Source organism: Enhydra lutris, unplaced genomic scaffold, assembly GCF_002288905.1.
Source record: "Enhydra lutris kenyoni isolate GAN:26980312 unplaced genomic scaffold, ASM228890v2 scaffoldscaffold66, whole genome shotgun sequence".
NCBI classification, from domain to species: Eukaryota; Metazoa; Chordata; class Mammalia; order Carnivora; family Mustelidae; genus Enhydra; species Enhydra lutris.
In genome coordinates, this window is record NW_019154150.1 from 15,331,807 (window position 1) to 15,449,757 (window position 117,951).

The 117,951-nt window shown below is 47.5% G+C and overlaps 4 protein-coding genes across 4 annotated transcripts in view; 1 reads left to right on the plus strand and 3 right to left on the minus strand.

Moving 5' to 3' along the window:
• Positions 1–1,676, plus strand: part of LOC111159054 (kelch like family member 40) — a 6,906-nt gene extending 5,230 nt beyond the window's left edge. Inside the window, exons 5-6 of the mRNA XM_022521433.1 lie at positions 193–339; positions 1,155–1,676. Coding sequence (XP_022377141.1) covers positions 193–339; positions 1,155–1,266 — 259 coding nt within the window. The 3' untranslated portion in view covers positions 1,267–1,676. The remainder of the gene's footprint in view (positions 1–192; positions 340–1,154) is intronic.
• A 235-nt stretch (positions 1,677–1,911) lies between these two features.
• LOC111159056 (hedgehog acyltransferase like) lies at positions 1,912–11,151 on the minus strand. Its single transcript, XM_022521434.1, has 12 exons — positions 10,965–11,151; positions 9,147–9,265; positions 8,670–8,737; positions 8,019–8,132; positions 7,707–7,901; positions 7,131–7,340; positions 6,619–6,790; positions 6,011–6,155; positions 5,851–5,886; positions 2,863–3,064; positions 2,345–2,486; positions 1,912–2,145 (listed from the first exon to the last, which is right to left on the minus strand). The coding sequence occupies exons 2-12, from the start codon at positions 9,250–9,252 to the stop codon at positions 2,021–2,023; spliced, it is 1,515 nt and encodes a 504-aa protein (XP_022377142.1). The 5' UTR covers positions 9,253–9,265; positions 10,965–11,151; the 3' UTR covers positions 1,912–2,020.
• A 5,389-nt stretch (positions 11,152–16,540) lies between these two features.
• LOC111159142 (coiled-coil domain containing 13) lies at positions 16,541–67,674 on the minus strand. The gene is made up of 16 exons (XM_022521571.1): positions 67,575–67,674; positions 54,312–54,538; positions 52,772–52,920; positions 48,817–48,959; positions 47,103–47,192; positions 43,048–43,164; positions 41,741–41,845; positions 39,444–39,605; positions 36,540–36,716; positions 34,875–35,081; positions 32,584–32,723; positions 31,983–32,066; positions 29,551–29,673; positions 20,307–20,461; positions 17,294–17,408; positions 16,541–16,742 (listed from the first exon to the last, which is right to left on the minus strand). The coding sequence occupies exons 2-16, from the start codon at positions 54,530–54,532 to the stop codon at positions 16,541–16,543; spliced, it is 2,190 nt and encodes a 729-aa protein (XP_022377279.1). The 5' UTR covers positions 54,533–54,538; positions 67,575–67,674.
• A 6,744-nt stretch (positions 67,675–74,418) lies between these two features.
• LOC111159050 (HIG1 hypoxia inducible domain family member 1A) lies at positions 74,419–82,728 on the minus strand. The gene is made up of 4 exons (XM_022521429.1): positions 82,667–82,728; positions 78,590–78,704; positions 77,807–77,941; positions 74,419–76,884 (listed from the first exon to the last, which is right to left on the minus strand). Exons 2-4 carry the CDS (start codon positions 78,684–78,686, stop codon positions 76,835–76,837), a joined length of 282 nt encoding a protein of 93 aa, XP_022377137.1. The 5' UTR covers positions 78,687–78,704; positions 82,667–82,728; the 3' UTR covers positions 74,419–76,834.
• Positions 82,729–117,951: the final 35,223 nt, after the last annotated feature.

A 117,951-nucleotide genomic window follows, 5' to 3' on the forward strand; every position in this document is an offset into this window, starting at 1 on the left:
AACCATGAAGGGAAATGGGAGGGGCAGGAGAATGGGGAAGACCAGAGGGCAGGTCAGGACACAGGAGGCTGTGCTGGGAACATGGGTGCTTGGAATTCAGGTTTCCAAGGGGTTTGTAGCTAGAGCTGTGGGTGCTGGGGCTGCCGAGGCCCCTGGGTGACACACCCCTTCACGCCCCCTCCTCCCTACCAGGTGGGCACCCTTCGAGGCCTTCCCACAGGAACGCAGCTCGCTCAGCCTGGTCAGCCTGGCGGGCACCCTGTATGCCATCGGTGGCTTTGCCACGCTGGAGACTGAGTCTGGAGAGTTGGTCCCCACAGAGCTCAATGACATCTGGAGGTGAGCCTGGGCCCAGGGAAGTCCCCGAGCAAGGCTGATGGCCCCCAGTGGCACCTGGCAAGCTCATCTGGGGATAGGGTGATCCTCTTCCAGGGAGTCCCCTGGGGAAGGGACAGCAGACATGCCCGGCTCAGCCCGGTTCTTTCCCGTTTGACTGGCAAGGTCCCGGTGGGCTCACAGGGGACCACGCCCGACTGTGAAGCCTCAAGCATGCCGCAGCCAGGAGCTGGCCCAGGCTTAGGGCCCAGACCCATGGAAACAGGCCCTGGGAGTAGGGGGGGCCCTGAAGAGGCAGCCAGGCCTTTCCTCCCCACTCTGTCCTGAGTACTCTCGCTGGAGGGGAAAGCTGGGGCCAGGATTGAGAAGAAGCTGGACCCCAACTGCCCAGAACCATCACTTTCCAAGCTGGCCCTTTCTGGGGGTGGAGGGAAGAGGTTTCGGTGCCTGGGGCACCTGCTGAAACTTCCCTTATTCCCACTGCTATGTGGGGACAGGGGGTCTTGGGGGGACATGTAGAGTGCCGAGTACAGAATTCTCCAGAGGAGGTGCTATGGAAATGCAGGCCTTCCTGGAGGAGTGTGACATTCCTTGAGAGGTGACCCTTCTTGGAACGTGGGGTGGCTGTTCTTTGGGGGATGGGCCTTATGGTGGGGAGCCCTTTCCTAGGGCATGAGAATTCTCCAGAACCGGACCTTTCTGGAGATGGGCCTGGGGCTTCAGGGACATCCTCAGCCACCCCTCCCTGCTGGGGCCCACTCTGCACTCAGCTGACCCAGCTCTGTGTCCCTGTCCCCACTCCTCCCTCTCACCCCTAGATATAATGAGGATGAGAAGAAGTGGGAGGGTGTCCTGCGGGAGATAGCCTACGCAGCCGGCGCCACCTTCCTTCCTGTGCGGCTCAACGTGCTGCGCCTGACCAAGATGTGACCAGCCCCGAGGCCTGAGCTGAGCACCCCTCCCACTCTGCGGCCACACGGGCCTGGATTTGGGGGCTCCCAAGAGGAGGCGGGGAGGGGCCAGAGTCCACCTGGATCCCGTCCTGCCACCCGGGGTGCTCTTCAGCAGGGGAGAACTCGCTGCCCAGTCCTAGCCTTGCCGACAGGGCCCAGGAACTTTAGGGCTCTCTGGTCCCCATTTCCCCAGTCTTCTTGTTCCATGAACCAGAGCCACAGGGGGGTGTCCCAAGCTGCATTCTGGGCCCGTCCCAGCCCACCTGTGTGCCAAGGAGGAAGTACCCACAGAACCCCATCTTCTTGCCTGTCAGCTGGGGAGCATCCATCTCCAGCACACTCGGCAGCCTGGAGAGGAATAAAGTGCCTTCTGAGCAAGCAGCTCAGGGTCTAGAATCAGGTCCTCCAGGAGTCCGTGACCAGGTGGTTGAAGATGCCAGGTTGAGCGCCTGGGTTGCCCAGGGCAGTGGCCTCCGCACTCCATGGGTGTATCGCCTCCACATTCTGGTGCCCCTAGAGCCTGACCCCCCCCTCCCTAGGGCTCAGAGACCCCACCTCCTCATACAGCATGGACAAGAAGCCAGGAGATTGCTGGTGGAAGGGACAGGGAATAGCCGAACTGTGGTAGAAAAGTCTTTTATTCTAGTGGTCAGGCCCCCTCCGGCCTGGCCTGGGCCAGACCTGGGAGTAGCTGAGCAGTGCCCATTCCTCTCCCCTCTTACTCCTCCCAGCTACTCCGACTTCTCTTTGTCCTGCATCTGCTCCTCTTCTAGTGCCAGGGTTCGCTCTCGTTCCTTCACCAGCTGGACACCACAGTAGGTGACGAACAGGACAGCCAGAGTAGTCTGGGGGAAGCCTGTGTGGGGAAGAGGTCATCGACGCCTGGGAGCAGGACCCCAGCCTCAGTGACGCTTTCCTTCTCATGCCTCTCCCCACTTGATTGGCCCTCCCTGCTGAGTCCCCGGGGTGTTGGGCTGCAATGGCGGCATTTCAGGAGGTCACAGTCCTCAAGGTGAATGCCTGGCACTTTCTGTGTCCACACCCCTGTCCCTCACCTGTGAGTAGCAGGCGCCTGGCGACCAGCTCTGTGAACTCAAGGCTGTTCAGGCTTACAAGGTTGTACATGATGATGGCCCAGAAGTTCACGGCCCCAAAGAGAGCTCGGACCCTGCGAGACATCTGCTCCGACAGAGAAGCCTGCCCAGTCCAGGAAGGCATCGGCAAGAGGGCCAGGGGAAAGAGGACACGGTGGGTCAAAGACCTTGCCCACATGGCTACCCCAGGTCCTGGGGATGAGCTTGGGTCCCTGAGAGTCCCCAGGGCAGCCCTCCCTCCTTGTTAAAGATGGGAATACTGACCACCCAGCCCGGCCCAGGTGTCCACACTCCACAGAAGGGGGTGCTAGATACCCACAGGGGGAGCCATTGCCCTGAGAGCCAGGAAGTCGTGGTGAGAAAGTTCTGGACTGAGAACTCTTCAGGAACTCCACATGTGGCTGGAAGATCCCAGAGAGCAGCAATGCCACCCCCTCCAGTGACCCAGCCAAACCCTGCCCCCAACATTTCCCACTCACCTCAATTTGTGCTAGAGGCCCCCACTCTGCCAGCTTCTGCGCCCAGAGCTCAAAGTTGAGGCCAAAGCAGTTCAGGAATGACCATAGGTAAACGATATCACAAGGTCCAAGCCACAGAGTAGTGATGGCAAATGTGGCCACAGTGGCCCCCATCTCTGGGATCACCTCGGAGTGCTCCCCACCAATGTGATCATACACGTACCTGCAAGAAAGGCAGGAGAAAGGACCAGCGGGGGGTGTGGGAGAGGGCAGGTAGGAGAAAGGCAAAGAATATACCACAGGGAAGCCCTCCTCAACACTGTCATCCTGGGGAATGTCCCATGTTCCTGATCTCAGATGCCTGGTCCTCCTCTACCCAAGTTCAGAATGTGGAAGGCTCAGCTTTGAACTTCGATGTCTTCTCATCCATTCCCCAAGCAATCTCATCTGACCCAAGACTTTGAACACTGTCTCTAGGCTGATGAGCCCCAAATCTATGTCTTTAGCCCACTTTCTTGACTCACACATCCAGCTGTCACTAGACATCTCATTTGAATGACTGAGTCCGCCATCCCTGTTGAAACCTGCTGCGTCCTCATCTCAGGTAATGACACTTCCCTCTACTCAAGCCTTGGCACCATCTTGGACTGTCAGTTCCCCTCCCCACATCCAAGTCAGCAAGTTCTGTGGGCTCTATGCAGTCCTGATTGCTGCTTACCACCCCCACTACCGCTACTTGTCCAGCAGGTCATCTCCTCTCATAGATTATTGCAAGAGTCTCTTAAGTCATTTCCCTGCCTCTGCCTTTGGCCCCCTACCATCCGTTCTCCCATGGCAGCCAGAGTCAGATCATAGGACTTCCACAATCGAACGTGCCCCCAAGGCTCCCCATTACGATTAGAATAGACCACCTCCTTACTAAGGCTAGAAGATCCCACGATGTCTGGTTTCTGCCTCCTTCCCTGACCTCACACCCACCAGTTAGCCCTCATTCTTGCCTTCCTGTCTCTCAGATACACAGAGCATGTTCCGGCCTCAAGCCTATGCACTTGCTCCTTCTCCCTGAAATTCTCTTCCCTAGATTTCCTTATCACTCAAGTCTCAATTCAAATATCATCCCACAGAGGCTTCCCCAGACCACAAACTATAGAAGCTTCTATCCTGTGGCCAGCTTCTGTCCCATCACACTTGTTTTATTTTTTTTCATAATGCTTACCACTCTCTAAAATTATCTTATTTATATTTTGTTTACCTGTTTATGGGCTGTTTCTCCCCACTAGAGTGTAAGCTCCATGTGTTCAGAGTCTTTGCCATGTTCACTGCTGTATCCCCAGTGCCTAGAACAGTGCCTGGCACATAGTAGGTACTCAATAAATATTTGTTAAATAAATTCAGTAGAAGACCCATTGAGTAACACTTCTCCATGCCTTGACCTGTTCATTTCCAATGGTTTCTTCTCCACACCATATTCCAACTTCGTCACCACTTGAAATTTCATTCTGTCCTAGTTACCATTCTCCACCCACCCCCTCCTGATGTGGCCCCCAGCTCCAGTTCTTCTGGAGAACTGGGATCTCATTGACTCCTCCCTCTCTTCCTCACCTTGAGATCCTATCTTTACCACCCTCTTTAACTGGCTTAAATCCAATGAGTCATCTTTATAAATAACCTAAACCCCTTATCCTTCTCTTCTTCCCACCCAACTGGGAGAGCCCAATCACCCACATTCTCCTCACTTGCACCCAAGAAGCTAAGCCCTGATGAGGAATATCTCATACCTTCACGTGCTAGAGTCCATAAATCCACCACCTCCAACCCCACCCGGGATCTCAGTGCTAAGGCTTCTCTAGTCAGCTTCTTGTGCCATGCTCTGCAGTGGCTAATCCACCTTATCTCTCCCCCAATGATGAGTAGGTGTCGTGGGGGGATCTAGGCAAGAAGAAAGGGGCCACGAAGATGCTGCCTCCCTCCATGCCCAACCCTGCATCTCTCAGCAGCTGACCTTGCCTCCTATTTCATGAAGAAAACTGAAGGCTTCAGGTGGACCCTTACTTCTTGACACTAACCCGCCACCCTGCACCCATGCTGGCTTCTCTTCTTCCTCCCTGTCCTGAAGCCACGCCTGTGCCTAGCACTGGTTCCATCACCTCCTCCCTCCTTGGAGACCTCACTCTGTCAATCACCTCTCTATCCTGCCTCCCAAACTTAGACTTCCTCTTAGCAACCAGGCATGTTACACTATTTGCTGTCTTAAGACACCTCACGTCTCCCTTCAGCAACTCCTCTGTCTCCCCCTCACTAGCTAGCTTCCCCAGCAGCATCTGACCCAGCTGCCCCCACTGTGCCTGGATGGTCTTCCTGGTTTCCAGACTGTCATGTGGTCCCGACTGTTCTGCTCCTCTGACCACAACTTTCAGTCCCTTCTGCCACTCTCCTCTCTCCCCCCAGTGGGAGTCCTTCCAGCTCCAATCCCAGCTGCACCTTCTTTCTTCTTCTTTACTCTCTCTCCTTGGGAACGTATGCACTCCCAAGGACTAAAGACCACCGTCCCACACTCATAAAGCTCAGAGCTACATCGGTCCTCCAGACTTCTCTGAACCCCAGACCCTCAGACCCAGCCACCTCCCTGAACCTCCACAAGGATATGTCCCAGATTCCAACTATTTCTCACACAAAACCCCTTTCTGATGCCGCCCCTCCATCTTCCCAGGCAGAAAGGAATCTAGGGGTCATTTCCTTCTCCTTCTTGATCCCCGCAATCCATTGCCAAGTCCTGTCCAGGGTCCCGGCTGTGTGTCTCGACTCCAACCATTTCTCTCACCTCCAGCGCCCCCATTCATGTCCAAACCCCTTTCACCTAGCCCACTGCCACAACCCCCTCCTTGCTTCCTCTGGCTCAGGGAATGGGCCATCTTTTAAAACATGGACCCATCTCTGCACTGCCGGAGTCACACACCTCGCGGGATGACTGTGACCATTACTCCACCCTCCCCCCCAACCCCAACTCACTTGCAAAGCCAGTCGTTGATGCCACGGTCAAAGTGCCTGTGGGAGGAGAGCAGATGGGCGTGAATCAGCCAGGAGTAGAGCTTGGGGCGGGGGGAATGGGAGAAAGAGGCTACGAGAGGGTGAGGATCCCTGCGGTGTTTCCCGCGGATCTCACACTCACGTTTCAGCGAAGACATAGAGGGCTGTGATGCACTTGGGAGCCTGAGGCGGGTCCAAGTGGTCCAGGCGCGCCACCGTGTTGACCACGCCGAAAAGGACGGCAGCCTTCACCCAGTCGTACACCAGGTTTGAGTAGGCCAAGCCAGCTGGGGACAGGGTGTGGTCACTGCCTGGGGGGAGTCATGTGGGTCTCCGCTCCCAGGATCCCCCAAATTGTGGTGGGAAGGCAGGAAACCGGGCCCTACCCTACAGCCTCTCTCCGCAGGTCAGGTCATAGAGGAGGCCCTGGCAGCCGACCCGCCCCCACGGCGGCCACACCCCCATTTCCTGGGGGAGGAGCTGGTCCGGCCCGCCCCAGGGAGACCCCATTGGGGCAGTGGAAATCAATCTGAGGCCCTTGCGAGGCGGGCTCTGCAGCTATCGCTCTGGCCTCACAGAGCAGAGCTAACTCCAAGTCCCAAGCATTTCAGAGAGTAAATCCCGGCTCCCCCACCCTTGGATCGGTGCTGTGCCCTTTCAGGTGTCAGCTCCCCCAGCAGTGACGCCCTGGGGCGCAGAGGGTCTGTCTGTCTTTCCCAGCCCCGTGTTCTGGCCCAGACGAGCACCCACCGAGGGCGCTGTCCGGGAGGCGGTTGGCAAACTTGAGGTCACTGGGGATGGTGAGGATGTAGAAGAAGTGGAAGAAGATGTCCACGGCCATGATGGCCACGACGCTGAGGCCGGCCTGGGCCCGGATGCGCCACAGCTCGCCCTCGCGCCTCACCGGCTCCACCTGGGTCATCTGGGAGATGCGAAGTGTCTGAGTGGGGAGGCAAGGCCTGCCGGAGGAGGGTCTGAATGGGGGGGTCACCAACTGGGGATCCGTGGGTGAAGGGAGAGGGTGCTTCATCCTGGCAGCCCTCCCTGAGCCTGGAGTCACTTCTCCGGCCTGTGACCTCTGTCTGAGCAGGGAATGCGGCCCCAAGCTGGGGTCTGAGGAGGCTGGGTATTACAGCTTCATCCTGGAGTCATGACTGAAGGTGAGGTCGCAACCTGTCCTGGGAGCCCTAGCTGACATGGGAGCCCCTGACTGGAGAGGGAGACCAAGCCCTGCTCTGGAAGCCCACAGGGTGTCCACTCACCTGGGCGTGGAATCGATCAAAGGTCATGATGGGCCCAAAGAAGAAGAAAGGCAGGTAGAAGTTGTACTTGAGCAGGTCAGCTAGGGAGTAGCGGCGGTCAGGGTGGGCACAGCTCTCCAGCGCGAAGCTGGCACAACGCAGTACCGTAAAACCACTGCCCCCGTGAAACAGCACCTCTTGAAGATCAAAAGTGCCTGTTACCAACCCGCTCTGGATGGGAGAGAACAGGCCGCCAGCTCACCAGTTGCCCCTGTCTCTGGGAAGCCCACCCAGCTTCCCACAGGGGCCCAGCCTCATCCTTCCCCATCCTGTCTTGCAGAGCCAATCAACAACACTAGCCACCAAGGGCTCATTCATGTTAACTGTTTGGATAGCACAGGGAACAAGCAGGACATGTCCCCCCTGTGGTGAAGGGGACCACTCTGTGGGCAGGCATGTGCCCCAGTCAGAGACTTGGAGACAGGTGGGAAGTGAAGGAAATGCTTGGGGAGTCTCGGGAAATGAGGGCTTTGGATGGGGTGAGAAGTTTGGGGTCCTAGTCCTGCACCCTCCACCCTTCCCCTCCCCACTGCACACCTGCCAGGAGATTAGGGGATCCAGCTTGAAGGAGGCAAGGCTGGCTAGGCTGAGGCCAAGACAGAGCCAGGGTTGGCCCAAGAGTGAGGCCAAGTAGAGGCTGACACAGTGGCCAAGCAGTAGCAGCAGGTACCAAGGGCCCATTGTGCCCAGCACAGCCAGGGCCCCATACACGGCATACATCCAGGAACGGAGCTGTGGACAGGAAGAAGGGATGGTTTACCTATCCATACAAATGGAGGTGGGACCCCCAACACTTGTAGCTCAGGGGGAGCTGGCAGGGGAGGCTGGGGTGGCTCAGGTTCAACTCACCTGGGGGGCAACCATCGTGCAGAGTTTAGCAAATAGCACGTGTCCAGAGAGGGCGAAGACGATGACGTTGCGGAAGGAGGTGAACCACATCACCCACTCGAAGTCAGCCACGTCCTGGGGCAGGCCCGGGCAGTTAAGGAGGTGTAGGGGGGCAGGATGGGCTGGTACCTTGGCTGAGCAGAGCCCCAGCACCTCCCCAACCCCCATATTCTTATGCATTAGAGGACAGCCATGGCTGGAGGCCCTCGCCTTCTCCTCTGGGGGAAGTGCCAGCCAGGTAGGTAGAGAGAAATGAAGGGTGGGTTGTGTGAGCTGCCCTGCCCCTCTGTTCGGCATATTGCCTGACATTCCACCATTCATGGCACTGTTCCTGGGAAAGACAGTGCTGGGGGTCCCTGCTGAAGCATGTCTCAATTTATTTCCTAAATGAGCAGTGCCTGGGGGCAGGCTTGACGTGGCCCCAGGAGGACACAGAGTGGACCGGTGGAGAAACAGAAGACTCTGAGGCTCAAGCCAGAGACCCTCCTCACCGTGAGCCCTCTGTTACATGGGAACATCTGGAATGGGGGAGAGTTGGAAAGGGTCTGGGATGTGAGAGACATGCCGGGATCAGGGACCTCTGTCAGGGACCCAGAGGTGTGGGGGACCTACCATCTTCCGGCCAATGTACTCCCAGCCAGGTCGCACAGACTCCCGGAAGGCCTTCCGGTGGGCCCCATCTGAAAACAGAGTGTGGCCTCAGTGGGGGCTGGGGGGACTTCGCGCCCACACCCACACCTGCCCCTACAGCTGGGCTGACCATGACCCTGGGGAGATGGGAATGGGTCTAAGTCTCTCTCTCTCTGCTTCTACTTCTCTCTGGGTCTCCTTGTGTGTCTCGGGCCAGGTCTCTGACTATACCCCCGAGAGTCGGAGTTTCTCTTTCTCTCTCTGTGGCTCTGTGTGCAGATCTCTGTCAGGGCCTCTGCATCTGTCTCTCCCTGTGACTTCACCTAACTCAGCCCAAACCCCTGGGCTTAGGGAATATCCTGGGTCTGGAGCCTTGAAGTTTATAGCCTTGCTGGGTGGAACCCTGAAGCCCGCAGGGGAAGAAGCATCCCACTCCCTGCTCCAGAGCCCGGCTGTTACCTTGTGAAGCTTCAAGGAGGCCCCTACCAGCATAGGCCAGAGCCCCACTCAGCACCAGGGAGTATAAGCCCAGCTCTGCCGCAGGCAACGCTGTCTTGATGCCCATAGCCTGGGTGGCGCTGGGGGAGACAGATTGGGTGAGGGTACTGCTGCCCCTAGCCCTGCCTCGCCCTACCTGATGGTCCCCCATGGAGATGGTGGGGATCCCATATGGGATCTCAAGCTATTATCCTACTTCTCCGGTCCCCCACTCGTCCCAGACACCATAACATCTAGTACCTGTTCCTAGCTGCTGCTCTAGCTCCCGCCCACCCATTTGAAGGCTTTTGAAAGCGTAATCTTCACTCTCAGCCTGCCCGCCTACCTTCATTGACCCTTTCATACCTTTCAGGTGGACTGGTCCCCACCCTTTGCTTGAATGGCTCCTGCCAAGGCCTCAGGTGACCTTCACGTGGGGGGACTCCATCTATGTCACCTCAATCATGTTTCTGGCCCCCAGGACCCCCAACCCCCTCAGTAAACCTCCTTCAGTTTCTGACAATGCCCCCCGCCCCCCACCGCCCATGCCCTCTTCTCAGATTCCCACACCCCTCCAGAGCTGCCTTCACTTCCCTGAGATCTCCTGGCCTCCCAGGTCCTGTCCCCAGTATTGAGCTTTCTTACCTCTCATTCAGCCTCCAGCCTCTCACTGATTCCCACTGCCCCAACCAGCCCCTGAGCCCCAGCCCGCCACTTCCCTGTTCCCTGCCCTGTGTCCGTGGCTATACCAGCCCATTCTCTGTGCTTGTGTCTTCAGGCCCTGGATGCTGGCTAGAGGTGGTGCTATTTGAAGAGGTGCCCTGGGGTAGTGGGGCCAGGCAGGGCCAGACAGGGCCCCAGGGAGGGCGTTGGCCTCTGTCCAAGGTGCTGACCAGTATCAGGCTCACGGTGAGCCTAGCCACACCCTTCTTCCAGGGCCTAGTTCTTCTCCAGGATGGGCCACCCCCTCTTATGCCCCTCCTATGCTCCAGCCTGGACTTGGGCTTTCCCAAGGGTGCCTTGGGTAACAGACCCAGGGCCAAATTAAAGGGAGGAATGTGTCTAAGCACTTTCTTGGGCTGGGCTGGGCTGGGCCAAGAGGTGGCTGGCATGGCCCTGTCTCCCACACCTGATCCTCCTCCCCCAAATTCCCCTTCCCAGCATTGGAACCAGCTCTCCCAGCCCCCCAGAGTCAGCATTCTCCCCACTTCATATACAGAGGGGTCATGGACCAGAGAGGGGCGGGGACCTGTCAAGGTCACACAGCGAGCCTGGGACAGGATTGTGTGTTCCCAGTGAGCCCTTTGGAATCTCAGATAAGAGAAGAGCATTTCCGCCCCTGCCCATACCAGGGGGCTCTCCAGACTGACTTCTGCAGTGCTGGCCTGAGGGTTGAGGCGTCTCCTCATCAGCCAGGTGGGGGGAGGGAGGCCTGGAGGATCGGGTTAATGGAGCAGGAGCTTGAAACCGGAGCACGGTGAAGAGCCCGAGAAATAGCTTTGTCAGCTGCCTCCCACTTGCTACTTTCCAATTTTAGCTCCCCATGGCCGGTGCAGGGTGTCCCCAGTGAGGCCTCCATGAGCAGGACCAAGGCTGGCCCCTGGCTTGCGACCTCTTCCAACAGACCTCCGGACCTGGGCCCGTTGGATACAGTCTTGCCCCCTGCCCCCTGATCTGCCTGCCTCAGGCACACCTGAGGTAAAGACTGTTTTGGGACCTGAAGTCTGGGATGAGGGGCTTAAGGTGGGCTCCACGGGTCTCAAGGACCCCAGAGTAGCTGAATTCCCGGCTGGCACTGACCTTGAGGAGGCTGTGAGGGACCCTGGCACACTGCCCACCTCGGGGCTCCGGGGTCCAGCGTCCAACCGTGCGTCCGTCCGACCAGCTAGGCTCTGGGGCCACAGTGGGGTGTGTCCAGGCCTGGGGTCCCCACCCCTTCAAGGCTATGAGCGGTGAGTGGTGACAGCAGGAGGAGGGCGGAGGAGGGCAGGGAGGAGGTGGCCTTCCTGGAGCGGAGCGGAGCTAAGCAGAGTGGAGCAGAGCAGAGCGCTGCAGAGCTGCTGGCCACAGGGAGCCACAGGGAGGATCGTGGGGGGGGCAGGGGTGGGGGAAGGGGTGGCCAGTGGCATAGGCTCTAACAGGGACACCTGGGCCTCACTTCAGCCTGCCTCTCTTGGTCTGTAGAGCCTATTCCCCCGTCTCCCTGCTGACCAGAACTCCCCTCTTCCGGGAAGTCTTCTGGGAAACCCCCACTGGCCTCTTGTGAGCCCTGCCCCCATTGCATGCACACACATGCACACTGCATGCTCAGCTCCATACTCTAGCCCACATCTTTACATGGGAACTCCCAAGGGCTGTCCCAGGGCAGATCCATCTAGTCCCCTGTCCTGGTTCATTTCACTAATCAAGAATCCTTGCTGCCCAGGTGTTAGTGCCTGGGGGAGGACTGGCTTGACTGTAGAATTAGAACAGGCATGAGAAACGTGGTGGAGGGGTCCCATACCCCAGCCCTGTCCCACAGGCAGTTGTCCAGGTGGCGAGGTGCTAGCAGGGTCACCTGGCAAGGCTTAAATATGTTCTTGGAGTGACTGGCATCTCTTGAATGTCCCTAACCAACCAGAAGCCCTCTGGGAGCAGCAGGGCATGGCCCTCATTCATACAAGGGGCACCCAAGGCCTCAGCCCCTCCTTCCCAATGGGTAAGAGTATCCTAAAGAAACTGCCAAAAGGACAGGAACACCTTTAGGAAGAGGACCCCAGAGTCTAGGGGAGCTGGGTGTACTTGTGCCTTCTCTTTGGGGGCCAATTCAGGCATGTGTGGTGAGCGGGACCTGGGGTCTGGGGGTTTGAAGGAGCTGTGTGACTGTAACAAGTCACAGGACAGGTCCTGGAACTCCTGCTGATCCCTGGACTCCAGCCATGGGCTCAGCAGAGGATGGGGAAAGAAGGTGCTGTGCCCTGCGACCCTCCTCCACCCCCTAATAGGGGAACTTCCAGAGCCTGACCAAGGTCTGAGAAGGGGAGAGTCCCCTACCCTCCCACAATGCCCTTAGTCAATGAGCTTCCTCCCAAGCAGACACATTGGCCCAGAGGAAGAAGCAAGGAGACCTCAGCATCAGAATGACACAAAAGAACGACATGGAGGCCTTCATCACTGATGCCCACCCCCAAGAAGTGTACACCAAGATTACCGCACAGTATAGGGGCTGGGTGAGTGCGGCAGTTGGGATCACGGGCACTCGAGTTGGCCAGCATCAGAGATGAACGCCTCAGCCAGAATGCAGGGGTTAGGGAGGGCTTTCTGGACAGGGGTGGGCGTGGGGGTGAAGCTGAGCAGAGTCCTGAGGTAGAGTCAATGGTTGTTAGAAGGGCAGTAAGTTAATCACAGTAGCTGGACATGGTTCTAAGGCTTTACATGGACTTACTCTTTTTAATATCACCACAACCCCTAGGGAAGGTGTTTCCATTTCCCCCATTTGATAGAAAAGGATACTGATGCACAAGGAATTCAGCCCCGTAAGCTTCTGGGACTGATAACCCTGCAGGGGAAAGAACCCTGCTCATCCACCCTAGGTGCAGGTCGTGACCAGCTTGGGCCAGCCGTCTAGTTGGTACCCCCATGAGACTCAAAGAGAATGGATCAGAGAAGCAGATGGGGGGTTTGGCTCTGCAGTCGAGAGCCAGGTTCAGCCAGCTGACCTGTTCCTGAGTCCCAGATCTGCCTCGCTGGTGGGATCTGCTTCTCAAAGCCTCAGATCTTCATTTGTAAATGGGCCTGCTCTGACCTTATTGGGCTTTTGGGGGGATTCCATGACTCACTCCATGAAGGGCATGGCTCGCTGAATTGCTCATAAAGAAAGCCACAGAGGTCTCACCCCAGAAGCCCAGAGAAGCAGGGCTCACATAGCAGGAGCTGTGCACAGTGGCGTCTGCAGGGAGCCTGGCATTTGGGGATGGCAGGCTGGATAGAGGGCTCTGGAGGCCTCTTAGACCTGGTGCTGGACAGTCCAAGGCCAGCTCCATCCTGTATGAGGGTAGTGGCAAGGAAGGGTGCCTGGCGTGATCAGCCCACAGAACAAGGGGAGGAAGCAGACTGGGCTTAGACCAGCACAAGGGCCTGGGTCAGCTTCTCGAAGGCTGCCAGGGCCCCTGGGAGAGATGTAACGGGCAGGGGTGGGGCAATTCTCTCAGGTCTCAGCATCTCTTTTCATTTCTCGGTGTGTTGTTGCTCGAAGTAAAAATGCATGGAGAGTAGTGGGTATATGCAAGGCTTGGGGACTGCAGGCAGTGCCTGTGGAGAATGGGTGGGGTGACTGTGGGCTTGCTGGCACTGGAGGTGCAGAGGGAGAGGCGAGGCTGGTTCCTGCCACTGCATATGCGGGCTCAGAAGAGGACCCCCACTGTAGGCCATCCTGCCTTGAGCTCCTGAAAGCAGGGAGGGGTCCCATGACAATGGAATATATTTGGAGCTTGAATCAGCCTAAGCCAGGCTGTGACCTTGTCCAGCTCCATTGTGGTGCCCCAGAGGCCTTCGTGGGGATGGTGGCCAAGCCATACCCACAGCTCCACCAGGTCTCACCTGTCAGCGCAGGAACCTGAGCACCCAGGCCTCCCGCACCTGTCTGAGGGGCAGCCAGGGAGAGTCCTCACGTGAGGCCTCTCCCCAGCCCAGCCCCTTTACTTGTCCTTGCCCCTCGGCTCTCCAAGCACCTCTCCTCCTCCTCCTCCTGCCCCGACCTTTGGCTCTGGGCACAGACCTCAGTGTTCTCATCTGTGAAAGGCGAGTCCAGCCCAACTGCTGTCCACCCACTGCCCAGCCACTCGAGGGAAGGGTCCCAGGGACAGGTGGTGCGGCTTGGGAGGAACCATGGGCACCAAGCTGGACAGACCAGGTTGACCCACTCCATGCCTGGCCCACTTGCATCCAGATCCTCAGGGCCCCAGTCCTTGGTCCCTCTGACAACCCCTCCCTGCCTTAGAAAGTTCTGCTCCCTGGCTCTCCTGGGCCTTCCCCTTCCACCCCCAAGCCCCAACCCCTCAGGGAAATACAAACAGCCCCTGCTCCATCCAAATCTGGGTGATGAGCCTGGAAGCCTCAGCACAGGTGGTGAGAGGCTCTGAGGGGCTGCATTCCGTCTCTGCATCCCATAACCTCCTGCTTCCTCATGGCCCTACTTCCTATGCCATCTGACTTGACCAGGAGCTCCCTGAAAACAGCAAATCAGATTGACCTCTGGGCCCCTCACAGGCCTGGAGAGGCTGCTGTGCTGGTGCACTCATTGCCTGATGGCCGGCCAGCTGAGTGGACGGTGGCCGACACCGCCATGCCTGACACATAGAACAGCAGCCCTTTAAAGAGGCTTCTATTCCTGTCTGCATTTTACAGATGAGGACATGGGGGCTTGGGGAGGTTAAGCAACCCGCCCAAGGCCATGAAGCTGATGAATGGGGAAAGAGATGTGCCCCAGGCACCCCCACCTATTCAGACCCTGTGACTTGATGCCCTTTCCTCTCTCAGATGCAGCCTTGAGCCAGGAAGGGCAGCCAAACGACCCTCCAGTGGTTAGGATGTGTGCGATGCCATCCTGGCCCTCCCTGAGGAGATCCCTGCCTCTGCCCATCCCTGAGGAAGGACAGCTGGTCCTCTGCCTGCTTATCACTCCCAGGGACTCCACTGAGGGCCGGAGCATGCACCGCCCACACTCAGATCCCCCTGCGGGGGCTTCCCCACGCCTGCAGGGGAAGGCACGGTCTATTTGGTCTGGTGCCCTAACTCTGCTTTAGGCCACTCCTCACCGTCACACTCTGTCTGTCCCTTCCTGCACAGGGCCTCTCAGTCCTCTGGCTCTGCCTGGCCAGCTCCTTTCACAAGGAATCAGAGAAAAACTCTTCCTTTCCTGGGACCCTTAGAACCCCATCAGCATTGTGGCTTCATCCTGATGGCCTTCATTGTAACTTGCCAGGGACCTCTAGACCTGTGCCACTCCAGATGGGGTTAGGGGTGTCCTGGCTGGGGGGGCCAGCGCACAGTACCTGCACAGCCCACCCCTGAGGAAGGGCCTGAGCAGAGAGTTCCCAGGAGCCCCAGAGGGCTTCTCTCCGGGAGGTCTCTGTATGGCCCGCATGCCTGCACCTGTGAGTCACCATGCAAGTGACTGGTCTTCGTGTGCTGGGGTGTGAGCACGTGCCCATGTGGCAGGCCTGTGAGTTTGGAGCCGGCGTGGTCTGGAGCTGCGTGTATGCACCATGCTGCTGTGTGCTCCTGGGTCTAGGTATTTCTGTGCACCTGCAGCTTTGTGGGGACCTGTGTGTACCCAGGTGTGGTTAAGAGGTCTGGTTGGTCTGTATGGCTGTGGGTGACTTTCCTTAGGGCCACCCTTCCCCAGGGCTGTGAGTGCAGTGAGGCGGGGGGATGACGCTGTGACAGAGGGACATTGGGGGCTCACCCCATGTGGCCATGAAAGAGTAACACTGTGCCTTGGCCTGGACTCACTGCCTCAGAACCTCCCTTCCCGGCCTGAAGCTCCTGCCCAGTGCTCCCTGCCCCTCACCAGCATCCACTAGCTGCAGCCCGTGGGAGCAAATGGAGGGGACCCCTGGAGCAGCTGGCTGGGGGTAAGCGAATTGCTCAACTTGGAAGACCCTGCTTTTGTAGTCAGGCCCCGCCAGGGTTAAATGTTAGCCCAACTCCTTTCTAAAAGCCTCCGTTTCTTCATCAGCAAAAGAGGGTGACAAATCCCTGGGTCACTAGAAGACTAGACGGGGTCAGGTTTCCACAGCAGATGCTCACTCACTGGGGACCTGTGACGATTGTGAAAATAATCATTATTATTACCAGTCCGAAGGTCTGCAGCTGAGGAAGAGCCCTGAAGAGTGGGCTGACAAAGTGGTGGGGAGCACGTGCCCCCAAGTCTTCGAAGGTCGGGGTGGCCGCAGATGGAGCCATGGAGGGGGAGCTGGGAGAGGGTGGGGGTAATGCCCTAGGAAGGTGGAGGGGTGGGGCTGGGGGAGGTTCGAAGCTGGAGCCCTCAGACTGTCCCGTGCGGATGGAGTCCTGTGGGTCTGCAGGGCCTCCCAGCTGGGCCTGGGGCCAAGGGCGATGAGCACCTGGCTCAGGGACTGCCTCTGTCTTTCCACAGCTGGCTGGCCATCCCAGACCTCTCACTGGTGCTGAGAGGGCTGCTGGGCCTCCTCCCCTGCCATTGTCCGGCCTGTCCAGGTTCGGTGTTCGCCTCTGGGGCTCTGCTTGGGCCTCTCCTTTGCCCTCCAGGTCTGACATGTGGGCTTTGGCCACCCTTGGAGAACCTCTTCCAGGAGAAGGGGCTCAGCTGGTTGGCCCAGGTTGGCTTCCAGGAGCAGGCAGAGGCCTCTCCGGGCCTAAGGCTGCCCCGTCCCGCCAGGTTGACCCCGGGTCACCATCCTGGTAGTGTCCGCCTTCTGCTGCCGTAGAGCCTGCAGAAAGACCCCTTTCACCTGGCCCAGGGTCTCGTGGTACATTCGGAAATCCTCCTCCTTTCCACGCAAGGCACTGCCCAGGGCAGCCTTCAGCATTTCATTCTCCTCCACCTGGATGGCCAGCCTGGGCCACATGAAGAAAGGGCTCAGTGTGGCCCACGCTAGCATACATGTGCTAGCACACATGTGTACAGGGGTACTGGGGACAGGGCTGGTGGCACAGCTGCTCTTGCAGCTCTCTGACCTCTCCCCTCCTCTCCTGGACCCTGGGGGAGTACCATGTGGGATTCCTCTCTGTACCCGCCCACAGCCCTGGGCCTGGCACTCTGTAGTTCTCCCAAATGTTGGCTGCCTCAAAGATGAGTACTAATCTGTAGGGGTCCCCCACCCTTCCTTAAACATCACTGTCTTTGACCCTGAAAGTTTAACTGAGTGAGAAAAGTGGCTTCAGCAACCCAGGCTTAGTCAAACTCTTGGAACTTGGAGGCCATCAGAGATGCAGCTGGGTCTCTCTGCCCTCTGATGGCCAGCTGCTGAGTTGCAGGTTTAGAATCCAGGACCAGCAGGCGGCCCTCCGGACAAACAACCCAAATGGGGAGAGACATGATCCTTCCGCCCATGGAAGTACTGCCACCCAGACAATGCCACCCTTAGGAAGATGGGACAGGAGAGCACCTGGTGGTCAGCTCCTCCATCTGAGCTTCCATGGGCACATTGGAGAGCTGGGTGAAGGATGGGTCCTTCCTTTCACTCCCGTTCGGGTTGAGCCTGGTGTTGGAGGTGGGCAGACCTGTGGGGCAGTAGCAGCCATTTTCTGTGATGAGGCCATGGCCCTGTGTAAATGCTTTCCTTCCCCCTTCTCCACTCCACTGCCTATTTCTTGCTTTCCCACTTGCTGAAACATTATACTTTCTTCAAGATGGAGGACAAGGCACATAGCCTATTAAGTTGTCCAATCACTATGTCAGATCACTACGCCTGAAACTAACACTATGTGTCAACTATACTTCAATTCAAAATTTTTTTTTTTCTTTAAGATGCAGGACAAGGGCTGCCTCCTTCCCTGATGCCTGCTCTGTATTCCCTTGGACTCACGCTTGGGTCTCTTCTACAACCCTGATTGTGCTTACTAAGGTGGGTCCTCTCGTGACTGTCTTCATCTTTGCAATTCACAAGTTTCTGGCAGGCAGCCAGGGCTGAAGTCTGCTCTGCATTTGAGCCTGAGTCTAGATCACCACTGCCTCTTACGCCCTCATACCACTGAGTCCTCCCTGCCTCCAAAGCCTACCCTGACCTGCTCCCTACATTCATATAGGGGGTCCATGGTGGCCAGGGCCAGAGGCCACAGAATACTCAGAAAAAGAAATCAAAGGTGACTGGTAGGAATTTGGGCACCATCCGGCATCAGAAAACCCGTGCAGAAAAGGCCCTCAGAGGTGGCGTGGTTCTCAGGGATGGTGTGGCCCAGGGAAAATCACCTGGCATCAGTAGACTTGGCTTTCACCCCCTGCTGTGTGGCCTCTGGTAAACCATCAACCTTTCTGAGCTGGTTTTCTCATCTGTAAAATGAGGATAATAGTTCTGGCCTCCAGAGCTTTGTGAGGCCTGGGTGAATTCATTTTTTTTACCATGAGGCCCTAAGTGATCAGACCACCTCCTCAGAATTCTGTCATTTCTCTGAGCTTGCCTCATGCTCCCCTCCCCTCACCACATGCCAGCCTCACTTGCTATGCCTTGCTATTCCTTCAAGCCTCCAGCCAAGCTCTCACTGCGGTGCCTTTGCACTTGCTTTTCTGTAGAGTATCTGTACACCTCATCGCCTGCCCCTCCCGCTGTCTCTGTGTGGATGCCAGCTCCTCAGTGAGGTCTTCACTGGCCTCCTGGAAACCAGCTGCTCTCTCAGTGCCTCCTATCCCCTCCTCTGCTGCCAGCCCCAGCCCCAGCCTCCATCTGACTTAGCATGTCTCTTACTATTTTTTGCTTTGTTTTGTTTTTGTAAATTATCCATCTTCCTCACTGGAGTGTAACTGCCATTGGAGGGACCAAATTCCAGACTCAGGTCTCCTCTTTCTACAGATGGGGGTGGTGGTGCTCTAATCCCTGAAGTAGTGGTGCTCTGCCCACATCACAGGCCAGCAGGTGGAAAAGGCCACAAGGACACCTTCTGTCAAGCAGCTGCTCTTTGCTGTCTAGGCAGAACTAAAATGGTTTGTTCTGCTGTGGCTGAGCACCCCCTGGATAGGTTACTCAGGACATAAGCCCCAGGCCCAGTGACACCACATTCCTAGAGGACCTATTCTTGAAGGTCCAGCAGGGCTAACCTATAGGGACCTTCCCCAGCCTGGACCCTCAGCAGCTACTGGAAGGGCCCTTGAGTTCTCGGCCCTGCTGATGGGACAAGGGAAAAGTGCACAACTTCTGCTTTGTACCTCATCCTGACATGTGTTTCTGGAACATTCTGATCTTATCTGGGGGACAAAGGTCTGAGTGTCCTTGTTAGGGGAGGGGATGGGGGATAGACTGCGGTGTGGAGAGGCAGGGCAGTGGGGGCTGGACCTCCACTCCAGAGCCTGTTGGGGATTGGGATGGGGACATCAGAGGGAGGCAGGTCTAGCCCCTCTGTACTAAAGATTCTTCCCTCCTTGGATTCCGGTGCTGGCATCCTGCACCCCTAGCTGGGCCCAGCCGCATAAGATGCTGATGCTGCTGGTCCAGGGATCACACCTTAAGAATCACTGTGTTAGGGGCACCCAGGTGGTTCAGTTGGTTAAGCATCTGCCTTTAACTCAGGTCATGATCCCAGAGTCCTAGGATTGAGCCCCACATTAAGCCCCGCATCAGGCTCCTGGTTCAGTGGGGAGTCTACTTCTCCCTCTCCCTATTCCCTTTACCTAGCTCTTGTGCTCTCTCTCTCAAATAAATAAATGAAATCTTTTTTTAAAAAATCACTGTGTTAGAGCAATAAATCTTTTAGTTGAGGACAACAAAATCTCCCTCTGCAGCTAGGCGTGGTCATGTGACGAGGATCTGTCCTGGGGATGAAGGCAGAAGTGACACAAGCAGCCTTAGCCTCATGCCCTTAAAAGGTGAGGAGCAGGTTGTCCCCCCCTTCCCTCCTCTCCTTCCTGCTGTTGGTGGGGAAGCTAAAGGCACCACCTTAGACCATGGAGGCTGCATGTTGGGCATGGTGGGACAGAAGATGGAGCCGCCATGTCCCCAGGCCTATAGAGAAGCCTCATCACCCCTGCTTACTTCATCCCTGCTCAAATGCAGCCAGCAGCGGAGACAGAATCTTCTCCTGGTCAGCTGCTGCTGCCCTGGCCACCTTGCAGGCCAACTTTGCCCCGGGACCAACTCTAAACAGCCTCATCTTGGGGCAGAGGGTTAAGGGCTGGGGTGGGGGTGGCAGCTGAGGTCATTTAGCAGAGGCACGGTCACCCCACGAAGAGTTTGCAGATATCTGGGTCAGGGCCATGTGTGAGCCCATTGGGGCTCCTGGTTCTGACCAGGAGGCCAAGGAAAGAGGACCCCCAGCAGCACGGGCAGGCAGAGCGCCACCCTGATGGAGGCCTCTGCTTCCCATGTTCTTCTCGAAGGGACTGAACCGGTGCTGCTGATGGGCTTCTCCATTAGCAGCAAGGCTGCCCCCTCTCCGGCCCGACACTGGGGCCCCTGGTCCAGCCCCTACCTGTTTTGCTCCTGGGGGCTGCTCTCTGACTGACCGACGTCCTCCCAGGCTCCAGGCGCATCTTCTCGAGTTGTTGCTCTAGCACCACGCTGCGGTGCCGCTCCTCCTGCAGCTTCTTCTCAGATTCCAGAAGCTTGCTGTTGCTCTCCTCCACCCTGGGGATCAGACAGGAGGGGCTGCTGTACCCCAGGGCAGGCAGGGGCAACCCCCACCCCAGCAGCTCTGGCTCTCAGAGAGGCAGGCGCATCTTACACCAGTGGTGGTGTGACTTGTCCTTTATTTTTACTGCAGGAACACAGGAACATGTGTTTAAAAATCATATAGTTCTCTCCAAGGCTTAAAATGAAAAGCTTGCCAGCCGCTCACACTCCTCCCCACTCCCATTTCCGGCTCTCCAGAAGCAATCACTTAGAACACTTCGAGCTGTTTCTTTGAATATTTACCGCCGTATTTCTACAGATGCCCATACTGCTATTTTTCAAGATTTAAATATAATCTTTAGACTTCCTGTCACGCAACACGAGAATTTAGCTTGCGTTTAGCCCTCTCAAACAGAGTCAGCCCTTACCAAACAGAATCACCCCTCCACCTCCCAAGGTAATTACATACCATTTTTCAGCTGAATTAATAGTAAGGGGTGTATTAGTTTTCTGTTGCTGCTGTAACAAATTACCACAAACTTAGCAGCTTAAAACAACACGCATTTATTATCTCACAGTTCTGAAAGTCAAAGATCAGCAGGCTCTGTTGGTTAGTCAAGCCAAAATCAGAGGCGTTGGCTGACCTGGGCTCTTACCTGGAGATTCTGGGGGAAAGTCCACTTCTAGGATTACTCAGGTTATTAAAAGCATTCAGTCCCAGTTGAAGGACTGAGGTCCCTGTTTCCCGCTGGCTGTTGGCTGGGTGATTTTCATCTTTTAGACTTCCCTTGGCCCTCTAGAGCTTCAAGGCCAAACAGATACCCTGAGCATGCTCTGAATCTATCCGACTTCTGTAGCATCTCTCTGGATGACCCCAGCTGGAGAAATTTCTCTGCTTTTAAGAGCTCAAGTGATTAGATTGGGCCCACCTGGTAATCCAGGATAATCTTCCTATTTTAGGGCCCATAACTATAATTACATCTGCAAAGTCCCTTTTGCCATATATCATAAAGTGTTCACAGACACAACAGCAGGGAATGAAGGGCATGGGAGACGAAAATCCTGTCTACCACAGGGAGTTACATTAGAACAATTATTCAAACATGGAACATGGCAATGGTCACATTTTCTTTCTTATTTATTTTTTTTGCTTTTCTCGGAGTTAGTGATTGCCTTCTGTTTATTATTATTTATTGTTATGACTTATTATTTTCCATATGCCCATCATGAATTCATGGGACTTGAAGGTACTGCCATTTGGCCATTTCACATGAAAGATTTGTTTAATCTCACTGGGGCTGGGGTTACGGTCTCTCTTGTGACTAGGTATGGCATTTCAGACTTCTGTGATACAGAAGATTCAGCTAGAACGCCAGGACTCCCTGAAATGTAACCTAAGCAAAGGGTTGCATACACACATGCAAATCAGAGTGGAGGTCTGGAAATTTACAGTGTTGGAGGAAGTGGTCTTCCACTTCAGTGAAGAGTCAAGAAGGAGCAGAATGGTGACAATTATCAACAGCATACAACTACCAACACAAAGCTGTATACTAACACAGTTATTCAGCTACTAACTTGACTTGTTCAAGCATGTTCCCTGAAACTTTATTTGCAAAAGCCAAAAACAAAAAAACCAAAAAAAAAAAAAAAAAAAAAAAAAAACCAACCCCATAAAAAACTACAAGTCCATCAATAGAGGAAATACAGAATGATTGGTAAATATTCATACCATGGAATGTGATAGAATAGGGCAGGGTTCAACCCAGTGGCTGTCAGCCCTATGTCCACAGGTAGCTATTTCAACTGAAATCAATGAAAAGGAAATATAATTAAAAATTCAGTTCTTCAGTCACACCAGCCCCATTTCAAGTGATCCAAGTCACATGTGGCTAACGGCCCCTGCACTGGACAGTAGAGCTATAGAACATCTCCACCATCGCAGAAAGTTCTGCTGGACAGCACTGGTCTGGCCACGAGAAGGAATGAAGTAGAGCTACATGTACAAACACAGATCTCTACATCATGGGATCAGAGAAGAAAAGCAAGTGCCACAAGAACGTGTACAATATGATGCCGCTTATATAAATAAAGGACAAATAAGTCATAGTGGGTTAACACAATAAAAATGCTCCTTAGCCATAAAAAAGAATATGTATTGACCTGAAGAGGATATCTGAGATACATTATTGAGTGAACGAAGTAGCAGAAGATTATGCATTATATATAACCTAATTAAAAATTTTATAACAGATTAAAAATTTAAAAACAAATAGATACCAGCGCTCAGGAAACTCAGCCAATGTGCTGACAACAGGGACGTGCACCAGTTACTGACTAGACAGCGGGAGAAGGGTGAGGGGCTTTCATTTTTCTGTTGTGTATTTCAGCGATGTTTGCATTTTACTGAGGTTCGTATTCTGTTTGTGCTGGAGGAAATAAACGAACAGCAAACACCACAGCAATGCGAAAGCACTTGATGATTCCCACAGAGTTTAGGAACAACCAAACCTTTGGTTTCTCCTTCCCAAATGTGCCTTCCTCATCTTGATAAATGTCACCGCCAACCATACGGTTGCTGGCTTAAACACCCGGGGAGCACTCTTGCCTTCTCTCTCTTCCTTGCTGCTTGCAGCTTCCGATTTATCCGCAGGCCCTGCAGTTCCTCCTCTGAACACACACCGGGGCCAGCCTCCTTCACCTGGTCTGGGGCTGCTCCTCCCCAGGCCTCCCTTCACAGTTTCTTTCTTTCTTTCTCTTTCTTTCTTTCTTTTTCTTTCTTTCTTTCTTTCTTTCTTTCTTTCTTTCTTTCTTTCTTTCTTTCTTTCTTTCTCTTTCATATTTTATTTATTTTCAGAGAGAGAGCAAAAGCAGGGGAGCAGCAGGCAGAGGGAGAAGCAGGCTCCCCACTGAGCAGGGAACCCGATATGGGACTCGATCCCAGGACCCTGGGATCATGACTGAGGCTGAAGGCAGCCACTTAACTGACTGAGCCACTCAGGTGTCCCACAGTTTCACTTTCTAATCAAGTCTTCCCATTGGGATTCTGATTGTTCTCTTTGGACCAGTCTTGATTCTCACAGATTTTTTTCTTCTTTGATCACCAAATGGGCTAATTTGTCTCGATGCTTGTCATGGCTTCAGGGTAACTCTTACCAGGTCTCTCACACCATGTGCATCAACCTTCTGAAAGACCAGATTTTTTTTTCCTTTGTCATTTTACTTTGTAATTGATTTTTTTAAAGATTTTATTTATTTGACAAACAGAGATCACAAGTAGGTAGAGAGGCAGGCAGAGAAGGGGGGGGGGAGCAGGCTCCCTGCTGAGCAGAGAGCCCGATGTGGGGCTCGATCCCAGGACCCTGAGATCATGACCCGAGCCGAAGGCAGAGGCCTCAACCCACTGAGCCACCCAGGCGCCCCTTTGTAATTGATTTTTATTAGAGTTCAAGAGTCTGACCAAACTGACCCAGTGGCAGTGTAAAGTGATTGATATTAAGTAAGGCAAGTCATTTGTGAATATGTTCATGTAAAAATTTTGTTTTCATGAGGACTATAAGTGTGGGGATACTGACAAAGGATACTCAGATAAGGAGGTCCCCCTACCCAGGTATTAATTTAATATAAATGATACAAGACCTTTATGAAAGACAAACATACATAATATTATACTACATACATAATACTGTATACATAATTCATAAAGAGCTCTTTATGGATGTAAAGAAAAAATATAAATGACTCCCTAAAAAATGTGCAATAGTTTGAATAGATATTTAACAGTAAAGGCTATAAACAGGGGCACTCAGTTGGGTGGCTCAGTCTGTTAAGCATCTGCCTTCGGCTCAGGTAATGATCCCAGGGTCCTGGGATTGAGTCACACATCAGGCTCCCTGCTCAGCAGGAGCCTGCTTCTCCCTCTACCTTCCCCCCCTGCTTATGATCTCTCTCTCTGATAAATAAATAAAATCTTTTTTAAAAAGGCTATAAGCATGTGAAAAATATACCCATCCCCACTTTTGGTTATAGCAAAGTAGATCAAAACAAATGAGATAATAGTGTTCCTTTATTAGTTTGGAAATATGTTATGGATTGATAAAACTTTGTAGTGGTGAGGGTATGGGGAAATGGCAGATAGTTCCCATTATTAATGGGAATGCAAATGGATTTATGTTAAAAGGGCAATATACCATTATTTGTGAACATTTAAATGTACACATTCTTTGATCCAGTGATTCCATTTAGAAACTGACAGTGATATACTCTTGCAAAAATAAGAAGATGTGTTTAGCATGAGTTCATCTTGTAATAAAAATGTGCATATGTGCACATATGTCCAGGCACGTATATACATATATCTGCAGGTACATTTTTGGATGTGCAAAGAAAACATTTTAGAAGTTCTGGCAGTTCTTTTATATGGGGAATGGGGAACTGCAGGTTGGAAAAGAAGGCTTTTTACAATAACAGAAATACGTTTGTAATAGAAAAACTAATAAAACTTCCAATCGCATAGAGCAGGGATTTTGATGCCAATGTGAGGGCAGAAGCTATAATCCCGGGTTCCTATAAGGCAGCAAACTGCAAGGAAGCTCCCTGCATGATTCTGGAAGTCTCCAGAGTGCTCCGTTTGCAATAAAAGACTGAGACACCCATAAGCCAAGGAAGTGGTAAGGAAGCCTGTAGTCTATCAGGGCCTTAAGTGTGGGAGGGGGGAAGCACCAATCACGAGAAACTGAAACACAAGGCCAGTGCTCATGTGCTCAGGAAACCCTAAAACAATAAATTAGCACAAAGAACCAATCAGAGACCACTGAACCCCAAAGCTCCACAGAGACAAAAGCAGAACCATTCCACAGGAGCACTTTCCTAACCCGAGAACTCCCACAGGAAAAGACTATAAACCAACAACACTGAAGACAAGCTCACAGAAATAACATGAAAGTGCAAACCACATAGAGAAATTGTTCACTAGGAGGGGAAGTCAACAGACATTACTTAGGGTCGTAAGTAATGAAGAGGAGAGAGCAGCTCTGAAGGGATGAGTGAGTTTAAAATTAATACAAGGAGAAGTCTTCCTCATGAAGGCTTCTTTTTACTGCTAGAAATGAAAAAATAAGTTATTAAAATAGGTTTCGTGGCAGAGGAAGTGCAACTGAAGAGATTTAGGGAGCTGGAAGCCAGATTTGAAGAAACCATGCAGTTATCAGCCCAAAATATCACGGAGGTTTAAGAGCTGCAGAGAAAAGAAGAAGAAGGTCTACTGTGGGCTGACTAGGCATTTCAGACGAGAAGAACAGAAACAATGAGGAGAGGCAACACATGGAGAGATATCCTTGGCAATATACAGACTGAAGACCTCGGAATGAAAAAGCACACCAATTCCCAAGTAGCAGAAATACAATGAGATAGAGTACCTAGACCCACCACAGTGAGACTTCCAAATACCAAAGACAAAAGGAATATCTGAAAAAACATCTAGAGAGAAAAGAGGTGACTAGGAAGGAACAACAACCAGACTGACAGCAGATTTCTTTTTGGCCACAGCGGATGCTCAAAGACAGTGAGCTGTCATAGCCTCCCGGTGCAGAGAGAAAGTACCCGACCATCTAGACTTCTACACCAAATGAAATTCTCTTTCAAGTGAAAGGCAGAATAAAGATTCCAAAATAAGCAAGGACACGGAGGGCTTACCATCCACGTGGTCTCAGCTGAACAAAAGGAAGCCCTTCAGTAAGAAGGAAGCTGAACCCAGAAGGGAGACTGAGAAAGTAGAAGCAAGAGTGACAGGAGACATTTTTGAGTTGGCCAAAATAAGTGAACACTGGCTAATTTTTTTTTAAAGATTTTATTTATTTATTTGACAGACAGAGATCACAAGTAGGCAGAGAGTCAGGAGGGGAAGGGGAGCGGGGAGAAGGTTCCCCGCTGAGCAGAGACCCAGATGTGGGGCTCGATCCCAGGACCCTGAGACCATGACTTGAGCCGAAGGCAGAGGCTTAACCCACTGAGCCACCCAGGCGCCCCTGGCTAATTTTTAAAAAGATTAACTTGGAGGGTTAATGTCAGAAGGTTTAGAAAGAAGAATGCAGTATTAGAGAAATTTAGAAACCAGTAACATGAAAGACACAAGTAGGGGAGTCAGAGTTAAACACTGTAAACTTCTCAGGGTACCTGGGTGGCTCAGTCAGAAAAGCATGGGACTCTTGATCTCGGGGATATGAGTTCAAGCCCCATGTTGGGGGTAGAGATTACTAAAACAAAACAAAAACCTCTATGGTTATCCTATTGCTCAAAGGGATAATAAAGAAATCTACTGACTTTAGACTTGCTAAATTCTATGTTAAAAGTTATAGGTAACCACTAAAAGAATAGAGATAGAATGTATGACTTCCAAACTTGTATGAAAGAGAGGGAAATAAAACCTGACCTATCCAAAAGAAAGGAGAACAGAGAAAAAGGAGCAGAAAAATCATGGCAAATAGAAAATATTAATTGAGATGATCAAACTATTTCCAAATACTACAAAAATGAAAATGGATTAAACTCTAATCAAGCACCAAGTCTCAGGTTGAATTTCAAAACAAAGCCAAGGGGTGCCTGGATGGCTTGTTCAGTTAAGTGTCTGACTTGGTTTGAGCTCAGGTCATGACCTCAGGGTTATGGATCAAGCCCCACATCAGCCCCAGGTGGGGCTCCATGCTCAGCGGGGAGTCTGCTTGGGATTCTTTCTCTCCTTCTCCCTCTGCCCCTCCCCCTTCTCTCACACACACCTTCTCTCTCTCTCTCTCTCAAATAAATAAATGAAATCTTTAAAAAAAATAAAAACAAAAAACAAAGCCAATTATATGCTTTTCAAAAAGAGAAATGTTTAGTGACCTCTGTCATGGCAGACTAAGCAGACTAGCCCCTCCTATTGTAAACAACTAGAAAAGTGGATAAAATATCAGAAATAAGTTGTTCTCAAACACTGGACAACAGGACGAGAGGCAATGAACCCTGGGCACAGGACTTGAGAGAAGGGAAACAAGGATGAGCTCTATTGTCATTTTTAGTCTGACTGCATGAAGAGAGGGGGTAAGGGGACCCCCAAGCGGAGCACAGTGGTCTCACTGGGATAAGGACACAAGACTGGGAGCTTGTAGGGGGCCTGAGGCCACTGGCAGTGGTAGGGCAGAGTATGAAAGGCAAAACTCTGCCTCCCTGATATAAGACCAGAACAGATTCCCCAGAAAAAGAAGGGAGTAGAAAAACTGGGGATCTCTGAGAAGGGCAGGTCCTATACTTCAGAGTGAGAAATCCAAACAGGTTTGGGGGCATCTGAATGCTCTCTTGTTAGAGCGCCAGGAGACAGCAATGCCCCTGAGAGGGAAAGGCCATGTGTCTTGGCTCATGGGCCTGGGACAGCCTCCAAGAGCTAGGTCCCCCGCACCCTAAAATGACACAGAGCAGCAGAGTGAACCCAAAAAGATCAAGCTAAGAGAAAATCACACATGCGTGACCCTAGTGAGTGCCTCCTTAAATTCTGTGCCCTGAGTGCCTTGCTTGCCTCCCACGAATCCCAGCTCTGCATAGGGAGGCCCTGGGCGAGGGAATAGCACGTGGAGAAAGAGGTCAGTAAAGGAGAAGTGAGGCACCTCCATGGAGCTTCCTGTGGAACCGGGCCATGTGAGTCATGCGGGCGTCATGTGGACTAGAATCCCCTAGCTAACTCACGGAGCCACGAGAAGGAATATACCATCGTGTTTGAAGCCACAAAGTGTGGAGTGGCTTGTTACACAGCAATACACAACGGAGTCACCTTGGTTCACGAAACCCCCCAAAACTCTGGCTCCACTCGAGGGAAACGGGAGAATGTTTCTTCCATTTGGTAGACTGGAGGCTTGTACCAGCCACTACATTTCAGTTACAGAAAAAGAATTAATGTTACTTTTCTCTTATCCCTGAGTATGTCTGCAATTCGTGTCTTCATGGGTTACACACACATACACAAGAAACCATTAAAGCTGGTCCCTTCTCACTGCTTAGGTACTGGCCATCCATTGACCAACTTCCCAGCAGCCCTCACTCCTTCTTTGCTAACGGTAGTCTGTTTTTCCCTTTGGCAAGCCATCCCTCCTCCACTCTGTGAGCACCTGTAGGTACTTCCAATCAAGGTGCTTGGCCTACATTCAGGGAAGGACCTGTGAGCGACCTAGGCTAACTAGACCTTCTCTCCCAGAACCCACTGGCACAGGAACCTGAAGCCATCGGGCCAGTGCGGGTTCCTACCACCGCATCCAGCTCCCAAGATTCCCAGACTTCCTTGGGCTCCTCTCCTGTCCCACCCCTTGAAACCTGCCAGCACCAAAATCTGCCTTTCCCTTAACGTAGCCAGGATTGGTTTCTACTGTCTGTCACCACAGAGCCCTGGCCGCATGCCCCGGTAGGGCAGGAACTCAGTGGTGTCCTCTATATTTTTCAGTGTGGAGGTCACACAGTTGGGCCATGCATTGGCCTGAGTACCTGCAATTCTTGCCAAAAGGGTCACTTAAACAAGGAGCACTGATTTATCTGAATGGAAGTCTGTCAACAGACCCTTGGAGAAAACTATGCCTCCTGGTCCACTGCCTGGGGCCACGCGCTTCCCTTCCTCTCCCCAGAGAAGTCTCAGCAGCCATCTATGAGCAGCTCTCGCTCTTTATAATTCAGATGTGCATCAAGCCTTTGTCTTCCCACCAACTCCCCCAGTGCCCTGAGGAAGGTGTCCTGTTCATCAGAGATTTTGATTATTTGTGGACTGATCTGACTGATAGAACTGCTCCAGAGAGCCTCTCCCCTGAGACTCCCACCTCACGTCCTCATGCATGCGACAGTCCCGCTGAATACACATAAGACAGGGCAAACCTCACTTGTGACAATAGGGAGCCCAAGGCTGTGGGAAACCTAGGTAGGCAGACAAGTAGCGAATGGGAATACTTTAGACCAACACCGTGGAAGCTGAACTCTCCAGGAAGGTGGACCCAGTCACAGATGAGACCGGGTCCCTGTCCAAGCCTTGTGCCAGGCTGTCACACCCCCAGTCCACACAGGCGCACAATAGCTCGTCCCTGGGCGCCATGTGTTACCGTTTCTGCAGGACACTGACAAACTCGGTGAGCCGGTCACGCTCCACTTCAGCAGCCTGCCAGAGGGCCTTGAATTCTGTCACCTGTGTCTGCCAGCCTTTCTGTTCGGGGGAGTCTGAGAACCTGCGGACCAGGGTGGGGCAGAGGTCAGAGGTCAGAAGTCATCTGAGGGGTTATCTGACGATGCACACTTACCCATGATGGTGGGAGGGATTGGAAGAACATTCAGGGATCCTCAGAGACAGCCACAGAGAAGGAAGCCAGCCCAGTCCTTCCTGGGCTTGCTGGTCCTCCTCCTCTGGCTTCTTCTCAGTCCATCATTCCTGTGCCTGCTGAAGTCTCCAGATCTCACTCAGCTGGTTGCACAGCTGACCCCACCGGGGCTAGAGCTGCATCAGTACCTCTGTCCATCCAGTCCCTGTATGGGGCCTGGAATTGGGCTGGCTGCTATAGAATTTGGCCCTTGAGGGCCTAGGGTGGCCTGGGTACCTGTGTGGCCAGGGGCCTGGCTGCCCTGCCCATTGCCAGGTGAGCCCAACCTCTGTCTCCCTGTCAACCTGCCCTGTCCTCCTGTAGCCCCTGACTTGGCCCCATGCCCAGCCCACCTTCATGGACGCTTGGCTTGGTGACTTGGTCAGTTTTCTTCAGTGCTGATCTAGCCTGTCACCGCTTCCCTCCTTATCACTGGGCCTGCCTACTGGACCCTTACCCACTGGCTGGAGCCCAGACAGAAGGGGAGCCCTGCCTCCCACCCACCCCCACCCCAGAGCGCACATGTGAGTCCCAAGCTGCTCTCTGCTTTGCTCTCACCTTTCCCCTCGAAACCCTGGTGGCCCTGGTTTGCTCCTCTAGGATCACAGGACACAGGGAGAGCTGGGCTGGAGTGTGCAAGACCAGAGGTTAACTTGGTCTGGGGTCTTGGGCAGGTCTCTTTCCCTCTCTGGCCCTGGGTCCTCCTTTTGAACACTGAGGAGTTGGCTGAGATGGGTCTGAGGATTGCAGAGCCTTCTGTGTTCTGACTCCTAAATACACTTTAAGGCCTCGCTGCTCCAAGTATGGTCTCTGAGTCAGCAGCTGGGGTCCAGACCTGCCGAGTCAGAGCCCACATCTAACCCAGCAGATAGCCAGTGGGTCTATGTGCACGCTGACCTTCAGAAAAGCTCTGGTCATCTCACCTCCAGGATTTTCTCTTGGGGGGAGAGGGAGGGGATGGCCATAGAAGAAAGGGGCTCTCTTCCCAGACACCCCATCACAGTCACCATACCAGCCCCAGTAGACATTCTCTCTGGGGTCACTCCTGCCTGTCCTGTCACTGATGGAAGAGGATGGTATGCTCCATGGAGACAGGGCCGGCACATGGTTGGGTTCAGCAAGCTTTTGGGCAGTATACAACACGGAAGTTTGGGAACTAGCAGTCTGGACAGCCGAGGAGCACATCTGCTCCTGCTTCCCTGTGGAGGGCAAAGGTTACAGCCACATAGGCCTGGAAGGGGTCTTGAGGACCATCTTGTCCTTCTTCCTGCTCCCACTACTGTGACTAAAACCTCAGGGAGACAGAGCCTGTCCATTCTCCGTGGGGCACCAGGAGGCCTCCCACTTTGGGAAGTGTGGCATGAACCCTTGTGGCTCAGAGCAGCCCACTCTCACCCAAATGCCCTGGTGACCCCAGGCTGATGGGTGGGGCAGCCGTAGGGTCGGCCTTGGCCCACGGTCCCCGTGCTGCCAAATGTCAGGCCAAAAGTGTCTCAGGCCCTTCTTGGGAAATAACATCTCAGAGATGATCACTGCCTGGAGCCATACAGCAAGTCAAACATAGACTCGGGCCTCACAGAGGCCGGGCTCAGAGCCTGAGCTGACCTGCCTAAGGGGTGGGGATGGGGGCTGACAGCAGGAGCATGGCTCCAGTGCACAAGGGTCAGGGCTCAGGACAGGGCTCAGAGGCAGGACAAAGCCACCATTTGTCTGTGAGCTGGCAGGAAGAACAAAAAGCCCATTGAAGCCCTAGGCTTGATTCTAACAACAAAGAGGGGGCCAGAGAGCTGAGGGGATATCAGTGACTTAAAGTGGGAACCCATATGACATGAAATTCTTCCCTTAGAGACTGATTCTTGTGGGGAAGAGAAGACAAGGAAGGGAGCTGGGCTGGAAGCCCTGGAAGGAGCCCTGGAAGGTTCCTTGTGTTAACTCTGTGGTAGCAGGAAGGGACATTAGACTGCAAGCCAGAGGCCAAGACTCTGGTCCAGTAGCTCCTTGCTCTATCACCTCGGACAAGGCACTGGGTCTCCCTGACCCTCCACGTCCTTATGTAAACTTGGAGGGGTCCCTGGACGTGGCCTGGCCTCGGTTTCCCCTCCTTTCAGTGGGATGGCAGTACTGGCTGAGCGATCAAGGGTGGGAGGGACCATGGGGGCCCTGAGGTCCTGGGTTCATACCTGGGTGAAGCCCCATGAGGACTGGACAGAGAAGGCCATGTGAGAGCAGATTCCACCAGCGTGTGGCCCAGGCTGGTCACGGAGCTGTGTGAAGGCAGAAGGGGCTCATCAACCCAGGAAGGCAGGTTGGGCCTCGCCTGGGAGGAGAGCAGGGGCCAGCAGGAATCCGGGGAGCCCAAGGAGGTGGCCAGTGCCGGCCCTGGCAGCAACCTGGACTGGGCAGTCCTGCGGATTTGCTGCCCTTCTTTCCAGGACTCTTGCTGGCTCAAAACAAGACAGAACCGGGAGGCATCAGAGCCTCGAGCAATCCAACACAGGTCTTTTGGGGAGTCCTAGAAACAGGTGCGTTTCAAGGCCAGCTCAGAGACGATATCACAGGCAGCTCCCACCAGAATTATTACTGCCACCAGAGCGCACATGTGCGCACTGGCTCCCCCACGCAGATGCAGGTTAATGGAATACGAGAGGCCCTCATATTGCAAGGACAATGCCACAGTCATCTTAAAATTGCACCCGTGGCTTCTCGGAGGAGGCAGGCTTTCTTCTAAATAATTAATATTCACTTTCCAACCCTTCTATCCCATTTTTTTTTCTTTCTTACCGAGAAGATCCAAGCTTGCCAACGTGATCGCCTGCTGAGGCCGGGGACTTGGTCTGGCCCGGGTCCTCCAGGAACTTGGTATAGGCGGTGTTGACCTCGGTCCCACCAGACCCCTTGCCCACTCCTTTATTCTGAAGATACTGCAGGGAACAGACGTGGGGTCGATTCTCAGCGCTTTGGCTCAGAGGCCTGGAGAAGGCAGGAGGGGGGCCTTGGCTAGAGCGTGGGGCTTTGAGGGGATATGAAAGAGGCTTCTTTTCAGGAGTGGAAAGCCAGGCCTGTTTGGTGAAGGCGGTGAAGGCGCTCCTTGCATGATAATGGCGTCTAATAATGACTCTCTTCAGAAAGGGAGCTACATGGCGCCAGGGGGCCACTGGGCCGGGAAGCTGTTCTACATTCAGGTCCCAAAGGGAAGTGCACAGCCTTTGATTCGGGCCAGATCAGAGACTGATGTCTTTGAGTGGACCCACCTCTCCAGGGCAGCCCCACCCACACAGAGTGAATGCCAGGTGTGACTTGAGGCCAGCTGCCTTTGTCAGCTGGAGACACTTGGACTTGGCAGATAGCCGGAACCAGAGAGGTTGGCAGGGCCTCAGCAAGGGCCACAGTCTTGGGGGGAGGCTGGGCTCACCAGGCCCCCTTCTCTCCTCCCCCCACCTCCTTCTTCCGGATAGCTGGTGAGGCCGGATCGAAGAAGGAGTCCCCCGAGGACCCCCAGCAGGGGTGGACAGTTGGTGTGAGAGCCAGCCCACCCGGCATGTCCCCCAGCCCCAGCCCCAGCCCCGCTGAGATGCACCCATCAGCTGTCTGCTGGGTCACACTTGGCCCCCAGCCATGATCTCTGAGGTAAGAAGTGCTTCCCTTTTGTGTGCCCGGAGGCAGGACAGTGGTGAGGTGAAACTACTGGAATGTTCCCGTGTGTTCCTTCAGATTTCACTTCCCAGTGGGAAGCAAGCAGGGCAAAGACGGCGGGGCAGTGCCCCCCCCCCCCCCCGCTCACTGCCACACACATCCTGTCCCCAGGCCTTTGACATAACCCTGGGCTCCCCTCAGCCTCGGGGACTTCAGCATTTTCCACCCCAGCCACCGGGGTCCTAGGGGATGAACGGCTTGAGGGAGACAAACCACCAGCCCCAACAAACACCAGCCCAAGGCTGGAGCTGAGGAGCTCCAGGGCTCCCATGCTTTTGAGGGGATTGTGGAACTCCGGGAATAAAGGGCAGGGCTGCTCTGTGACATGCCTTGGGCTATACCAGTCAGCCTGGCTGTGAGGCTTCTCTGTCACTGGGAGACTTGTGTGCCTGTCAAGGTTGCCAAGTCCCCTCCCCTCTGAACACTACCACCACCGCTGGAAGGAGCTGCAGAGAACCCATGGCGCCTGACTCTTGGCAGCCTGGGCTATGCCCATAAGGCATCTGTCAAGGTCCAACCCTTCAGGAGCTCCCTCACTGGATAGCATCTGTGGGCCTCAACTGGCTGCCCAGTCCTGGGCCAAGCCAGGAGGCACCGAGGTATACGCCTCTGGGTGTGGGGGGCAGGAAAACGATCACATAGGGTGACAACAGTTTGTCTTGGGGATGCACAGGGAGTTAGGAGAGTGCCCAAGAGGGGCACAGAGCACAGCCTGGGGGCCCTGGGGCTCCCTGGAGGAGCTCATGACTTGGTAATTCCTAAAGGCTGGGGGCCCCTGGCCAGGCAGTGGCAGTGGGGGAGGAAAGGGAAGGCACGTGCTTCAGGCATGCGCACAGGCCTGGAGTGGGGAGAAAGCAGGGCTGTGTGAGGAGCTAAATGGTGGTCATGCAGCCAGTGTGGGAGGAAAGGGAGGGTGAAGAGGAGATGCAGGAGGGAAGGCAGCAGGAGCTCGTCATGTGGGGCCCTGCAAGCTGGGTGGAGTACCGCTTCCTTTCCACCCTCCCGCTGCCTGGAATACGAACGTGAAGCCTGGCACTGCAGCCACCATCTTGGATTGTTAGGATGAGGGCCACAGCTGGGGGGAGGTGAGGAGATGCAGGAGGGAGCCTGGACCCCTAAGGAGTGAGGCCAAGGGCGACCGGGAGCCACAGACAGGTTTTGTGCAGAGGCAGGAGACAACCAGGAAAGAGAGGAAAGGTATGTGAGAAGGGATGGGAAGCCAGATGGAAGCTGAGGGCCAGAGCAGAGCTGGGGAGGACGTGGTGTGGCCTGAGGGAAGATAAGTGGAGAGGAGAGGAAGCTGCTGAGATTTCTTTGGATGGTAGATGGATTTGCTGGGGCTTGGAGACAATGTCGGGCCCGGCTGGCGCCCGACTCACCTGCACACTGAGTTGGCCGATCTCCACCTCCAGCTGCTGCACCTTGGCCTCCCGCTCTGCCACCATGGCCCGTAGCTGGGTGATGAGGCTGCTGCTCTGCTGAACCTCACTGTTGACCCTCTGGTCCAGGTGGCGCTGCGACGCCCGGGTCTTCTCCTCCTGCAGGCTCAGGCTACCCAGAATCTCCTGGAGCTGCTTCAGCTGGTCCTGCCGGGCCAGGCAGGAGGGCAGACGACAGACAAGGTCAGCCATGACCCCTGGGCAAGGCAGGACAGGGAAGACCGCCTTCCGTCACCCACTCCCTGCTGAGGCAGGAACCTAACAGTGGGACGCCACCTGTTCCTTTGAGAAGCAGGAGGACTTTCCTTGCCTGCCCTTGGGGGACTCACCAGGCAGGTGGGGACCATGCCCTTGTCCTGTCCTCAACTTCCTTCTCTGAGATGGGGTCGAGAAGGACATTGAAGGTACTCTCGGGATGACAGAAAGCACCTCAGCCAGTGGGGGAGATATTTGGGGAAGAAGAAACCCTATCCCTCTGCTGGGAGATGGCCTTGAAGGCAGTACCTGGACCCCTGGCCAAGAATCCCTCAGCACCTGACTGAGGCCCCCCATCTCCTGCAGATGCCCCCAGGACACTAGCAGGCTGGAAGCTTCACTTGACAGTCAACAGGAAGGACAGGTCAGTGACTGGGAACACGGAGGGAACTGAGGCCCAGAGAGCCCAAGGGCACAGTGCTGGTGGATGGTCTGGCTGGGGCTCGTCTGCAGCCTTCATCCTGCCGTCTGCAGTAACACGGAATGATGGCACACAGCGACCACCAAGGACATGCAGCTCCACAGCTTATTTAAAAACTGGGAGCTGAGGCTCAGAGAGGGGGTGCCACTGGCCTAGTGTTCCCCAGGGAGGTATCCCCAGAGGTTGTACTCTGCCTACCACCCCAGGCCCCCCAGCCAAGCCAGGCATGGCCATCCCGGGGGCCTGGGGCACAATTTGGGATTCAGAGACCCAAACCCTGGGGCAGCACAGATCCCAGAGAGAAAAGGCCAGGCTAGGGGTCAGGAGAGCAGTGGGCCTTATGGTCAGAGCAACCTGGTTTGAACTCAGTTGTACAATCTTGGACGACTTAGTCAACTAATTGGAGTCTTAGTTTCCCCAGGTGTGAAAGGGGATTAGAACAGATGACCCTAGGGGTTGTCTTGGTGACTAACCATTATGAACCACATGTACCCCAAGTACCCAGAAGGGACTGTATGCTGTCACACGGACAAGAATTTGTTCTGGACCTTCAGTTGTCCCTTCCGTTCCTTGATGGAATGACCCAGTGTGTACTCCCGTCTCCTCCCCCCACACCCACTTCTTCCCTTCTGGGGTCCACAGGTCCAGTGGCTGTGCCAGGCTCTCACACGTTACAGCTGGCACCAACACCACACAACACGATGTGTACGTGTGCTTGGGCAGCCTCAGAGCTGCTCCTGTCCCTGGTGCGTGGCTTTGGGGCTGGCACTCAGGTGAGGCCACAGGCTTCTGAAGGATGCAGGTGGCGGCCTCTGGGGTCTATGAGGGCTCACTCTGCCTGGGGCCGGGTCACGGGCTTCTGGGCGGGTTGGGGGCCCCGTGTTGGAGGCACCGGGTGCTCTCGTCAGGCCTGAGCGGCGGAGCCATACCAAGAGAGCGTCGATGAGCTCATCATCATGCCGGCCCTTCTCCACCAGGGTCCCCATCTGACTCCTGAGGGTCTTCACTTCGCTGGATAGCACCTTATTCCGGGACCTGACACCTTCCAACTTCTTCTTCAGTTCTTCAAGCTCTTTCTGGAGAGCATCCCGCTCAGCCACAAGTTTCTGTAATTAGGAAGGACAGTCCTGGGCAGTGATGCTGAAGGGATCCCAGGCTCCCTCTCACAGGTGAGGCCCAGGGACAGGAGGGGACTTCTGAAGCCTGGAGAGCAAGGCAGCAGAGCTGGGGCCCCAGCTCCTGGGCCCCACCTCTCCGGGGTGCCAGGTGGGGCCTTGCCCTGTACGTGACAGATGTCACTAATAGATGACAGCACTCCTCCGTCAGCCCAAGAACACAGGCATCAAGGCAGCTGCCCTTGCTCTGTCAGGGTCAGACATGAGAGGAGCCCCACTTGCCAACTGTGGGCTAAGTCTAGGGTTCAAACAGAAGTGGCTCACCCCACCAAGAGCCAGAATGAGAGGGAGAGGCCACCCTGCTGTGTTGCCTCACTTCCTCTGCGCGTGTCCAGCACGTCAGCCCAGACTGCGCCATGCTCTGGTCAGCTACTAACGGGCAACTCAAGTGCTGGGCATACCTTCAGAGTCTCCCTTCCTCCCTCCTTCCCTTCTTCCTCCCTCCCTTCCTTCTCCCTTTCCTTCCCTTCCCTTCCTTCCTTCCTTCTCAAATAAGGCCTCAGCTGAGGGGCTACTGTGTGCTTTAAACTGTTATAGGTGCTGGGAAAACAGCAGAGAACAAAACAGTGTGTCCCCAAGGATCTAACACCCTAGCTGGGGAGACAGATGTTAAACGTTTACCTGTTATCATTGCTTACCTGTTGCTCTGCTTATGGAAAACTGGGGAAGGGAATGGGTTGGGGAAGGACAATGGCATGGTCAGGGAAGTCCTCTCTGAAAGTTGACATCTGAGAAGAGACTAAAGGAGGTGACAGGAGGAGCAAAGGCCCTGGGGTAGAACATGTGTGGTTAGAGCACAGTGAGAGAGGGGAGAGGTCAGGGGCAAGGTCAGACAGGGCAGAGACTAGATTAGGTAAACCATCAGGAGCCAAGATTGAGACCCTGAGGAGGGTTTTGGGCAAGAGGTGATGTAATCTGCTTTGGTCTTGAGGGTTAATTATCATTGGAAAAGTGTTTTCAGATCCTTGTGGAAGTGAATTACAGAAATGAAAAATAGTAGATGATGAATCCTGAAGACCACCGATCTTTGCCGTAGGCACCCTTTTTTACCTGCTGCTCTGCTGTCTACACACTCTAGGCTCTAGCAGGCACCTGGCAGAGGAAGGACACACAGGGAATAACTTCCTTCCACCCACGTTGTGGCTTACAATTGGTTCAATGACCGCAATATATTCTGTTCTGTGTGAATATGTAACTCTAAGCTAGGGGCACCTCAAACCCAACATTTTCAAACCCAATATTTCAAATTTCCCATCTCCCTTGAGTTCCCTCCCTGTCTCCCCTACCCACCTGTTAGACTCACTGGAAGTCCTGCACAATCCTTCTGCTTCTCCCCTTTCTATCCCGTCACTGAGCCCTGTAAAGTCGACCTTCAAATGTGGCAGGTGTCTGGCCTTTGGCTATAGTCCTACTTCCTTGGCTCAGGTCCTCGGTCATGTCTCAAATGGATTATTGCCTCTGCCTTCCATGTGTCCTCCGACCTAGGTGCCCCTGCCCCCACCTAACCATGTGACCTTTCCAACATGCACAGCCGTCCGTGTCCCTCCACAACTTAAAACACTTTGGTGGTTCTCCACCTCCTTCAAATAAGAGCCCAAACCTCTGGCTGGCATACAAGGTCAAGGAGGACCTGGCCGGGCCAGCCTCTCCAGGCCCACTGTTCCCTCCTGACACCTGATGATCTAGGATCCTGGGGGTGTACTACAGGTCACAATGTGTACATGGTCACAATGTTCCTAACACAGGGTCTAGTCCTGGATTGGCACTCACGAATGGAAGTCTCCTGATGGAAAGGTAAGGCCTCATTATTAGGAAGCCTACTACCTGCCAGCATCCCATCCCACTTTTTCCTCTACTTTCTTTGAGAAAGCCCTGCTCCCCACTTCTGAGAGGCTGACTCAGCTCCCAGACCTGGAGTAGGGATCTGAAGCCCGGCTGGTCAGAGCAGCCTGGACCCTCAGTGGCAGTGACCAGCTCAGGGATGGGCTCATGGCCTAAGCTAGCCAGGGGACACTTCATTCTGGGACTGGGTTGGAACCACTGGGAAAGAGAAGCCTTTTGTTTGTGGGGGCCAGGCTGGAAGAGAGAGGCTGGGACTACCGGGCGTCCCCATGGGAGAGAGTGAAGCTGGTCCAGAAGAAGTGGCAGCAAGACCACATCCCCAGATCCCTGGATCCTTCTGTGCCTGAACCTAGGCCACCTCTATACCACTCATCTACACAAGCCAATCAATTCTGTTTGTCGCACAAGCCTGGTAGAGTGGGGCTCCTGCCACTCCTGGCATAGTCAGGGAGATGCGGCACCCAGCTTTCAGCAGTCTGGAGCTCTTCTCCCCCGAGCCCCACCTAACCCTGTCCCTGGGCCATCATCACTCTGGGCCCTGACCATCTCTGCTCCTTCTATGGTGAGAATTTCAGGTCTAGCATCTCCAGAACACCCGAAGCTCAGGAAATGGGCTGATGACCCAGTCAGGCAGTTCCAGCTGGATTGACAGGACACGAAGAGGCGGCACTGGGGGGACCCCCAAGCCCCAGGTATCTCCTGCCTCTAAGGAGTGGCTCAGAGCTCGTGACCACATGGGCCTCAGGGCCCTGCAGAGGTGGTCACAATCTCCTGGTCCCGTGGGCCCAACTGACCTCTTCCCTGGACCTGCATTACCTCCCAGCCCTCCTGTTTTTCCCTTTCCAGGCTGCGGATCCTCAGCAGGTTTTTCTCCTGTGCTGACAGCTTCCTTGGGTCTGGATAGACAGGCGGCTCATCACGGGGTGTTCCTGCAGACTGGCTCCGGGTCTGTCCCAACTGCTTCTCCAGCTCGCGAACCTGAGGGGGTAAAACTCGTCATTGCACAGGGGATCTGCCCTCACAGACTCAGCCACTCAGGGGCTGCCCTGAGGTGCTCGACAGGAAGCCCCACTAGACAGAGGACGCTGCTATTCAAGGTGGATGCAGGATCCCCGTGTGAGGGCCACTGAGGTGGGGGCGGGAGGTCTGAGGTGGCATCTTGAGCCAAGCAGGGGAGGACAGGAGGGAGGTTTAGCTTGAAAATGAGAAAAATCACCCCCTTGCTTAGGGGTTCTGTGAGACCAAGAAGCAGATGTGACTCCAGGAATCTGGGAGGAATAGGATGGAGGACCTCAGTACAAGGACGGACTCTCTGACCCAAGACCAAGTGCGCTCCCTGGGAGATGTGGGGTCCTGGCCACTTGCAAGAGACGCTTCAGAGGGAGGGCGGGGTTTAAAAGCTGGGAGACCAGTTCAAAGCCTCACTAGCTGTGTGACTGTGCACAGCTTACTTAACCTCTCTGAATCTCGGGCCCCCTCATCTGTGAAATGGGTTCCCCCCACATAATGTTATAAGGATTCAGTATCCTGAACTTGTCTTGAGTCTGGGAACCCCCAAGATGCTTCTTGGGATGACTCCAGACCAACAAGTCAGAGCTCCAGGGGAAGGATGGGGAATCTGCATTTTAAACAAGGCCTATGGGCACTTTTTAGGGCTAGGTAATTTTAAGAAACCCCAAGATGGCCTGGGTGAAGCCCTCAGCATGTCCAGCACTGACAGGTTCTCAGCAAGTGGCAGGTAGATATCACCCCACAGAACGATGGCTTTATTGCACTGGGGTAGAAGTGAATAACTCCTAGGGTTCTTCTAGTCCTGGTTCCCATGTTGATACAACATAAATGATGGAATACCTTGGGTAAATCTGTGCGGGGGCCCAAATTCCCTAGGGTCCCCAGTAAAGGGCAGTGGCATCGTTTTGAAAGCACGTATCAGCGCCCTCGTGTGGCACTGTGTGGTAATTCCATTTAAGCATTAGAGAACACAGTATGAAACTCTCAATCGTTTATTTACACAGCTTAACAATGACAACTAACAACTAATGTGTCAGTGCTTATTATGGCCTGGCACTATGCTGGGTTCTTTACAGATGTTATTTCATTTAACCCACAACACTCTCCATTTGCAGGTGAGGAGACTGAGGTGCAGAGGGTCGAAGTGACTTGTCTAAGGTCACTGAAACTGTAGACCAGTGACTGAGGCCAGACTCAAACTGGGGTCTCTTGAACCCCAAGGCCACACATCGGTCATTCATCACAGTGTTCTGGACACCATCCCCTCTTCGTGTTGGCTTCAAGGATCCCACAGGAGGCCCCAAGGATCCAAGAGACCCAGGAACTGTGAACTTGAAGTCCCTGGGGATGAAGGCCATGTGCTTGGCTAATAGGGGAAGTTACATTCCTACTCTTGGCTTCTTGGCTTGAAGGGAAAAGAAGAAGTTAACCACATTCAACCTTTGTACAGTGTTCGCTCTGCGCCAGGCACTGTGTTGGCCATTTTATGCGCATTGACTCATTCAGTCCTCCCATCAACCCTGTGGGAGAGCCCCTATCGTTATCCATGGTATAGGGAGAAGAAAACCGAGGCCCAGAGAGGTGAAGGAACTTGCCCAAGGTCGTACAGCTGCTGAGTTGAGAGCTGGGATTTGAGTCCAAGCAGTCTGGCTCCAGAGCGCCAGCTTTTAGCCTCTAAAGATGTTCCAAAATATTTAGAACATAAGGAGGGAGACAAGGCTAAGTCTTTACTGGGTAACTCAAACTTTCAAAAGTCTACAAGCATCTGGACAAAACTGGAAAAAGCCGGCAAGTACAACAGTCACGCGAATTTACATGAACTAGGGGAAAAAAATATGCCTAGAGTAAAATAAATCAAAGGTTTTGGCATGTGTTAAGCGCCAGGGCCTGGCACGTGGTAAGTGTTATATAAATGCTTGTTCATCAAATAACAAATTAAAATCAGGCTGGTGGGGGGAGAATATTCAACAACAGCCCTGCAAGTATGCTCTGCTGGGCCTGAGGGCCTTTTTAGGGTTCTGTGTCTCTCACGTGGGGTGGCGTGACCTTTCTGGGGGTATTTCAAGCCCTCTGTTCAGGGCCTTTGGCAGAAGTTCACTCACCTTGCTTTGCAGCACGAGAATCTGTTGAGCCCGGCCCCTCCAGGTCCCCGGGGAGGACAGGAGCTGCTGGACATTCACATCTTCGCCGACCTCGCTGGTCAAAACCTGAAAAGGGCGGGGCCTTTACTGAGGCCAGGGGAGAGGGCCCCCACCAGAGCCCTAAAAGTGACGCATCCTCAGAAGCAGTGCTGGGGGCGTGGGGTTCCCAGAGGGCCTGGCCCCCCATCTGCACCCCTGCCTCTTGCTTCAAAGGCCAGCTGACCATACTCTCGGAGAAGCGGTCCCTGGGAAAGTAGTCATCCCCTTGTCCCCTGCATTTCTGGGTGATGCTTCCAGCAGGCAAGGGACTGCCAACAGTGCCCAGATGGGGTCCTCTGGTCTTGACATATTCTGGGATGAGTGAACCACAAAGTTGACCAAAATCTGCTTCCTCAATTTGTTCACCTGCCACTTAGAACTGAGATCCTTCTGGATGGCTGCAGGAAGTATGCTACCACAGTGCCTTGCCCTCTGTGAAAAGCCTCTGACTAGCGGCCATGCCTGAGTGCAGCGAGGAGAACCCCTAAATGTCAACTGGGGATGTTTGATTCCAGAAAGTTTCAACATTGCGGCTGTTGGAGGGTGGGGCACAGGCCCTACTTCAAGGCTTTGAGGTGGAAACAAAACCCTCCAGTGGGTGCCCTGGGCCCCTGAAGCCTGTCACGGGAACCAATCTAGCGCCCCGAGTCTCTGGCGCTTGTTTCCACAATAGAACACTGTTTTGGAAATCTTGGCTAGTCTGAGTGGTTCCAGCAGGGAAGACAAATGCCAGAGAATTCACTATGTAAATAAAAATAAATAATGAACCAGCTGGGACTGTGTCCCAAGTCTGAGTATTTTCCTTTGAAAGGAGCCTTTAATACACAAACAACCTATTCATTTCCTAATATTACAGAGAGCAGAGGGCAGGAGGCAAGTCTGGGCAGGCTTCCAAGTCCAAGGTGGCTTATGAAGGAGAGACCCAGGATCCACTAGGGTGCACATAGCTCAAGGGAAATCTACAGAACTCTCCCTGGGTAGAGGGCACTGTCCTCCTCTGTCCGGGCTGGGGAGGGCACCACAAGGGCCCCTCAGGCAGCCAGCAACCCCACTTACCAATGGTGTGTAGGAAGGGCTGACAGAAGGAAGTTACTGGATCTGGACCCTGGCCCAGAGTATGATACTCACAGAGCCCAGCACTTGGTGCTCCTGAATGGAACCCATTGTCCTGGCCATGCTCTTCCCAATCCCAGCCCCACAAGAACACCTGAGCCCTGGCTCTGGAATACCTTCTGGGCCATCCGGAGCTCCTGCTTCACGGACTGGATCTGGTTGCGGAGGTCACTCATCTTCAGGTTTGTGGCCGCCAGCCTGTCCTGCAAGGCCTTCACCTCTGGGGTCTCTGGCTAGTTGGGCAGGACAGACGAGAGAGTGGTCACTTATTGCTGAAGTCATCACAACAGTCCTGGTTCCATTCACCCAGGGCTGTGCCAGGCACCGGGCTAGGGGCTCCAGGTGATGCAAGTCATTGAATCGTCAGGAAGGTCTGTGAGGTGGGTTCGGTTGTCAGTCCCTTCCAGATGTGCATGCAAAGCAGAGGCTGGGGGGGGGGGGGCCTCTTGGCTGGGGTGGGGGGGGGGAACCTGGCTGGGACAGGTGGAGCAGGGACGTGTATCGTGGCAGCCCACTTCTGGGGGCTGAGGCCTTTCCTCAGAGTCTTGCAGAACCGGGGACGAGGGTGGTGGCCACCAAGAGGGAGTCCTTGGAGGAGGCCTGCAAGCTCCACCCCTTCCAGACCCTTCTTAGGCGTGGGCTCTCTCTGCTATGCTCGGGAGACTGGAACCACAGCAAAACCATCTCCACTCAGAATAAAGAGGAGACTAGTTCCATCACAGAAGGCAACCCCCAATGACCACCCTAACTTGGGGTCTCCTTCTCCTGAAACCATCAGCTTGGGCCTTGAGCTCCCCTTCCTGGCAAGGAGCTCCCGCAGCAGAAATAGGGACCCAGTTTCGTTGCCAAATGCTCTGTTTCTGTGGCCTGAAGAACTGCAGCAACCATGAAAACTCTGCCGGCTGGAACTCTTAGCCATGTCTTTTTTTTTTTTAATTATGTTTTATTTAAACTACTTGGATGTAAATTTTCCTCAAATGTGCCGCCCATGTCTCCGTCTTCAGTAGAAGTTTCTGAGGCTCTCAGAAGGTTGGTATTAAAGGGATTCCACAGTTAGCCCATTGGAACCCCTTCCATAAGTGATAAAAATAAGGCCCAGAGAGGGGGAGTAACTTGCCCTGGGGCACACAGCCAGTTGGGAATGACATGAGTCGGGTTAGGAGGAGCCCGGTCCTTCCCCTGCCCTAGCTGATTGTCTCACTTGAAGCTGTTTCTGGCACCCAGGCATCAAGGGTGGGTGGAGCAGCCCATCAGGCAATGATGCCAAGACCATCTGCTCCTGCCCCAACAGACCAGGTAGGCTGAACTTCTGGGAAGCCAGGTAGGTGTTGCAGTGGCTTTCTGAGCTTTCCTCACTAGGCACACGCAGAATCTTCCCAGACCCTGGTGCGGAAGGCAGATCTGCAGAGATTGGGTCTGGGAAGTTCCCTGGTCCCCAGAGGTTGTGGACAGCCCAGGTGAAAATCACCAGGAAAGGAAACGGGAACCAGACACAAAGTCCGAGAAGAATGACCTCATATGGTTTCCTCATTTATGGAATGGATACAAGAATCCTTCTCTGTCCTGTTTCTTCACAGCACCACCACAAGGCTCAACAGCATACCCAGTGTGAACAGAGTATAAACTGGGAACTTACATAAAACACAAATGTATCTTTAAAAATAAGGTGTGTGTGTGTGCGTGTCCTACCCCCCACCCCTGGCCCCTGCATCTGACTGCTGCTTGCCATTCCTGCTCCCTGCTGTTGGATGCCTGTCCCCACGCCGCCTGCCTAACGGGCCTTTGGTACCACTAGGCCTGCTGGCCCTGACAGGCCATGGTGCAGGAGCTGTGTTTGTGAGCATCCCATGTGATGACCGTGATCCTGCTCAAACCACAGGGAGAGCACACATTGCGGACAGATCTAGAACACAGGCCATGACTCCCCTCTCTGAGCCTGGTCTCGTCATCTGTAAAATAGGGGTATATTAACCCCAGGGCCCAGGAGGCCTGTGAGTGTTGAGACAAGAGGCACATGAAGTGTGCTGTCTAAAACAGATTCTGTCAGAGGACAATGCTGGGGGGCCTGGCCTGGCCTGGGGTAGCTGGCAAAGGGGCTAGCCAGTGTCCTAGGGAGGGCTGGGCCCACGTGCGTGGCAGCCTTCTCCCCTCTCCTCTGCCAAGCCCTGTCCTCCCCTCCTGGACAGCTGGGCCAACCCCACATCACTGCCATCTCAGAGCTGCCTCTGCCCAGAGCAAAATTCCACAGGCTTTGTGGGGGACCTGAGTGGGAGCCTAACCCTCCCCTCCCCTGGGCTATTTTCTGTGAGGGAGTAACTGCAACGCAGTGCAGGGGGAACAGATGATACCAGTGCTCTCGCAGCTCAGCCTCGGGGAGCCCCGCGCCCACCATGCCATGTGGGGACAGGCCATTCAGCTCCACTCTGGAATGCGCTTTGGCCCCCGCATAGACCTCTGAAGTGTGGTTCAGGCTTGGGCTACCCTGAATGAGGTAGTGAGGGTGCATGCTGCTTTAGTTCTCTCTCTGACCAGAAGGTGCCCTGGAAAACACAGGGTACAGCTGAACGGAGGCTTGCCGCCCATTACCCCCTCTTCTGTCAGAAGCCTGCCAGGCTCCCTGCGGCCACTGAGCAAAGCTGAGAGCTCCAGCTCTAGCTACTGGTCGGTCAAGGCCACCCTCCGTGGGTGACCCCACCCTAGCCTTGTGTGGCTTACATTCCCCTTTCCCCTTGTGGGCCCAGGGCTGCAGCAAAACACTGTCCAGCCAACACCCAGCTAGCAAACAGAATAGGGATACTTAGTGCTCCCTGGCCTCTCAGCCTTGGCCTGTATGGCTCCTGTTGGAGGGCCCTGCCCCACCATCCCCCTTCTGCAGCAAGGCCCACCCCAGGACCCCCTCCTCCAGCCCACCTCCTGGCAGCCTCACGGGGAGGGTGTGCTCCCTCTGTGAACTCTGAGGCCCTGAGGCTCTTTCGGAGGCCCTGTCCCTGCCTCCCATTGGTGTGGCTACTCATCTCCCCTCCTGGGCTCCCCTGTGGACAGAGGCCCTGTCTTGGATTCCCTGTGTCACAGGGCTCAGAAAAACCTATCACGCCCAAAAAGTGACTGAACGAGCATCCTCCCATCAATGGCGGCCTCATCAGGGACATGGCAACACTCAATGTTTTGGATAAACTGGGAGCTGCTTAGCAATGTCCCCTGGAACCAGGAAAAGCTCTACAGAACAGCCCCTGCCAAGGGCAGAGCCCCTCTATCACCTCCCCAGACATGAGACAGAGTTACCCAAGACTAGCCTTCACCCCCCTAGATTCCCCGCCATGGGAACTCTGGGGGCCTATCACTATAGACTGAAGGCTGAATTCTCCCCAAGAGAGGCAAGCGGTGGCTTGACCCTGAGTTGTAGGCAAAGGGAGGTGGAGCTGGAAAAGGAGCACTAAACACGGAGTCCTAAGGTTTGGCTCCTTGTATCCCCAAGAACACCACTGGGAGGCCTCCTGGGTTGTTCTAAAGACTCTGAGGTTCCTTATTATCTGGCATGGGCTCCACACCCCTCCCTGGAGCCCATAGAGTCACACTGCCTTCCTTTCATGGAGCCGCAATTCCCATTGCCTGGGTTCCAGGCCCTACTCACTGGCTGAGTAGAACGGAATCTGGGGAACAAGCCATCATTCCCAACAGTCACCCCAACTTTGTAGATTTAGAGCTCCAAAAAGGGAAGACTTCTCACAATATGAAATGTCCCCTCACCCCCAACAGGGCTCAATTGGGCAGTAATGCGCTCCCTGTCCTGGGGTAAGTAAGCGGCTGGATGTCTTCCCAGTGAGGATGCTACAAAGGATACTGCTGGGCTGAGAGTGGGAGGCCATTTGGACCAGGCCTTCCCTGCTGGTCTTGAAATTCTAGGTTTCGAGGGTCCTCGGCCCCTTCCTGTTCTCCCTCTCTGGGGACTGAATCTGTTAGACCTTCACTAACCTCCACTGCGGACATTCTTGTCCTCAGGCCACAGACTTGGTTACTGTTCCCTGATGGCCATGCTGAGGATGCTTTTCACTGGTGGGCACTGGCTCAGTGGGGTGGACCCCGGATGGAGGCGCCTACACTCCCACAGAGGACAGGAGGCCCAGGCCCATGGCTGCCTCACAGACTCCCCAGCACAGAAGAGAATTCATACCAAGGCTCTGTCTCCCATCTGAGCTCTCGACGCCTTGGCTCCCGCGTTGGTGGCCGCTGTGGCTGGTAGTTTGGCCAGGGCCGCCTGCAGCTGCAAAGCAAACCTTGCACTTAATATTGGATTCTGTTTGGCAACTGTGAGGCCTGAGTGCGGTGCTCCATGTCACCGCCAGGTGTGTGGTTACTGGATCTCACTGGTTCACCTTTCAGCTCACTTTAGGACCATTCACGGAAGAACTCGCCCCTACAAACAGCTCTGCAATGGGAGAGGGTTTAATGGATCATCTGGCCCACTCCCCAGTCACACACTAGGATTCACTAACAGCTTCACACTTAATACTGCAGCCGTGGTCCGTATCCTGGAGCTCCGTCCACAATCTGGGAGGCACAATGTAAAGGGATAATGGACTTCATGTGGTAGACAGGAAGACAGGGTCAGAGATGCTAAGAAACTGCCCCACTGGCTCAGGGCCTGGAGCCGAGCCCAGAGCTTCATACAGCCCTTTTAAAGCTTTCCCAGTTGTTCACCCAAAGACCAGACCACATCTGACAAGGCCAGGGGTGACCTGCCCTCCCACCTCTCTGACCTCATCTTCCTCTACTCTTGGCCACCTGGGTTTCCTCTCAGACCTTCGTCCCCACTCAGGGCCTTGGCGCCTGCTGAGCCCTCCGCACGGGGGCTGGAGGGGGCATCCCACTCCTTTGCCGGTGTGGCCCCTTCCCACCCTCCAGGGACCCACTGTGTGCATCCCCTCCTCTAAGGGGCCCTTGGTGCTGGGTCTGCCTCTGAGGAGGGCAAGGCCCATGCCTGTTCTGCTCCCCCCACAGGGCCTGGCACAGAGCTTGAGGTGGTTCTCAGACCATTTGTTACAGAATAACGAAGTTCTAATTCAGTGGCAGCATTTAACAACTGAGGGGGACTGTGGAGGGTCACAGAATTGGGGTCACAATGAGGCACCACTGTGTGCTGTGTGACTCAAGAAAGCCCCCTAATATAATATAGCCATATTATTATTAAGTTAATTAATATTAATATAAACCATATAAGGGAGCTACATAGGTTTTCTGTAGCATGTGGAGTCCATCCCAGCTCCAAAGGTACCATGAACTGCTTGGGCTGTGTCCTTGCAAGAGGGGGGTCTGTGACTAGCAGTGGGAGGAGAGGGGGCAGCAGAAAGAGGAAGATGGCAAAAGTGAGACCAACTGCTGGAGTGCTTCCGGGTCTAGCTTCACACTAGCAAGGATCCCTGTTAATTTAGGTACAAATGTTTACTTAGTGCTTGCTACCTGCCAGGCACAGGTTGAAACGTTTTACACTGTTACATCTCCTAATGGTCAGAAAAACCTTACAGTTAGTACTGTTAGTACTGTATGTGTCAGATGGAGGAAACTGAGGCACGGAGCGTTTATAACCTACTGGAAGTCACAAAGCAGGTTAGTGATGAAACTGAATTTCACACCCAGGTGGTCAGGCTCCAGATCCGAGTCCTAACCACCCTGATGGCTGCTTCCCTGTGCCCTGTGTCCCCCCTTGCTTCTAGACACACTCCCCCCCCCCTCAGGACATGACAAAGACTGAGGAACTCTTTGTAAACACTGACCCACCAGCCCTTCAGAAGGACCCAAAGCGTCTACATGTGGCTCCCTCTCTGGAGGAGTAGACCAGGGCCCTGGGAGTCCCCTCTGGAGGCAAGAAAATGACCAAGGCCCCTCACTTCCTGCTCCAGCTCCCGGACACGACTGCCCAGCTGCTTGACTCTGGTTTTCGCGCCCTCCGATTCTGCTGCCAGCACCCGGTTCTTTTTGGACAGCTCCACAACCTTGGTGGCAATCGCATCCCCGGCCACACCGGCTGTCCCTACAATAAAGTAAAACAGAGAGGTCGGTGAAACACACAGGCCTACACATCAAACTCATGGCACACTACCAGTGGCCCCGGGGTTTTAAAAGCTAGAACACTCATGGAAGGGCAGAGCCTCAGGCAAGTGGCCACGTACCTGGGAACCCTGAAACCCAACTCCAATGAGTAGAAATGCAACTGCTCAGAAAAGTATACATTTTACTTCTATGGGATGTAAGTTTATTGCCCCAATTCTTCATGTCCTCCTCAATGACAGGGTTACATATCCACACCCTAGGCCCTATGACTCTGCCGTGCCCTCCAGCCAATAGGGTGTACCCCCTCGACCCTTCTATGCCTGCCTGACTCTGGCTCAGCCAATGACTTGTTTGGCCAATGGGTTGTTAGCAGATAAGGCACAGGTAGAGGCTTGAACAGGACTTGGGCAGTTAATTCCCCCTCTTTTTGCTTGTACTGTGTCCACAAGTACACAGCCAGACCAGCTGACTGGTCCCAGGAAGAGGAAGAGACACGTGGAACAAAGCTGAACCGCCCTAGCCAGGCCTGGCCTAGATCTGCTGAGCCCCAATTAACCCCAGATGTTTGAGCTCAATCCATGCTTCTTGCTGAATGCTGCTGACATTACATGCTGGTTTCCTGCACACAGTTTTGTGGTGACACCTTACCAGTACAAACGCACGCATCCATTTGCAAATATTTTTTGGGTTTCATCAAGTATTGGGCACTCTCTGTACTAGGGATTTAATGGTGAATAAAAAAGACTTAATGGAGTTTACATTCTAGCTGGGAAGAAAGATAATAAAAAACAAATAAATATATATTCCAATGTCCAGGAGGACCATGGGCTATGAAATAAAGGGAAGCTGGGCAAGAGGGTGAGAGGGATGGGTGACACTATTTTAGTTGGAGTTTAGTTGAGTCCAGGAGGAAAGGCATGTCCGAGGAGAGCCGTGTGCACAGAGACCTGGATGAATAATGAAGCGAGGGTCAAGCCATAAAGAAGAGTGTTCTCAACTAGGAAAAGTATTCTAAGTAGAGGACACAGCGAGTGCAAAGGTCCAGAGGCAGGAATATGTTTGGAGTATCTGAGGACCATCAGGCAGTGCAGAGTAGCTGGAAGACAGTGGGCAAGGGCAGGAGGCTGGGGAAGAGGTAGCTGGAAGGATGGGAATGTGGGAAGTTGAAAGATGTGGTGCTGTGCCGATGGCAGGCAACGGGACCTTGCCCAGCTTGGCTACTGACTGATTGGACAGCCTGAGAGCCCCCAGCCCAGCTGTGCAATGGCAGGTCTGGTCAGATGGTCTGCAAGTTCTCTGAACGCTTCTGCCACTCTAGCAATGGGTAACTGGCAGGGGCACCTTTCTAGGCCTGCTTTTTAATATGACGGTCACAAGCCTCAGAACAGCCTGAGAGTGACAACTGGTGGAAGGTAAACAAGCATGCTGGATGGCTTTCAAGGCGACTCAGCCCAGGCTTGCTGCTGATGGCCTGGGCCCGGCACCGAGTAGGGCAACTAGGAGTGGCTGCCCTTGGCCATCTTCCATCTGCTGAAGAAGCCGGGGATGCTTCAAGAGAAAGGGCTCAGAACATGGGGATGGCAGCCAGACCTAGAAGTACACATGGCCCAGCAGCGAGTTTTCTGGGTTATGTTTTCCTTCCAGGACTCAAAAATCCCGGAACTAGAGGTCATGAAGAGGTCCAAGAGAGGCCCTCTCTAGTCTTTTTTTTTTTTTTTTTTTAAGATTTTTACTTATTTCAGAGAGAAAGAGAGAGAGTGTACAAGCTGGGGAGACAGGCAGAGGGAGAGGGAGAAGCAGACTCCCTGCTGAGCAGGAAGCCGGATGGGGAACTTGATCCCAGGACCCTGAGATCAGGACCCGGGCCAAAGGCAGATGCTAAACTGACTGAGCCACCCAGGTGTTCCTACTAGGCCCTTTCTAGTCTAAAGGGCAGGAAGGGGGACTCAGAGAAAATAAGAAAAAAAAAAATTTTTTTTTCGGCTTTCCTAAACCCCACTCTTGAAGCTTCAACCGCATGGTAAGGGGGCAGCAATGAATGGACAAGCACAAAAATGTTAAATATATGGGTAAATATAATAGGCTATTTGTGTCTCCTTAGGCTTTTTATGTGTAATGGTTGAGAGCAAATATTATAACACTGTTTGTTGGGATTTTCAATATATAGAGATACAATATGTATAAAGCTGCATTCTACAGGGGAGGGCAAAGGGATCGATAGGGTGGTCATTTCTTCATTCTGCTTGAGGCGGCAAAATACTAATTCTAAGTAGACTGTGAAAAGGTACATATCTTGTGCTCACCTGAGCAATCACTAAAAACTCATACAAAGAAACAGAGTTTTTAAAAAAACAGAATTAAAGCAATCACCAAAGATCCAGCTAAAAGAAAACCAGTCTGTCAGCTGTCAGCAGCCCATTCCTTGTGGCCTGGTCTAAAAACATGCGCCAGACCCATCAGACTTTTCTCTTCCAGACTTGACGCTGGGAATCAGAAATGGGAACTGCACAGCAAGGACTGGATTCAAGCGGTCTTGAGGAAGTGTTAGGGTTGGGAATCAGAGGAGGCCAAGAGCAAGTAGGCAGAGATGACAAAGAGAGAGCATGGGACAGGCTGGGCAAGAGGGAGGGGCCCCCAGATCCCCAGTCTCCCAGGGTGAGGAAGCAGCTTGTGCTTATGGGTTTCTCTAGAGCCCTGTCCAAGGGCAAGTTGCCCCTTCACATCTGAGCTCGAGCCAGGCTGGGTGTGTTTCTATGTCTCACAACTCCATCTCCTCAGTGTGGTTTTTGTTTTAGACAGAAGAGGCCCAAAGAATGGAGGGAGACGCATTGGGCTACCCAGGGCCTTTAGGATACCAAATTCCCTTTGCTTTTTCATTCAGTACTGGTGCTTTGTATGCACCCACACTTAAAGAGACTGGCTCTTGAAGGCAGGGAGGGACTCCCTGGCAGATGGCAGCAGAGGCCTGTTGTTATCTGTGATTGGTTACACCAACTTTCTGGTTTAGTCAGCTACCTGGGAATTGCTCAATGGGTATAGATGGAATAGAGGACAGTCAGGGCCAAAGTCCCCACCAGATCTGCAGGGCCAAGGTCTAGCTTATAACCACAGAGCCAATGTCCAGCCCACACCCACAGAGCTAAGGTCAACTCCAGGACCACAGGCCAACGTCCCTACCAACAGAGCCAAAGTCCAGCCCCACGTGAAGGCAAGCCCCACTCTAGACCCTCCAGGGTCCTAGGAAATCCCCTCAGAACAGCTACCTTCTCTGTCCCATCCACTTTTCTGTGGCAGCACATGCTGTGGGGAAAATGCCTACTTCCACTGGGGTTTTTTCACATCCAAATACAATGTCTGAGCCAAACACAATGCCTTGGTGATTGCTTAAGTCTCCACCAATTCCAGGGGCACCTGGGTGGCTCAGAATGGATCCCACTAGCCCACTGACATGCAGCGAGCACCTATGGAGAGCACGTATTGTGAGTCCTAGATGGGCCATCAGCACTGCCCGGAAAGCCTGCTTACTGTCCCTGCTGTTTTCGCACTCCCATTTCCTGGCACACTGGCCTCCGCGGCCTGCTCTCTTCCTCCACTCGCTGCTTCACTTCCCGCCCTCATCTGGACAAACCTGACCGAAGCTGGCCCTCGGCACTTTCTCTCGAGCACCTGCCCTCTGCAACCTGCTATTTGCCCTGTTCAGGGGTGCTCCACGGTGGCGGCGGCTGAGCCCGCTACGGGGACTTCTCGGCCAGGGCGGGGTGGGGGGGATTTTCACAGCCATGCTGCGGCTACCTGTGAAGGCAAATCTGTCCTCTTCTATTTTCTTTTTGAGATGTTTGATTTCAAAGTCCCTTTCCTTCAGCAGCTTGTACAATCGCCCATTTTCATCCACCGTCTCCCTGAGCTGCTCTCGAAGATGTGCAACCTCATCTTCAAGCATCCTACAAGGAAAAGGCAGAATTACAGGGAGCAATGGGCGGGAGTCAGGCTTCTGCCGCGCAGGTGTGCTGTACCCGGCCAGACACTAGGTGGCGGTAAGAACGGGCCTGTACGATGGGGGCCTGCGTGGCTCAGTGGAGTTGAACCTCTGCCTTCTGCTCAGGGTTCTGGGATTGAGCCCTGCATCGGGCTCTCTGCTCAGCTGGGAGCCTGCTTCTCCCTCTCTCTCTGCCCCTGCTTGTGTTCCCTCTCTCGCTGTGTCTCTCTGTCACATAAATAAATAAAATCTTTTAATAAAGTAAAATAAAATAAAATAAAATAAAATAAAACAAAATAAAATAAAATAAAGTAGGCTCCACATCCAGCATGGAGCCCAACGCAGGGCTTGAACTCATGACCTCATGACCCCTACAACAAGACCTGAGCTGAAATCAAAAGTTGGATGTTTAACTGACTGTGCTGCCCAGAGGCCCCTGGTATTATCATTAGTGTTGTTATTCTACCAATGGCACAAGTCTCCACCAATTCCAGCTTCTCCGATTTGGGGAAAGATCATTGGGAAGTAGGCCTGGAGTTAACTTAGAGCTAATAGCCATAGGAACTTTTTCAATTAATGAACAACCTGTATGTTTTTCCCAATTATCATTTTTTAGCATAATATTTTGAAAATTGAGAAATCATAAAAAGCAGAATCTCAAAACGGAGAAGAGAGATACTGGGCCAAACCAGAAGCAAAGAGACAACTCAACAACTATTATGGTTTCTTTTTCTTCTTTTCTTTCTTTCTTTCTTTTTTCTTTTTTCTTTTCTTTTTTTTTTTTTTTACTTGCAGAGAATCTTGTATCAACATAGCCTTCTGTTTCTAATAGCAAGAATAAATCAATATGCATCTGTGATATTGCTGAATTTAGAGCAAAATGAGAAGATTCTGAACTCCTTTCAACCTTTTCACTGCAAAGAACCAAGGAATGAATCAAGAGCTTTTTTATGCAGGTATGTTTATGGATTGTTATGTGTCAGGAGAGTGAAATTGGCATAGGAGAATGATCCCAGATGAGAGTTTGGAGCAATGATCTTTTATGAACCATGACAGTTAGCCAACCAGCTCCTCAGAAACCCAAACACGATTTTCATGAAAGAGAGACTGAATAAGAAAATTCAAGTGAATAAACTACACCCTGATGAGCTTCCAGTTTTCCATTTGACTTAAAATGATTTTTAAATACAATTCATACCAAATTATATCCACAGGGGCACAGATCTATCAGACATTTGTGGCTCAACTTAGAAACATACATCTAATCAACCTGATCAGTCCAGTGGTCTGTGATCAGTTCACCCCCTCTCTCCCTCTCCCTCCAGTGCTCCTGGGAGAGTTCAAACTTGCATTTACCTCTGCTCAAAGCTGTTTTTCGAGTTTTGCTCCCCAGCTTGGAGAAGGCTGAGGCCATCGGAGATCTCGAAGGACTCTTTTTGGTCATCGACTTTGATTTCGAGGCTCAATTCCTTTTCCTTCTGTTTCTCCATCTGCTTCTGTAACCTTTTGTGCTGCATCTCCTGCATGGCCTTGAACTGGAGGCGTAAGGTGTCCTGTGTGCCTTCGTCTGCTGCCATCTAGCCCTAGGAGTAGGAAAAGCAGCAAACCCCACCAAGTACACATTTCATGAGAGTACTCAGCACACAGCTCTATCTACAGTCTCCAAGTCCGGAGGACCCTGCTCAGCCTTGTGTGTGTCCATATAGAAGCTCAGAAGACCCACCCTCACCTCAAATCCCCTGAAAGCCAAAGCTGAACTGAGCATCCTCCCCAGCCCTGAATACACCACCAGACCAGGAATGGTGTCAGACTATGCCCCAGTCCTCAAACTCAACACTGTTCTCCTTCCTGTCTCTGAAAACGGTGGCTCTCAGCTCTGGCTGGATTTTCAGCTCTACTAGGAGCCCCTAAAATATAGCAAAGCTTGGGCACAACATTCTTGGACCAGTTAAATCCCAGTTTCTAGGAGTGAGGTCCAGACATCATTACTTTTTAAATTTTAAGTATAATTTACGCATGGTAAAGTGCATAAATCTAAGTATACGTTCAATGAGTCTTAACCTAAGTATACATCCTTATGGTGGCCACCCAGATCAGGGTATCAGGTACTTCCTGTCCCCCAGCAGGCTGTCTTGTGCCCTCTCCAGGCAGGAGTGCCCCCTCCCCCAGGTAACCACTATTCTGACCTCTGCCATTAAAGATGGGTTTTCTTTTCAATCAGCTCTACTGAAGTATAATTCATTGATACTAAAATATTCCATTTTAGGTGTGCAATTGAGTCTTGACAAATACATATACTTGTGTCGCTGCATATGTGTCATTGGCTCATCCCTATTTATGGTTGCGTAGTACCCCACTGTGTAGCTATATCACAGTTCGTTCACACACTCACCTGTTATTGGTCACCGAACTGTTTCCATTGTCAGCTAATATGAATAAAGCTGCTATGAAGATTCATATATAAGAAAGTCTTTGTGTGAACATACCTTTTTTATTTCCTTTGGGTAAATACATTGAAGTAGAAATGTCAGATTATATGGTAAAGTTATGTTAGCTTTATAAGAAACTGCTCAATTGTTTGCTAGAGTGACTATAACATTTTTCATTCCCACCAGCAGTGTATGAGAGTTCCCGTTGCTCCACAGCCTTGTCAGCATTTAGTATGGTCGGTCTCAATTTTAGTCTTTCTAGTAGGTATGTAGTAATATCTCAGTGTGCCTTCAATTTACATTTCCATGATGTCAAATTATATTGAGCATCTTCTCATGGGCTTACTGGCCATTTGCATATCTTCTTTTGGGATGTGTCTGTATATATATAAATTTTTTTTTTGGCCCAGTTTTAAATAGCATGGTCTATTTATTATTGAGTGGTCAGAGTTCCTTATACATTCTGGGTAGTTTTGTCACTTTTGAACTTCAGATAAACAGAATAATAGAGCATTGACACTAGAATTTTTAAATGGTCCACACCTGATTTTAAAGTGTAGACAAGTGTTAAGCACCCCTACCTTAAGCCAAACCTAAGCCACACCATTTACCCACCATACAATTACTCATAAATCTTACGGGTTCTCCATAAATATATTCACATCTGCCCCCATATTTCTAGCTCCACTGATACCATTCTCACTATCATGCTCATGGCCACCTCAGGGTCTTTGCACTTGCGGTTCTCTCTCCCTGGAATGTTCTCCCACCCCCCTCACCCTCAGCCAACAACTACTTGACTCACTTCTCTCAAATGTTACCTTATCAGAGAGGCCTCTGTACTCTACTCTTGTAGAAATCTTTCTTACTCTCACTTCCCATGCTCCTTACCCTTTGGTATCTTACTCCACAGCACTTAGCTTCCCTTGACATGCTGTATGTTTGTTGGTTGTTGGGCTGTTTGCCAGCCCAACAATGGCAGGCACTGTGTGATGTTCACTGTTGGGCCCTCAGTGCCTAGAATGGGGCTTGGTGTGTAGCAGGTATGAAGTGAGTATTTGGTGAACTAATGATGGATGGTTCTGTTCCCAGGACTGCTCAGGGGGTCCCTTCTGCCCTGGCTGTCCTCTCCCTCTTCCCACCTCACTTAGAGTCTAGCCTGCATTGGCCAAGGGACTGCTTTCTTTATTTTTTTTAAGATTTTATTTATTTATTTGATAGAGAGAGATCACAAGTAGGCAGAGAGGCAGGCAGAGAGGAAGGGAAGCAGGCTCCCCGCTGAGCAGAGAGCCCCATGCGGGGCTCCATCCCAGGACCCCAGGATTATGATCTGAGCTGAAGGCAGAGGCATTAACCCACTGAGCCACCCAGGCGCCCTGGGACTTCTTTCTTTAAAGCACAGCTCTGAGCCTGACATACCCAGCACCAAAGAGCCTCATTAGATGCCCATTAGCTGCAAAACCAAGTCCAATGGCATTAAAGGCTTTGGGGGCTTAAGCCTCTGTCTCTCCTTCCAGCCTATAGTCCTCTCTAGTGTCCCCTTCCTCCTCTGTCTCTACATCTTCCCCTCCCCTGACTTAAACCTTGCTGGTTCCCCCAGGCCCAGCATAAATAGCACTTCCTGACCCTCCAGGAAGAATATGTTCCCAGCATCAACACCTCTCCACTGGGCTTATCTCCACCCTGTCCATAGAGGTGGTCCCAGAGCCTATACCAAGGGCTTCTTAAACCTGTCTCAGTATCAAATCTCTAGGGATACGATCTATAAGTAGTGATGTCCAGGCCCCAGCCCTGGAGGTTCCATCGAATGAGTCTGGATTGGAGACTAGGCAGGGGGCTGTGTTAGCACGGCCCAGGTGGCTGGGACGTGCTGAGGACTGGGCCTGCAGTCTGACCTTGAGCCTGTTGCAGTAAAAGAGGCACTGGTGTCACCTTGGAATTCCTTACCAGGTAGCTTCGCCCATAAAAGGAACTGTGCATTAAAGAATTAACTCATCATTCTGGGTTGTCCACACCCAGCCCATTCCAAAGAAAGGTTTGACCCTTGACCTGCTCCTAGAAGCTAACCTCTAAGTCTTTGGTATATCCTTCCTGGCAACAATGCCCTTCTTGATCTGGGTGACTTGGGCCACTGCAGATGGTCTGTGCTAGCTAACAATGTGATTTTTATGATGGGGCCCTTAGGCCACGCCATGTATCAGCTTGACCTCCACAGGGGTGGGAAATTCAATGACTAAGGTCAGCCATGCAGGCAGTCAGCCATGCCTATGTGACTGACCCACAGTAAGAACCCGGGACCCCAAGGCTTGGGTGAGCTGTTCTGACTAGCAACGCTCCATGCGTGTTGTTGGGAGAAGCAAGCACTGTTCCTGAGACTCCACTGGGAGAGGAAAACTGGAACTTTGTGTCTCATGTCTCCTGGACTCTGCCCAATGTGCCTTTCTCCTTTGCTGATTCTAATCTGGACCTTTTTGTCATAATTAACTGTATAACAGCTTTTCTGAGTTCTGAGAATGCTTCTTTCTATCAAATCGTGGAAACTGAGGCTAGTCTTGGGGACCCTCAAACTACAGGAACCCCTGGACACCTCTGGTGAATGTGTGACAGCCCTAGATAAGTCTCCACTCACACTTTATTAAATAAGCAGACAAACAAACAAAAGGGTTTTTATTGAGGGTCAATCACATAGGCATGGCTGATTGCCTGCGTGGTTGACCTTAGTCATTCCATTTCCCAACCCATCTTTTGGGACACCCAGAGATATAATGTAACTTAACAACTGGACTCAATGTTACAAACAGGCAAATCAGACTTTTTCTGTAAAGGGCCAGACAGTAAACATTTTAGGCTTTGTGGGCCACATGGTTTCTGTTGTAAGTACTGTGCTCTGCCATTGTAGCAGAAAGTAGCACTAGATAAGCCAGAAATGAGTGGGTGTGGCTGCATTCAGATAAAACTTTGTTGCAAAAACAGGCAGGGGGCTGGATTGGGACTGTGGGACCTTAGCTTGCCAACCCAATTTAGGGGAATTTCACCTGAAAAAGTGTTCAGAGATTGAAGAAAACCCTACTGAGACTATTATTTGAAAATATAACCCAAGAGTTTAAAAATAAGTTTATCCTGTGATTCCCTATTTCCGTAGATTGTAAGAGGGGACAATCATATACTTCATTTTCCAAATTGGGTCACCTTGGAGAGTGAAAGGGAGAGCTATTAATAATCATTTTGGGTCAAGAGCAACCTGGAGGCTGTACCTAGCATATAAAGCAGCAGTTCCCACCCCTGCTGAACACTGGAACCACTTGGGAAGCTGTAAGGATCCTGGTGCCTGGGTCCTACACCCAGGGTTTCTGAAGTCACAGGTCAGGGTGCAGCCTGGGTGTCAGACATGCTGGTCTGGGCTACTGTACCAGTTGCCTGGCCCAAGCTGAGAAGGCACCAAGGGTTCAGAGTGAACTTGGCTCTGTGTGAGTCCAGAGTGTTTCTAGACCTCTTTGGATCTTAACCCCTCTTCAAGAAGCATGAGATGACAGGGAGGCCACAGATGTGCTGGGAGGGGCGAATGCAAAGCGGGGGTGGGGTGTGTGTGGGTGTTTGTGTGAAGATACTTTGTTAGCTATTCATTGGCAGGAACAAAATATTTTTTCTCCCTTCCTGGTGATTTCTCTTGGGGACTCCCTTCCTCCCCTCCTTGCCCCACACCTAGATGCTTCCTGTCCCTCACAGTGATGCCTGTGACCTATCAGCAGAAAACCTCCCATGGCTGCTGGGCCCGCAGTGCCTCAGCCCCATGACGTGGCTGGGGAAGCCGCCACAGCCACTCCTTCACCTCACAAGGTCACCTCTTCTGCACCTTATCTCCAGCCTGCTCGCCCCAGTATCCTCCTAGTGCCTCCCCATCTCTCTGGCTGCCTGCTTCCCACCTTAGCTCCGGGTCTTGTCTCGGTACCTCTAATCTATACCACTTATGGCCATTTAGGACCTTTCTAAAACCAGATCTACATGGCTCCTACCTCTCCAAGACCCTGCCAGGACTCATGGAGGGTATACTCTGGCTGGCCCGAGGGTGCCATCCATCCCACATTTTTATTTAACTTTTATTTAACTGAATTTGTTGCCAACATTCAAAGATCTTCAGATTTCAATTAAAGCCAGATTTCCAGCTTCTTTTTAAAAAGTTTACAGGTCTGGCCATTCTGGGTCCATAGCCCAGCATGAATAGCAGCATCTGGGCAGAAGGAGTGCCCTCTGGGCAGCCTATGCTCTTCCCACTTAACACCATCCAGACCACCCCAAGATGCTGCAGCCGGCACATCAGCCACCTGGTGTCACTGCTTGGAAATGCTGTTCTTTCTCTTACACCTGCTGGATTCAACCACTTTCACTTCCCATCAGCCCCAGCAGATGTCTGTGTTTGTGACTCCTCCTAATGCTCAAGCCTAGAGGCATCGCAGAGCCTTGCTTCAGCCTCTCTACCTTCCTGGGATGCCTTCCTCCCCAGGCTTTTCCCCCTTTTACTCTTTAGCCTTTAGGATTCCCCTGGGGGCACACTGTGGACTCCTAGAATCCCCTGAGTGTCCCTTAATCACAAAACTTACTTCAATGTATTATAATTATCTATGATTTTGTTTCTATTCCTTCCTTTTACTAAGAGGACTCCTAAGGGCAGTGGTCTTATTTTTTTAATTCTCAGCATCTCACCCAGAATGGGCTTTCGGTTATTTATAGAATTGTCATTGAAAGAATGTAGCAGGTGCTCAAGGATGAAGGGGGAAAAATGAATGCATGAGACAGAGAATAAACAAACGTGGTTGCCAGAGAGGAGCGGGTGGGAGATGGGCCAAATGGGTGAAGGGGAGGGGGAGGTACAGACTTCTAGTTATGGAATGAGTAAGTCACGGAATGAAAGGTACAGCACAGGGAATATAGTCGATGATACTGTAATAGCATCGTATGGTGACAGATGGTGGCCACGTTTATTGTGGTGAGCACAGCACAACATATAGACTTGTCCAATCACTCTGTCATACACCTGAAACTAACATAACATTGGGGGCAACTATGAGTTTTTAACAAAAACTTAAAAATGAGTGACTGAGTGAATATATGAACAAGGAGTAACTTGTAAAGCCTTTTCTTCTGTTCCTGATGTGCACTTGAAGTCACTGGGGAACAGGTATTTCCTAGATGCATACTGTTACCTGGGCAAATTAATCTCTGTGCTTCAGTTTTCCCATCTGTAAAATGGAGGGATAGTCATTATATACTTCACAGGGTGGCTGTTCACTCACGGAGTAAACAAGAGAATGCATGGCAAGTGTTAATAGTGCCTGGCCCAGAAGCTCTCCTGATGATTTAGCTCTTTTTTTTTTTTTTTTTTTTTTTGACAATTTAGCTCTTATTATCTTTTTCCTCCATGAAATGGGGTGTCCTCACCCCGGTCAAGCCTGTGGGAGACAGACAGCACCGCACACAGACAGGGCCCTCTGGTCTACATCAGCCCCCAGGCTGCTGGCACCTGCTCTGTGCTCTGCTGGCAACCAGTGGAGATTTGGATTTCGTTGACCTGGGCTGTGGCCTGGGCCTCTGTGTGTTTTCACTTATTTTTTATTTTATTTGTGTGTTTGTTTTTTTTTTACATCTATTTTTACAGTTTCCCATGTGAGTCTAACGATGAGGCAGGCCTGAGAATGAGGGGAGGTAAGCAGTCTGAGGGGCTGGGGAGACCTGCAGGAGAGAGCACCCCCATCAGCCTGAAGCTGAGCACTAAAGAAACTGGCTTAGGGTGGGAAAAAGGGGGTGCTGGAGTTGGGGGATGGGGGGCAGAGGGCTGTCCTGTCAGAAGAGCATTTGCAGAGAGAATGTGATGAGTGTGGGGAACTGAGAAAGGCTCAGGACGGCCAGAGGGCAGGGCAGAGGTTTGGGGAGGGACTAGAAAGAAGGCCTTATCTGGCCTAACTAAGGACCCTGAACTTCATCCTGAGAATGTTGGGGATGTTCAGAGGGTGCAGACAGGATCACACTTGCATTTTGTGAAGCTGGAGGCAAAGGGGCCTAGCTGGGAGGATGTTTCCAGAAAGGAACATGGTCCTGAAACAAGGCTATGGCTGTTGTGATGGAAAATGGGGAACAGGAATGGTGGCAAATGGAAGAGATGGGAAGCAAGGATGCAGCCTAGGAGGAGAGGGGAATCTAGTGGGTTTGGGTTTAAGTGGCTGGGGAGATGGTGGGCCTGGGCAAAAGAGTTTTGCAAGCTGCAGGCAAGCCTGGTGCCAGGCACTGCTAAATTTGAGACTCCCTTGGCTTTCTACATGGAGATGCTGGGTAGGTCTGTGGCTCAGAAGGGCAGACTGAGCTGGAACCTCAGGAGCCCAAGATTGGGAGGTGGACAAAATCCAGTGGGGAGAAGGTGAGCAGGAGTCTGGGAAGGAGCTGAGAGAGAAGGAAGGGGACAATGGAGGAAGAAGAGATAGCCAGGAGCAGATAGAAGTAAGCAGATACTACTAGGTAGATATGGTGACAGATGGGTGAGTCTGAGCAAAAAAGAGGCAGGTGGGCTGATCAGGGCAGAGGCTGTGGGGGCAGGAGGCTGCAGTTAGGGGTGACTGAAGGGTGGATGCCAGAGACCTCCTGAGATGGGCCACAGACCACATTCTTCCTCCTCTTCCTAAATAACTTAATTACAAATCAAGGTAGACCCTTGACCAAAGACAACACAGATCTCAGTAGGGGATACTGATTCCCAGGAAGCAGAAAGGAAAACTTATACTTTATAAAAGCAAATAACAATAATGCTAAAGCTAGATTTTTCAAAACACCCTTTAGCCCCACCTGATTCCTGACTAGTTCATGACCATGTGGTTGGTAAACATTAAGAACAGGAGCAAAGATATACCTGTGCTTTGTATTTTGGGGAGTCAAGATGAAAGAATGGAAGACTTCCTGTCACCTTCCATGTACTCTCAAGGTGGAAAATATTATGTTCATCTCGAATCTTGTCTCTGTAGTATAAGCCAGCATGGGTACAAAGCGGTGCTAAGTTGACATGCATGCCACAAATGAATAAAGGAAGCCCAGCAGCTGTTTTGGCCTTAGAGCAAATAGCACCGAAGACATTCAAGTTGATTTCATTTGGTCCTGGAGAGTGTGGTTGAAAGATCACTCAGCAAATGTGTACTGGCATCACACAGAGAGCTATAGATAGATCTCTTCATATGGAGCTTGTAGTTTGGAGGAGGAGACAGACATTGGTCCAATGATCCCATTAAAAAAAGCATAAAATGGTCACTGGGATGCTCTGAAGGAGAGACATAGGGTTGAGACTCTCCATCAGGGAGTCTGACATAGTCTGGAGAATCTAGGAGAGAAGTCCCGAGGAAGTGAGCTGAGACCTGAAGTATGAGTAAGAGCTAAGCAGAGGAAGAGCATTTGGGGCAGAGGGACAGCATGTGTGGAGGCCCTGTGGCAGAGTGAAAAATGGCAGGGCCTCTAATGACCAGAGACCTCTACTCCCCTTGCACGTCTAATCCATCAGCAAATTCTCTTGATCTACATTCAGAATATACCCAGAACCCAAGCACTTGCCACCTCCTGATCCCTGCTATAGCCTCCTAATTTCTGTCCTTACATCTGCCCTTGCCCGCAACCCCATGGTCTCTTCTCAACACTGACACTGTTAATACATAAGTCAGACCATGCCCACCTCAGCATAAAAATAGGGCCTCGTGTAATCTGGTTCCTCTGCCAACCCATCTTTCATTATCAAGGACACATCAAATTCACAGACTCTTCTGCTGGCTGTACCTCTGCTGGAATGTTCTTTCCAAGGTACTCGTTGTTATTGATTCTTTGGGATTTTCTACACAGACAATCAGGTCGTCTGGGAATAGGATCATTTTATTTCTTCCTTTCCAACCTGTAATGGTTACTTTTCCTCTCCCACTGCCAGACAGGTAGATAGGTATTTACTCAAAGGGCATGTTCTCAGGGAGCCTTCCTTGCCCACCCTACCTAGTTCTGTATTCCCTTCCCCTGCTTCCAGCCCTTGAACTCCCTCTTCCCTACCCATGTTTATTTTTCTCCATCATGTTTTTCAAAGTCTGATATACAGAACATTTTATCTGTTTATCATCTATGTTCTCTAACTAGTACATAAGCTACCTGACACGGCACATCTTCATTGCTGTCTTTCAGATCTGCAACAGAATTTAGCACACATTTAGGTGCTCAGTATTTCTGGAAAAATGACTAATTAGGCCTTTCTTAGTCCCACCATCTTTGGTAACCAGCTGTACCTGTGAACATGCTATTCATAAGTAATGATAACAAGTGCTTAGACAAGCATTATCTTTTAAAATCCATCTTAATAATACTGTGCCTTCTACATGTGGTGCTCTGGGGCATAACCAGGGTCTTGTTACTTGTTCTGGACTTAAGGAGTGGATGTGGAGGGGCAGAGAGTTTTAAAAGTTAAAGCTGAACAGAACTTCTGACATGTAAAGAGTTTAGAAGCTATCATTTCTATCCTCACAATAAGAAAAAAATCTAAAAATCAACAACTGGAAATCAGTGGAGCTCAGAATCATTAGACAGTTGAGGTCATAGGGCAAATTGCTCCCAGAAAACTGGAGAGTCAGGTGAATACAAAGAATTAGCTTACTAGGAGCAGAAGTCTACAGCTAGAGTCGATATCAGTAGACACACTAACCTGTAATTGAGTAATTGTTGGGGGCTCGGTGTGAACTAGCTTGCAGTTTTAAAACTCCAAGGGGTCTAGTTCTTTGGGGGCCCTCATACTTTTATGATTTTTAGCCCCAGGAACCCTACCAGATTCTCACTGTGAAAATCAGAGGAAAATCCAATCCTGCTTCTGGCAGTGGGAGAGAAAAAGACTGGAAAGAAAAAAATAAAACTTTCTTGTTCTCAGATGACATGACTTTATGTAGAAAATCCCAAAGAATCAACAAAAAGAACAAAAAAGAAATCCTGGAACTAAAAAGCAACTATAGGGGTGCTTGTGTGGCTCAGTGGTTTAAGCCTCTGCCTTTGGCTCAGGTCATGATCTCTGGGTCCTGGGATTGAGCCCCACATAGAGCCCCACATCGGACTCTCTGCACAGCAGGGAGCCTACTTTCCCCCTCCCCCTCTGCCTGCTTCTCTGCCTACTTAGGATCTCTCTCTCTGTCAAATAAATAAATAAAATCTTTAAAAAAATATAAATAAAAAGCAACTATAGCAAGGTTAAGGACACAAGTTTAGTAAACAACAGTCAATTGTTTTCCTATATGCCAGCAAAGAACAACTAGGAACTGAAATTTAAATGTAACACCATTTGCATTCACATAAAAATGGAAATACTTTAGTATACATCTAACAAGATATGTAAAAGATCTGTATGAGGCAAACTATAAAACTCGGATGAAAGAAATCAAAGAACTAAATAAATATTCCATGTTCATGAACAGGAAGACTTCACTACTGTTAAGATGTCAGTTCTTCCCCCAAATAAACAAAACAAACAAAAAAAAAAGTTGTCAGTTCTTCCTAACTTGATCTATAGTTTCAACACAATCCCAATCAAAATCCCATCAAGTTACTTTGTGGCTACTAACAAACTGATTCTAAAGTTTATATGAAAAGTCATAAGACCTAGAATAGCCAATACAATTTTGAAGAAAAAGAACGAAATTGGAGGACTGATGCTACCCAACTTTAAGACTTCCTATAAAGCTACAGAAATTAAAACAATGTGGTACTGGGGAAAAAAACAAACAGATCAATGGAATGGAACTAAGAAAGCCCAGAAATAGATCCACACAAAAGGAGTCCACTGATCTTTGAAAAGAAGCAAAGGCAATTCAATAGTCTTTTTGACAAATGGTGCTGGAACAACTGGATATCACATACAACAAAATGAATCTAGACACAGACTTTACACCTTTCACAAAATTAACTCAAAATGGATCATAGATATAAATGTAAAATGAAAAACTGTAAAACTATTTGAAGACAATATAGGGAAAAAATCTAGATGGCTTTGGGTTTAGGAGTGAGTTTTAAGATACAATACCAAAAGCATGATCCATGAAAGAAAAAACTGGTAAGTTGGACTTCATTAAAATTAAAAACTTCTGCTCTTCAAAAGACACTGTTAAGAGAATGAAAAGACTAGCCACAGTCTGGAAGAAAACTTTGACTGCAGAACACATATCTGATAAAGGACTGCATGCAAAATATGCAAAAGAAGTCTTAAAACTTAACAATATGAAAACAACCCAAATAAAAAATGAGCAGAAGATCTGAATACACATCTCACCAAAGAAGATATATAAGATGGCAAATAAGCATATGAAAAGATGTTCAACATCATATGTAGTTAGGAATTGCAAATTAAAACAACAATGAGATACTACTACACACCTATTAGAATGGCTAAAATCCAAAATACTGATAACACCAAATGTTGGCAAGGATTTAAAGCAACAGGAACTTTCCTTCATTGCTGGTGGGAATGCAAAATGGTACAGCCACTTTGGAACACAGAATGGCAGCTTCTTGCAAAGCTAACCATATTCTTACCAAATGATCCAACAATCATATTAACCCAAATGTGTTGAAAAGTTATGTCTACACAAAAACCTGTAAATGAATATTTATAGCAAATTTATGCATAATTACCTAAAATGAGAAACAACCAAGATATCCTCCTGTATGTGAAAAGAAAAAAAAAAAAAATTGGTACAACCATACAAGGAAATATTGTTTAGTGATGAAAAGAAATGAACTATCAAGCCATGAAAAAGCATGAAGGAAAGTTAAATGCATATTGCCAAGTGAAGAAGCCAGTCTGAAAAGGCTACATTCTGTATGACTCCAACTATATGACATTCTGGAAAAGGCAAAACTACAGAGAAGTAAAAAGATCAGTGGTTGCCAGGGTTTGGGGAGAGGGGAGGGAAGGATGAACAGTGGAGCACAAATGGGTTTTTAGGACAATGAAACTCTTCTGTAAGATACTTTAATGGTGGATACTTGACATTATGCATTTGGCAAAACCCACAGAACTGTACAACACACACATTCACACAGCCCCTAACGTAAACTATGGACTTTTAAAGTTAATAAGGACATAGCTCTAGCGGTAGTAACAATGTATCACAGCAATGCATGATGGTAATAATGGGGAAAAGGGAAGCTATATAGGAACTCTGTATTTTCTGTTCAATGTTTCTGTAAATCTAAAACTTCTCTAAGAAATAAAGCCTATTTATTATTTTTTTTTTTTTTTAAAGTTAAAGCTAAGTCTGCATGGAAGGAACTTTCGGCTCAGGAAAGATTTGGAGCCAAGGATGGGGAGAATGGCACCTACCCACTAGGCTACTCCTGTAGCAAAGCAAAGGTCCCAGAGGCAGTTGAGCACTGGGAACAGACACCAGGGAGGAAGGGCTGAGGCATCTCGCAGGCACGAGCCTCTCTGCCTCCACCAGCCTCCCTCTTCCTTCTCTCTCTTTTTTATTATGTTCTCCTAGAGTATTCCGAGCAACAGCCTGGGGTCCTGGGGGTGGAGAGGAGAAGCCCAAGAGATTCCCAGTTGAGACCCCTGTGCATCTACTAGTCGCCTGTCAGGACCCGCATCAACGTAGGGATGGGTTTGGGGTGGGGCGCACAGGTCTGGTTCGCCAGGCGGGAGTCCCCCTCTGAGGGGACTCGCTCATCTGGGTTTCGGTCCGTGGGGGCTGGCCCTGAATCGGGAATATGAGGGAAGTGGATAGCAACAAGTCGCTTAGTTCCCGCTCCACCTCTCAGTACGGCGCAGTAGGGGATAACCAGAAGAGGGTGCTGGTCCGACGGACCTCGGTCGGAGTTCCGACCATGGCGCTTACTGTGTTACTTTGGGCAGCTGATCCCTCTGTGCACCTCACTAACTCCTGTAAACACACGGAATCTAAGTCTCTGTTGGAGAGGCGAGGAAGCTCTACATGGAGATTGACAGAATGAAGTGGGGAGAGACCTCGCTCGCCAGGCAGGCAGTGGGCACCGGGCAGGGGCAGGGAAGGATGCCCGGGCGAGCTTGTGCGCTTCCACCCAGGTCCGGCACCCCCCAGCCCCAGCCCCACCCCCACCCCCACCCCCAGCAGCTGCTGGCTCCCCGGGCTTCAGCCTAGGACCTTCCGCCCTTCCCAGCACTTACAGCCGTCACTCCGCTCCTCACTTGCAAGGCCAGAGCAGCTCTGTCTCCTCTTCCCCACGCCGGCACGCGCTGCCCCAGCAACCGTCACCAGGGAAACCAGCAACGTCACGACCAGCGTGACGTCACCACGTGTCTACGGAGGCCGAGGGGGCTGTGGGAGCTGGAAAAGTGACGGTGGCGTTTGTGGACCAGGTTGAGGAGGGGTGGGAATAGGGGCGGTAGGCTGAAATAGGAGTCTTGTGCCTGAAACTTTAACGTTGGCCCAGTTACCTGGTTCTGGAACATGTTTTAAAAGTTTCGTCGGCTAAACATTTTGTGCAGAGATGCACGTTCAGTTGTCCTGTAAGGGAGGTGAAAAATGATCCCACCACGAAATTTAACGTATTCTGCATGTCTTTGAAAAATGGGGGAAATTGTGTTGTGATAGTGAGTGAAAAAAGCAGGATGCAAAATAGTAATTGCTAAATTGTTTTTAAAAAGAAACAAGACTGTGAGGAACACAGAAATATTAAAAGAAAATGATTATATTTGGGTGGTGGAATTACAGTGCTGTTTTTCTTCTTGCATTTTGGGGAATTTTAAAAATAATGAATATGGGGGAGCCTGGGTGGCTCAGTGGGTTGGGCTGCTGTCTTCGGCTCGGGTCATGATTTCGGGGTCCTGGGATCGAGCCCCGAGTCGGGCTCTCTGCTCAGCAGGGAGCCTGCTTCCTCCTCTCTCTCTGCCTGCCCCTCTGCCTGCTTGTGATCTCTCTCTGTCGGGTAAATAAATAAAATCTTAAAAAAATAATGAATATGGGGGCGCCTGGGTGGCTCAGAGGATTAAGCCTCTGCCTTCGGCTCAGGTCATGATCTCAGGGTCCTGGAATGGAGCCCTGCATTGCGCTCTCTGCTCAGCAGGGAGCCTGCTTCCTCCTCTCTCTCTGCCAGCCTCTCTGCCTACTTGTGATCTCTGTCTGTCAAATAAACAAATAAAATCTTTAAAAAAAAGAATATTCCAACTATTTAAAAAAAATAAAAATAATGAATATGGTTTATTTTCATCGTAGAAAACACTTGTATATTTGTTTTTTTAAGGCACTGCCCAACCTAAATCACTACCATATTAATGGCTATGTGAAAGTAGGAGGCAAATTTCTATGAAAGGAAATGGAAGGAAGCTTTCCAAGTATTGATTCAGGCCTTTGTAATTTGAAAATGTCCAGACATCTCATAATTGATTTTTTCTTTTTTCCTCATAAAGCATTCACCCCATAGACATTCAGAAAGATGTGGCACCAGACCACACTTTGCAATACCAATCAGAATACTGACACTGATACTCCTATCTTATTCATGTTTCATTTGTATTCACGCTTGTGATGTATTTTGTTCTCTTCAATTTTACAACATGAGTAGGTTTTCGTACCCACCACCACAGTCAGGACACTTCATTCACCACAAAGATCCTTCTCTTCGAGGATTATAACCACATTCACAACCCTCTCTCACCTCCCAGTCCCTAAACCCTGGTAACCATTATCTTCCTTTTCTAAAATGTTGTCATTTCAAAAACTTTATGCAAATATACAATATCTAACTTTCAGGGATTGATTTTTCTTTTTCTTTTTTTTTTTTTTTTTTTACTCAGAGAAATTCTCTGGAAATTCATCCAAATTATTGTGTGTGTATCAATAATTTGCTCCTTTTCATGGCTGGGTAGTTTTCCATGGTATGGACATGCCAGTTTGTTTAACCATTTACCCATTGGAAGGCTTCTGGGTTGTTTCCAGTTTGGCGATATTATGAATAAAGCTGATAGGAACATTTATGTACAGTTTTTTTGTGTGAACCTAAATTCTCATTTTTCTGGGATAAATGCCCAAGAGTGCAGTTGATGGCAACTGCATGTTTAGTTCTATAAGAAACAGCCAGGGGTGCCTGGGTGGCTCAGTGGGTTAAAGCCTCTGCTTTCAGCTCAGGTCATGATCCCAGGGTCCTGGGATCGAGCCCCGCATCAGGCTCTCTGCTTGGCAAGGAGCCTGCTTCCTCCTCTCTCTGCCTACTTGTGATCTCTGTCAAATAAATGAATAAAATCTTAAAAAAAAAAAAAGAAAGAAAGAAAAGAAACAGCCAACCTGTTTTCTAGAGTGGGTGTACCATTTCACATTCCCACCAGCAACTGTACATTGAGTGACCCAGTTTCTTGCCAGTATTTGATGTAATTTCTATTTTGTGTTAGCCATTCTAATAGGTATGTAGTGACACCTCATTGTGGTTCTAATGTGCATGTTGGGTGATGATATAGAGCATTTTTCTTATTTGCTTGTTATCTATCATTTTTGGTATTCATGTCTTTTGTCCTATATCTGTAGAATTTTGAGAATTCTTTGTATATTCTAGATACCAGTCCTTCGTTGGATATGTGGCTTGTAAATATTTCCTTCCAATCTGTAGCTTGTCTTTTAATTTTCTTTGAATGGGCTTTCGCAGAACAAAAGGTTTTGGTTTTGATGAAGTCCATTTTATCAATCTTTTGTGGATCATTTAAGAACTCCTTGCCAAAAACAAAATAAACAAACAAACAAAAAAACCCCTTGTCTAGCTCTGGATCCCAAAGATTTTTCCCTATGATTTTCTAAAAGTGTTAGATTTTTATGTCACAATTTACCTTGACATAATCTTTGCATGAAATGTAAAGTTGAGGTTGTGGTTACCCCCATCCTTTGGCTTATGGATGTCCAATTGCTACAGCACCATCGTTGAAAGGTAGCCTTCCTCCATGGAATTGCTTTTGAACCTTTGTCAAAAATCAGCTGAGCAAACTCAACAACAAAACAACCTAATTTGAAAATAGGGAAGGACTTGAACGGATTCCTCCAAAAAAGATGGCCAACAAGCATATGGAAAGATGCTTAACATCACTACCCATTAGGGGAATACAAATCAAAACCACAGTGAAATACCACTTCATTAGCATGACTACCAAAAAAAAAAAAAAAAGGAAAATAACAAGTGCAGATCAGGATGTGGAAAGCAACCCTTATGCACTGCTAGTGGGGTATAAAATGGTAAAGCTTCTATAGAAAAGTCTGGCAGTTCCTCAAGAACTTAAACATAGAATTATATGATCCAGGAATTTCACTTCTGGGTATAGAACCAAAATATGAAAGCAGGAACTCAAAGAGATATTTGTACACCAATGTTCATAGAAGCACTATTCACAATAGCCCAAGGTGGAAGCAACCCAAGTGTCCATCAACAGATGAATGGATATACAGAATGTGCTCTATCCATACAGTGGAATATTATTTGGCCATAAAAAAGAAATTCTGACATCGCAATATAGATGAGCCTTGAAAATATTATGCTAAAGTGAAATGAGCCAGACATAAAAGGACAAATATTATATAATTCCACTTATATTAGGTACCTAGAAAAGGCAAATACATAAAGAGTAGAAGAGAGGTTGCCAGGGGCCGGGGAAAAGGGAAATTGGATTTATTAAAGGGTATTAAGTTTCTCTTTGGCACGATGACAAAGTTCTGGAGGCAGATGGTGGTAACAGTTGCACAGCATTGACAAGTGTACTTTGTACCACTGAATTGTACACTTAAGGTTAAAATAGTAAACTTTGTTGTGTATATTTTACAATAAAATAAAAAAATCAGTTGCACCGATGTGTGTGGACCTAACTGCTTCTTTTCCTAATCCCTCAATTAGGTCTTTCCCATAGCTCCAACTTTAAAGCGGGACTTTTATCCATGCTTATTTATTTTTTAAAAGATGATCATAAGGTCACCAAATAGATTTTCCCTCACTGGAATTATATGCACTGCCCTACAAAGAAATATAACATAAGCAGTCAGTGATCCTATTCTTACTATGAGAAGCAAAATTGAATTGAATGATCAGAAGAAAGAATTCTCTGACATTAGTCAAGTCACAAACCTCAATTTTCTTAAAATAACAATAGTACTCTTATAACCATGATAATCAAATAGGTCATGAAAGTGTTTTGTAAACTGTGAAATGCTCTTCAGGTTTATTATTACATATTTTGCTGCTTTGTGTCAAAATGGGAGCAAGCTTTGCTGCAGCTTAAAACTAAGGCGCCATTTGGCTCTACACATTTCAGACCTCTCCACTTATGGACTTCAACTTTGCAGGTCCAAAATCTAATTTGGTCATTATACCATAAATGTCTACTGGGGCTAGACTTAACAGCAGTCATGGCATTAAGTGATTGACATATAAACCAGAGCACTAAGCCACTAGTTTACATTAGGGAATTGTGACCCATATCCAGAGCCTCTCCCTTCCCAGAATCAAACACCCACAAAGCCAAGCGTCATTGGAAAGATATTCTGAGCATGGATTCAGAGCAAACAGAAGCAAACTGCCTTGAGATATTTTTGACCCAGTGTTAAGCCTTATAAAAATATTCCTCATAATCAGGAACCCCTCCCCCCTCCAAGAGACAAAAATTGTTCGTTTTCACCAGGGGCAAGATCCTTCTTGCTGGAAGGTGCTAAATATACGTCAGCTCCACCTCAACTCACCATGGATTTGGGCTTTCTTTGCTGGCTTTCAGCCTCTAACAGACCCCTCCCAGTACACTTTGTGTTTTAGTGTAACACCATTTTGGCTACAGTCAAGTCTTATTTTATTCATGGTGCTATTTCATCTAAAATGTGTTTGTACATATGGGGATCTCACTCATCGTATGTTGATCTTATTAGAAAACTCAAATGTTCTGCCAAGATTCAGTAGTCCTTAGTTCCAAGGGACCTCTCTGATGGATGAGATCTACCTTGGGTCTCCTCCTAGCCTTCAGCATAATGGACTGGTCATTATTTTATATTTTACTCAAAATTTCTCAATTTCACTCTTGGCTCATATCATGGTTTTTCAAAACATTTGGATGAGTTACCTGGTGTCAGGAATTCTTGGTTTCTCCCTGTTGATTAGGTTCCCAGTGCCTTGAGTACATATTAGTTTTTTATTTTACCAGCTTCACAGTAAAGAGCATTTATATAGAGAATTCATTCACCTTTCTTCTCATAAAGGCCACAACAAATACTGAGAATTTTCATAAATGAAGAAATCTAAGGACAAAGCAGCTATGGCACATTGGAAAAAAAACACTGGACTTAGGACCTGAATAGGGAAGGAATGCATGTGTCTGTGATGGAAGGTGGAAATGAAGGTAAGACTATTTCTTGAACAGTTATTACTGTATGTACCTTCTTTATCTACCTTCCATCATGCAGTTTCTCCATGTGACCAAGGCTCTAGGTTTGTGCTCTGCCACTTTTCAATTTTATGTATTTGAGTAAATTAGTTTTCCTTGTGGATAAAGTCAGGGTAATATGTACTTCAGCGTCTTTTTGTGGGGAACTAGAAGAGTACTGAAGTGTGTACTATACAGCAAAGCAGCACACAAAAGTATTGTTTGTTTTTTTCTCACAGAAGTGTTGTCTTAGGCATTTACAACTCATTATGGGAAGATATGAGAAAAGGGAAAGTTCACTGTGGCCTATAAGAGTTCAGAGAAGCTTTACAAAATAGAATTTGGGGTGGGTCTTTATGATGTGCATTTGAATTATCTGGGAATGGGGAAAGGGAACACTCAGAAAACCAGTGGCACAGGAGCAAAGGTGTTGGGGGCAGTGGAGAGCACAGGGCTTTGGCACTCCTGAAGTAGGTCACAGGACAGGAGATGAAGGGCCTACATTTAAAGTAGTAGCAACAGGTGGAAAAAGACAAATCTGTTTATGAAAACCTGGCAGGTTTGGTGAGTGGTTTAACAGTGATAACACAGGAGAAAGTAAAGACATTTCTAAGAGTTTGAGGCCAGAGGGTCAGAGGGAGGTGGAGGGTGTCAGTGACAGAGATGGGTGAACCAAGAAGGGGCACCAGTGGGGAAGATAGTAAGTACAGTTATGTGCAGGCTGGGTTTAGGTACAGCCATGAAAGGCAGGATGGCATCTCCTCCTCACATTGTGAAATTTTTGTCTGTGACACTTCAGTTACACTGGAGACACGAAAAAACCAAATACCATTATAAGCAGCTCAGAATACTAGAGAGGACCTGTTAACTGAGTTCCTCTGAAGGGATCATGTGGACACTGACCTCCAAACTAGAACCAATTATGACTGCTAAATTTAGGGAAAAAATTTTCTAATGTATACCTTGCTAAAAGAAAATTCTTTATTTCAAAGAGGATCAGGTATATAAATAGTAATTGGCAATTCTATCATTTGACACAGGAGAACTTTAAAATACCTTATTCATTCAGCTTTGTTCTGGCCTAATAGGTATATTATGATGGGCTGTAGATGTACATAGAGGTAGAGCCTAAATTTCAAGTTCCTGAAACTCTCCAAGTAGCATTTCCTCATCTGTGAGGCAAGAGGGTTGCCCTAACTGATGCACTACTCCAAAATCCTGACAGAGAAGCCGTGTACTTTGAAGATTTCAGTTCCAACTCTTACCACCAGATGTCACTGTTGCTCATCAAAAATAGGGAACTTCCGGGGACTGACTCAAATGTAAAAAAACAAAACCTATTTATTCCCATTAAACAAATATTTATTGAACATTTATATGAGACAGGCACTAATACTAGGTGCTCTGAATGAAAAGGATCATCATGGCCTCAAAGATACTAAAGGAGAGGGGCGCCTGGGTGGCTCAGTGGGTTAAGCCTCTGCCTTCGGCTCAGGTCATGGTCTCAGGGTCCTGGGATCGAGCCCGGCATCAGGCTCTCTGCGCAGCAGGGAGCCTGCTTCCCTTCCTCTCTCTCTCTCTGCCTGCCTCTCTGCTTACTTGTGATCTCTGTCAAATAAATAAAATCTTAAAAAAAAAGTACTAAAGGAGACATGGAAGCAATCACACATCAATGCCCCAATAACATAGAAACATTAAGCCAAGGAATCAAACTCTCAGTGAAAATCAACATACCATCTCTTTAAGGTACAACATTGCTTCCTGAGGGGTACCTATCTCTGATTCTAAACCTGGGTTAAGTGTCGCACCCCCCCTCCCACCACGCTGGATGTTATTGCTGCTACCTCTCCCTAGCATTCAACAGGCTTTCTATAATCACTTAATGGCGGCCTTCCCTGCTGGACTTTCCCAAGCTTACCACAGTACCGACGGGTGTAGCAGTCATTTGTAGAGTTTCCTTCCACATCAGGTGCTGTGCTAAGATCCCTACAGTCACCACTGCATTTTACCATCCCTCTCAGCCACTAATATTGCCCCCATCTTACAGACGACTTGGGTAATAGGTGGCAGAGCTGTGAACCCAGGACTGACTTAATAACATGTAATATCACACCCACCTAAGCCACTTTTAAGAACTTCATTATCTGATGCCAATCTATTCATCCAGCTAATTTACCACTCTCTTCCTTGAATGAGCAACCCCACCTTTAATTACATAATGCTCAGTACCCTTCCAACACTTTGCTTTTGTTTGCCCTATCCTCTGGCAATGGCCCAGGCCAACTTCTCTCAAATGAGTATTTATTTGGTTTAACAAATCAGTAATATACTCATCTGTTAGAACAATTTTCTGAAAATTGTTCCCAAATTTGTTCTACAGAAGGCTTATCCTTCGTGAAACAATTGCTAGGACTGCCTACCAGGATCTCCTATCAGGTCTATTGGAACCTGAGAAAATAGTTCCTAGTAATAGTTTTTATTTTTAAAGCATTTTTCAGACTCATATAATGACCTATAAGCTATATAGGACTGTAGAAATTACCTAGCTCACCTTCTCATTTTATACCTAAGATTGAGAAAACTTGGATTTAATCCAAGTTTAAGAGTCAGTGGTGAGTCAAGACCATGCTGTAACCTCTTGCCTAACTTTATTAATTTATGGTAACTATGGCCACTCAATTTCATAAAGGCCAACATTTCTAATACCTGTTGGCATCTATGATTTGACTGCCCAGGTTCTAGTCCCAAACCTACAACCCTCTCTAGCTTTGTGACCCTGGGTTAGATATTTACACTCATGCCTCAGTCTCCTCCTCTGTCAAATAAGGATAATTCCTACCTCTTAGGACTGTTAGTAAATCTAAATGACATTATACATGAAAAGCACTTAGAATAGTGTGTGGCACATAGTAAATACTCAACAGATATTAACGATTATTCCTGTTTGATAAATATGCTTTAACCATAGTTCCTACCAAAGGTACACAACATTCTCTTTTTTTCTTGGAACTTAATCCTTGTTTTACTAAGGAATGACTGATTTTTTTCCAAATTGAAATAAATACAAGGCAATTGATATGTTCACCTTCTTTACTAACACTACATTTACCATATTATCACCATGGAATGTAAATTTAGGTTAGACAAGAAAATTTCACAAATTTAATAAAGCATTCTGGAGTATACCAAAGTTTGTGTATTATGTCTGACCAAACTACCTTGCGAATAAATCATCAATCACTTCAACTATAGGTAATTTGTTAACATTTATGATTCTTACAGAGAAAATAAACAAGCTTCATACATTTAAAAAAGTGTTTTTCACTTAATCTTTGCATAGTACTTAAAATACACATTTCAACATTTAAAAATTATCCTAATACCACAGCAGCATAAATATAACTCTGCAATTACAAAAAAAACTAAACTGGGATCCACAGTTAGGTTATTCTCATGTTTACAAGTATGATTCTGAAATAAATACTACTTCTAAACAGCTCTTTATCGGCTTTTTAGGTTTGGTTTAAATAAATGTATTTTAGGTTGTGGGGAAGCTTACTATATTCCATGCACTGTTCTGAAAGGATTAAGAGCCAACCAGTCCTAAAAACTAAAGTACCTGATCAATCTGCAAAATAGGCAGAAAAAAATTAAATGGAATTCCTACATAACATCAAAAGCATGTTTTGATACTAGAATCAAATCAGCAACTAGGAGTACTTCAGGACTGGCACACTGTCCTCTTTATAACTGATTTTATCATAAGAGTTTAAGGAGGAGCATATTTTACCACTGTCCAGTCCATTTAAAAGTGACATGTTTCTTCTTTTGTGCTAATGTGACTCCCCTGAATGACCTAGCGAGTTGACTGGTCACTAGTAATTTGGTAACCAGGCAAATCAAGCCTGCAAGAAAGGAAGCCAATACTTAAACTACTGTATTATTTGACCCATTCAAATGATTCATTTTCAACATAAACATATAAACTCAATATGAGATGCCTAACTAAAGCAAACACCACCAACAAAACCGAGACAGCTTCTCTTCTTCTAAGGTTTAGGCTTTGCCCAGAATTCCTTATACATGGAATACCCCATACCTAAAGAAAAAAAAAAGTAGTTAAACATTTAATATTTTCCATGATATTAAGAAAACGGAAAACAGTTCATAAAATAGCTAAAAGTAGCACCTTGCTAGCATGGAATATTTACAAGGGGAACAAGATCCCAGGCTGTTTATACTCTTGCCTTCTTTATTTAAATTTCTGAAATTCTTTTTATATAGGTTCCCAGTAGCTCGAGGCTAGTGTGACTACTTCAGACTACTGAAATATTTGTTTTAAAGAACAATTAATATTTATCTTACAACTTTAAAAGGAGTTACTCTTGCCATGTAACGTAAGTAAAGTCAACAAAATTATAAAGCCAATAAAAGACTATAATACCTACATTAAAAAAACATTTTCTGGGGCACCTGGATGACCCAGTCAGTTCAGCATCTGACTCTTGATTTTGGCTTAAGCATAATCTCAGGGTCCTGAGATCAAGCCCCGTGTTGGTCTCCCCATTGAATGTGGAGGCTGCTGAGATTCTCTCTATCCCTCTCCCTCAACCTGTCTCACCCCCTTGGGCTCTAAAAAAACCAATAAATTTTTCCACTTTCAAAAATTCAATAAAAAAAAAAATTCAATAAAATAATAGTCATATGTCATATGTCTCTCCCAGATAATGGCTCTTACTACCAACCCTATTTACATATTTAGACTCCAGTAAAATTATAAGTTCTATGATGGACAGAACGGCCTTTTTTTATCTTTAAAACATGTAAAACAAATAAAACATTTACTGTATCAGACAGTAAAAACTGTGTCACTAATTGAACTACCTTTATTAATACAATTTTTATGCAAAAAATATAAGTGACATTTCAAACTATTTCAAAGTCAGCTAAAAGTACCTACCTTGATTTATAAAATCTATTAATGCAAATTAGAAACGTGAAAATTTCCTCTAAGAACCTACCAAGAGTCATTGCTCCCACAACAAAGCCTTGGGCTGCCACACGCATGTGGATCAAGTGAACAGACATTTTAGTATTTCCCCTGCTCTTCAATTTATATAATCCATATGCAACAATTGCTGCAAACCCGGCCATTCCTGTAAAACAAAGTGTCACAAGTATGTCATTACATGGGGTCAGGGAAGCAAGATGACTTTACTATCAATCAATGTAAACCTCTACTATTTTTACAAAGATGTTCTATTGAAACCATTAATTAACTAACACACAAATTGAGTTTTTAATTTTCCCTCTTAAAATCCAAAACCCATAATTGGTAGTAAACAGTAGCAGATTCAGGAAGTTAAGATTATCTTCAAATTGTGGGCTGTGCAGACAGTAGGATGCTTTAAGAGTGCCAAGGGAACTCTTCCTCTCAGTCCTATTTCCTTCCCTGAGAGGAATCAGTTAACATAGCAGAGACTGTAATAAACCATAACTGTGAGGGTAAGCTTTTTTATTGAGCCTTGTTGAGTCCTTCTAGCAAATCACTGAGACTGAGGGTGGTCATGGGGTCCCCCAACACATTCACTGAAATGAGAGTCAATAAATGAAGGCTGAAGACACATAGAAGAATTTTTATAGACAGTGTTGTATCAAGGCAATCTTACATATTTCAACAACATAGGAACAAAATATATGAAAACAAATGCTTTCAGGATGTGTCTGGTGAATGAATTGACCACACTTCTACTGATTTATAGCTTTCAACAAACTGATTATTAGAACATCAAAGTCAAACTTACCAATGGGAACAAACGGTGCCTCTCTAGCTTTTCGGATAAGTTTAGATCCCTGATCTTCATCATATGAAGAAAGAGAAACATCTGTGCCAGTTGACATAGTGGCTGAAGAATCCTCCTGAAAGAGAATTTCCAGGAAGTTCTACAATTAAAAGCATCTTGAACACTGAATGGCTGGATGTACTTAAAATGCTCCTACTTTCCACCTAAAAACCTGGTATGTTGTCCATGAAGTTTAGAAAGTATTTTTTAGAAATTAACTATTTTTAACCTGTAGCTATCTTTAGGAAGAATTGTATTTATCCCCCCCCATTGTTTTGATGTTCATCCCATACAACCAATTCCTTTTTATTTATTTATATTTAAGTAGGCTCCACACCCAGCATGGAGCCCAAGGTGGGGCTTGAACTCACAACCCTGAGATCAAGACCTGAGCTGAGATCAAGAGTCAGATGCTTAATTGACTGAGCTACAGGGCACCCCAACCAATTCCTTTTTGGCAGCACGTTGCTGATAACAGTGAAAGTTTTGTTTTGTTCTTTTAAGATTTTATTTACTTATTTGACAGACAGATCACAAGTAGGCAGAGAGGCAGACAGAGAGAGAGAGGAGGAAGCAGACTCCCTGCTGAGCGGAGAGCCCGATGAGGGACTCCATCCCAGGACCCCAGGATCATGACCTGAGCCGAAGGCAGAGGCTTTAACCCACTGAGTCACCCAGGCACCCCAAATTTTTTTTAATTGAAATAACTTTTGTCTTGCTTTCTCAAATAAATAAAATCTTAAAAAAAATAAAGCTTTTATTTTAAATACTATTGTTAGAAATGCCTCTTTTTAAGCATAATTTATGTTCAGTTGAACATAATATAGCCTTTTGGGTTGTTTTTTTTTTTAACCTAGGGTTATCATTTTTAACATCATTGCAGCAAAAAAACAATCCTCAGGACCTTCTTAATGAATGAATGTCTCCTAAGCTTCAGCTCGACTTTCCTTTACATACCTTACATTCCCTGGACCTCCCTCTTAAGACTCTCTACCTTCTTTTATAGAGACCAAAGACTCCATTCTCCCTTTTTCAGTCATCTCCTTTTACACAGGAAGCTATTTAACAGGTGTTTCATCACAATGAGAAAATAACAAAGTCAGTTTCACCTTAGTCAAAATAAATATGTATATACTTCCCTCTTCACTGAGCTGATTTAAACTGCCTGTAAATGTTACCCATAGATAAAAGAAGGGAGTCAAACACATGTTAAGTGTACAAGTCTGATTAGTGTCAGTTACAATAACTTCAAAAGTCAATTGCCCATCCCACTACCCATGTAACATCTTACCTTCACTTCTGGGTTTTTTCATGTGCATCACGCATCATACTCCCTTCAATAACCACTCTCATTCAACACTTTGCTATTGCGGGGGTGTGAGCCATAGGTAAGACCCTCAAAGAAAAGCCAACTCTAGAGGGCGGTGTACTGCTTAGTTTGAAAAGTGAAATCATCCTTCTGAGCCCCCATCCCCATTGGGAAGAATCCAATTCTATCATCTGACAAAGAAATCCTTAATCCCAGGACCCCGAGATCATGACCTGACCTGAAGGCAGAGGCTTAACCCACTGAGCCATCCAGGTGCCCCAGGAATTATCTTTAAAAACAAGAAAGTCAGTGGTCTTTCCTCTAATCCCTCACATCTGGATCAATAAAATTTTCAACAGGTCCGTGGAGCAAAAGTCTTTTCTCCCTCCTTCAGGAAGACAAAGGATGGCAGTCTCTTTCCTGTACATACATGAAAAGAAAATCCACTCATCTCCAGTCCTCACCTATGATACAGAATCTAAAGTTTGTATGAGTAGGTCATCTGATCAGATTTTCAGAAAGTAATCCTTAGAGTAAGAATAAGGGTGTGGGGGTAACCATGTGGTCATTATTTGCTTTCAGTGACTAAAGATAACCTGTCTCTGATGGAGAACACCCTGTGGCACACTTAAAGACAAAAGAGGGATATAAAAAGTCCAACACTCACACCACAGATTAAACTATAATTCAAATTCTATTTCTCTACCTAACATACTATATATTTTTTATAGTATAGTATAGTATACAACACTCCTTGCATATAAAATTTGGTAATTCTCTTCCTAATTACCATCTGACCTAAGCATTCATGATTTGCAGCCATACAAATGGAAAATGGCTAACTTTTAAAAGTACCAGGATCAGTAACTAAGAATCATATAATTTGATAATAACCAGATGATTAATCCATGCCAATAGCCTATTTTTACAGAAGGAAAGGGGTTATATGAATTGTTCAACACCAAGAATATATCTCTGGCCGGCAAGGATTAGAACCCAGATCTCCTAACACACAGTTCAGAGTTCTTCTAACTGACAATATATTGCCAAAGCACCAATGTTATGACGCTGATAATACACTTAATCTGAAAAAGATTAAAATTCATTTCTTAACAGAAGCCTGCATTTCTTTCTTTCAATTGTAAAAAATATGCAAGTCATGCCTAAAATTAAATGGAACTTTCTTCCCTAGTGACTTAACTCACCCACCAATTTCAACTGTGCTTTGAATAGACCTTTTTCACTCGCACCACTTCTAGATTTTCCTTTATTTTAATTTTATTTTAATTTTAATTAAATTTATTTTAATAAATTTTATTTTATTTTAATTTTTTATTTTAATTTTCTTTATTTTAATTTTCTCACCTGACCATTGCAACCGACCCAGATCTCTGTCAAAAAGTTGAACAGGTACAAAAAGAGGCATCAATGATCGATGATATTCAAAGCCAGTTTGAAAACACTAAATATTCCCTAAACTTAGTAAGATACTACTGCAGACCTTTCCAAATGCATGGGAACCTAGAAAAGACCTCAGGGAGGATGAGCTGTCCAGCGTGAAGTGATGTAACAGACTGAAGGATCTTCACAGCCTGTCAATTTGGTCACAGGAACTAGTAACAACAAGGGCTTCAAATTCTGATTTTCCATCTGTCACCTGTCAGCTTGTTTAAAATGGCTGCAAAGGCCCCACCCTGGAGATTCTGATTCAGGGGGTATGGAGCAGGGGACCCAAGGAATCCGTATTTTAAGAGGCCCCCTTCGATTGATTCTGGGGCACAAGGAAGTAACAGATGCCCTGGGATACAGGACTCAAACTTGCGTGTCATGCTGGGGCCTGATGCCGCTTCGATCTGTCTGAACTTTTCCATCCAAACCGGTCAAACTCGAAAGTGCCTGCGTGCTTCTGGAAGCATAAATCCTGCGGTGGGGATTACCCCACAGAGGGAACTAGCTGCAGCCCGCACCCGTGATGGAAGGGAGAAAGGCGAGTAACACCGCCGAATCATTTCAGCGGCTCCCAATCTAAACCCGCGCTCTGTTTTCCCATCTCTCACTGGCTGGCTTAGCTTTCAGGATGAAATTTAAATTCCGTCGCAGATGCAGATGCTTCCTACAGGGCCTAAGGCCTTCATACCGTCCCCGGGTAGGACAGGGTCGCCCAGCGTGGGTCGCCCAGCGTGGGAGGAAACCCGCGGTTCGGGAGAAGAGTAGGGTGGTGTGGTTTTACGCCCTCAACCTTTCGAACCGCCCCACCCCCTGTCTCCTCGCGTGACCTTGTCTGGACTCCAAGGCCGGAGCGCTCGCCCTCCCAAGCCCTCCTCACTCACCGCGCGGGCCGGCTCTCCGGAAGACTCCCCGCTTCGGGAACTATCCGCGTTACCGGCTCCCTGAGGTCGGCCCCAGCCCCCACCATGGCTCTCTCGTTACCGCCCCCTCCGCGAGTCTTCCTTCTCGGCCACGATTCACTCCACAAGCTTCTATTTCATCCCCTCACCGGACAGGCCGTGAGACCCCCCCCCCCCCAAATTTCCCTGAACCACGAGGTCGGGCCCGAGACCAGCCAATTTCTACTTTCCCCCTTCAACCCGGCCATCGCCCCCCTCCTTCCAGCCCCGCGGCCCCCACCACTCCCAAGGCGCGCTCGGCGCAGCCAAGCGCTGCCGCACTTCTTCCCGCCCCACGGTCGCGTAGCCTCCGCTCCCAGGACTCCCTCAATCTTCACGTACCTACAGGGACAGGACTCAGGCTCCAAACGGTTTCTGGCTCTCACCCACGCTCGCCGTCCAGCCGGCTTCTTCTCGTCCCGCCCACACCAAGCCCTAGCCAATAAGAAGCCAGCGCCCGGCAGACGAGGGTCCGGGTGGGTGCGTGCGTGTGCGCGGTGGGTAGGGCGGGTCCCGGATTGGCCCGGGCGGCGCGCGTGGGCGGTGGCTCCGCGTCTCCAGCTCTCACGTAGGGATCTCGTCCTGCCTGAGAGTTCAGCGTCAGGGCTTCCGCGGGCGCTCTTCTGCGCAGCTGGCTCCCAGCCGGGTGGAACCTCAGATTTCTGTCGCGCGTTTCCTTTCCTGCAGCCGCGGCGAGCATCGCGAACATTGTGTTCCGCGCGCGGGCGGGGCGGGGCCGGGCCTGACGCGTTTTGACCGCAGCCAGTCCTTGGGAGGCTCGGGGGAGGACGTCCCTGTCTTCCCGGGCGCCGGCCGCGGTGAGGCGAAGGAGCGCTCGTCCGTTCCGTTCCCCTGGTGGTTCTGTGCTGCCGCGAACGTGCGCTGTCGGGCCTCTCGCGGAGCTTTTCCTGGGGTTTACAGTGTGGTGAGGGGCAGCCATTAGTCGCAAGCATGGGGTCGCTAGAGGAGACCTCACGCTGAATGGGGGGGGGGTTCTCTGAGAAGTGTCAGCGCCCCTTGGTGAGGGTGAACTTCGGGAGACAGCCCCTAACTTGTTCGTAGGACATAATCAGTCTGTATGGCGAATTGATGCGAAGCATCAACGACTGTGCCACCGGGGAGTTGCGGCTAAATTAGAATCCCGTAGTAGAACCGCGAATTGAGGCATATTGCCAATACTGTATCACACAGGTAGGAACTTTGTGACACTGCCTCCGGATTTTGAAAAATCCTTTGTCTCATAATTAAGACACATGTAGGAAACATTCATGCTATGGGTGAAGAATGAAAACTCCCATACCTTATCTGGTATGTTTTCAGCTACTTGAAGGCACATACTTTGGTTCATGCCCATCTCGGAGCATTGTCTTTGAGCTCAGTAGGAGCCCAATGGAGGGGCTGCAAAAATAAGTAGGGATAATCAGGGTCTTACTTAGGATAATTAAAACGACAAAAGAGCCCGAGAGATTTGAAAATGAAGGCAAGTCCTCAAGTCCTGTGATTCTGGAAATACAAAGGCTGACAGCCGCCGTGAGCGCATTCATTCCTGAAGGGGGTTTGTATAAATCAAAATAATGTTAGCTCATTTCCGGAGAATGAGATTTGGGAGCAGGGAAACTTGAGTGGCAGCCCCAGGCTGGCCACGTAGTAGTCATGACTGACGGCTTTACCTCTCAAAACTTCACTTTCTTCGTTTGTAAAATGTCGATAATAGTGGTGCTGGTTAGTGAGGAAATAACACGTAGAGTGTTAGAACAGTGCCTGGCTTGAAAAGTGCTTTAAAAGTGCTATTGCTTTAAAAAAAAATTCCTGTGCCGTGAATTGTATGGAAAGAGGCAGACCCTGCCTTATTTGTATGAGAAATTCTCTCTCTCATCGATATTTAGAACCAAAAGCTTGGTAAATGATAACTATCTGAAACAATCAGATAATGTAAAAGATTTTTTAATAGAAATTATTCTGCTACACTTTATTCCATATTGTGTTTCTGTAAAGTTTCGCAGGCGAGGTAAACACAACACCAGGCACGGTGGGCGCAAGGCAAGATTTATTAAAGGCATCTCCGGCGAAGTTTCGGGGCTCAGGAGAACGGGAGCCAGGAAAGTCGCGCGGGAGGAGGTGGGCACCCTTGGGCAAGGTTCCTCGACTCCGGAAAGGGGAGTGGGGGAAGTCGCGCTGGGAGGGAGGCGGCGGGGGTCTTTTATCAGGCCAAGGCAGGGCATGGGCTCACTTCCATATATGGTAGGGTATTTGGTGATCGGAGGGTATGAGGTGGGGGGTCCTGATACTTCTGTTTCCTGCATAGGTATCGGGTTACCTATGGAGACGTGACCTGGGCATACATCCTTTTGGCGGGAGAGTCAAGGGTTAAGGAAAGGGGGGAAGAGGAGGGGGCTGGAAGATGGCGGCCCGGCAGTCATTTCTTTTGTCCTCCTGCACTCCCGGAGCCCGCCGACCCAACAGTTTCAAGAAAAGCACAGCGACAACTGACAAACCATTACATCTTTTATAATGTAGACATAATTGGTAACAAATATACATCATGCGTTATTTCATTCTCCTTACTCTGTCATTTGGAAGTATAATTGATACAGAAGACATTAAAAATTATTTAGGTTCTCATGTATTAAACTAACCCACTTGTAGTTTATAGAGGAGAAGACAGTACAAGCAGCATCTGCCTATTTTGCTAATTTCCCCTCTTTTGAGAATCTTTGTAACTTCTCACGTTCCAAGTAGCAGTCTACACATGTTTGTATCTACTATAAGAGAAATGGGCTTCAAAACTCAAATGTCTATTTAGGCTGAGGCCCAGCTTAAAGCTACATTACCTTGTTTTTTTAATACCCTTCTTAAAACTACTTTGTGATCTTTGTGGAATTTTGTCTAAACCAAATGTTAAATCTTTTGAGCAAATTGGTAATATCTGCAGATATATTTTTTAAAGATTTTTATTTATTTATTTGACAGATCACAAGTAGGCAGAGAGGCAGACAGAGAGAGGGAAGCAGGCTCCCTGCTGAGAGCCTGATGGCAGGGGGGTGGAGAGGGGTGGGCTCTATCCCAAGATCCTGGGATCCCAGGACCCTGGGATCATGACCTGAGCTGAAGGCAGAGGCTTTAACTCACTGAGCCACCCAGGGATCCCATCTGCAGATATTTTTGAAACCACAGTTCAAAGTCCCTTTCAGCAATCATTGGACATGTATATTGTGTTGGGCACTGTTCTGGATTCAGAAGTTAAAGATTTAGTTCCTTCTCTGAGATGATTTATAATCTTTTTAGGTAGAAAGAACAGATATAGAAAAACATCAAAGACAGTTTATGATAAGTGCTTTGAATGCAGCTTCAGGTAGACATCCTAGTGAATACGCAGTTTCAGAGAAGGCTTCTTGGGACTGGGACTTGAATGAGTGAACTTTGAGGAATGATGATTAGCATGTAAATAAGTTGGGAGACTCTTTCAGAAAGAGGAAACAATGGGCAGAGGAATAGCAGTAGAATATGGAATTGTAGCTCCAGCATAGACAATGAGTGGGGAAAAGAAAAAAAAAAAAGAATTGTGACTAAAGCAGAGTCAGAATAATGGGAAGTAGGTTTAAGCTACATGGGAGAGGACTTTAAACACTGGTTAACTTGCACAGTATTCTATTAGGTGGCCCTTGAAGGTTTTGGAGCAGGATGTTGACAAGAATACATTGAGGTAGTTTGTAGTGAAGCAGAATGGATTAGAAAGGGAATATCAGTGTTACACAGCCAGAAAATTAAAAACTATTCAGTATGTAGCTCATTATATTATTTGTATTGAAGCCACATCCTTCGTCTCAAGGATATGGAAGGCTGCTACATGCAGGGGCGTCATCCCTCTAACCTCCTGGACAAGGACCGCTGCTTTGAAGCAGCAATTGTCCTTACAAAGCAGTTCCCAGGGAGAACTGCCAAGGCTGAGACATCATAAAATTCAGGGCTACTCATAATATGGGACAGTTTTGTACCTTTTACACTTTGCAGAGTCATGGAATAGTACTTAAACTGTTTGTTTTAAACAGAAATTTCCCAGGTACATTAATAGCATGTTTTAAAGTTTTATTTATTTAGTTTTAATTTTATTTATTTATTTTGACAGAGAGAGAGCATAGGCAGGGGGAGCGAGGGGCAGAGGCAGAGGGAGAAGCAGATTCCCCACTGAACCATGAGCCTGAAGACCCTGGAATCATGACCAGAGCCGAAACCAGACACTTAACCGACTTACCCACCCAACTGCCCTTAAAGTTTTATTTAAAGTTAGCCCACAAGGTAGGAGCTTTTAGGCAAACAAAAGAATCTCCTGTGGCAAAAAGTAATTGGGTCCCTCCCTGGACTGCTTATGTAAGTCTTCCAAGCGTTTTGTAAGAAATGCTATTTTTCGCCCCCAGGAGCAGCTGCTGATCACATCAGACCACCCTGTTCTGCTCAGGTGTGACAGGTTCTCTTTTTCACAACTTAATATATTTCAAAACATTAAGTCTGAGGTACCTTGTCCATTGCTCTGCCCTTTAGAAAGAATAGTTACAAAATGTAATCTCAAAGCTCTCCAGAGGAAGGAAAGTCACAACTACCTTTTACATTTTATGAGAGGCAGTATGATAGTGTTTAAGACCACAGACTCTGGAGCTTGCTTTGCTGCTTACAAGCTGTGTGTGATACTGAGCAAGTTACTTAATCATTCTGTGCCTCAGTTTCTTCACTTGTACAATAATAGGACCTATATAATAGGACTCTGGGGAGGCTCAGGTGATATGTAAAACTGCAACATTGCCCGGCATATATAGTAAGTGCTATATATGTTAATTATTATGACATTTCTGGTTTTGTTTTTGTGTGTGAATTCCTGGCAGTTCAGCTTAGCTAAGCTGTAAACACCACTGGTGGTTTCACTTGTGTGTATGTGTTTGTTTGGTTTCCATATTTAAAAGTCTTTTGGTTACAGAGGATTTGCATACAAATCATAAATATAAGATGCTCACAACCAGACTTTAAGAGAGCAGAAGCAAGGAACATCAGGGACTTTCTTTAATCTCTTCAGTTGACACTCTCTCCTACTTTTCTATCATTGGTTTCATTCAACCATGTAAAATATTTTTCCTATTAGTAACCAATAGGGCAGTAGGATTTGTGTCTTTAGATAGGGATATTTTCCGTAGTGAACTAACGTATTGTACTTTATTTTTTTTTTAATTTTATTTATTTATTTGACAGAGATCACAAGTAGGCAGAACAGGCAGAGAGAGAGAGAGAGAGGAGGAAGCAGGCTCCCCGCTGAGCAGAAAGCCAGACGCGCGGGGCTCGATCCCAGGACCCTGAGATCATGACCTGAGCCAAGGCAAAGGCTTAACCCACTGAGCCACCCAGGTGCCCCACATATTGTACTTTAAATGTCTTAGTCTTGAATTGATTTTTCCACTAATGCACTTAGTATTACTTGTTATTGTTGTTCCAGGCAACAGCACTCTTCTTAATAAGTACCAAGGGGAAAAAATGTAGTGGAGTGGAAAGGGGACTAGACTGTCCCCAGGACTGCTACTTGCATGTGGTCAAAAGACATGGATTTGTATGCTGACTTGAATGCTTATTAGCATTATGACCTTAAACAAGTTACTTAGCCTGTTGGAATCTCAACTTTTCATCAACAAAACAGGGATATTAATAGGTACCTTATAGGGTTACACTGTCTGTAAAGAACCCTATATAAGATACCAAGAACAGGGCTTGGGGCATAATAGACACTCAGGACATATTAGTTCCCCTTTCTAAACCAGCCCCCTTCCTCTTGCTGCCATATTCCTAGGCAGTAACCAGCAATGCAACCTTAAATTACTTTTCTTTTCTAGACCTATAAGTTTCCTGAACCAAGCTCCTAAGTCATCCTTTTAGTTATCTTTTCTCAGCCTCACCTTCCAGTCCCCTGATATCCCCACAAACCCTTTCCACTGAGAACACTGAGAACTTCTCTCACCTCTCCCTTTGCCCCCACCTCTGGGCTTACCTGCACCCACCTTGGTCATTTCTTCTGGTCTTGGGTGCCTTTCTCCCACTGAACACCAGTCACCCCGTACTGGACTCCATCATTTCCTTCCATCTCACTTATCAGCGTTTGCACTCTCATCTGTAATTTTGCTTGGTCTTTCTTGTTACAGGCTTCTCATACCCAAGATTCTTCTACTTATAAAAAGCTCCCTCCTAGCTTCTTAATCCTTCCTGTAGTTATTGCTTTATTTTCTCTCCTCCAGCTTAGGAGAAAAAAAAGCATGTATACCTATTTCCGCATCACTCTTTGCTTAACCCACTTGTTTCTATTCCTGTCACACTACTAAGACAGGAATACTAAGACAGACTACAGTGGAGAAGGACATCATTCAGTGGATACAATTCAGTTTCTTAGCGCATATATGATTTGACTCCTCTACTGTGCTTGACACCAGGAATCTTCTCTTGACACCTTTCTTTTGGTTCTTGCAATCTGGCCATTCTTTCTTAGTAAATGTTGGTGTTTTCCAGGATTCTGTTCTTACACTTTCCTTCTTACTGTCTTTTCTCCTCTTGGGATCATCTCATGTATCCTCATGGGTTTTTATTCCCATCTGTATACTGATGCTCTCTTGTCTTCTATCTGCCTGAGCTCTAGAACTCTATACTCAACGGTGTGTTGAATGTCTCTACCTCAGTAGTCCACAGATTCCACAACATGTGTATAAATGAATTAATCATGACTCCCCTGTCCTTCCTCCTGCTCTGGACACTTCCCTCCTGATAAGTACTTTCTCCTAAATTCCCTGACTTGGTTGGTGGAACAGCTATCCATCACATTAACCAAATATGAAACCTGGATGAATCCTGACACAACTTCCTCCTTTCTCCACATCCAGCCAGTGACATCTGAACAGAGAATTGAATGATGAGGGGCCAGCCCTGTGAAACTCTGTGGGAAGATTTAAGGCAGAGATGAGACTCTGCCTTTACTCTCATAGTAATGTGCTCTGACCAAACTGGCCCAGATTTGCCTGACTCCTGTATGCAGTGATGTTAAGAGGTTTATTTATATAGGAAAGCTCTTAAACAGATCAAATAAGGAAATGCTTTTATATCATCTTAGGGTGGAACACAATACTGTTTTCACTGACAATATTTTCAAACAAAAAGCTGTGAGGTTGTCAAACACACAAAAATGGATCTTAGATTCAATGCAGCTCCTCAAATTCCTTTTTTGTTCTTTGAGGGAGGGAGTAGGGGAGATAGATAGGCAGGTGGGGTGAGTCCACATAGACCTCCCCTAACTTAGATGAAGCTCTCCTGCCTGCTGGCTTTGTTTTGAAGACACTCAGATTTGGGATTAACAACACAATCATTCCTTCTTAAAAATTTATATAATTTTATATTTCATATATTCTGTTATTATACCCTTTAATAGAGAATATTCAGTTTTGTGTTTAATATCCTGACTTTTTAAATTAAAATACTTACATCTTAAAGATTGCCTTATATTTATGATCTGTATTTTTTTAAAGGTTTTTATTTATTTATTTGACAGAGAGAGACACAGCAAGAGAGGGAAGGGGAGAGGAAGAAGCAGGCTTCCTGCTGAGCAAGGAATCTCATGTGGGGCTCAATCCCAGGACCCTGGGATCATGACCTGACCCGAAGGCAGACGCTTAAGGACTAAGCCACCCAGGCGCCCCTTATGATCTGTATTTGCACAGGTTGTATGAAAATACAATTGATTACTGGAAGCAAAAGCTTTGCTTATCATAAGCAAATAGCTCTTTCTATCGGAGAGGATAAACATTATTTTTCTCCCTGGGCTCCCTCCCTAGCTGCTTTCTGGCTCTTGACATGATGTTGAGTACCATGGTTATATGTGAACATTGGCTTGCCAGCATTGTGCTGCAGAGCCTCTGTTACAGGTTTGTATTGCCTACAGTACTAGCTTAGTGGCATCCTGTACATGGGAGGCCTCCAGTGAGTACTGGCTGAATGACTGTCTCTTTGCAGCCTCTTTGCAGAGGTGAGTCATTGAGTTCAGTGACATGGGCTGCATCTCAGCTACTGGGGCTGCAGTAGCTAGGCGGGGCCTATAGGCTCCCATGACTTCTTAATTCTCTTGGTCACCACCCTTTACACAGTCGTCCTCTCACAGCACCCCCTTGCTTCTGCCCTACTGCCTTGGATACTGATTGCCTCTCTGCTTCCCCTCACTCTGTCTCTCCCAACAATGATTTAGGGCTATTTTTATAGTCTGATAATTCTCTAAGAATGAGGTGCCTCTTTTGGGAGGCATTGCTATCCTCAGTGGCACTGCAAATAGGTTTTTGTTGACTGATCTCCAGGCTCTCCAAGTCATTTTGCCCACACCCTGATTACAAGGCACCATCTGTTTGCCTCAGTGGCTTAATGAATCGAGAGCTCATAATGTAGTTGATATCTAAAATGATCCTAATCACAGTGAGGACAGAATAATGGTTTCCTTCAGCAGAGATGGATGGACAATACTTTTATAGCTTTGCAGAAAGACGGATATGCAAACAGACACTTCACCCAAATTGGTGGCCCTGAGTTACTCTCCCTATGCTGATGCTTTTGCTCAGGGACAGAAACCCATCTGCTTTGTTTCAGGAGACACAAGAAAGAAAGATTATTTGTCTGACCCAAGTTCACTCAGTGAATCATTCAAGTACTAGCCATCATAGTCCTTCTGCCACTTTGGTTTATGAGGCCAGAGGAATTTTTCAAGCATGAAGAACATTAGAATAACCATTAAAAATGTGAACTAGTGGGCGCCTGGGTGGCTCAGTGGTTAAAGCCTCTGCCTTCGGCTCAGGTCATGATCCCAGGGTCCTGGGATCAAGTCCCGCATTGGGCTCTCTGCTCAGCAGGGAGCCTGCCTCCTCCTCCTCTCTCTCTCTCTCTCTGCCTGCCTCTCTGCCTACTTGTGATCTGTGAAATAAACAAATAAAAATCTTAAAAAAAAAAAATGTGAACTAGTAACCTTGGCCTGTTGCCTAGTATAATAGGGCTGATCAGAGTGAAACAGCTGATTGTGGTGTGTGTACTATGCAGTGATTTCTCTAGAAATTGAGTGGGCTGGTAAGTAGTTTTAAAAGATTTATTACCACTTCTGGATAATTTGTTCTTCAGTTAGCTGAGATCTGGAATCCTTGTGACCCATGGGCTGCAGTGAGTGAGTTGTTTCTGACCTCTCCATTACCTGCAAGTATCTCGGACCAGAAGCGAGCAGAGCCACACGCAGCGGCCCAAACAGCCTGTTCTACCCTGTCACGTGCTCCGTGCCTACCGTTCTCTAGGCACGCTGCTATGTACTTGAGATGCTGTCATGTCTCTGATCATGAAAGTGGCTCTGTCATCTACATATTGGTATATGTATACCCATATGTATATGGGTATATGTATACCCATTTTACACACGAGGAACCTGAGGATTAGCACAATGAAGTAACTTGCTAGAGTTTCCATAGAGGCAGAGGCAGGATTTGAAGCCAGTCCTGTTTAGTTAATGTTTTTTCTGGAATGCTCCATTGCCTTCCAGAGCTCTTTTCCCCTACCTGTTCTGATTGTCTGTCTCACCTTCTGTTTCCCTGTCAGATCCTTATCAATCACAAGTGTTTTTGGAAATATGAAAATACGTGTGTGGGCGCCTGGGTGGCGCAGTTGGTTGAGTGTCTGCCTTCAGCTCCGTTAGGATCTCAGAGTCCTGGGATTGAGCCCTGCATGTGGCTCTCTGCTCAGCGGGGAGTCTGCTTCTCCCTCTCACTCTCCCTCTGCGTGCGATCTCTCTCAAATAAATAAAATATTTTAAAAAAATATATATGTGTGTGTATATATAGGTGTACACAGACACAATGTGCTTTTAATATCTATATGCCTATATAGTTAGATGTCGGTATTTATAGACAGATATAAATGAACAGAATGCGGAAAGATAAACCCCTCAAATGTTAATGGTTCTTTTATCTGAGTAGGAGAATAATTTGAGCTTTTCATTTTTTTTCTTCGTGTTTTTCTATACTTCTGAAACTAAATATTACTGTGACCAGGAAGCAGTTTTTTAAATCTTTCACATCCTTTCAAGTTCATGTGCTACTAACTTTATGAGTAAAATCTTTCCCAACTTCACTTTTCCTCTTGAAACATACTCCTTTCCCTAGCACTTTGTATTGTCTTGGGGCATTTCTAGCATTTTGCTTTGTATTCTGTGTAACCTCAGTTTCCCAGGGCCCACAAACTTATAGAGGGAAAGAGTCAGGGAGGCACAGCTAATGATGAAAATGGTGATTAACAGACTAATTTTTGTACCCATCATGAAGGCTAGAATCTTCCTGCTATATCCACCATGTCCCAGACTTTGTTCTCTTCCCATCACTGTGGTCTTGGCCATGTCTCCTCTACACTGCTGTTCCTGCGACATGAGTGAACCATCATGCTCAGTCTGCTTTTTGTGTGTGATGCTGCCCTCTCTCCTATCACTCAGTACCAAGCTAGGCCCCATTATTCCATCAAGCCTCACACGGGCCAGGCTATGTCTCTACTCTCCATCACTTTGCTAAAGTGGGACCATCTCTTTCCACCCAGGTTGTACTTTTCAAAAGTTATCCCCTTCCCCTCATTTTCTTAATCTCTGATAAAACCTATTGTATGATAACTCATGTTTTCCTGTTTCCTGTTTCTTAATTTACCCTCTCCCCTGTCCCCTTATCTAGAAGATCTTGCACTAAGATTAGGTCAGGGGTCAGAGTAAGCTGGCCCAATCCTTCCCTCTCAGTCAAGGGCCCCAGACAGAAGGGTGCACAACTGTTCTCTCTTATGTGGGAGATCAAGGCGTGATTTCATTCTATAATTTATTCAAGTGTCTCTTTCCTGGGTAGCTTGTTAGCCTTCATCTCACCAGTCATTCCCTTTCCAGGGAGGACTGTCTGTGGCTCCCAGGACTGGAAGCTGGTGGCCTGCTCTGACAAGCCATGCTTAGGTAGACGAGCACAGCCAACCCTGCTTGGGCTGCCAGTCCACTCTTCTAAGGCTCTCAATTAGCTTCTCAGCCTCTCAATTAGCTTCTAAGACCCTTAGGAGCCGAGGACCATTCAGATTTGTACACTCTGCAGCAACTAGCACAGTTGGATAGGATGGCAAGAGCCCCATTAACTTTTGTGGAATGAATTACTGAAATCTATTGGATTTCTGTGCTCTGCTTTTCTCCTTTATTAACACAGCAAACAATCTAATAAGGGTGATTAGTTGCACTTTGTTCTATATTAAGTATATCACACTGATTCTGATTCTGTGACTTATTTTGAGTTTTAAAACATTGAAGTATAATCCATATACTGTAAAATTCACCCCTGCAAAGTTTACAGTTTAGCAGTTTTTAATATATTCATGGAGTTGTATAACCATCACCATATCACTGCTAACTGATTCCAGAACGACGTTCCATCATGCCAAATATAGGTGACATTCTTTATCATTCCCTGTTACCCTCCTACCCCAGACCTCTCCAGTAACCACCACTCTGTTTTCTTTCTCTTTAGATTTGCCTGTTCTGGACATTTCACAAAAATGGAATCATAGGACATGTGGACTTTTGCGTCTGATTTCTTTCACTTAGCACAGCGTTTTCAAGGTTCATACATGTTATAGCATGAATAGGTGTTTCATTACTTTTTAATGGCTAAATAATATTCCCCTGCATGGATAGTCCACATTTTTGTATATCCATTCATCACTTGATGAACATTTGGGTTGTTTCTTCTTTCTTGCTATTATGAATAAAGTTACTAGGAACATTCATGTACATGTTTTTTTCTTGGGACATATGATTTGAATTTTGGGGGGTATAAGCCAAGGCCTATGGTAACTTTATGTTTAACTTTTTAAGGAACTGCCAAATTGTTTTCTAAAGTAGCTGCATCATTTTACATTCCCAAAAGCAATGCATGAGGGTTCTAGTTTACCCACATCTATACCTACACATGTCATCGTCCATCTTTTGATTATAATTATCCCAGTGGGTGTGAAGTGGTATATCATTGTGGTTTTAATTTGCATTTCCCTGATGGCTAATAATATTGAGTTTCTTTTCATGTGTTCATTGGTCATTTGTTATTTTGGGGGAAATATCTGTCTAGTTTACTGCATGTTTTTCTCATGTGTTTAGAAGGTGGGGGAGGAACAGTGAACTATCCTCCAGATTGATACTGGTAATTTGTGTCCTTCCCATACCAGCAAAAGGCCTGTGTAATCTATTTGCCCGTGAGACAGAGGACATGTAATCTGCCCACTGTACCCCAGGGTAGGGGTATTGGCACAGCAGCCCTTGCCTGAGGTGGCACTGGGGGCAGTCTGTCAACAGCTCATATGCTGGAATTTTTAAAAGGCAAATGTAATCTTTTTACTATTTCCCAAGTAGATTGGGGACCTCAGTGCTTTGATTTATAGTGGACGCATCCTACAGCATCAGACAGAGTCAAAGTTCCCTCCAGCAGAAGGGCTCTTGCCCAGGCTAGTGCATCTGCTTCATGATTGCCTGGCAGTGCGTAGGGAGTGAGCGGATACCTGCTGTACATGGGCAACTGCATCAGGTTTAGTGCATACAACCCAAATATATTGCCTGAGGTCTGCTCCCCATAGGGCTTTATTTAATATAGCCCAGCTTCCTTTGTGCCATTGCAACATCCACGTTGTTAACCCTTTCCACACTGCCCAGCTGTCAGTAGCCAGATCTCAAATCAGTGGGCATGGGTTCATGTGTTAACACAGTCCATAACACTCTCAACTCTGCCCACTGACTGCTTTGTTTAGTTCCTTCTTCAAACCAAAGTACATTAGAATCTAGTTGGATGGCACAGGAATGCCTAAGAGGCAGGTTTCCCTGGGATCTGCCATCAGTATACCATGTGTCTTCTGCACCTTCGTTCTTTGCTTGGGGGAGAAGAGACATAATGTCACCAACTTCTGGAAGTTGGGCTGAGTTGACATAAGCGACCGGCCCTTATAATGAGTGCAGTTCATGAGATAGCAAGCTGATATTGTAAGTGCTCCTGTGCTGTCGGTAAGTGTGCCACTTCTGTAAGGTGCTTACTTGGGCACAGGCATTCTTCTGTTTGCTGAACACATCCTTAATCTATCCTGCTATTGGCCCAGAGGTTTGTATTACCACTGGCAGGTCAGCAGTCAGTCCTCCCTGTGTTGTGGTGCAAGATAGACAGCTAATAGTTGTTTCTCAATGGGACTGTATCTGATTTCTTTTAAATTTCTTGAGACTTGTTTTATGGCCTAACATGGTCTGTCCTGGAGAATGCTCCGTATGCGCTTGAGAAGAATGTATATTCTGTGGTCGTTGAGTGGAGTGTTCTACTTATCTGAGTTTTTAGTTATTCACTTTTCATCTTTTAAAACACTAACCATCGGTTGAGTCCCAGGTCCAAAAGATCTCATCTGTCAAGTCTTCATTAATACATCTCACCAGCTAAAAATGTACAGTTTCCTTGTCTGAATTTCTGTCACCCATAACTGTGGTATATGGGTAGGCCAACACCCATAACGGTGTTATAAATTCTGTTATTACAGGTCAGTCTTGCTAAACTCTGATGTTTGGGGTGTGTGTATGTGTGTAGGGACCATATCTTAACTGTATCTCCATATCCCTGAAATATTACTTCCCTAATAACTTTAAAGCATGCCATTGAAAGGATAAAACAATGTGGTGACTATTGAACCCCTGTTAACTGCTGAGCTCTAGGCTATATACTGTAGAGATTAGAGCAGAAGAAATGCAGTGTGCTCTGCCTCTGGAGAACCTGAAGCTTCGTTACGAAGACTGCATCTATACGAGAACCCTTTAACATAGGATTTGACCGAGTGCAAGGACAAGGGCTCTAGGAGGTTAGGCTTGTCCTCCTTGCCTTTCTCCATGCATGGGATAGAGTCTCATAGAGTTTTGAGGTTGCAAGTTTGCAAAAACCATCAGGACTGCTGATTTCCAGCCATCAGTCAGTGTAGAATCCTCTGGCAGCTGGTCATCTAGCTTAGACATGCCTCCACTTATATACTTTCACCCACATGAAGAGATCCCTACACTCCCCACTCAGGACTAGATGACAGTTGTTTGCCAGCTTTGGGCAGTGAGAGAAAATCAGATTGCCTTTTAGCTAGATGTATGCATCTTTCAGTCTTTGCCATAAAAGAAACTGCAAGTCCGAAAGAATGCATGTAAGGTCAACAAAGAAAGGAAAGAACTCTAGTCAAAAGCTTGAATCATTGGACAGGTCAAATGATACTTACATGCTGACTTAGCTAAGGAAAGTCAGATCAAGTTCATCCCAAGAGGATCACTTCTAGGGGTAACAAATGAATTATTTTGAGGCCTGTTATCCTCCTAGACCCCACATGTATGGGAATGTCCTTGGAGGGTCTGAGGTATGAGATTTGGAGAAGTGAATTCATTCTACATGCCACTTAGACATTTTATTCTATCTAATTTAGGATAAAGACTGATAATTTCTGGGGCTAAGCAGATACTCCTGGAGGTTTCTTGTCAAGAATGCAGTGTAATAAAGGAGGTTTTCAAGCCAGAATGTAAAACTCTTCTCTAGTAATCTTTGAAAATAGAATCCTCTTAGGAGATAAAAGTATTTTATGAAGTACAATACTTGCAATTTTGGTGGAGCAAGTTACATAAAACAGTAGGATAATACAAGGGCTGGCCTACAATTGTATATAATAGTGGAAAGGAATAGTATCTTTGTCACAGTCATGGTCATGTGGATTGACAGCCACTGAACCATCTGATGCTAGGAGAGTTAGAGAAGGGACAGAGCAGATCTTCTGATGGGTAACGATGTAGACAGGGTGGAAGAGAAGAGATGAGGTCAGTGAGAGGGCCATAGAGTTTGGAATGTATCAGAAATACTACTGGATCAATGCAAAGTACCCAGAAAGCTGTGGACCTGGCCTTTGGTAGAGGCAACACACAGGAAAACTGCTGTCTCTGTGTCCACCTAGGTGTGTCAAGACTCTTTACAGCTTTCAAACAGATTAGCTCACTAGGTGCAAATAAATCACCCACATGACTCCTGTGCTCCTGGCAATAGCTCCTATTGAATTGATGACTAAGGCAATCCACCTATGACTTTTCAGAAATTCTCTTCCCAAGGAGGTCAGGGGAGAAAATGGGTGTGGCAGGCCAGGAATGATGGGCAATTCTGGGTGGGCCTGAGTGAGTCACCTTTCCCAGAGCTAATACCAGAGACCAGGCCAAAGGGTTTTGCCTCTGCTGCTCATTCTTTTCACCTTTTCCCCAAATCCTGACCCTGTTAGCTCTTTAACTTTTCTGATATGAACCTGGAGCTGGAACAGCTCTAACTTTATAGACAGGACCCTGAGGCCCAGAGAGGAGAAGGGATTTGCCCTAATTCCCATAGCACATGGATTTCAGAGTTGAGAGTAGAGGGTCTCCTGACTACCAAGCCCTTGCACTCTGTCCACCACCATGTGACTTTCCTCTTTGAGTCTTTTCCCCATTGTGCCAAATGAGAGGCAAAAAGGACACAGGACATGGCAGAAACTTGAAGGGGTTATCCCTCAACTGTAAAGTGCCCTATGGAACAGGAGAAGTTTGGGAGCAGAGGCTCATCTTCTGTGACCCTATTCTCAAGAGAAGAGCTGGTTTCAAGTCACATTTTCTAAAATGTAAACTCTGAAAAAAGTAAGTAAATGAAAAACAAATAAAATATAAACTCTGAACTAACAAACTTTGTGATGCTTTCATCAGTCTCTAATATTTTTCTGAACAAATATTGGGATCTCTTTTCAAAGTTTTGTTTTCTCCCTTTTTACATAGCTTTTTAAAAAATAATTATCTTTTTATTCAGGTATAGTTAACATACAGTGTTTTATTAGTTTTAGGTGTCCAATATAGTGATTCAACAATTCTGTACTAACTGCTTGCTCATCATGATAGGTGCACTTTTTATCCCCTTCACCTGTTTCAGCCATCCTCCCACCTGCCCTCCCCTCGGACAACCACCCATTCTCTATATTAAACTTTTTTAAAGTTTGATATCTTACAACAAGGTCCATATTTCTCTCTCCCGAGAAAGGTCATTCTTCCTGCCTGAATGTCCCAAGGCCTCTCTTCCTCCAGTGACCAAAGAGCAACCCTGGAGGGTTGAATCAGAGGAAGCATGTCAAGTTCCATATGTAAAGAATTAGAGGTGCTGGTCTCTCTGCCTGATGAGTGAGACCAGCACTCCTCTTTCATTTTGCAGTGTGGTCCCTGATGTGGTTTTGGAATACAGGTGAGGTTCCGTGGGGTGGGATCTGGAGCCGAAGACCAAGAAAGAATTCTTGAAACGTCTTGAATACAAAATGGTGGTTTATTAAAGCACAGGGACAGGACCCGTGGTCAGGGGCAGGGTTGCGAGGGGTGGCTGATTATATACTATGGGGTTGGGAGAGGTAAGGAAAAAAGGAGATTTTGAAAGAACTTTCATATGCTAAAGAGGACCTAAAAGATATCCTAGGCCTTGCCTTAGTCAAGTTAAGGTGATTTTTCCCCTCTAGCAAGGCATTAACATTAAGATAGTTGGGAGCCTCCTGGAAGAATGTCACACTTCTCCCACCCAGGAGTGGGGTTGGGGTGGGGGGAGGGAGGTTGCAAGATGTCAGCTTATGCTTTGTGTCTCCAGTCAGTCTTCTGCTCCCTCATAAGTCCCTACAAAATCTTGCTGTTAAATCTTTTATGTACCCCCTTCCCCCAACAATCTGGCATAGTCAACAAGGCATGGAGCAACCAACTCCAAGAGGAGCAGAGGTGTAATGCAGGACGAAACACGTGCCCACTAGCGAGACCCTTAATGTCTTACTGTCCTGTCCTCCTGTGGGCGTCTTGGAGGCTTCCATTCCTGGGATGCTGCATCTAAGTTCCATATCTGGGCTGGGTACCCCCCACCAAAGGCATTGTTGTTTGAGACAAGCATCATAAGCTAAACCTGGCTGTGTATCTGTTTGACTATCTGGCCTTTGTCGTACCCTTCCGCTCTCAGACTCCTCAAAATCAGGTGTACCTATTTCTCCTTAGGCTAGACAACTGTTCCATGGACAATGCTCTTGTCTGGGTCAGGAGGGGACCTCCAGCTTCTCCCATAACGTCAATTTTAAACACTTTGGTTCCTCTTACATATAATCAAGGATTGGTGTATCAGAGATGAACTAAAACTTCCGAGATTGGTCCTGGGACCATAATTTACTGAAATGTTTAAGGAAAAAAAAGATCTTCTCATCATGGCCAGACTGAGTCAGACATCTGAGAAAAGGAAAAAATTAAAAGCCTAATTCCTTAATTGCCACCCAGAGTTGCAGCATTTCATTAAGGCTATTGGTAAAATTCTTTTCTGCAAAGTCTTTTATGTACAAGTACAAAGGGATAGCAGAAAGTCAAGCCCTCCTACCTTTAGAGGAGATGTGCCAGTTGTTACTTATTATCTCCTCATTCCAGATCCATCATCCTTCATTGCCTTGCTTTGGATATGAGGACATTTCTTCGCCAGGAGGCTCAATGTTGAGCTTTACTAGTAGGGAGTGTTGGAGAGCAAATTTCACGATATAAGCAGGTGGTTTCTTGCCCTCTAGCTTCTACCTACTAGTACACCAGCTGTGGGGGCCAAGCCAAGGCCCATGGTTTCCTGCCCATCGGCCACAGCTGCTGACTGTGGACCAGCTCTGACCCTGACAATCCAGTGAACTTCTTTGCCATGGGGGGAGTCAGTGGCACTAGTCACAACTTCTCCAATGAGGTCTGCATCCCAGCCTTAGGGAGGGTCTCCCTCCCCTTCCAAGTTGGTTCTTTTGGTTACCCTCCCTCTGTTCTAGGGTATTCTTTGGAGTTCTCTTTTATTCCCTCCTCTTAGTTAGTTCACCTTTAAATAGTAATTCTTTCTATTAAACTGTTCCCACTCAAATTACTGTGGTTATTGTTTCCTGAATGTCCTTCCATGGGCCTTGATGCTGAAAATGTAATTACTAGTAAACAACAGTACCCCTTAGGTCAAGATTTTGATAAATTCAAAATTTACTGTGAAAATACATGGGTCCTAATAGAAAATACACAATAGAAGCTACACAAAATGGGTCAGAACAAATTTTATTCAACCAGAAATCATATCTATGAGTATTACACTTAGAATTGGTATTAAATCATTGTGTGGTTTAATGGTCATGAAATGAAACTCTTACAAAACACTGGAGATGATGATTTCTAGAATAAGCAGATTCTCCCTTGTCCTCGAGTAGCATCGGTGCTCAGAACATTCAAACAGCAGAAAGCCTCCATCTTTTAAGACCTTAGGACAATTAACTGTTAGATACCCAGTGCTGTCAAATTGGAAAAAACCTCACCAATCCATCTGTTAGATAAAGGAATCCCACTGCCACACACAGAATGTGACTCTAGACCAGCACTGTCCAATGGAAACAGATGGTGGACCACCAATGTAATTTAAAATTTTCTAATGGTCACATTAAAAAAGAAAGAGAGAGAAACAGGTGAAATTAACTTTAATAATATATTTAATTTAACTCAAAATATTGAAAATATTGTCAAGATAATAATCATTATTAGGTTATTAATTAATATTAAATTGTTAATAAGATACTGACCCTGTTTTATTTGTACCAGGTCTTTGAACTCTAGTGTGTGCTTAATACCGGCAGACTTCTCAGTGTAGACTAGTCAAATTTCAAGGACTCAGTAACTACATATGGCTTGTGGCCACTCACTCTGTTGGACAGTGTAGCTCCAGAACATGGTTTGACCATCATGGGATGTCATGAGAGCAACTATTTGGGACACAATTTAAAAAAAAAAAAAAAAAAGAGGCACTCCTAGGTGGTTCAGTTGGTCAAGGGTAAGACTCTTGATTTTGCCTTGATCTCAAGGTCTTGAGATTGAGTCCACTGTGGAGCTTCTTGCTGAGCATTGAGGCTGCTTAAGATTCTCTCTCTCCCAATCCATCTGCCCCCCACCACCCGCTTGTGTGAGCTCTCTCTCTCAAAAAAATTGAAAAATAAAAAAAGAAATATTATAAAAAATATTGGACTTTATTCTGTACGTTTATTGATCATATTAACATTGTATTTTAAACCATTTTCTTGTATTAGATACAAATAAACATAGTGTTTATGTGAATTATTATAGGAATCAAGATTTTCAGTCTAAAAGAAAAGGAAGTGCAATTACAGAATTAAGAATTTAAGTGGGGGAAACTGTTGAGCGCTACTATAGAGCTTGTTACTTAATCATGTTGCTATGAACCCACTTATTGGTATCCTGAAGATTGCAGAAAATGTTAAAAACAGCAGGAGACATTTTTTGACTCAAAGGGAATATTAGTAGAATGAAGCTCTAAGTTCTGACCTTGAGTCATGGGAAGCCACGTGAAATAGCCAAAATCCAACTGAATCTAATTTTAAAGATCTGTAGGAGTTACATGGTTGTATGAATATGGCAGAACACAATTCCATCAGGTCTTCATGTTTTTGAGATATTATGTATTTATTTGACAGAAAGAGAAAGAGAGAGAGCACAAACAGGGGGAATGGCATGCAGAGGGAGAGCGAGAAGCAGGCTCCCTATTGAGCATGGATCCCGATGCGGGCTCTATCCCAGGACTCTGGGATCATGACCTGAGCCAAAGGCAGACATTCAACCCACTGAGCCACCCAGGTGTTCCATGTCTTCATGTCTTAAAATTAAATGCAAAAGACATTACTGTGGAACCTCAAATTCAAGCATCTCTAGATATATCTACATAAATTTTTAAGTAACAATATTTACATAACTTCATATATGTACATTTCTTTATCTTAAGATTTCAAAACTCAATCAAGTAACCACCTTGGCTAGGAACTGCAGACTTTTAGGGAGAAGAACTTGAATCCAGGGAAGTGGACTAGGTGATCCCTTCTTTGTATATTTAGCTATATATTTACTCTTTTGTTTTGGAGTGTTTCACAGCAAATCCCAGATATCATATATTTTCATCCAATTATTATCCTCTTGACATTATGGAGCCACTAACATAATCATATATAGATCCATTAACATAATCATGTAATCATTAACATAATCATAATCGGCAACATTAGGGTTGCTAAAGGGGCCTCAAAATTCTCTGCCTCCCAGCTCAAGTATCTGCTAATAAATAGCTTCAATTCACTGGTATTTGCTTTCTTCTTTATTGCTTTCTTTAGGTGGGAAAAAATGTAACCTTAGAATAAATCATAGAAATATTATGGGTCTCTTCTAGACCCATTAGTATTAATATTTTTGCATGGTAAGAAACTGGCTTTGCATATTTGATGTTTTATATATCTGTCAGAGGAGGATGGGTTTGGTCTGGTAGAATGACAGATTTGTAATTGATCTGAAATGTTTGAGCAATACAGATTTTTTTATTTTAAGAGGAAATCTTGCTAAATTATTCTTAATATTAAAATATCTATGATATCTTTGAATTCCTAATATTTACACGTCTAGAGTTTTGGATTTACAAGTATGAATTTTTACCCAGAAAGTATTGTTTATTTAAAGTCAAGCAGTTGATGGCGCCTGGGTGTCTCAGTTGGTTGAGTGACTGCCTTCGGCTCAGGTCATGGTCCTGGAGTCCTGGGACCGAGTCCGGCATCAGGCTCCCAGCTCCGAGGGGAGTCTGCTTCTCCCTCTGACCTTCTCCCCTCTCATGCTCTGACTGCCTCTCTCTCAAATAAATAAATAAAATCTTAAAAAAAAATAAAGTTAAGCAGTTGAAGTGCATAAAGGGAAATGCTTGAGATGAAGCAGTCCACTATGTAAATACATTATAAACACCCTCTTCTAATCCCTAGCCCCTTGTCACTTTCCAACAAACAACCACAGAGCCTACAAAGTGGAGGCCCCAATCAAGAAAACCTGCCTGGACACTAACAGGTTGCTATCCTGTCTTATCTTGTTTGTAGCTTTCACCGAGATTGGTGACTTATGGTCCCCAAGTCCACCTCCCCTCCCTGCTCATCAGAGCTAGCATCTTAGCACACAGCTGGATGAAGGAGAATGATAGAATAAAAAATGCTAGGCATGCACCCGGATTTTGCAATATATTGGTTTTTCATTGTGTGCACTGCTTTCTTCTGCACTGGTAATGTGGGGAAGCACTCTGGAAGCCATGGCCCAGCGTTAGGCTCGTCCACTGGCTCAGAGCTAGTATGCGTATTCTTTTGGTAGCCTTGAGGCGACCCCTACTGGAAGGCAGATGCTACCACAGTCAGAACTTTAAAAGGCATTACTTCCTGGGGGGAAAAAATAGACTCCTATCTAAACTCAAACTAATGTTCTCATTTTATGCAACAACTTTTCCAACATATGTATAAATTACAAACCACACATCCCTCCCTACTTCCAAAACTCTGATGAGATAGAAGCAAAACTATGGCACTAAGCAAAAACTATATAGAACTTTCAACAAGTGGGCTTTATGTGGCCTGAGGCTTTACCAAGGATCAAGAAGATGAGGGGGCCTGGGTGACTCTGTCAGTTAAGCGTCTGCCTTCAGCTCAGGTCATGATTCCAGGGTCCTGGGATCAAGCCCCACTTCTGGCTCCTTGATCAACAGGAAGCCTGCTTCTCCCTCTCCCTCTGCCTGCTGCTCCCCATGCTTGTGCTCTCTGTCAAATAAATAAGTAAAATCTTGAAAGAAAGAAAAAGAAAAAGAAAGAAAGAAAGAAAGAAAGTGAGAGAGAGATGAATTCAAATTCTACAATTCTACAATCCACCAGATTTGGGGATCCAGCCCATTTCAGTAGTATTATCTAGCTAGCATTCCAATAGTGGCCGAGAACTTTCTTATTTGTCTGTTGCTTCCTTATTACCAAGTATTCATGTGCTGGGTTCCTTTGCAGCCCAGGCCATCCTGGACCCCATATAATGCATATGTTTAGCAGGCTATGAAAAAGAATTTCAAGAAAGAACCCAGATGGAAGGAGTCCTATGATGTCCTCTTGACCATTGCCACATCTCTATGGGGCTCTAGATGATCCTTGAGGATACAAGAGTGACAAACCACAACCATATCAAAATCTGTAGCAAGCAAGGTAAATCTGTTTAATAGAGACCACCAAAGACCTGTGGAAGATTTATTCTAGAAAGGAAAAGGGGTTGCTGGGTGTATCCAAGATGGACCAAGTGAAGGCTGCAAAGAAGTTTTGTAGGACATACGGAGATGCCAGATAAATAACCTCAAGTCTAGTGTATAGAGTGGGAGACTGCTCATCTAATATTAAGATTCTTAAGTCCTCACCTTGTTTACCACCGTAGTTACTGCTGCATATCGGGAAGGTCCTTCTTCCCTGCCCCTTTCCACCATAGCTCTCTCTTTCAAATGTCTTTTGCAGTGGTGACTCACAGCCATCCAGTAGTTGGTACACAACAGATTTTAGCATTGTCTGTAAAGTTCTCGGCTGCATCTTTGGGATGCAATGTGCTAGATACTCTAAAAATTCCCCCAGCTAAAGACTACCTGAGACATGAATCCTCCCTGACATAGTAAGTGTGTGTTGGTCAGCTGCTTTGGAATGTAGAGAATTCTTCATGTTTTGGAACATTTGGTTTTATATCCTTTCTCTAGCTCTAATCCTTGGAACTGAGATTTTTTTTAAAAGATTTTATTTTTTGACAGACAGATCACAAGTAGGCAGAGAGGCAGGCAGAGAGAGGAGGGGAAGCAGGCTCCCCGCTGAGCAGAGAGCACGATGCGGGGCTCGATCCCAGGACCCTGAGATCATGACCCGAGCCGAAGGAAGAGGCTTTAACCCACTGAGCCACCGAGGTGCCCTGGAACTGGGATTTTTGAACTAGAGAGGCCCATTGTAAAACCTGTGGGGATTCTAGAACATGGTCTAATGTGACTAAAGTTGTCAGTGGGACTCTAAAAACCAAAGAGTTGTCTCCTGCCTCTGTAAAGGAAGAATAAAATAGCTCAGGAATTTTAACAGTGACTCAAAGTAGATAGAAGAAGATACCCAGAAAATTGGAGAAGTATTCTAGTTTCTTCACTTTATAAGAGAGGAATACTGTATCAGTTGGTTCAGGTAGATCCTGGACATTGGTGGACAATTATTAAGTTGTTAATTACAAATTAATTATCTTAATTGCAAGATGAACTTGTATGTATTTGTCATGCTACTTACGGTTCACTTGCCATGTTAAATTAAACAAGCTTCACTCCCAACTCTTAATTTTTGAAAGATGAAAACATGAGCCTCTGAGGAACAAAGCCAAGATTATATGAAATTATTTATAGCCCAAAAGGACATATTTATAGCCTATTAAATATATATCATGGATGTACATCTATCAAAGGGAGGATGTAAAAAGGAAAGCAGCTCCTGTCATCTCTAGAATCTCATATCATTTATTCTGAAAGATAAATCCTGAATTAGCATAAATCTTTAGCACTGACTCCATGCACAGAAAATATGACCCTCCTTATGTATCTTAAATGTTTTACTAAACTATGACCTTTTTCAATGTACATTATTAGAGCCCCCTTGTAAATAGCCTTCTGAAGTTTGCTAATATAGGTTTGTCAATCACAGACCCAAATTTAAAAGTAAAAATTATAAAATTTCTAGAGGAAAACGTAAGAGAAAATCTTTAAGAGTTTAGGGTAAGCAAAGATTTCTTAGGTAAGACAAAAAAAATACAATCTATAAAAGAAAAAAATAAATTTTTTCGACTTCACAAAAATTAAGAACTTCTGTTCTTCAAAAGATACTGTTAAAATAATGGTAAGTAGGAAAAAGCATTTGTAAATCATATGTCCGATAAAGGACTTGTATCCATGATCTATAAAGAGCCCTGCAGGGGTACCTGGGTGGCTCAGTCATTTAAGCATCTGATCTCAGGGTCATGAGTTCAAGCCCTGTGTTGGGCTCCACCCAGTGTGGAGCCTACTTAAAAAAGAAATCTTTTTTAAAGAGCCCTGTATACCCAAGAATAAGAAGACAAACAGCTTAATTTTTTTTAATGTGAAAAAGTTTTGAAAAGACACTTGATCAAAGAAGATGTATGGATGGTAATTAAGCATATGAAAATATGTTCAATATCATTAGTTTCTAAGGAAATGCAAGTTAAAACCGGAATAAAATACTACTTCACATTTACTAGAATGGCTAAGACTGACCATACCAAGTACTTAGGAGGATGTAGAGCAATTGGAACTCTCATATTTTGCTAGTGGATATTCAAAATGGTACAGCCCCTTTTGGAAAATGGATTTTGTGGTTCCTTACACAGTTAAGCACATACTTACCATACAACTCAGCCATTCCATTCCTAGTATTTACCCAAGTGAGATGAAACCTATATTTACACAAAATCCCACATAATATTGTTTATAGAAGTTTTATTTGTAATCGCACACACACACACATATGCATGCACATACAACTGGAAACAAACTTAATGTCCTTCAGCTGTGGAGTGGATAAACATCCGTAAGTGCATCCATAAGTGTTGTTAGAGAGAATGTAATTTGGTACAATCACTTTGGAAAACTGGCAGTGTTTACCAAAGTCAAACATATACCCCAGCAATTGCACAGCTAGAGACCCAATAGAAATGCATAATATGTTTGCCAAAAGGCTTATACCAAGATGTTCATGGCAGTACTACTTGTAATAACCCTGTGAGCAAGAGTCTGACTCCATTTTTTATGTTTGACCACTGATAGCCTTCAAGCCCATTACTCTCTTTTTCCTTCCTGTCCCACATCTGAACATGCTGCTGAGAAAACCCAGGTTTCCCAGGTGTGGGTAGGAATCACAGCCACACCAACTCCAGCCTGTGGAAGAGGGAGTCTTCATCCTGGACCTCCTACACCCCAAACCACTGTAAAATCCAGAGCCATTTTCCCCTTCTACTCAAACCAGTCTGGCTTGAGTGTAGCTGCGCTCTCCCCCGAAAGCCTCACTATGTGAGTAATGAATCTCTCAGACCCTCTGGGTGAGTGTATTGTGTCACCGGTCTCCAGCTCTGAACCAATTCTGAATGGGACGATACCACCCTTCCTGGAGCAACTACATAGTAAACCCCAAAGTAGAAACAATTCAAATGCCCAGTCAACAGAAAAACAGATAAATAAATTATTGCATAATCACCCAATGGAACTTAGAGGACAGTGAGAATAAATGAACTACTTCATGTAATCTTATGATGTTTAACAAAGGAAACCAACACAAAAGAATATATTATTGTGTTATTATAATTGTAATTTTTTAATTTAAGTGTAATTGACACAATGTTAAATTATTTTCAGGTGTCTAGCATGTATTGAGAGTTCAACTTCTCTCTACATTATGCTATGCTCACCACAAATATAACTACTTTCTGTCACTATATAACACTATCACAGTATCAATGACCATATTCCCTATGCTTCACCCCTTATTTCTCTGACTTATTCATTCCATAATTGGAAGACGGTATCTCCCCCTCCTCTTCACCCATTTCGCACATTCTCCACTCTCCTACTCTGTGGTAACCATCAATTCTCCATATTTATAGGTCTGATTCTGCTTTTTGGCTGTTTATTCATTTGTTTCATTTTCTAGATTCGATATATGAGTGAAAGCATATGATATTTATCTTTCTCAGTATGACTTATTTCATTTAGCATAATATTCTCTAGGTCCATCCATGTTGCCACAAATGGCAAGATCTCATCCTTCTTTATGAGTACATAATATTCTTTTGTATCTGCATATACATGTATATACATATACGTGTATATACATGTATGTATACACACATGCACACCCATACACACATACCACGTCTTCTTTATCCATTTGTCAATCAGTGGACAGTTAGAGTCTTTCCATATTAAGGCTATTGTAAATAATGCTATAATAATATAGGGGTACATAGAGCATTTCAAATTAGGGTATTCATTTTCTTTTTTTTTTTAAGATTTTATTTATTTATTTGACAGAGAGAGAAAGACATCACAAGTTGGCAGAGAGGCAGGCAGAGGGAGAGGGGGAAGCAGGCTCCCCGCTGAGCAGAGAGCACGATGCGGGGCTCGATCCCAGGACCCTGAGATCATGACCCGAGCCAAAGGCAGAGGCTTAACCCACTGAGCCACCCAGGTGCCCCTAGTGTATTCATTTTCTTTGAGGAAATACCCAGTTGTGGAATTACTGGATCATATGATATTTCTATTTTAATTTTTTAAAAGAAGATTTTATATATTTGAGAGAGAGATCATGAGCAGTGCAGGGGGTGGTGCAGAGGGAAAGGGAGAGGGAGAAGCAGTCTCCCTGCTGTGCAGGGAGCCCAGTGTGGGGCTCCATCCCAGGATCCCAAGAGCATGACCTGAACTGAAGGCAGATGCTTAACCAACTGAGCCACCTAGGAGCCCCTGTATTTTAATTTTTTGAGGAACCTCTATATAGTTTTCCATAGTGGCCACACCAATTTACATTCTCACCAACAGTACATGAGGGTTCCCTTTTCTCCACATCCTTGCAACACTTATTATTTCTTGTCTTTCTAATTTTAGCCATTCTGCCTGGTGTGAGGTGATATCTCTCAGGTTTTGACTTGCATTTCCCTGGTGACGAGTGATGCTGAGCATCTTTTCATGTGTCTGTTGGCCATCTGTATGTCTTCTTTGGAAAAATGTCTATTCAGTAGCTTGCCTTTTTTGTTGTTGCTGATAGTTTTCTTTGCTGTGCAAAAGCTTTTTATTTTGAGGTAGTCCCAACAGTTTATATTTGCTATTGCTCCCCTTGCCTCAGAAGACATATGTAGAAAAATGTTGCTACAGCCAATGTCAGAGAAACTACTACTTGTGCTCTTTTCTAGGATTTTTATGGTTTTAGGTCTCACCTATAGGTCTTTAGCTTATTTTGAGTTTATTTTTGTGAATAGTGTTAGAAAGTGGTTCGGTTTCATTTTCTTGCATGGAGCTGTCCAGTTTTCCCAGCACCATTTATTGAAGAGATTGTCTTTCCCCCCATTGTATATTCTTGTCTCCTTTGTCATACTTTAATTGGCCATGTAATCATGGGTTTATTTCTGGGCTCTCTCTTCTGTTCTATTGAGCTATGTGTCTGTTTTTGTGCCAGTACCATAATGTTTGACTATTACAGCTTTGTAGTATTGTGATACTTCCAGCTTTGTTCTGCTGTTTCAAGATTTCTTAAGTTAGGTGCACCTGGGTGGCTCAGTGGGTTAAGCCTCTGCCTTCAGCTCAGGTCATGATCTCAGGGTCCTGGGATCGAATCCCACATCAGGCTCTCTGCTCTGCAGGGAGCCTGCTTCCTCCTCTCTCTCTCTCTCTGCTTGCCTCTCTGCTCATTTGTGATCTCTCTCTGTCAAATAAATAAAATCTTAAAAAAAAAAAGATTTCTTAAGTTATTTGGGGTCTTTGTGGTTCTATACAAATTTTAGGTTATTTGTTCTAGTTCTGTGAAAAATGCTATTGGTATTTTGATAAGGATTACATTGAATCTGTTTATTGCTTTGAGCAGTATGGACTTTTTAACAATATTCAGTCTTCCAATCATGAGCATGGAATATCTTTCCTTTTGTGTCATCTTCAATTTCTTTTTTTTTTAAGATTTTATTTATTTATTTGACAGACAAAGATCACAAGTAGGCAGAGAGGCAGGCAGAGAGGCAGGCAGAGAGAGAGGAGGAAGCAGGCTCCCTGCTGAGCAGAAAGCCCGATGTGGGACTCTATTCCAGGACCCTGGGATCATGACCTGAGCCGAAGGCACAGGCTTTAACCCACTGAGCCACCCAGGCGCCCCGCATCTTCAATTTCAAAGAATATATTCTTTATGACTACATTTAAATAAAGTGTAAGAGCAGGCAGTTAGCCTAAGTTAAAAGTCAGGATAGTCACCACCATTCTTAGAGTAGTAGGTTGCTGGAAAGGAGCACAAAGTGGGTGTTTTTTCTGAATGTCAGGCTCAATTTGGAAGAGAAAAAAAAAATGGCAGGGCAAGGTGAGGGAACTCACCTTGAGTTGAGTGTTGAGTGTTGAGTGTTGAGTTCTCGCTCTGCCCTTGGGCTGAAGGGTTAAGAGTGTGAAGCAGCCCCACCCAGTGGACAAATGTGAATATGCATGTCATGTCAAGGCTTAGAAGAGGAGAGACGATGCTCTCCTGGGTGCCTCCTTGGGTCAGCCAGTTTGGGAAGTTTGGTGAAGAGTCTGGGCTCAGAAATGGCATAGAGTATGTCAGAAGAGTCTGTAGTCAGATTTTCTGTCCTGCTACAGAAATATGGGCTCAGCCAGTCTGAGGGGGGACAAATGACTTCCCTGATAAGAGAGGTAGGAAGCCCAGGGAAAGGTATACCTTATCCCATCTGAGGGCTCTCCTACCCCCAGGCTTTGTGTGCCCCACCATGCAGTCTGGGCTGAGACTGGACTTCAGCTTTACTCAGGTATGAGATGTTAATCCAATAAGACAGGTAGTGATCCCCATTCTAGAAGTGAGGGAGATGAGGCCCAGGTAATTTGGCTTGTAAATGGTAGAATTAAGGTTTGAACCTGGGTCTGTCTGGCTCCAGACCCAGCCCTAAATCATGATTCTCTATGTAGTGACTTAACCTCCTTTGTCTCCTGGCTCCCTCTGGCAATCTGGTGAAGCCTATGGGCCCAACTCAGAATAATGTTTTAAAAAGCATAAAATAGGGACGCCTGGGTGGCTCAGTTGGTTGAGCAGCTGCCTTCGGCTCGGGTCATGATCCCAGCATCCTGGGATCGAGTCCCACATCGGGCTCCTTGTTCTGTGGGGAGCCTGCTTCTCCCTCTGCCTCTGCCTGCCACTCTGTCTGCCTGTGCTCTCTCTCTCTCTCTCTCTCTCTGACAAATAAATAAATAAAATCTTTAAAAAAAATAAAAAATAAAAAGCATAAAATAAAATGCATAAGGAGGTGGGAGAGGGGAAAAAAGAAAAAAATACATAAGATTAGCAATCCTATTGAAATTGCCAAGAACTGCTGATCCTGTTAAAATACAGATACCACGATATTTTGTCAATTGTGGCATGGTATGACTATCATGTGTTTCTTTATTGATTTCTTAAATACAAGGGGGTCTGAAACAACCAGAATTTCCAGAACGTGATGTGTAAATATTTTGAGATGTCTGCTACACCACTGGTGATATGAAATAAAGCTATCAATGACTTTACTGGTGACAAGACATGAATCACATTCCATTTGAAGGAAATGCTGAATTCCCATCAAAAGTCGATGAAAATAAGAATCTAATCTTGTTCTTATCTAAGTACACGGACTGCCTGCATGCTAGGCTGAGTCCACCGGGGATCTGTGGATGGCAGGTTAAGACATCTTAATTCTGTTGTCCTGACTCATCCCCCCGTCCCCCTGACTATTCCCAGGGCTTCACTGGAAACCAGCCTGTGAGTGGATAACTTGGAAAGAGTGCAGGGTGTTTGTTAAACAAGAAGCAAAGATCACAGGGCCCAAAAGACACTTACTGAAGGCCTGCAAACCTCAAACATGTTGTTGGGTGCAGAAACACACAGGAGGAAGGTGCAGCCTTTCTTTTAAGAAGGCCCCAGCCTGGTAGAGACAGTAACCCCAAGGAGTTTATGATTAACCTCCAAATGAATTAAACCAGCAGGAATTGAATGCTTTGGGGACAGAGGAAGAGTAATCCTAAGTGTAGGGCAGTCCAGGAGGTTCTGGAAGGGGCAACAGTATGGCTGGCAGAGGGTAGTATAATGCAGTAGTCAGGTGCACAGGCTCTGTTGTCAGATGGCCTGAATTCAAAACCTGGCTCCATTACTTCCTAGCTATGGGTAAGTCTGATCTCTCCATACCTCAGTTTCCTCATCTGTAAAATGGGGTGAGCCCAATACTTTATAGGGCTGGTGTGAAGATTAATGAGTTTAAATGCTGTTAACCATGATAATGGTACTGATATTGGATAGGTGGGTGGAGGGAAGGGATGAATCCTTTCTGAGCTTAGGGACAGCTTGAGCTATACATAGGCTAGGGTTGTTTTCTTGTGAAAGGAGCAGGTGAGGGAGGGCCACTGGCTGGGTGATTTAAGGTGAAACACAGAAGGCATGTTTTACTTTCATAATTGTGCTTTTGTTTTATTTTGCCAGGGAATAGATCAAAGCTTTGACCTTACCAATAGTACTCCATAAGATAGGGCTAGTGTGAATATTTAAGTTTCAAAAAAGTGGTGAGTTGATTTATAGAGAGTATTCATACAATATTACACAGTCCAGGTGATACAGGGATATTGCAAAAAATGAGAACATGGTAGCAAAAAAATGTGAAAATGCCTGGTTTGAATAACTGGATTGGGAAATAGGAATCACTTTCAATTTGACAGACTGTCCTGGCTCAGCCCAGCAATCCCTGCAGCCCTGAATGGGACACAGGGGCTGATGGTAAATACACAATATTTAGGAAAACTCAGCAGTACTGTCCACACCCTTTTATTTCTGGATACACTTAAGGGCAATATTTCATATTGTAGGTTACCACCCAGAAACATGTTGTGAAATCAGCTAATGGATCATGTCCAGCATTTAGAAAATACGAAACAAAACAGAATAGAAAATATCAAAGTACATTGTGGGTAGTTATGGTAATTGTTATTTTGTAAAGCTTATGCAATGGACTGTCAGGTAAAATGTATTTCCTCCAGTGGGTCTGATCAGTGGAAACAGACCTGGCTTCTAGACCAAGTTCTGCTCTTGCCCTGCTGTCTAGCAGAGTGGTCCCCAACCCTCAGAGCCTTAGAGACAGATGAATTTTGCTGGGTGGCTAACTGAGATGTGAAAGTGCTATTTATTCTCAGGGTTCTGTTTTAGCCATAGTGTTCTTGAGCCTATCTATATGTCCAGAGCCCTCCACTTGGGAGGGGTTGAGTTCTCCAGGAGGGAGGACTGGGATCAGGCCAAATAGGTCCCTAGAGTTTTCAATGTCACTTTCCTGATCTCAGCCACATGTTCCTCTTTCCAGATTTTCAGCTCACACCCAGGTCTTCTGCTTCCAAACATTCCATCACATTTCTAGTTATAGCATTTCCTTATCTCCCATGGTTTCCTCATTTTGTGGCCACCTTCCCACTCTAATAATGTGTAATATCTGGGTGGAGCATGTATTCATCCTGAAACAGCCTCTGCTGTTGTTCTGCCCCACCTCTTCCAAGACCCACTGTCCTGTGGAATGAGAAGGGCCAGGGGGTCCTCCATAGATCTCTAGCAGTTCAGCCCCTAGATTTGGTTTCTCAGTTTTCTCCCATTGAAGCTCCGTAAGGATAGCTGGGCGGCAATTCAAGGGGGCAATCCTTAGCTGGAGTATGTTGATAACTGTATTAGCTGCTCCTGAAACAAAGATTGCAATGTAAATTTTGGTTTGGTCTACATGAAATTGCCATTTTTATAAGCCAAAGAAGGTCGACCATTGACAATGTCTTGTGGTATAAGTAGTGGTTTATTCCAGAGACACAGGTAGGAGAGTGGGGAAGTGAGGCGAGGGAGGGAAGAGTGTGTTACTCCCGTTAACCCTGTGGGTAGCCAGAGCTTCATCCCACTGAGAAGCTCGGGGTAGTACAGAACACACACCTCAGAGTTATTCCAACTCAGGCGCAAGGGAGGTGGGGTAGTTCTGTACCAACTCACCCCAGTCATTTGTTGAAGAGGTTTGTGGGGATGGAGAGCCACACAGGCTGGGCGGGGGCCAAACAGGCTTTGTTAGCCAGAGCAGGCCGTCAAATGAAGCAGGGTACGTCTTGCCAGGGGGAAGTGGGTAGCGTATACTAAGCAGAGGAGGCCAGAATTTGGGAGGACCTCCACCAGAGCCTGCTGCAGAAGCTATGCCCCTGGACTCTCAAAGTGCCACTAGCTCTTGGCCGCATACTCAAGTATACAAGTAAACATGGTCATATTTTTCTAGAACAACTTATTATTTGTTTTGAGACCCTAATCCACAAGAAATTGAAAAATAAATCTTGGTCACTGTGCAGGTCACTCATTTCTCAGAATTGTATCAGTTCTATGACTCGGTCAGTGCCAAGGTTCAAGCAAGCATGTGCCACTTGATCTTTGGTGGCTTCTATCCATGTGGACCTTCCCTTAGACGTCATTTCCTGCCTTTCTGTTGCTCACCAGCCCCATCCGTCCACACTCAGTATGATCCACTGGCACTGTCAGACTCTGGCTGGAAGGCAGAGCCTAATGTCTAGACTGACTTGCTTCCCTCAGACCTCTCATCTCCCCAGCCTGGGAAATAATGTTTTAGATAGATATAGGATAGAAAGGGAGGCTTAATGTCCTCAAACTCTTGTACTCCAAGGACAAGGAAAACTTGGAAGACATTTTCTGAGGTCTGGCTGTTTGAGTGGAGGGAAAATCAATATGGGGAAACATCAATTAACATTTCAGAAATGCCCCACTCCCATGACCAATGCAGTGTGATCACTGCCTCTTCCATACCTGCTCCCTTTACTACTCATCTCCATTTATGTTCATTATCACTGCATAACCGAAGAGGGTAAGTTGCCATTTTATTTTTTTTTTAAGATTTAGTTTATTTAGGGGTGCCCGGGTGGCTCAGTGGGTTAAAGCCTCTGCCTTCGGCTCAGGTCATGATCCCAGGGTCCTGGGATCGAGCCCCACATCGGGCTCTCTGCTCAGCAGGGAGCCTGCTTCCTCTTCTCTCTCTGCCTTCTGCTCTGCCTACTTGTGATCTCTGTCTGTCAAATAAATAAATAAATAAATAAATTTTTAAAAAAGATTTAGTTTATTTATTTGAGAGGGAGAGAGAGAGAAAGAGCAAGCAGGGGGAAGGTCACAGGCAGAGGAAGAAGCAGACTCCCCACTGAGCAGGGCTCAGTCCCAGGACCCTGAGATCACAACCTAAGTCAGAGGCAGACGCTTGACTGACTGAGCCACCGAGGTGCCCCAGAAAGTTGCCATTTTAAACAAGGCAGGGGTTCTTAACTTGAGGGCCCATGATCTAATTCAGGGAACCCTAAATTTGGATAGGAAGAAAATTTACATTTTTATTTTCATTAACCTCTAACAAAATTGACATCTCCTTCAATCATGAATGTAAGCATAGTAGTATTAGCAGGACTTCATCTTAAAACACTGTTCATGGGGCGCCTGGGTGGCTCAGCAGGTTAAGCCTCTGCCTTCGGTTCAGGTCATGATCCCAGGGTCCTGGGATCGAGTCCCGCATTGGGCTCCTTGCTCAGCAGGGAGCCTGCTTCTCTCTCTGCCTTTTCCTGCCACTCTGCCTGCTTGTGCTCTCTCTCTCTCTCTGACAAATAAATAAATAAAATCTTAAAAAAAAAAGAAAAAAACAAAACACTGTTCATATTCACCACTGTCATCAGAGTTGTAAGATCCCCTGCTAGTTCTTTTGAAATGTGTTAATAATGAAATGCATACATTCCTGTATCATAAATGTGTTTTTAGCGTGTTTTAATAATTATATTTCAGAGTAATGTTTTAACTTTTTATTTTAAGGTAAGATTAACTTAACATAGACATGAATTTCAAGAAGTAGTTCAGGCAGATCCTGTATGCCTTTCACCCAATTTCTCCCCATGTACTATCTTGCAAAACTATAGTACAATATCACAACCAGTAGACTGATGTTGCTACAGTCCCCATCCTTGATTCTGATCTCACCAGTTTTATGTGCACTTTTGTGTGTGTGTATGTATTTAGTTCCATGCAGTTTTATCTCATGTGTAGATTTGTGTGACCATGACAACAGTTCTGTCACCACAAGGATCCCTCGTGCTATTCTTTCATAGTCGGACACTTTCCAGCCCCTCCCTTCCCTAAACACTGGCATCCACTAATCTGTTCTCCATCTCTATAATTTTGTCATTTAAAAAATGTCATGTAAGGGAATCTATACCTTTTTGAGGTTTACATACTTTCCAAAGTAGATAAGCTTTTGAGACTGGTTTGTTTTCATTCTGTTTAATTCTCTTGAGGTCAACCCAAATTGTCGTGTAGATAATAGTTTGTTCCTTTTTGTTCTTGAGTGGTGTTCCATGGTAGGCATGTACCTAATTTATTTAACCATTTTCCCACTGAGGGCATTGGATTGTTTCCAATCCTGAGGTATAATTGCTTTTTAACATTTCTTGCTTTATGTTTTTAAAAATATTATTCTGAGAGAAAGTCTAAGGCTTTGCTACACTGCCCAAGGGGCCCACTGGCACAAAAATGTAGTTCTAAGGAGGAGGAGGACTATGTATTTCCATATTATCCTTTTCTCCATAGGGACTGGGTGGGATTGGGGACAGGGGTCAGGAGAGGTATTTCAATGATGATCTGTGCTGCTGGGTGAAACCTGAGGCAGGAGGTCTCTGTCACTGCAGTGAGCCCCTGAGCTGATCTTCACTGTAATGAGGGGAGTGCCTCTGTGGGAAGGAGACTCAGTGACTGAAAAGGGGCCAGAAAAAAGCAAGGGACCCAGACACAGGTCAACTTGAAATCCAACTGGGGCCCCAACCTAAGGAATACCTGTCATGCTCACAAAGGAGGTGTGAGTGATTCTGAGGAGACAGAGTCCCAGGGCTGAGTCCCATACCTGGATGTGTAGGGGTAGGGGAACAGCTGGGGGAGATGAGCTATGAGTGGGCTGTAGAGTTCAAGGTTGCAAAGACTCAGAGCTAGAAGTGACTGTGGCAGTACAAGCTGCTGGGAGTTTTAGCGGGGGCATCCTCCTGCTAGGTGCAAGCCTATTTCATTCATTTTCAAAAAACCATGTGACCTCAGCTGGCACTGTTTACATTTGATTTCACCTGTGAGACTCTTATTTTGGTTGGAGGAGTCAGGGCACACACTGTGATGATCACCAAATCTCCTATCTCCCAAGAGCAGCCCCCTAACGGGGACATTTGGGGTAGAATTTGTGATATCTCCTTCTTTTTATGCCCAGCCCTGTGTGACCTTGACAGGAATCTGGTAGCTAAGTGCCAAGGAATGCTAGTAGCTAAGACCCCATTCAGGAGGAAGATGCTACAGAAAGATCAGCATGGTGGGTAGGGTGGGGGTTGGAGCAGAGTCAGCAGAAGGAGACCATAAATCATCAAAGGTAAACCAGCCACAGTTGTGCAACCACTAAAGAATGAATGGGCCTTGGCATTGAGCATCAGTGACTGCTCAACTCACAAGAAGGGCAACAGTCTGACAGTCGTGCCCCTTAATGGATGAACAGCACCAGCTGTGAAGTATCAAAGCTAAGTCTGGTCAAAACGCAAACTCCCAGTTTACAGAAAAACATGAGGGCAGAGAAATGTGCTCAACACCACCAAGGAAGCAATCAGCAAAATCCAGATCATGGGAATCCCAACATACAGGACAAACAACCAGTTTCTTCAATAAGAAAAGGTTTTGAGGAAAAGCAAAAAGATGGAGGTGGGAAAGGAACCTATAGATTTAAAAAGACAACATACACATCAGCCATTCATAGTGTGGACCTTATATGGATCCTGGTCCAAACAAACACACTGTAAAGGGAAAAG

What these genes read in the sequence shown, in the direction of transcription:
- LOC111159142 (XM_022521571.1), bottom strand. Translation starts at nt 54,532, where the DNA reads ATGGCAGCAGACGAAGGCACACAGGACACCTTACGCCTCCAGTTCAAG. An exon ending in AGCTCCGGATGGCCCAGAAG is followed by an intron (nt 41,846 to 43,047) that starts GTATTCCAGAGC and finishes CGCCCTTTTCAG; the next exon opens with GTTTTGACCAGCGAGGTCGG. An exon ending in GTCAGTGTCCTGCAGAAACG is followed by an intron (nt 20,462 to 29,550) that starts GTAACACATGGC and finishes TCTGATCCCCAG; the next exon opens with GGTGGAGGAGAGCAACAGCA.
- LOC111159050 (XM_022521429.1), bottom strand. Translation starts at nt 78,686, where the DNA reads ATGTCAACTGGCACAGATGTTTCTCTTTCTTCATATGATGAAGATCAG. An exon ending in GGCACCGTTTGTTCCCATTG is followed by an intron (nt 77,942 to 78,589) that starts GTAAGTTTGACT and finishes TTTGTTTTACAG; the next exon opens with GAATGGCCGGGTTTGCAGCA. An exon ending in TGTGGGAGCAATGACTCTTG is followed by an intron (nt 76,885 to 77,806) that starts GTAGGTTCTTAG and finishes TTTTTTCTTTAG; the next exon opens with GTATGGGGTATTCCATGTAT.
- LOC111159056 (XM_022521434.1), bottom strand. Translation starts at nt 9,252, where the DNA reads ATGGGCATCAAGACAGCGTTGCCTGCGGCAGAGCTGGGCTTATACTCC. An exon ending in ATCCCCTAATCTCCTGGCAG is followed by an intron (nt 7,341 to 7,706) that starts GTGTGCAGTGGG and finishes TCTCCCATCCAG; the next exon opens with AGCGGGTTGGTAACAGGCAC. An exon ending in CCTCCCGGACAGCGCCCTCG is followed by an intron (nt 6,156 to 6,618) that starts GTGGGTGCTCGT and finishes CCCTGTCCCCAG; the next exon opens with CTGGCTTGGCCTACTCAAAC.